Source organism: Callorhinus ursinus, unplaced genomic scaffold (genome assembly GCF_003265705.2).
Source record: "Callorhinus ursinus isolate GAN/ISIS: 27379988/994484 unplaced genomic scaffold, GSC_fseal_2.0 scaffold1, whole genome shotgun sequence".
Classification (NCBI taxonomy): Eukaryota; Metazoa; Chordata; class Mammalia; order Carnivora; family Otariidae; genus Callorhinus; species Callorhinus ursinus.
In genome coordinates this window covers 145,801,706-145,945,884 of record NW_027397063.1, presented here as the reverse complement: position 1 = coordinate 145,945,884, position 144,179 = coordinate 145,801,706, and the positions used below count along the sequence as shown (strand labels likewise).

General features: G+C 45.0%; 2 protein-coding genes, 1 long non-coding RNA gene and 3 pseudogenes across 3 annotated transcripts; 2 read left to right on the top strand and 4 right to left on the bottom strand.

Annotated features, from left to right (window-relative positions):
- The first annotated feature begins 6,240 nt into the window (after positions 1–6,240).
- Positions 6,241–7,621, top strand: LOC112820399 (E3 ubiquitin-protein ligase RNF138-like; annotated as a pseudogene).
- A 5,580-nt stretch (positions 7,622–13,201) lies between these two features.
- Positions 13,202–17,904, bottom strand: CCR4 (C-C motif chemokine receptor 4). Its single transcript, XM_025884725.1, has 2 exons — positions 17,767–17,904; positions 13,202–15,704 (listed from the first exon to the last, which is right to left on the bottom strand). Exon 2 carries the CDS (start codon positions 15,655–15,657, stop codon positions 14,575–14,577), a length of 1,083 nt encoding a protein of 360 aa, XP_025740510.1. The 5' UTR covers positions 15,658–15,704; positions 17,767–17,904; the 3' UTR covers positions 13,202–14,574.
- Positions 17,905–26,180: 8,276 nt separating this feature from the next.
- LOC141371570 (uncharacterized) lies at positions 26,181–34,918 on the bottom strand. The gene is made up of 2 exons (XR_012376641.1): positions 34,821–34,918; positions 26,181–26,253 (listed from the first exon to the last, which is right to left on the bottom strand). It is a non-coding gene; the product is annotated as an uncharacterized lncRNA (long non-coding RNA).
- Positions 34,919–36,501: 1,583 nt separating this feature from the next.
- Positions 36,502–39,395, bottom strand: LOC112820387 (large ribosomal subunit protein eL8 pseudogene; annotated as a pseudogene).
- Positions 39,396–66,616: 27,221 nt separating this feature from the next.
- Positions 66,617–132,478, bottom strand: TRIM71 (tripartite motif containing 71). The gene is made up of 4 exons (XM_025884703.2): positions 131,624–132,478; positions 85,038–85,205; positions 71,147–71,281; positions 66,617–68,141 (listed from the first exon to the last, which is right to left on the bottom strand). The coding sequence occupies exons 1-4, from the start codon at positions 132,476–132,478 to the stop codon at positions 66,690–66,692; spliced, it is 2,610 nt and encodes an 869-aa protein (XP_025740488.1). The 3' UTR covers positions 66,617–66,689.
- LOC112833571 (large ribosomal subunit protein eL8 pseudogene) lies at positions 80,346–81,202 on the top strand (annotated as a pseudogene).
- Positions 132,479–144,179: the final 11,701 nt, after the last annotated feature.

Below are 144,179 nucleotides of genomic sequence, written 5' to 3'. Positions count from 1 at the left end.
CTGAGGTCCCCCTCACGATGCAGGTGGAGAGGCAGCATAGCATGGGTGTCTACACGTGGGCCGATGCATCCTTGAAGGGTTCACAGGAGCCAGACCTGGAGGGGAGAGCAGTAGGAAGGTCTCCTATACCAGCTAGTGCAGCATGAAGTAGCGAAGATCTAGACAGCCTCACTAAGCCTCCTGAGGCCACAGAGGAACACAGGAGAAAATGGAGTGTCTCCTGTGTCACAAGAGGAGTGCCAAAAGATCTGACAAGTAGCCTGGGGGAGTCCTGGATGCAAGGGCGGGTCAACTCAGCTGGTCACTTCATGGATTGATGCTTGAGGCCCAGACAGGCTGAGGTGAGTCTCAGCAGGTACTGACATGAACAGATAACGAAGGCCAGAGTCCCTTGTAACACCACTGAGGAGAGCGGGGGTACGTGAGACACTGAATTGACTGAGATTATGTCTTTGCCTCTGGGAGAACTGGGGTCTCAAAATAGAAATGAAGTTCAGTTCTAGAAGGAAGTTTACTGTTGACACCCATGTGTATCTCGTTTAACACCTCTGGTAAGATCAGCCCTTCCTGGTGTCAGTAAATGTTTTAGAATCTTTTGTTATTTTAGTGGATGTTATTACTTCCTCAAAAATAGGTCAACATATGTATTTAGAAGTATTTTCTACACTATTCTATTATATTGAGTTCATCTCAAGTGAGCTCTTGTTTTGATTATTGATCTTTTTTTTTTTAATTTATTTATTAGAGAGAGAGAGAATGAAAGATAGCACGAGAGGGAAGAGGGTCAGAGGGAGAAGCAGACTCCCTGCTGAGCAGGGAGCATGATGTGGGACTCGATCCCGGGACTGAAGATCATGACCTGAGCCGAAGGCAGTCGCTTAACCAACTGAGCCACCCAGGCGCCCCTTGATTATTGATCTTGTTCATTGTTTTAGAATTATATTTTTTTCCTTAAACTATGGAATTTTGGTTTACATGCTCATTTTCACTGGGAAATTTTATGTTAGTTTGTCTTAAAGATTTGTCTGTCTGTCTGTCTCTCTCTCTCTCTGTGCTCCTCCATCCCTATAATAGGAATTTTGAGGTTACTTCTGTACAGGACGTTGTTGGTGCCCTACCCAGAAGCCTTTGCCTGCTGGTGCACCCTTCCTCTATCTGCTGTGAGCATTGGACACTCTTTTCCCCGCAGAACTAGTCTGGGCTTAATTAGGAAGATGCCTCACTGACATGGGGACACAGAAGACCAGACCCTGGGCGCCTGGGTGGCTCAGTTGTTAAGCATCTGCTTTTGGCTTGGATCGTGATCCCAGGATCCTGAGCAAGTCCCACATCGGGCTCCCTACTCTGCGGGGAGTCTGCTTCTCCCTCTCCCTCTGCCCCTCTCCCTACTTGTGCTCTCTCTCTCTCTCTCTAAAAAACAAATAAATAAATAAAATCCTTAAAAAAAAAAAAAAGACCAGACCCTTTGTCTCAAAGTGGGATTAATTCTGTAGTACAATTCATGCCCAAGAGGCCCTGTGGGGGCAAGCCCATCAGGGAGCTTGTGATGGTTCATTCTATGTGCCAACATGACTAGGCCATGGAGAGTCCAGACATTTGGTCAAACATGATTCTGGTGAAGGTTTCTGGGTGAGATTAACATCTGAATCTCTAGTTTGAGAAAAACAGATTGCTCTCCCTAGTGTGGGTGAGCCTCATCCCATCAGTTGAAGACCTGAATAGAACAAAACGGCTGACCCTCCCACGAATAAAAGAGGCAAAATTCCTTCTGCTTGAGTGCCTTCAAACTAGGACATTGGTTGTTTTCCTACCTTTGGACTCAAACTGAAACACTGGCTCTTCCTGGGTTTATGCCATCAGTTTTTCTGGTCTCCAGCTTGCAAACTCACCCTGCAGATCTTGGGTCTTGTCCGCCTCCATAAGCACATGAACCAATTCCTTAGAAAAGTCTCCAAATAAATGATGGATGGATGGATGGATGGATAGATAGGTAGATAAACAGATAGTTAAATAACCTCCTATTGGTTCTGTTTCTCTGGAGAATCCTAATACAGAACACATCTTTGCTTACCTTCTTCCCCTTTCCTACCCTACATCCTTCCTCCCTTCTCCACAGAGCAGCCCCCAGTAAACCACTTGCAAGGAATCCCTGTCCAGGCTCTACTTCTAGAGAATTCAATTTACGACTCCTTCCAGTGAGCAGGTTAGAGTTAAAGTCTACAACCAAGTCTTATGTTAGTGGCTTGAATCTCAAGTCCTACAGTTCTGGGGGTATCATAGATCTGACCACTGAGCCCTGTGCTTGGGGCTTAGTTCCAATCTTAGCTGTAAGTTTGTGTTTATCCTACAGCCTACAAGGCCTACAGCTGCCAACGAGCAATTCTTCCCTCTTCTTTCAGAGGTGAGATAGCCCTGCCCCGATCCAACCTCTGGCTTCAACTCCCTCCCCCACCCCACACCCCGCCCCATATCATATGGAGCAGAGTTACCCCACAGGATCAGAACTCCTGACAGCTACTACCAGCCTCAGGTCCCAGGACCCAGCAGCCTTGAGGTCTCAGCTTTCCTCACCACTTTGCTTTCATTTCCCAGTTCCGGTCCTCATATACTGGTATACTTAATCCTGTAATTTTTCTGTAATATTTTTTATTGATGTATAATTTGCATGCCATAAAATATGCATATTGTTAAGTGTATAGTACAATAAATTTTGGTAAGTGTATCTCTCCAGGTCACCCACACCCAATAAGATATAGGAAGTCTTCCTCACCAGTTTATTGCCCTGTATTCTTTTGCAGCTGATACTCTACCACATGTCAAAGGCAACCGTTGTTGTAATTTTTTTCTCCATAGATTAGTTTTGCCTGTTCCAAAGCTTCATATACGTAGAATACTACAATATGTGCCACTTTGTATCTGGTTTCTTTTGCTCAACATAATGTTTCTAGGCATATCAATGTTTTAAGTGACTTATTCCTTGATTTACATTACTGAGTAGTATACCATTGCATGAATTTTGTTTATCCATTCTCTTGCTAATGGACTTATCCATTCTCTTGCTAATGGGTTATTTCCAATGTTTGGCTATTATGAATAAAGCTATTATACACATTCTTTTATTAAATACTTTTATTGAGATATAATTCACATACCATAAAATTTACTCATTGAAAATGCACAATTCAATGATGTTTAGTATATTCACAGAGTTGTGCAACCATCATTACAATCTACATTGTGAAGCTTTTCATCACCCCAAAAGAAACCCATATCCATTAGTGCTCACTCCCCATCTCCCTCTTCTCCTAGCCCTGGGTAACCACTCATCAACTTTTGTCTCTATAGATTTGCCTGACCCAAGGTCATAAAGATTTATAACTATGTTTTCTTCCAAGAACTTTACAGTTTTAGCTCTTACATTTAGATCTGGGATCTATTTTAATTTTTTGTGTATGGGGTAGGTAGTGTGGTCCAACTTCATTCTTTTGCCTGTGGATATCCAGTTGTTCTAACACCAATTGTTGAAAGAAACCATTCTTTCCCCCCATCGAATTATCTTGACACCCATGTCAAACAATCAATGAACCATAAACATGATGGTTTATTTCTCCACTCTCAACTCTAATCCTTTGATTTATATGTCTATCCTTATGCTGTACCACATTGTCTTACTCAGAGTAGCTTGGTAATAAGTTTCGAAATCAGGGAGTGTGAGTGCTCCAATTTTATTTCCTTTCAAAGTTGTTTTAGCTCTTTTGGATCCCCTTCATTGCTATATAGAATCAGCTTGTCAATTTCTACCCTCCAAAATTTTTAAAAGTCAGCTGGGGGTGTGATAGGGATTTTATCAAATCTAGAAATCAATTTAGAAAGTATTGACATTTTTGAAAGATCTTTATTTTTTATTATTTTTTTTTAGATTTTATTTATTTATTTGACAGAGAGAGAGACAGTGAGAGCAGGAACACAAGTAGGGGGAGTGGGAGAGGGAGAAGCAGGCTTCCCGCCAAGCAGGGAGCCCAATGTGGGGCTCGATCCCAGGACCCCAGGATCATGACCTGAGCCGAAGGCAAATGCTTAACGACTGAGCCACCCAGGTACCCCTGAAAGATCTTTAAAATACCAAATCTTCTAATCAGTGAGCACAGAATGTCCTTGTATCGATTTAGGGCTCCTCTAGCTTTCAGTACACGTATCTTGCACTTTTTTTGGTTAAATTTATCTATGTTCTTGTACATGGAATTGTTTTCTGATTTCATGTTTGATTATTCATTGCCAGTATATAGAAATGGAATTGATTTTTGTATTTTGATGCTGTATCCCATAATTTGCTGAACTTATCTGTTCTAATACTTTTTTTATGGATTCCTTAGATTATGTCATCTTATAGATACAGTTTTACTTGTTCCTTTCCAATTTGGATGCATTTTATTTCTTTTTCTTGCCTTTTTTTCCTACCAAGAACCTCCCGTACAATATGAATGGAAGAGGCAAGAGCAGATGTACTTGTCTTGTTCCTGATCTTATGAAGGGGAAGGCACTCAGTCTTTCACCATTAAGTATGGGGGCGCCTGGGTGGCTCAGATGGTTAAGCGTCTGCCTTTGGCTCAGGTCATGATCCCAGGGTCCTGGGATCGAGTCCCACATCGGGCTCCCTGCTAGGCAGGGAGCCTGCTTCTCCCTCTGCCTCTGCCTCTCTCTCTCTTTCTGACTTTCATGAATAAATAAATAAAATAGTTTTTAAAATCACCATTAAGTATGATGTTATGAACATTCTTGAATAAGTCTTTAAGACTTTAAGACTGAGGTCTTCATTTCACTTGAGTAAATACCTGGGTATAGAATCCCTGGATCACAGAGTAGGTATACGTTCAACTTTACAAAGAACTGTTAATCTATTTCCCAAAGTGGCTTTTGTACAGAAACATCTTTTAAATTTATTACATGTTATCTGTCATCTCAGTAAGTTTCAGAAGGCAGGAAGACCCCCCAAACTGTGAACTTTTGCTGCACCTCAATTAGAAGTCTTCCCAGGGACTACGGTGAGCGCTGTGAATTGTGCAAGACTGTTGAATCACAGATCTGTACTTCTGAAACAAATAACGCAACATATTTTAAGAAAAAAGAAAAAGAAGAAGATAGCAGGAGAGGAAGAATGAAGGGGAGTAAGTCAGAGGGGGAGACGAACCAGGAGAGATGATGGACTTTGAAAAACAAACTGAGGTTTCTGGAGGGGAGGAGGGTGGGGGGATGGGTTAGCCTGGTGATGGGTATTGAGGAGGGCACATTCTGCATGGAGCCCTGGGTGTTATGAACAAACAATGAATCATGGAACAGTACACCAAAACAAATTATGTAATATATGGTGATTAACATAACAATAAAAAATCTAAAAAAAAAAAAGAAGTCTTCCCAGGGAATAACTCAGCAATTCTGTGACCCTCAATAAGTTTTCAAGGCACACTGAAATGTGCCCTAATGTGCCCGTTCCCTCATAAGTTCACTCTTTGTCCACTGGACAAACCCTCTCTAACTCCTCCTCAGTTATTCCCCCAAGAGGAGCCCAGCTGGAGCACAAAATGCATCACCTGACCCACTGTTCACTTTGTTTACATGTGATATTTTCATGGTGATGTCATCGAAATTACGAGGAATCCCTCTAACCAAGGCCACCATGGAGAGGAAGCTGTACAGTGCACGATGATGGAGACGTTTTTCCTGCCTAGTTGGGTTCCAATTATAGTCTCATTTATCTCCTGTGAGATCAAAAAAAGCAAACATTCTGTAGGCTCCTAATGCTATCTTGTACACCTCTCCCACCACGAACTCGGCTACACACTGATCTCTCTGAAGGCCAGCGTCATATCAGGATGAGCAACCACCTGCTCACCTCTCCTCTCAGCCCCCTTTTTTAGACTATCTCTCTGTGGTTCATTAGTCAGTTTTCCATAATCACGAAGATCTCCTTTTTTTTCTTTTCTAAAATGGAAATATTTCTACTGTTTTGGCAGATTATGAAAGTAATCCATGTTTGTTTAAAGAAATAAAGAAGCCTGGAATGTATAAAGCATCATTCTTCCTCCTATGAAATGGCTAACATCAGTAATAGTTCGATAAATCCAGAAAAGATTTTTTTAATGACTAACATTTTGGGGGTTAAGTTTAAGGTTTATCCTTCCAGGTTTCTAAAATGCTGTTAATAGGTCTCATAGAGAGTCTAATGCTACCATCACCTGATCCCCCAATGCGTCTACCGCCGTGGCCAAGGAGCTCTCCACAGCCACATCCCACACCGAAGATGATTTTTACTACCCTGTCAGGAGATGCTCAAAACGCCCATGAGGACCCAGCCTGACTGCAATGAGAGAAAGCGGAATACATTGTCCCCTCTGTCGTGGAAGTGTGACTAGAAGAGAGAGAGGGGCCTTAGACCTTGAAATTATCGTGAGGAAGTTTTCCGGTAGTTGCAGATGCTGTGTAAAACAGATTAAATTCTACCACATGAGGGGCACCTGGGTGGCTCAGTCGCTAAGCGTCTGCCTTTGGCTCAGGTCATTATCCCAGGACCCTGGGATAATGACCTGAGCATCGGGCTCCCTGCTCCGCGGGAAGCCTGCTTTTCCCTCTCCCACTCCCCCTGCTTGTGTTCCCTCTCTCACCATGTCTCTCTCTCTGTCAAATAAATAAATACAATCTTAAAAAAAAATTTCTACCACGAGACATCATTACAAATCTTGTAAGAAGTATCAAGATGAATATGGTGTTTCCTCTATCATTCCAAAATTTTAAATCTCTCAAGATTCAGTAGGGAACAGTAATAGGAGTGAAACTGATCTGATAACACAAAACTTATCAAAAGAATTCAAGTTCTTTTTTTTCTTTTAAGTAGGCTCCATGTCCAACATGGGCCTTGAACTCGTGACTCCTGAGATCAAGAGTTGCATGATCAAATGACTGAGTCAGTCAGGCGCCCCTAATGAGTTTTTTTTGTTTGTTTTTTTAAGCAGGCTCTACATGGCGCCCAACACAGGGCTTGAACTCAACCCTGAGATCAAGACCTGAGCCAAGATCGAGTCCAATGCTTAACCAACTGAGCCACCCAGGCGCCCCAAGAATACAAGTTCCGGGCATCCCACCTTTAAGGGTCCCTTTTGTCAAGAATCACACTTTACCAGACAGCTTTTACTGGATCACTGTAACTAATCACCTATTCCAGATCACTCCTGTGATGGGTCCTATTTGTGTGTCTCTTCCTTGGGGAGGTCCTAGCCAGATTACTAAAAATTTCGTTAGCTGGGGCGCCCAGGTGGCTCAGTCAGTTAAGCATCCAACCCTTGATTTCGGCTCAGGTCATGATCTCAGGGTCCTGGGATAGACACCTGCCTCGGGCTCTGGGCTCAGCGAGGAATCTGCTTATTCCCCTCCCTCTGCTCCTCCCCCTGCTCGCATTCTTTCTCTCTCTCTCTCTCTCTCAAATAAATAAATGAATAAAATCTTTTTCAAAAATTCACTAAAAATTTTGTTAGTCATCTATCAAAGATGTCAGTTTGATTACGGAGAATTTGTGAATCCTCAGCTAGATAAGGAAAGCTAATACCAAACTTTTCAAGTTAACATCTGAAGGCTATAGACATCTCAACGTCTTTGTGCCTGCAAGTACTGTCTTTAAGGGGAAAACCACATGAAGTCACCTTTCAATAACACAATGTGTCTATTAGTAATTCAATCTAAAAAATAAAATAAAATGCTGTTAATACATCATGGACATTTCTGCATGATAATAGGTATCTAGCTGGAAAGCATTCTTTTTAATAGCATCACATTCCGTAGTATGGATACACAGTAATTAATTTTTTATTATTAAATATTTCAACCATATAGAAAAGTACTGAGAATAATGGCATAAACATGCGTGTGCCACTTAGTTATTATAGAAAATGTTCAATTGCATATAAACATTTTCCCCAGTTTGTTGTCTTCTGATTTCTCTTTTGATGATGTTTGTGTTATGCATATTTTTATATTCACATAGTTGAATTTATTAATCTTTTCTTTAAGGCTTCTGAATTTGAGAAAGGCCTTGCCCATGCTGAAATTATGAGGAAATTCTCCTGTTTTTTTCTATTAGAACTTTTATTGTTCCAACTTTTACATTTAAATATATTTTTGAAGTTTATGTATGGTGTGCTGTAAGAATCAAACTTACTTTTTTTCCTCAGATGATAGTCCATTTGGCTCACTCCTTAAATAAGAAATTTATTGTATCCCCCACTTGATTTAAAATGCCATCTTTAATATATGCTAAATTCCCATGTATGTTTTGATCTAATACTAGATTTCCCATTCTGTTCCACTCAATTGTCTGGTCCATTGCCATACTATTTTAATTAACTAATTAATTTAATATACATAGTAATTTATAATATAGACACCCTTATTGCTCTTCATTTCAGAGTGTTCATTTTTTGTTCATTTTTCACAAGAGCTTTTAAATCAGTGTATGTAGTTCTTTTTAAAGAACCACTGATGTGTCTTGAAGAATAACGTTGGATTTAATCATTTAATTTAGGAAGATCTGACATTTTTATAACATTGAGTCTTCTTGCAAAAGAGCATCTAGGCCTTTTCATCCACATCATTTTGGTGTTCAGCAATAGTGCTTTAAAGTGGGGGTTTTTCATATATTTATATCTATTTCCTATATATTTCATATGTATAATATGTATCTTTTTTTAAGATTTTGTTTATTTATTTGACAGAGAGAGAGACAGCGAGAGAGGGAACACAAGCAGGGGGAGCAGGAGAGGGAGAAGCAGGCTTCCCTCTGAGCAGGGAGCCCGATGCGGGGCTCGATCCCAAGACCCTGGGACCGTGACCTGAGCCGAAGGCAGACGCTTAACGACTGAGCCACCCAGGCGCCCCTATAATATGTATCTTAATTAGGATTTTTTTTTCTATTCTCTTTCAAAATGCAGGTCTGGTTTTCCATCACATCTTCTAACTAGTAGTTATTTGTAAATATAAATATAATTGAGTTTTATGTATTAGCATTTTCCCCTATTAACTCACTTAATTATCTTGTTATTCATAATAGTTCTTTCCGGTGATTCTCTTGAGTTTTCCAGTTATTCAATACTATCATTACAACTGGAGATACTTTGTCTTTTCTTTTCCAATTTAAAAATACATTTTATATCTTAGAACAGTGTTAAGTTTACAAAAAATCATGAAGAAAGTACAAACAGTTCCCATACACTCCACATGCAATTTCCCTGCATGGTGTGTTATATTTAATGAACCAATATTGATACATTATTATTAACTAATGCCCATACTTTATTCAGATTTCCTTAGTTTTTATCTAATGTCCTTTTCTGTTCCAGAACTAATTCATTTAGTTGTCTTCTCTCTTTAGGCTCCTCTTGCCTGTGACAATTTCTTAGACTTCCCTTGTTTTTGATGACATTCAGTTTTGAAAGGTACTGTGCAGGTATTTTGTCAAATTTCCCCCTTTACCACTTTTTATATGACTGGTTTCTTTCTCTTAGAGCATGGAGCTGGCATATTCAGTGTGATGTTTGGTAGAAGTGAGAGCAGGCTTTCTTTTCTTCCGTTTTTAGCTGGACTACCTCTGGAGTGCCCCAGGAAGCATTTTGAACTGAGGTCGATATATTGGGTCATGGTAATAAAATAGTATATTCCTACACTTCTATCCTATCCTGATGATAGTATTATTTTTCTCAGTGACTAGCTGTGGGTTGTTAAGCATGTTTGTGTCAGCAGCTCCTGATCTTCATGGTGCGCCCCTCCCTCAGGAAACAGGTGTTTGCAGGCTGTATGAAGTCTGTCCCGTCGCCCCTTGGACTGCCCTTCTCTTCACCTTCTCCCCCATAATTCTTGCCTGAGAGTGGCTGCTTTTAGTCGCCCTTACAAATATTTTGAAGTCTGAAAAATCTCTCTCCAAGTTTCACTGAAAATGGAATTTGTGGGGCACCTGCCTGGCTCAGTCGGTAGAACATGTGACTCTTGATCTCAGGGTCATGAGTTCGAGCCCCACCCTGGGTGTGGAGCCTACTTAAAAAGAATTTTTAAAAATGGAGTCTGTGGGCTTTTTAATTCATTCTTCTTGCTGTTATTTTATAGGTCTTAGAGAAGGCGAAAATGCAGACTTCTGCAACTGTGCTCATAGCAAAAGTTTAAATGAAGTAATTTTTGACCCAAAGAACACCCACTGATTTCTGGAACTAGGAGGCAATTCAATCAATCTTTGAACTCTGTCACACAAAGTTTTATTAGAAACATAGTGGGGATTTTGGAGAGAGGACTGCTGAACTTTGTGTAGTGAAATAGAAACTTGAATTGCCAGTATAGAGGGCTTCATTAAAAGATAAGGAAATTCACTCATTCACTAGAAAATAATTGAACAACTGCTTTGTGCTAGGCATTTTGCTAGGCAGTTAGGTAGTGGTTACTGTTGGAGTTAGTTTAATTCATGATTAGAATATTATTTCCCCTGAACCTCAGTTTCTTGGGGTAAGCCCAACCTTATCTACTTTACAATGAAGCTCAGTTGAGTTTCAGTATATGAAAGCACTTGGTGGATTTCTGTTTTTCTGAAAGGGGAATTTGGAGCCATTATAAGCTTTTAAGGAGTAAAGTATTGTGACCACAAAAAATGGGTGGAGCTTGTGTCTGGTTCATTTGAGTCCAGGAAGTCACCGATGGGTACAGAATATAGGATGTCGGAGGCTATAGCACAAGCAAAGGTAGAAATGGTCCATGACCACTACAGTAGTAGAAAGAGAGATGCCTCTGGGAGTGAGGCAGGCAAATTATGGGAGCAAAAGTACAATGGACAAATGGAAGCGTAGGAACCAAGAGTCAGACGGGGTTGATGGCCAGGCAGCAATGAATGAAGGACATCCCCAGGGCAGAGATTATGCCTTTTCATTTCCCCACACCTAGGGATCAATTTCCATTTGTATTAGGGGATCCCTTGCCCCTGTGTGATCCCAAAGTCCTCGTTTTAGACTGGGGTTCCTGAAAACAGCCTCTGAGACTCTGAGATTAGCATACAGGAGATTGAATGGGGAGTCGTCCTGGGAATACCTATGAGGGCGTGAAGGAGGCAAGACTGGAACAACAGGAAAAATTGCATTAGCGTGTGGCCGCAAACAGATGCCCCAGCTAATTGTACGGGGCGGGGCGCTTGGAATTGGAAGGGCCTGTCAAAGTTGTCCCAAATTAAGGCAAGAGGGCAAGTATTTATTTTGCTGCTGCCCACCCCTCCACATATTCTCTTTTAACTACCCAAACCACTCCGCACCCCACCCCCACCCCCCCACCCCGACCACACAGTATGCTCTTAACACCACTTGCCTTTCCATCAGCCTCGAATGTCCTTCCCCCTTTCCGTTCATCAAAATCACAGTCTTTTTAAAAGCTATTGTATGCTGGGGCGCCTGGGTGGCTCAGTTGGTTGGGCGACTGCCTTCGGCTCAGGTCATGATCCTGGAGTCCCGGGATCGAGTCCCGCATCGGGCTCCCTGCTCGGCAGTGAGTCTGCTTCTCCCTCTGACCCTCTTCCCTCTCGTGCTCTCTATCTCCCATTCTCTCTCTCTCTCTCAAATAAATAAATAAATAAAATCTTAAAAAAAAAAGCTATTGTATGCTGAAATTGGAAATTGAATTCATTTCTCCTTCCTCGGAAGTCCCAAAGCATTGTGTTGTTGCTCTGTTGTCCTATCTGTCCTGCTTGCGTTCGAGTTGATCTCGTGTTTGTGTTTTCCCTTTAGCAGGTTGTAAATTCCACAAGCTTCCTCCTTCATCTTGTTAGTCTCCCCATAACCGGCATCCTGCTTAGCACAAAACAGACATTCAACCAACTGGAACTAATTGCAGCCAATGTTCCAAACTGTGAAGAGAGTTTCTCAAGGAAAACCTCCCGAAGGGTCTGAGGACTGTTTGCCAACACCCTGTATTTTTTTCTTCTTCCAGAAAGAAGATGACATGAATTTGAGTGCCTACTATGGGACAGATACTCACAGGGCTATTGCCCAGCGTTCTTGTTGAGGTAAACTTCACAGGCTATCAAACTAATCATTTAAAAACGTGCAATTCGGCGGCACGTAGTACGTTCACCATGTTGCGTAACCACCACGATGGTTGTTCTTAAACAAACTGCACTGAGTCCGTGTTCCCCAGAAGCTGGGCACATTGCCACGAGGAAGGGATGGGTCCAGCGTCTGAGAACGGAGAGTTAACCTCACCTTTACAGTACTACCTTTGTGTAGAAATCGCGCTGGCTTTTCATGTTTCTGGTGCTGAATGGGAAGAAACTTTCTTGTCAGTGTTCTGAGAGGGTCATGTTGGGGTGTCACTGGAGCTTCCAAATTCCCCATCCTGAGGGAATTCGCCTGAGCTTTGGGACAAGGGAAGGCCTGAGGGTCTTGAGGTGATGGATGACGCCCCCCTCAGGACGAGGGATGGCAGCGGGCAGACTGCACCCCACCCTGTCTACCGCTGTGTGCTCAGAGGGACAAAGGGACAGTGAAACCCCTTCAGCCCATCTGTCTCTCGGGGCCCTAAAATTTCCCTCTTGCTGTGATTAAATGAATGCCATTACAAGTTCTATCAGGGAATAATCATCTTTCTTTCCATCACCCTGGAATATATTCCACGTTACAGATGAGGGGAAACTGAGGCTGAAAGTAATGTGTTCAGGCTCACACGGGAGTGCAGAGCTAGGATTTGCAGGCCGGGCGGGGCAGGCCCCACAAAGGGAGGTTTTCTAGGGAAACTGCCGGTGAACCCAGCCTAGCCCTCCCTGCCAGGCACCCCAGCCTCCTGGCCACTGCTGCCCATGGCGCCACCCCCCCACCCCACGTGGCCGCCTTGACAGGTTGCCCTCTGGTTCCTCCTGCTGCCAGCCCAGGGCGCCACAGCCACATCAGCTGGCATCTGCAGCCCATCAGGAAACGGAACACAGGGCGCCTGGGTGGCTCAGTTTGTTAAGCGTTTGCCTTGGGCTCCCCGTGGTGATCCTGGGTAGTGAGATCAAGTCCCACGACCAGCTCCCTGCTCCACAGGGAATCTGTTTCTCCCTCTCCCTCTGCTCATGCTATCTTTCACAAACAAATAAATTAAATTATAAAAAAAAAAGGAAACCAAATACGAACAGGATCAGGAAAAAAAGGCTCTGTGAGACTATATACAAGTTTATTTTTGTCTATAAAGGCAACACCCACTTACCCTTCTAAAATCACTTCTCTGAAAACCAACTTTTTGGAAATGCATCCTTTATAAATGTAGAGCATGTAATAATGTGTAAACTTACAGAAGCATTTGAAACAGATAACTCAGTTAATAGTTTGCAAGACAAGTTTTTTGGGAAGAGGAATTACAGGTCTCTCCCGACTTGATTAAAGTCTCTACTTAATTCTGATTAATTAAGGCTGTAAGAACAGAGATTTATTTTAATGGTGTCAAACAATTAATTACATGATTATGACCTGTAAGAAATGACTAAAATTTTGAGTCATCCAACAGTTAAAAAGGAGGCCAATATTTTAAAAGACAGGATGACATTTTTCACAACTTCATAATTTTTTGACGGTCCAGTTTATGCCACATCAGTAATAACTGTTAGTTGATTATTCTTGCCTTGCTTGATGGCAGGTACTTCAAACTTATTAAGGAAGCATTGTCATACTTCATTAGACCTTGTTATTTTTAGTTTTGAAGGCTCTGTTTGTACATGAATAAGAGACCCTAAATAAATGTATCTGCACCTACATATTATTTGTGAAATTTGAATATTCATCTGTTATAATAAAAACAAAACATTCTCACAAGCATATGAAAGTGTGTTTGAATCTCCACAAATGTGTTTGGATCTTTTAATGCCTTGTATTTCACGTTTGGAAATCAGACAATGCTAATGCCTTCACATCCTTACACTTGTAATCAGCATCAAAAGTTTGGCTTCCATTAACAGATCATCCTTTAAAATGAAAGACTCAAGATCCAGGTTCATTACTTCGTTATTTGTTTCTGAGTACACCTGGCTTCCGGGAATACACCATGCTTCAGATATATTATTAGAAAAGCCCTAGGACGGCATGCCAAAGTTTTCTGTATTGTTCCACAAAAGCTAGAAGTTCATTAAAAGGGCCCATTTTTCACAGCGAGCAGCAAGGAGTAGCAATTGATTGCACCAGTCAATCCTCCACAGTTCCTCCTGGAGAACGCAATCAGTTCGAGTTAGAAGGGAATGAATGGTCCTTCCCTTACAGGATTATGGATAGCCTCACTGAAATGCTGCTTAGCGCTCTCCTTCGGTTTACTCATCCCTGCGGGCAGGCCAGGAGACAGGAGGGCTGCCGCAGCCCCCTTGAGCTCTTGCTGCACTGAACTTGCCTGTGGCAAGAGGAAAAGCTGACTGCGGGGTGAAAAGCCCGCGCTCGGCTGTGGATGTAAGTCTTCTTCCTGCCACTTGCTCAGGAACTCTTACTATAATACAATTTTAAGCTCTTGACGCGGGACGCTTGACTCCATCTTTTGCCTCTTCGTTTTCTACAGAGCATCATGGAGATCGTGATCCCCCGTGGACTGCGTGTAGGATGAGCTGGGAGTGTCTGGCGGGTAGAGTTGGAGGACCCTGCAGTATTGGCAGAGCATGAATGGCCCCCTGCAGGTTTTAAAGAGCTGTACGATGTACTTGCGGAATTTCTCCCCTAGGAAAAAGTAGATGACTGGATTGAGGCAGCAGTGGACAAAAGCCAGGGTCTCTGTGGCCTGAAGGGCGTAGTCCAGGTGCCTTTCAAAGGTGCAGTCCTGAAGGACCTCCAGTTCCACCAGTGTCTCCAGGAAGAGCACCACATTGTAAGGTGCCCAGAACCCCAGGAAGAGGGCCACCACAGCAAAGACCATCCTCACCGCTTTGCTCTTCTTCTCGTTTTTGCAGTGCTGCAATGTCCTGATGATCATGGAATAGCAGAACAGCATGGTGCCCAAGGGAACCACCAGTCCAAGAATGTTGATCTCCAGGGAGCTCAGCACCTTCCACCTCGTAGAGTTGAGAGAGTACTCGGTTTTGCAGTAGGTATGGTTGCGCTCAGTATAACAGGTGCTGAATAAAAGGCCTGGAAGGGAGGCCAGGACAGCCACGGACCACGTGGCCAAGCTGGTGATAACCCCATAAGTCAGGGTCCTCGCTCTCAAGGAAAACACCGCATGCACAATCGCCAGGTATCTGTCAATGCTCATGAGCATGATGAAGAAGATGCCACTGTAAAAGCCCACCAAGTACATCCAGGAAATAATCTTGCAGAGACCTAGTCCAAAAACCCACTGGTCTGCAGCATAGTAGCCCCAGAAAGGGAGGGAGAGCACGAAGAGCAGGTCCGAGATGGCAAGGTTGAGCAGGTACACATCCGTCATGGACTTGAGCCTCTTGTACTTGAACAGGACGACAACCACCACAGAATTTCCAAAGAGACCAAACAGAAAGACCAGGGAGTAGAGAGGAGGCAAGAAGAGCTCCCCAAATGCCTTGATGCCTTCTTTGGTGCAAGGCTTGGGGATGTTTTCGTAGAGATAGTAATTGCTATAGATGCTTTCATCCAGGGTGGTGTCTGCTATATCCGTGGGGTTCATTTTCAAATCTACCAGCACCTTGACTCAGGTCTGAGCCCAACCAGAAGCTAATGAGGGGAAGAGCAAACAAGATTTCTGTAAGAACAAAACCAAATCAAAGTGGTGCTGAATACAGAGCATAGTTGCTTAATATTTTGCCCTGGATCATCACACACCCTTCTCAACTTTCCCAAGTTGAAGGGCTCCATTCCCCACAGGGCAGTGCAGCCAAATAGAAGAACCCTGCCCTTGGGAGTTTAGCAGATTCCACGTTCCAGCCCTGCCCCTTTCCTATCCCTCTGAGGGGAGCTTCCGTTCTCTCATTTGTAACTGGGGACAGAAAAACCTCCTTCTTGAGGAGGCGTTTTCAAGGATGCATTTCTAAACAGTAGTCTGCGGTTACTGAATCATTTGCAAGCCAGTTGAGATTTCCAACAGTCCTACACCCAGAACCACCTTTGTGACATAAAAGCAAAAGAAAAAACAAAAAGATGAAAAATCTACGCATGTTTCCCCTTCAGATTATAGCTCCCAGAACTCAGTAATTGCTTAGATAATCATTGGGCTAGAAGATTGGTCACCTGCCTTTATATAAAAATTCTAATTCCTCCTGCAACCTTGACACATAGATTTCAAAGTATGCTCCCTGGTACTGTGCATTTAATCCTACCCCCATGCTCCTGTCCCCCACCACCCTCCCAACAAAAATTGGGTGCTCTAAGCCAAACAAGCATACTGAACCGTGGTGCAGATGACTCATAAAAGCTTCCAAGAGGTTAAATGAGGCCACACGGCTATACGCAGAACTTTTCTTTGGGCCCCAAGTCCCGGTAGGAGCTTATGGGGTGGTGGGGGGCTCTGATCTATGGTGTTTGCTGGTTTCTGTGGTGCAGATATTTCCACCACAGCAAAATTCCAGCTACCAACCAACCTCACAAAATTCCTGAATCTTAGCAGTCTTGAGTTGGTGCAAGTTGTCTCCGGCACACACCGCCAGGTCCCCTGTTCATTCTAGAACACCATCTTGGATGGGAACATGCCTGGCCTTCCAGGCTCCTTCTGGGCCAGTCTGATGCTAAGGCCCTTCTGAAGGTGGCAGCACTCAGATCATTTCGCAGTACTCGGATAGTAACTTGAGGGAACTTTTTGGTCCTTTCATCAAAACTGCCTGCAAAAATCAGTCCTGTGTACGGAATCCTATCACAGAGGGAATGAGCCTGACAGACCTCAAAAAGGCACATCACGGCCAGAAATGAAATCCCTCTATCTCCCAACCACCCTTATTTCCTATCTAAATGGGCAGGTGAAGAGGTTAAAACCTTCTTAAAGTTAAAACTTTCTTAAACCTTCACATGTTCACGTGTGAATCAGAGCAATTCAGGGATGAAGGGCTTTGTGACTCAAGGCTACTTCCTCTTGCTTCCTTCTTAATGCCTGTGTTCCTTATTACAACACTGTTTGGTAATTCACATCTCCCCCCTGCCACCCTCACCACCACAAGCCCAAACACTCAAACGACAAACTACATTTGGTTTCGCAAGAGAGAGATTTGTGTTTCCTCCTGCAAACAGATACTGAAGACCTGGGGCATCGCAGAGCCCCTGAAACAATGTTGTAAAATGATTATCAATTCTAATTAAATAATTAGCAATCCTAGTCTCTCTCCACCATTTTGCCAGTGAAAAATTAAGGAACAGACGAAGCTGAGGAGTTAGGAAATTATCAGGAGAACAAAAAAAGGAAACACAGCTGGCAAATGGTGGGAATCAGCCTTATTTGCTTTCTTGACCTGGGAGTCTTGATAGAAGTAAGAAACAGAAAAATGTGGATGTTTGATAAAAATTATGTGTGTATTCTGAGCATGTGGACTTGGGCCAGAGGTGCACAGGGAGAGAGCCCTGCATCTACGAATGCCCCTCAGATGAGGGCTCGGAGGATGTGAGTAGTAGATGGTGTGTGAGCTCCAAGATAAGAGCCAGCTGGGAGCCCCAGAGTGCCCGAGATGCCTGAGTGTTGGGACTAGGTGGGTGGCGGGCCAGCTTACAGCATTTCCAAAGTCCACACACCTGTCCAGTGTCTAGAGAGCAGTGTGTGGCCTGAGGCCCTGGGAATGGCCCCGTCCCCACTTACCTTGCTTTTCTGACAGTGGTTCTGAGGAAGGTCCGTGAGCCAGTGCCAGGCTTGCTCGAGAAGCACAGCGCTAAGAAAGGTGCCTTTGAAGGGCGCGTGGCTTCCTGTGAGCACCAGCTCTATCCCTCACCCATCTATGCTGAGTTCAAGTGGGTTTTTTTGACAGAAGTAAGAGGCAGAAAACGAGTGACTAAGAGTCACTCATTTCCCCAAACTGAAAGCTAGGAAGGTTTGCTCTCTCCTAGATTAAAGAGGAAAATGAAGTAAGTTTTCTTTTAAATGAGAAACTTCTTGATTTTTAAACATTTATTTGCTGGATTTTTAATTTAAAAAATTGCCTTTGGCCAGCTACCTGCAGTAGAAATGATCTTTATGTTCTGGATCAGCGGGCTGTCTGTTGTTTGCCTCCGGAGGTCGTGCGGTGGTGGGCAACCACGATGTGCCATATCCTCCAACAAGTGGGATCTGAGGAGGCCAGAGGGGGAGGCCAGACACATGCAGGAGAAAGGGTAACCAGAGGGGAGAAACACGGAGTGTCCAGGAGGGAATCGGAGGGCTTTAGTCAACCACGTTCAATAACTGGGTGTAACGTGGCATCCGACAACCTAGCTTCAAGCCCCCTTTGCAACAGGAAGACCCCTCCCCACAGCCCTCTCCCTGGAAATCGTGGGGCTCCCACTGACGGTGATTGTGGCTGAGTCCCTCTGAGTTCACGTGGCGGTCACAGCCAAGGGGCGGCCGGCAGTCCTGTCTTCTGTCTATTGCCGCCTCAGCTTCTGCAGCTTCCAGATGTCTTCCCTCTACTGTCCACAGTTGCTTAGCTCTTCGGTTTGGCTTAAAAGAGCCACAAAGGGCATTTTCCCTAAGGAGTTTGCATGAAAAGGAACTAAAAAACTGAGCCAGAGCCACGTTTATCACCCTTTGCTCATTATTACCTCTCTCAAAGAGTCTTTTCAGTTATTTTTTTTCTTAAATCACCTCCCCATGAAATCTTAACACTGTTTATGATGTGGTATGTGTATATCAGCGCTTTATACATAAAAAGAGGAGGGGTTTTTGTTCACCCCCCAAAACCAATTTTTGCCTCCTTGAGGGCAATGCTGCCTTTAGTAAGAAGGCATGAGTTAGAGTGGTGGGTCCCCAGGGGTTCTTTGGCCCCAGGGCTCATGGATGAAATCTGAAGACACTTTCTCTGGGGATGGGAGGAGCTGCTTTTGGCTTCTAACAGAAAGAGGCCAGGAATGCTGCTAAAATCCTACAAGGCAGTGGACAGCCCTCCATGACAAAGAGTGCTCCTGCCCAGAATGTCAACAGAGCTGAGGCTGAGAGACCTGAGCTGGGGCAGTCATCCCCAGCGTGTAGCTGGGGAACCAGATTCACAGATACCCTGAGAAAAAGAAATGAAGATCTGCGGTCAAATCAGTATGGGGAACTCTGGGCTTGGGTTCAGGTTAAACACCGCTCCAGACTGCAGCAGTCTTGGGGCTTTCCAATGCCAATATCACTGTGAACTCTGGAAGCAGATATAGAATAAAAAAGTCCCTAACATATTTGGCCAGTGAATCTATGCCCATTATACAGAGTAATTTATAGAATTAACATATTTTTAGGTTCTGCCACCCTCTTTCTCTTCAGTGGAGTGGCCAGGTAAGGTTTGGTGAAGGCAGCCTTGCAGCAGAAGCAGAGATGCAGATCCTCGTGAAGACCCCGATGGGCAAGACCATCACCCTTCAGGTCGAGCCCAGTGACATCATCAAGAACGGAAAGCCAAAATCCAAGACAAGGAGGGCATCCTGCCTGACCAGCAGCATCTATTTTTGCAAGCCAATGGCTGGACTACAATATCCAGAAAGAGTGAACCCTGCCCTTGGTTCTTCACCTGCGAGGGGGCCTCATTGAGCCTCCCCTCCGTAAGCTGGCCCAGAAATACAACGGCGACAAGATGATCTGCCATAATGCTCCCTGCACCCCCACTTGGTCACCTGCCATGAGAAGTGCGGCCACACCAACAAACTGTGCCCCAAAAAGGCCAAACAGGGCCCATTTGACCAGAGGGCGGCCTCCTGCCCAAGCCCCTAGGCTTCAATAAAGTTTCCCTTTCGTTGACCGGAGCAGTAAAAAAAAAAAAACTCCCTATTTTTAGAAATGCGGAGCTTGAGGAAGCTTCTATCATGGAATACCAGGCCTTGAGGGACAAGTTAGAGAGCTGGGGGCAGGCTGGGAGCTGGGAAAGCCCTGGTCCAGCCCATCTGAGCACAGTGCCTAAGCCTCCGTGGACCTGGCCTTGGGGGAGAGTGTTTGGGTGTTAGGGTTCTAGAACATGTGATAGCCAGAGGCCCCAATGATCATGTGTTATCATTGGTCATTGTGGGTCTGGAGAAGTCCCTTGAAAGGCAGTTAATGCTCCCTCGACTGAAGCTGCCTGCATGAGAAGCATCCCTGAGTCCGAGTGAGGGAGTACATAGAACATGAGTTCCTGCATCTATGTTGGTTGACAGCACCGGCTTTGAGGCCTGCTCCGTCTGGCTTTGGATCCCAGTGACACCACTTCACAGCTATGTGAACCTCAGTCTTCTCATCTGCAAAAGGGGTGCTACTGCATGAGGACGTTGAGAGGACCAGTGAGCTAATGTTGGTGCCCGATACAGACAGGCGCTCCACAAGATCACTAGTGTTGAAAATCAGTAGCATCGACAACATGCACAGTACTAGCTTTCTCTCATGAAGTAGCTGGGCTTGGCAGGTGGTCGGTAGCCACAGCGAGGAATCTGGGAGATACCTGGATGCAGACTCAGTGGGCCACATTCCACTTCTGAGTTAGTGTTAAAGTGAAGAGCACATTTCAGGTTTCCAAGTTGCAATGGTTATTGCCCTGGAGAAAATCAGTCTTCAGGTTTGCAAAGTCATAACGTTAACTGTCCTGGAGAAACACTAAATAGGTTCTCCCTTCAGTAGGGGTTTCAAAACTAAACAGTACTCCCCGCCCCCCAAAAAAGGTCACATATTTACTAATGTCTATTTCATAGATGGGGAAATAGGAACCTAGAGGGGGACAGGGTATGCTCAGGGCAGCACAGCCTGAGACGCAGTCGGGCCTAACACATACACTCTGACATTTTCAGACACTATCTTCCACTGGAATGAGAAACTCAAACCAGACCAGAGAGGAGCAAGCAGACCAGCAAAATGCACTCAGGGCAAACCCTCCCCGAGGAAAGGTGGTGTGCTGCCCAGCCAGGGCGGCCAACAGGAAGGAGAGCCGTAACATAAGCCTACAGCGCCCTCTGGTGTACCAAACCTTATATCAACACCAAAAACGCTAAAGTATATTCCCCAGGCCACGCATGCCACACCAACCCACGGGAACCAGCCTGTGTGGCCCTGGAAGCCACTCCCAACGCCTTCAGGAGGAGCTCCATGGGACTCAGCTGCAGAGCAGTGGTAGTAAAGCATCAAAGATTTTGGGGCGCCTGGGTGGCTCAGTTAAGTATCTGACTTCGGCTCAGGTCATGATTTCGGGTCCTGGGATGGAGCCCCATGTCTGGGCTCCCTGCTCAGCGGGGAGTCTGCTTCTTCTCCCTCTTCCTCTCCCTCTGCCCCTCCACTTCCCACTCATACTCTCTCTCTCTCTCTGATAAATAAATAAAATCTTAAAAAAAAAAAGCATCAAAGATCTGGAGTTCAGACCTGTTTACTTTCATTTAAAATGAGAGAAGGCTGCCAGGCAGGGCTACTCAGGGCATCGTATCCAGGGACCAAGCAACAGCAAGCTGGAGCTAGAGGGGGCAGCTTATGTTTGACAAGCAGGGAGAGGTTAGTTTTCATGGGTTCTCTGTTGGTTGCTAATTTGGATAATTTGAGGTCTTGGGGCACAGGAACTGTCCCTAGCTCCCTGGTATCTGGTCCCAGGGTGATTAGGTCTGGTAGACAGTAGCCCCAGAGCAGAGATGCTGATAAGGAAGTGACTGCTCAAAAAGGGGAACTGATCGGCCTCTAGCCAGGGCCTCAAAATTGGATCAAGAAAGCACTTAAACAAATAAGCCATTTTACAGGGGAGGTTTGAATACACAGACAAAACTTTGGTAAGGAAATAGAAAATTGCAAACAATTAAATTAGAAATTGATTTTTAAAGAGATAAATAAAACTCCCTGTACATTTAAAAATTAGAAAACACATTTTCATGTAACCTGGACAAAGAAAATATCATAATGGAAAATAGAAAACACTTGTAACTAAATGATAATAAACTTTCACTTATTCAAAATTGTGGTAGGCAGCTGATGTGGTCCTGAGAGGGTAATTTAGCCCTTAAATGTTTATATCAGAAGAGAAGAAAGGATGAGAACTGTTCAACTAGAAAAAGAAACAGTAGAAAAGGAATTGTAGAATAAACTAAAAAATGGTATAAGGAAATAAATGATAAATATAAGCAGAAACTAAAAACAAAATCTGACAGTAAAATAGACCCATTACAGTATCTGAAAACACAAAACTGACAAATCTCTAGGAAGATAGGTAAAGGGAAAAAAAAGGAAACAATCTTGGAACATAAAGGGAGTTATAAATACAGAGCAGAGATTTGAAAGATAAGAAACAGGAGCGCCTGGGTGGCTCAGTGGGTTGAGCAGCCAACTCTTGATTCCAGCTCAGGTCCTGATCCCAGGGTCCTGGGATCGAGCCCTGCGTCAGGCTCAGTGCTCAGTGCAGAGTCTGCTTAAGATTCTCTTTCTCCCTCTGCCCTTCCCTCTCCCTCTACTCCTACTGCTACTCTCACTCTCTCTCTCTAAAATAAATTAATTAAATAAAAATTTAAAAAGAAGGATAAGAAGGGCACCTGGGTGGTTCAGTGGGTTAAGCGTCTGCCTTCAGCTCACATCATGATCTCACATCGTGTCCTGGGATTGAGCCTCACATCAGGGAGCCTGCTTCTCCCTCTCCCTCTGCCTGCCGCCCCCCTTGCTTGTACTCTCTCTCTCTGTGTCAAATAAGTAAATACAATCTTTTTTAAAAAAAGATAAGAAACATTATGAATGATTGCATCACAATGAATTTGAAAACTTAGATAAAATGGATCAATTACTAGAAAGCGTATTTGCCGAAATTGACTCAAACATAAATACAAAATCTGACTTATAATCTTTTTAAAAATTGAATCAGTACTTTAAATGCTTTGCACAAAAACAAAGTAAAAAAAATTCAGGACAGATGGACTTACAGGAAAATCCTACCAAACCTGCAATATACATATAGTTCTAATCTCATACATCTTTTTTCCCCAGAATTACAAAAAAAGAATACTCCTAAACTCATTTTATGAAGTTAATATAAACAAACTGTATGAAAAAATATAATTATTCAATTTCACTCATGAATATATTGATGCAAATATGCTATATAAAATACTAACAAACCAAACACTAAAACTGGCCAAATTAGTTCATTTCAGAAATGCAAAGTTGGTTTGATATTGTAGAATATATTAATGCAAATCACCACACTAACAAAATAAAAGAGAAAAGCCACTGACATAGAAAGAGTGTTGAATAAGTAGAACAATATTCATGATTTGGGGGGAAAAAAAACACACCATAGGACATTAAGAACAGAAGGGACCTTTTTAAAATTGATAAAGGGAGCTGCATAGAAAATCTCTGAAAAACAATGTTTAACTGTAAATAGCAAAAGCCATTCCTTTCAAAATCAGGACCATGACTAGAAATGCCCACCAGCACCAGTTCTATCAGAGCTGGTAGAAAAAGACAAGATTTTTAAATAAAAGATATAATGAATTCAACAAAGTTGCAGGATACAAAGTCAATACACAAAAATCAGTTGCATTTCTACATACTAACTATGAATAATCTAAAAAAATTTAAGAAAACTTCCATTTACAATAACATCAGGAAGAATAAAATTCTGAGAATAAACTTAATCTAGCAGGTCAAAGACTTGTATTCTAAAAACTATAAAATGTTACTGAAAGTAATTAAAGAAGACACAAATAAATGGAAAGCATCCCATGTTCATGGATTGAAAGACTAAATAATAAGATATTGAATTACCCAATCAATCTACACATTTAATGTTATCCCTATCAAAAATCCAAAGGTGTATTTTGCAGAAATAGAAAAAAAACCACCCTGGGGCACCTGGGTGGCTCAGTCCATTAAGCGTCCGACTCTTGATTTCAGCTCAGGTCATGATCTCAGGGTTGTGAGATCAAGCCCTGCATCACACTCTGTGCTGGGTGTGAAGCCCGCTTAAGATTCTCTCTCTCTCTGCCCCTCCCTCCTCTAATAAGTAAATAGATAGAAGGATAATTAATAATTTTTAAAAATCCCCCCTCCTAAAACTCATATGGAATCTAAGGAACCCTGAAATGGTCAATCTTGAAAAAGAAGAACAAAGTTGGAGGTCTCACACTTCCTGATTTTAAAACTTATTATAAAGCTACAGTAATCAAAACAGTGTGATACCGGCATAAAGGCAGACATATAGACCAATGAACTAGAATAGAGAGCCCAGAAATAAATCCTCACATATATAGTCAAATAATTTTCAAAAAGGGTGCACGATCATTCAATAAGGAAAGGACAAGTCTTTTCAACAAATGGTTCTAGGAAAACTGGATATCCTGGTGCAGAAGAATAAAGCTGGATCCTTAGCTTCACCATATACAAAAATTGACTCAAAATAGGTCAAAGACCTAAATATAAAAGGTAAAACTATAAAATTCATACAAGAAAACATAGTGGAAAGGCTTCAGGACAATGGATTTGACAGTGATTTCTTAAAGATGACACCAAAGACACAGGTAACAAAAATAAAAATAGATTAAAGGACTATACCAAAATATAAAACTTCTGTGCATTAAAGGACACAATCAACAGAGGGAAAAAGCAATCTACAGAATGGGAGAAGCTATTTGCAAGTTATACATCTGATAAGAAGTAATATCCAAAACATATAAAGAACTACTACAACTCAACAACAGAAAAAACAATCTTATTGGTGGTACTGGTACAAGGATAGAAAATAGAAACAGAATAAAGTATCCAGAAATGAACTTCACTGACTGTTCCAGAGACAGACTAAATATGTTTTTTATTATTTAAAAAATCTCCAATAATGTCCTACTCCCCAGAAACCTTATGTGTGAAACCCCATGTGTGAAATCAACCACCCTCCCCCCAAAGACACTAACATAACAATATAACTAGAGATACTGCTAATAGGTTAAAACCCAGAGGAAAGCTATCACCTCCAAATGCCCCCAAGAGATACTTCATCACCCAAGAGTACAATTCTTCAGGGTTGGAGGTGCCTGGGTGGCTCAGTCAGTTGAGTGCCCAACTCTTGGTTTGGGCTCAGGTCATGATTTCAGGGTTGTGGGATCGAGCCCCACATCAAGCCCTGTATCGGGCTTCACCTCGGGTATGGAGCCTGCTTAAGATTCTCTTTCTCTCCCTCTTCACCTCCACTGCACTCAAAAAAAAATTTTTCAATTTAAAAATAAAAAATTAAACCATTCTTCAGGGCATATTCTCTATACCACCTCCCACCCCACGCAACCAACACACACACACACCACCAAATCCTGTCTCCAGAATAACCAATTCCCTTCTTCTACCTTTCAGTCAGTCCTGGCTGAGATTCTTCCTCCTGAACTCAATGTTCTATCCCTTCTTTGTTATACACAATTGTAGACACAAAATATATAAACACAGGTTTGTATATTTTTAAAGTATAAACAATGTTAATGTCTCATTTTACATATGAGGGGGACGGTAAGTGAAAGAGAGTAACAGAGACACAGTTACCATGGCCTTGGAGAAGTTGACAGGATGAGTTACCATGAGGAAGGAAGTGGGGAAAAAAATCATTCCTGCAGCCCTGAGAATCCTTAGGTGAGACCTGGGGAGGCAGGACGTGGCTGTGGAGACTGGGAAACAGGCTGCTGAGGGGCACCATGCTCTGTCGCTGCCATCTTGTTTTTTGGTCTAGGGGAAAAAGAAAAACAAACAAAAAAACTGTCAGAAAATAATGGCACCACAATGACCCAAATAATGGGGCCTCAAAGTGCAAACCCCAGGCTTGCAACAAAGGAAAATGAGACTACTGGGAAGCAGTGGGAGAAACCCTGGGCCATATTCCTTTAGGGTTACTCCCCCCTCACTGCTCCCAGGTGTCAAACACTATCTCTCCCATCCCTGAGAAATAGATATCCCTTCCTCACTCTCCCCCAGCCTCCTCCAGCCCTGCCACTTCCCTGACACTCCCACATCAACACTCAGGCCCAGAATCTGCTCAAATGTTAGCCCCACAGGGCTCAGGGTTGGGATGTACTAAGCCTCCCTGAGTGCCAGAAGTCAATGTGGAGAGGCAGATGAAATAGGAATGGCTGAGCATTTACCTTACATCCACGTGGCCACCGTGGTTCTCTTGTGCCATAATATTTAAGAAGATTTCAAGATAAGAATTGATACCTAATATAAAACAAAATGCATTTTTAATCAAAAAACATCTTTCATACATTATCAAAGATACTTTAAAACAGAATGTAGAGGGGTGCCTGGCTGGCTCAGTTGGTACAGCACATGACTTTTGATCTTGGGGTTGTAGTTTTGAGCCCCATGTTGGGTGTAGAAATTACTTTAAAAAAATAAAATCTTTAAAAAAAGTTATGTAGAAAACATTAACTTTCACTCTTTTCTGAAAATATTTAAACTTTATATAATAACACAATATGATAGTGAAGATATTATCAAGCAAAAATGTGTGTGTGTGTGTTAGCTTATGTGTGTGTGTGCCTGTATAAATATACTTTTGGGTACAAAAATTATTACATGGGCGATACTCACACCTACACAATGGCCTGAACTAATAATAAGCAAATGTAATAAGAGTTATCCAAGGTACAACGGTACGTCTTGATCATAAAAGCCCTGGCTCCTTCATATGTTTTTTGAACCTGGGCTCATTTTACTTTATGAGACAAGAGCACGGTGTTAGCAGTTCTAAGATGTATTTGAATATCTTGGTTTATTGAAGGAGGAAATGAAGAGGGGCTGTAATCAGTTACTGACTGCTGGAAAAGAATCACTCCTGCATATAATTGAGAAGTGGAACCAATTTGGTCAAAAGTGTCAGTCAAGCTACATTAAGCATATTTTAACATACAAAACTGATTTTAGAATCATGAAACAGGGGCGCCTGGGTGGCTGAGTCAGTTAAGTGTCCAACTCTTGATTTTGGCTCAGGTCATGATCTCAGGGTTGTGAGATCAAGCCCTGCATCAGGCTCAGCGCTGGGCGTGGAGTTTGCTTGGGATTCTCTCTCCCCCTCTCCTTCTGCCCCTCCCCCACCTCTCTCTCCCTCTCTAAAAAAATTTAAAAATAAAAATAGAATCATGAAACAAATGCATTTTCCACTTCACGGGCAAATCTGATAATCAACTAAGTTTTGCAAATAAGGGAATAACCATATTAGAATTATACTATTAAAACTCACCCATTTAGAAGGGGGGGAATTGGAGGGAGAGATGAACCATGAGAGACTATGGACTCTGAGAAACAAACTGAGGGTTCTAGAGGGGAGGGGGGTGGGGGCATGGGTTAGCCTGGTGATGGGTAGAGGGCACGTATTGAATGGAGCACTGGGTGTTATATACAAACAATGAATCATGGAACACTACATCAAAAACTAATGATGTAATGTATGGTGATTAACATAATAAAATAAAATTAAAAAAAAACTCACCCATTTAGTATGTTTTAAAATGCTTTAGCTTCTTTCAGTTTCTCTAAGAATTTCTGTTTGGCACTTCTATTGCCTCCAGAATTGACTCTCACTCCATACTCACTGTCACATCCTCATCTGCATACTAGGACCTCTCATGGGTTGTAATGTAAGCAGTTTTTAGTTCAATCTTATTTTATATCTAACTTTTTTTGATGTTAAATACCTGTTTATTTTTTTCCTTTAAAATTTTTTATTGTTATGTTAATCACCATACATTACATCATTAGTTTTTGAGGTAGTGTTCCATGCTTCCTTGTTTGTGCATAACACCCAGTGCTCCTCGCAGAATGTGCCCTCTTTAATACCCATCACCAGGCTAACCCATCCCCCCACCCCCCTCCCCTTTAGAACCCTCAGTTTGTTTTTCAGAGTCCATCGTCTCTCATGGTTCGTCTCCCCCTCCGATTTACTCCCCTTCATTCTTCCCCTCCTGCTATCTTCTTCTTTTTTTTTTTTTTTAACATATATTGCATTATTTGTTTCAGAGGTACAGATCTGTGATTCAACAATCTTGCACAATTCACAGCGCTCACTGTAGCACATACCCTCCCCACTGTCTATCACCCAGCCACCCCATCCTTCCCACCCCCCCACCATATATCTAACATTTAGATTCAGAAGTTCAAAATGAATTTGGAGTGTCCAAAGAATATTATCATTCTTAGATGTGTGGAAAATTTATATATGAAAATATATTCCTTCTCATGAAATTGAGATCTAAGTTTCAGAATTCTTACATATGATCACCAACAATATCAAGATGATCACGAACACACCCACACACCTTATGGTTTAGCAGTCATAGTTTATTATGATAGAGCTTGGAATATTTGGGGAGAAAATCTTACTGTAACCTAAAACCTAGAAAAATTCACATAATTAATTTCATGATAAAGATATTACCCCAGCTGTTACATCATATTGCAGATCTTTATTACTGTTCTTGTCCCCAAACTAAAATGTAATGCTTCATTTTGGCAGTTATTTTAAGGGCCACAGCCTGATTGATTATATGCATGTGTAGCCCTGTCATTATAGAGTTCAGAATTAAAAAGTTAAAAATAGATAGAATGTACTCATTTAAAATAAACTGAAAGTTGGGATGCCCAGGGGGCTTAGTCAGTTAAGCATCCAACTCTTGATTTCAGCTCAGGTCACCATCTCAGGGTTGTGAGACTGAGCCCCACGTTGGGCTCTGTGTTAGGCGTGGATACTGCTTAAGATTCTCTCTCTCTCTCTCTCTCTCCCTCTGCCCCTCCCGCCTCCGCTTGTGTGTGTGTGTGCACATGTGCTTTCTCTCTCTTTAAAAATAAAGGAGGGCACTTGATGTAATGAGCACTGGGTGATATATACAACTGATGAATCACAAAATTCTACTTCTGAAAATAAATAAATAAAATAAACTCAAAGTCATATATGAAAACTAAATACTGATATTGAGTTGGATCAAAAATTTGTGTGTGTATATATATAGTATAGTGGTTCCCAAAGTATGGTTCTAGGATCCCTAACGGGCTCCAACATTCTTTCAAGCTGTCCGGTATTTTTTTTTTTTTTTTAAGATTTTATTTATTTATTTGACAGAGAGAGAGAGAGAGAGCACAAGTAGGCAGGCAGGCAGGCAGGCAGAGGCAGAGGGAGAAGCAGGCTCCCCGCTGAGCAGGGAGCCCGATGTGGGGCTCGATCCCAGGACCCTGGGATCATGACCTGAGCCGAAGGCAGACGCTTAACCGACTGAGCCACCCAGCCGCCCCTGTCCGGTATTTTTTGTAATACTATTAAGCTAAATAATTTTACCTTTTCTCTCTCTATAAAGTGCATGGTGAGAGACGCCTGGCTGGCTCAGTTGGAGGAGCATGCGACTCTTATTCTTGGTGTCTTGAGTTTGAGCCCCACATGGGGTGTAGAGATTACTTAATTAAAAAATTTTTAAAAAGGATACCACCACAAAAGTAAAAAGAGAAGCCACAGAATGGAAAAAAAAATATTTGTAATTCATCTATCTGATATGGGACTTGTATCCAGAATATATAAAAATGCTTATGACTCAGTAGGAAGACAAATAACCAAATATAGTATTGGAGAAAGGAGCTAATACACATTTCTCCAAAGATGAGATACAAACAGCTAATAAGCACATGAAAAGACGGTCAACATCATTAACCATCAGGGAAATGTAAATCAAAACTCCAATGATTTACAACTTCACATCCTCTAGGATGGTTATAAACAAAAAAACAAATAGTAAGAAGTGTTGGCAAGGATTGATGAGATTGGAACCCTCATATATTACTAGTGGGAATGAAAAATGGTGTTGCCACTTTGGAAAACAGTTTGGCAATTCCCCAGTTAAAATGAGTTACCATATGACCCAGCAATTCCACTCCTAGGTATACATCCAAAAGAAATAAAAACATATATCCATATAAAAACTTGCACATGAAGGTTCATAGAAACATTATTCATAATAGCCAAAAAGGGGTAAACAATCTAAATGCCTATCAAATGATGAATAGATTAAAATGTAGTATATCCATACCATGGAATATTATTCAACTATAAAAAGGAATAAAATACTAGTACAGTTACATCATGGATAAGCCTTTAAAACATGGTAAGTGAAAAAAGCGAGTCACAAAAAAACAGATATTATTCCATATATATATATATATATATATATATATATATATATATATATCCAGAAGAGGCAAATCTATAAAGGCAGAAAGATGAATGGTTACATAGGATTGGGGCAGAAAAGAGTGAGAGAATAGTGAGTGACTGCTAATAGGGTATGGGGTTTCTTCTGGGGGTGATGACAATGTTTCTAAAATTGTAATAATGGGGGGAGGTGGGCGGGGGGATGGGTTAAATGGGTGATATTAAAGAGGGCACTTGTGATGAGCACTGGGTGCTGTATGTAAGTGTTGAACCACTAAATTCTACTCCTTAAACTAAAAAAAATAAAATAAAATGTGATAATCATTGCACAACTCTTTCAATATATAAGAAACCACAGAATTGTACATTTTAAAAAGGTGAATTTAGGAGTATGTGAATTATATCTAAATGAAACTGTTAAATATGCACAAAAGTCAGCACCCTTATTTTGACTACATGATCTACCCTTAATATTCTAACTTCATTTCCCACTATCTCCCCTTTCTCTCTCTGGTCTACCTTTGCTTCAAAGATGCCAAGCATGTTGCTACCTCAGGTCTTTTGCATTTGGTGTTTCCTGCTTCAAATACTTGTCTTTCAGATATGTACAGTAAACTGTCTCATTTGCTTCAAGTTTTTACCAAAAAATTACTTTCCCATTTTTAAAATTTCAACCCCCTTATATGTTCTCTCAATCTCCACTCTGCTTTTCTTTTTCTTCTTCACATTTCTTAATATTTAAATACTATTCTATTTTCTTACTTATTTTCTCATACTTTTGAAATTAGCTAAATGAGTCCAAAAAATTTTGCCTGATTGCTAAATACTATACATTCAGCCCATAGAACAGCATTATACATACAGAATCTCAAGATTGTATGTTAAGTGAGTATCTTTACAATATAAGTGGTTTATATATAAAGGTACAAGAAAAACACTAAGACTTCAATATTGGGCAAAATGAAAAAAGATAACTCACAGAAGAGGAAATGCAATTAGTAATAAATCATGATGGAATAATTTCAATATTATATCCAGTGGAAAATGGAAAAAGTGATCTGAGATACCACTTAGCCTATCATATTCACCATATTTTAAACGGTAATAAAATCATGCTAATGCTATGTATCAAATGTCCTAAAATGATCCAGTAATCCCATTTCCAGTTATCTTTTCTTAGAAAACAATCCAGGGGCACCTGGGTGACTAAGACGGTTAAGTGTCCGACTCTTGATTTCGGCTCAGGTCATGATCTCTGGCTCAGGAGATTGAGCCCTGTGACAGCCTCCATGGTCAGCAGGGAGTTGGCTTGAGGATATTCTCTCTCCTCTCCCTCTGCCCCTCTTCTGCCCTGCCCCCATCACTCTCTCTGGAAAATGAATCTTAAAAAAGGGGGGGGCACTTGGGTGGCTCAGTTAAGCGTCCACCTTCAGCTCAGGTCATGACCCCAGGGTCCTGGGATCAAGCCCTGCATCGGGCTCCCTGCTCAATGGGGAGCCTGCTTCTCCCTCTCCCTCTGCCCCTCCCCTGCCCCCTCATGCTTTATCTCATGCGCACTGTAATAAATAAAAAATCTTAAAAAAAAAAGGAAAAGAAACAAAAGAAAACAATCCAAAGACAGAAACGATTTTATGTACAGATGATCACTGCAGTTTTATGTGGTATGCCAAAAGAGAGAAAACAAATGAAATCCCCAAAATAGTGAAACATTTAAACTGAGGAACAACAACTATATTTAGTTACTAAAATTATGTTTCTAAGGCACCTGGCTGGTTCTGTTGGAAGAGCATGCAACTCTTGATCTTGGGGTTCTAAATTCAAGTCCCATGTTGGGTATAAAACTTAAAAATACAAAATCTTTTAAAAAGATGTTTCTGAAAATTATGAATAAATGAAAATGCTTACATATGTAATGAAACAAAACACACCATAAAGCTCTACAAAGTGATACTATATAATTAAACTATAATGACTTGATGGAATATCACAGAGCCACAAAGAAATTATGATATTGTTATAGGGCAATTTGCCAATTTAAAATATGCATATACTTTCAAATATAAATCTTTTCCTAGAAATTCAAAGTGTGACCAATTCTCCTTCATAAGAATTAATATTCATTCATTGATTCAACAATTTAGACTGAGCATAACTTATACTGAGCATCTCCTATATGATGGGCAGTGTGCTGGACAATGGGGATTTAAAGATGAATATTAATTATCTCAGGGTAAAAGATCATAGATCAGTGGGGGAGATAAAGATATGATAATACAGTATTTGAAATAGAGTTGGATAGAATTTTGTTCTACAGTAGAAAAGTAACTGTTTGTTGGAATGAACAAAGGCTTCTGAGAAAGCTGATATTTGCTAGCTATATTGCTCAAATGAAGAATGCATGAGCTAAAGACTATTTCCCAAGGTAAAGAAAACTGTGGGACCAGAAGCAAGGAGTGGAGAAAGGACAGACATCTTTTTTTATTAAGATTTTATTTATTCATTTGAAAGAGAGAAAGAGAGAGCACAAGGAGGGGGAGGGGGAGAGGGAGAAGCAGACTCCATGAGGGAGGGAGCCGGACTTGGGGCTCAATCCCAGGACCTGGAGATCACAACCTGAGCCAAAGGCAGACGCTTCATGGATTGAGCCACCCAGGCGCCCCCAAGGACGGACATCTTGTTTGCAGATGGTAAAAAGTTTAGTGTGGCAGAGCATAATAATGGTAATTGAGAGGCTGAAGTTACTGCTGGCCATCAGTATCCTTTTCAAATATGAAAAGCCATAATCTAATCAATCTTGTTCTCACATTGACATGAATAACACGGACAAAAACAGAATCCTTATAGATGAACTACTGAGTGTTTACTTTGTGATAAACATTCTACTGAGCATATATCTACTGTCTGTTTCAATTCTCACAATAACTCGGTGAGGTAGCTTGTTTCATCATCTTTCATTATGTTGATAGGGAAACAGATACACACAGATTAGCAGCCATGCCAACATCATAAAGCTGCTAAGTGATGGAGTCTAGATTAATACTCAGTGCCTGAGTGATCTTTTCTTCCCCTCAGATCTGGCTAAGAAGAGTCAACCCACATCACTTCAGGATATACCATGGGTCCACAAAGAACCCCAACCTCTCCTGAAAACAAGTATTGATACATGCAAGAATTTGGCTGGACTGCAAAGTAATTATACCAAATGAAAAATGTGGGTCTCGGGCGCCTGGGTGGCTCAGTTGGTTAAGCGACTGCCTGCGGCTCAGGTCATGATCCTGGAGTCCCGGGATCGAGTCCCACATCGGGCTCCCCGCTCAGCAGGGAGTCTGCTTCTCCCTCCGACCCTCTTCCCTCTCGTGTTCTCTGTCTCTCATTCTCTCTCTCTCAAATAAATAAATAAAATCTTAAAAAAAAAAAGAAAAAAGAAAAACGTGGGTCTCAAAAGGTTACAAACTGTAGGGTTCCATTTTTATAACATGCTCGAAATGACAAAATTACAGAGACTAAGAACAGGTTAGTGTTGGGGCGCCTGGGTGGCTCAGTCATTAAACGTCTGCCTTTGGCTCAGGTCATGATCCCAGGATCCTAGGATCAGCCCCACATCAAGCTCCCTGCTCCGCGGGAAGCCTGCTTCTCCCTCTCCCGCTCCCCCTGCTTGTGCTCCCTCTCTCACGGTGTCTCTCTCTATCAAATAAATAAATAAAATCTTAAAAAAAAAAAAAGAACAGGTTAGTGGTTGTCAGGTGTTATCTCATAGGTAGCCCTTAGAAACATTCTATGAGGTGGTCAACTCCCGTTTCCTTGATCTTTTGAGTTCCTGATGGTTTTCTTCTACCTCAAAATCAGTCTTCTTTTTCTTCCAAGAATGCTGCTATAGCTCCTTCTTGGAGCTTAATCCTAACCATTCTTCCTTCCAATCAAGTGAGGAGACACCAGCCAATTTTCTCTTTGCACCCAAGGGGTGCAAAGGGGACCTTATATAGGCTAATGCACAATTTCTCAAACTCAGAAGAACCAAATATGCATTATTTTCTAATTATGAACAAATGCATCATGTGAAGTCAAGAAGAGGCCAAAATGGGGCGCCTGGGTGGCTCAGTCAGTCTGACTTGGGCTCAGGTCATGATCCCAGGATCCTGGGATCAAGCCCAGCATCAGGCTCCTTGCTCAGCAGGAGGCCTGCTTCTCCCTCTGTCTGCTGCTCCCCCTGCTTGTGCTCTCTCTGTCTCTCTCTCTCTCTGACAAATAAATAATAAAATCTTAAAAAAAAAAAAAGCCACATGTTCATCAAAGGGCAAATCCTATTACTACAAAGGGGATCTATGGCTGATTACTGATCTTAATCCTCCCAGGCCCTTGGTAAACCTTAGAAGCCAGGTAAGACCTGGGCTCCAACAGCCCCAACCACACCTCTCAGCCCGTCCCAGGAGGAGAACCAGCTCAGGGTCGCTGGCCAGGAGATTTCTATTACCTGAGGCAGATTTGGGGGTGGGGGAAATGAGGTCAGGTCACCTGCCAGTTGACCCTCAGCACAGCCTCCCCTTCCCCGCAACCTGGAAACTGGTTACCTGCTGCTCCCCAGCCCAGTTACCTGTCAGTACCCAACGAGTCTGAAAAGGAACATTGTGGTGGTGGACGGTTAAAGGCCACCCCAGTTCTCAGGTCACAACTAGGGGCGCATCTGAGCACGTGCTTAGCACAGCCAATCAGAGGTAAGGGAGAACTGATGGCCGCCTCCGAGTGGCTGGCCTTGGAGGCGTGAGTCTCACAGCCAATCAGAGCCAAATGAGCTCTGAAGCCCGCCTCCAGGGGGCATGTCCTTCGACGGCCTGCCCAGACAGCTAGCTGCAGGAGCGGCATTGGGGTGATGTGTCTGGGGGTGCCGGCCTTGTGGCTAGTGAAGGGCAAGAAAAGGAGGCAAGTCTTAGGGGCTCATCTGGGGTGAGAGCCACGGGAATATCTATAGGTCTCACCCTTGTGCTCTATCAGGGCTCAGCGCCATGAAGAAATAATAGGATGCTGAGAACTACGGAAGAGCCCAGCCTGATTCACACTGTTCCTTTTGCCATAAATGCCCTCTTGCGTTCCTTCGCAGTTTACTTCAGTTCTTCATTCAAAAATTCATTGCCACCTTCTCCTCTAAGTCTCCACCAGCCTGGGAGGATCTGACCTGTAGTCACCCTGTGCTGAGACTGCCCTGCCTTGGGAGTTTGTTGCACAGCCAGGAAGTGGAGGTGAAATGCACAGAAACTACTTACAAGGGCTTTGGAGTCGGGCGGCACTTCATTCACAGCCAGGTTCTACAACCTCCATGCTGCGTGACCTCAGGGAAGAGAATGAACCCCTCTGTGATCAGCTTTCTCATCAGTAGAAGGGAGGAAGATGGAAAAGACTTCAGTAGAGTTGTTGGACAAATTGAACTTTAAGTAGAGGCAAATAAACCTAGCAAAGGGTCTTATCACTTACCTAACCTGAAGAATGGGAGAAGTTCAGGGTCTGAGGAGTGGGAGGGGGGTTGATGGCACGATCTGTTACCTAAAGGCTTCTTTAGGAATAGGCACTTCCAGATTTGGGGCAGCTCAAGGTGGCATTGGCAGAACTGGACCCAGCAAATCGAAGCCCCGGAAAGTGTCCTGTAGCATGAAGAAAATGGCTTGGGACAGAGTGAGGTCGCCATACCAGGACGAACAGGAAGGAGGGCCCTCCCTCGGGTGGAACTGAACAAGAATACCCCTCAGACTTTATCCCGCACTCAGGACTTGTGAGTGAGAAGGGAGCAACTTCTGCAGCAGTTTCCCCTCTGGATCCAGAGTCTTCTTGTCTCTGAAATGAGAGGACTGGGCTAGACAGCTCACAGGGGCAACTGGGTTACAGAGGGCAGCTCAACCTTGGAAGCCCAACATTCCCAAACCCTTCCACTGTACATCCTTGACCTCATGACCTTTCATCAGGAACACCTCCACCCCACTCCTATGTCTTCTACCATTTGTCTCAGTGTTTCCTTCCCTTTCAACGTGCTAAGTACTAAAATCTCGCTATCCCCTAAGGACACTGACTTTAATCTTCTAAAGAGCGGCTCTTCTTTCTCAAACACTCATGGTTCTAAAGGATTTGGAGGAGAAAATGATGACCTCCTTGCTGCTCATTTCCCCTTCCCAATCATGTCTTTGTCCTCCTCCCTCAAATGCCCATCTCCTCTGAAATGCAAGCCATCAGACTCTGCCACCTCTATATTGCAGTCATATCTACCCACAATCTGCCAATTCCTTCATTCACTGAAGATTCTTCACCTGGCTTACCATCTTGCCCTTTGCCTTTTCCAGCTGGGCAGTGTGAGCCACTGACTTAGGACCCAGAATGTTGCTTCCCCAGTGACAGCAGATCTCACCATATCTATCATTGTAATTGGTCCTCATAGCTTCCACCAGCTTAGCCAAAGCTCCTTTGTCTTCCAAGTTAACCTGTGTGAAGGCAACAGTGGTGCAGGTCTTCCTGTGGACCAGATGCCCCAGCCTGGCCTTCCCCTTGATAATGCAGTAGCGAGGCCCCATCTTACGACACAGAGCAGGCAGGAAGACAACCCCAGCTCAATGCGATCCACATCATGTGCAATCACTACCAGCTGAGCCTTCTTGTTTTCCACTCAGTTGGTAACAGTATTAACCCCAGCTCGAAAGACAGGCGACCTCTTAGTGGGGACATCCCTTTTGATGGCAGCTTTCTTTTCAGCCTGGGCCAACAATCTCTGCTTCTTCTCTTGCTGTCTCTGGTCTGTATTTGGGCCAGCTTAAGCAGTTGAGTAGCTGTTTGCAGGTCCAAGGCCTGGGTGAACTGGTTAATCACGGGAGGCACTTTTAGACGTTTATAGAGAATAGCTCTTTACCACTGCAGCCGGATGTAACAGGGCCATTTGACGAAGTGGTTGAGGTCCCTTTTGGGCTGAATGTCCTGTCCAATGCTAAAATTCCTGGTCCTTTTCTCAAACAGGGAATTGACCACCTTCTTGGCCTCCGCTTCTTCACAACAGCAGAGGCCGGGGCCAGCTTCTTCCCCTTAGCCTTCTTTCCTTTTGGGATCTTGGATTGCTGGAGGAGAGAGTGGTTTGCCACTCTTGCTGCCCATAACCCACTTTGTTTCTTTGCCTCCCTTCCACCTAGTTACAATGCTGTGGCCCCATCATTCTACCAATTCACTTCAGTCATCATCAACTCCCTTTCCTTTCTGTTCCTAAATCCTCTTACCTTGGAGAACCCCAACCCTAGTTAATTTAACTCTACTTATTTGTCACCCAAATCTGAGCAGCTTCATGTGGTGGGAGAAAAAAAAAATAGATGTGTGTAGACTCATCTCACATCTAGTTTCTAATCGTGAATCTTATATGGGCCCTTGCCATTATCTAGCAGTCTTACTAGATTTCTCCCATAAGTTTACTCCTCCATTCTCTGAAACACCATTTCCTACCTCCTTTTACATCAGAATTCCAGCATTCCTCCTTTTACAGCTTTGACCATTTTTTGATTCCCTGAAAAATAGAAGAACCACCTCACTTTCCAAATCTTCCAACCTACTTGCACTGCGTCATGTCCTGCAAAAATGCATGGCCCTCCTCTGTTCTTACTAAGGTCAACAACTGCTCAGTCTCTCTTCTCTGCTAAGTCACTCCCATATATAAAAATCAACTTCTCCTTGACCCCATGTTCCACTTCCACTGCAGCCAGTTTCTCTGCTTTCCTTTAGAGCAAAATTCTTCAGAAGAGCTGTCTGTGCATGTGGTCCTTGCTTGCCATTCTCTCTTTATCCAGTTCAGTCTGGTTTTATCTCCACAACTCCATGGAGTCTGTTCTTGTGTAAATCACCAACGACCACCATTTTCCCCGATACAAAACCAATTTCCAAATAAGTGAGAACATGGTTAGCAAAATTGGAAAGCACAGGAAATCTTAGCTTATGGGAAGAGTGAAAGAAAAACTTATGGTAAATGTGCCATCAAACATACTAACATAATGCAACATCTGCCTAACAAATTGGCAAATATTCTTAAAATATGAAAATTCTCATTGATAAGGGAGATATAAGCGAACAGTCACTCATACACTTGTGAAAGGCCTGGGTCAGCCTATTTATAGGAAGATTTGAGAATATTTATTAAAGGCCAGAAAAGTTTGACCCAAGAATTCTACTTCAAAGTAATTGTTCTTTTGGAATGAATTAGAACTAATCATTAAGATTAATGTAAAGGAGAGACTCCTGGGTGGCTCAGTTGGTTGAGCTTCAGACTTTTGGTTTCAGCTCAGGTCATGATCTCAAGCATGGAGTCTGCTTGAGATTCCCTCCCTCTCCCTCTGTACCTCCCTGCACCCTGCTCTCTCTCTTTCTAAAATAAACACATAAAATCTTTTTTTTCAAAAAAGATTAATGTAAAATCATGGCAGCAGTAGTGAAACAGTGAAAAGTTGTTAATAATCTAAAGGTCAGGCCAAATAATAAAGAATGAATCAACTGATTATGAACACTCACAAGGTAGAATATTATACAGTCTTTAAGCTCTGGAAGGCTCTTAAATGAGAACATTCTCCCAGGTGTGACAGGGTAATGAGTATATTCTTATGCTATATATACTATATATATAGTATGATTCTAATTTTGTATCATGTTTACGTATATACAAAACTTGGGCTCATTATCATCTATTATACACATTTACCTATTATATGTAGAAACTAAATGATGATAATCTCCTTGTAAATTATAGCTTGTTTTCCTCCTTTAAAACTTCTTTTTAGGGGCGTCTGGGTGGCTCAGTCCATTAAGCGTCTGCCTTTGGCTTAGGTCATGATCCCGGGGTCCTGGAATCGAGCCCCGTGTCGGGGTCCCTGCTTGGCAGGGAGCCTGTTTCTTCCTCTCCCTCTGCCTCTCCCCTGCTTGTGCTCGCTCGCTCTCTCTCAAATAAATAGATAAATAAAATCTTTTAAAAATCATTTAAAACTTTTTAGACGGTCTTAGATACCTGAAAGAGTCGGTGTGATATGAAATGTCACTGGGGAAAACTCCCTCTGAGCTCCATGTGTCTGCTCTTATCTCTCGGGCTATCTCAGCCCTGCCTTTCGTTGCCAAGTTATCAGAAATAGGCGGCCACGCTCACTGTACTCACTTGGTCCACCTCCATTCGCTCCCCATGCCATAGCTGCTTCCTCACTCTTGTCCTACTATTGCTATTAAGGAGAGCCTTGACTCCTAATTTTCAAATCAAAGTGCCACCTCTAGGTTCTTCCTTGAACCCATGGCATTTTATACTGTTTTCCATATTTAATTCTCTGAAATCTGTGCTCCTTTGCTTTCCAGGGCACTGACTGCTCCTGGCTTTCTTCCAACACAGTGTTTGCTTCTTCAGTCCATCCCACTTACGTGGGTCCCTCCGTGCTTCTTTTTTCTTCTCATGTTGCACACATTACCTGAATTTTTAATTCCAGTGAAAGCTTTACCATGAAACCTGTAAAGTTCATCCTTTATGGCCTCTCATTCAAAATTTGCATGGGTTCCTTTGAAGGCCCTGGGGAGGACCCTACTATTAAAGGATATATATATTTTTTAAGTAAAAGTATGACTTTCATACATATGAAATAAACATGTTAAAGATTTTATTTTAAGCATAGTGAGGGAAACAGGCAGATGTTATATCTAGTTCAAAGGAGAAAACAAAGGACAGACGCATTTATAGATCAGGAATATTGAAATGAATGTACAAATGGAGACAAAGCTCCCTCCACTGGGCAGAATTCATTTGCATTTCAACATATAAAAATTATCTTGTGGGACACCTGGATGGCTCAGTCTGTTGGGCATCTGTCTTCGGCTCAGGTCATGATCCCATGATCCTGGGATTGAGCTCCACGTCAGGCTCCCTGTTCAGTGGGGAGTCTGCTTCTCCCTCTCTCTCTGTCCCTCCCCCTGCTCATGCTCTCTTTCTCCCACACTCTCTCTCTCAAATAAATAAAATCTTTAAAAAATAAAAGTAAATTAAAATAAAATAAAATTATCTTGCATTGCTATCAGTTGTCTACAATTTAGAGTTGTTAAATAGCTCCCATACAATCAGAATCAGCTAATGCAGAAGACTTGTTTTAGGTAATAGTTTTCTATGAAGCACAGATTTTTCTCTACAAGTGAGCAGTGTACACATAATTATGTCTTATATTTAATAAAACAGACAAAAGTAAGATAGCTTGACTGCACTTGGTTAAGGCAGCTCTCTTTCCACTTGGAGTTTGCACAACTCTGTCAGAGGCTCAGGGGTGGCCATTGACATTTTGGGGGACCCAACTAAGGGAATATTCAGCTGGGAATCCAACTTAGATTGGATTTAACAGGATATATTTATATGGTTCCTCAACACCTCTGAGTATAATTAAGTCATTGCTAACTGTCATGGTACAGGAATGGCTTCCAGCAATAGTCTTACCTACCTAACATGAAGCAAAGGTGCAGGGCGTTTGAGGAAGTGAGGAAACCCAAAATTCAGGCTATTCCATGGCAGCATCTAACAATTTGCCACCAAGTACCACCAACTTAAAGAATATTTAAGATTAATTACTGGATCCTCAGATCTTACCCTTAAATGAAAGAAGCACGATATAGGTTTTCTCATATTTGACAACAATTTGACAAATCTCAAGAATCTGCAGACACATTATAAGGCATAATGAGCTGTGGTGCTGAAAGAAATTTTTCTGAACTATCAGTAATGAAAAAGTTTTGATCAACCATGCTAGAAGGAAGATTGAACTACTTCTCTATTCTCTCTGTAGAAAACACCTTTTTAAAGATTTTTATTTATTTGAGAGAGGGAAGAGTGTACACACAGGAGCGGGGTGGTGGGCAGGGGCAGAGGGAGTGAAGAAGGGGACTCCCTGCTGAGCAGGGAGCCCGATGTGGGGCTCGATCCCAGGACCCCGGGATCATGGCCTGAGATGAAGGCAGAGGCTTAACGATTAAGCCACCCAGGCGCTCCTGTAGAAAACACCTTAAACATTGTTATATGAAGAAGTAATCAGAGTATATGCAGCAGAAAATGTGGGGGGTATGTTTTTATAAAAATGCTGTGGACAATACAAATTATGTATTAGTTTTGAAGATCTTGTGATGTTTGTGGTATTTTTCAGGTTTTTCAAATTTATAGTTTATTATGATTTCCTGTAACATGCTAAAGAAATATTACTTTTTAACATAATTTTGTATTTGTTGTTCTGTATCTTTTTTCTCTTAAAGAGGGCCCCCAAATGGAATAAACTTCAGACCCACACATCTACATCCAACACTGACTTCCAACTGGAATCATATAGTATGTAGCTTTTCAAACTGGCTTCTTTCACTTCATACACATTAAAGGTTTATCCATGTCTTTTTGTGCCTTGATAGCTCATTTCTTTTTATTGCTGAGTAATATTCCATTGTCTGGATGTCCCACAGTTTGTTTATCCATTCGCCTGTTGAAGGACATCCTGTTTTGGCAGTTAAGAAAAGGGCTGCTATAAACATTGGCATGCAGGTTTTTGTATGGACATTTGAGTGAGTGCCAAGGAGCACAACTGCAGGATCATAAGTTAGAGTATGGTTAGTTTTGTAAGAAACTACCGAACTGTCTTCCGGGGTGTCTGTACTGGTTTGCATTCCCACTAACAATGAACAAGAGTTCCTGTTGCTCCACATCCTTGCCAGCCTTGGACGTTATCACTGTTTTGGTTTTAGTCATTCTAATAGGTGTATGGTGGTATCTCATTGCTGTTTTAATCTGCATTTCCTTAATGACATATGATGCTGAGCATATCTTTATATGCTTACTTGCCACCTGTATATCTTCTTTGGTGACTGGATGACCACCATGTACGGGCTGTCAACTCCAAGCCTATAGGAGTCTAACTATTGTCACATCTCAAGTGACCAGTGAGTGGGTCCTTGTGAACAATGCTGCAGCCACGAGGGGTCAGGGATGAAATGGGTCTCCAGTCTATCAAACCAACACCATCCTTAAGAGATGCCTCCTGAATGTGAGTAAATTACAAACCTACTACTGGTCAAGCGGTTGTCCCATTGCCAACACCTAGAGTGGGACAATGTCTGTCCCTAAAATAAGAAGGGTGGCTCCCAACCACCAAGGGTCTAAACGCTCAGTAAAGCCCTTTCCATTCGCTATTTTCTTTATTTCTCACAGCAGCTACTATAGTTTCCACTTTGCAGATGAGGACCCTGAGTTTGAGAGAGGTGAAATAACCCACCCAAGTTCATGGTGATGCCAGGACTTTGTAACCAGGTGCTAGACGGGGACCCCCCCTTCCTCTTGTTACCAATGTGGTTCACTGTGCTGCAGAACTAACAACAACACTGGGCTCCCAGCATGTGGCCACTTTCGGGCATGCCCCACACACCGCACTGTTTGAGCCCCGTGGTGGTCCCGGGAGGTAAGGCAGGGCAGGGCTCAGGGCCTTGGTTTGCTCGGAAGTGGCAAACCCAGAAGCCAGGGGGACCCAGGAGAGGAGATGGTTTTCAGGGATGTCAGGGAGGCGCAGCGTCCTGGCACACAGTAGATGAGAAATGGGAGCCTGGAGGAGAGACAGCTTCACTTGGTGAGGAGGTGGCAGGGTCTGAATTAGGGCCTCTGAGAGATGGGATTTCTGGGCCTCAGCCCACAGAGTTCTTTCCTGAAGCCTAGATGGCAAGATCTGGGAGAAAAGAGGAGAAAAGCTCTCCCTGGATTCACCAACGCCAAAATAGAGAAAGGTGTTGAGCACAGGTTGAATCAGACCTCCCTGGGTTTTGGGCTCCTTTCTGGCCTCAGGCAAGTTGCTGATTCTAAGTGAGATGCAGAACCTCCCAATTCCTCTCCAGCTCCAGTTCCACCAACAAGCCTTCCAGATCCCCACTGGCATGTTTTCCTTTCTGGATTTCTTAGCTCGAGCTATTGCCACCTATCCCTGTCTCCCTCTGGACATGTCTCTTGCTTCTCACCCTCACCCTGGCTTCCTGCACCTGCCATGGAAGCAGTCTCCCAACCTTTGGCCATCCCTGCTCCCTTATCACCCACCCACCCACCAGGAGGTCCCTGTGGGCAGGATGAATGGGCTCTGAGGGAGGGGGAGGGGCCTTGGAGTTCAGCCCAGTGGCTTGGCTTTGGTGGGTGGGTGATGAGGGAGCATGTCCCCACGTCCATGTTGCTCATTGCAGTATACCTTGCACCTTGAACAGTGCCTGGCTCATAGAGGCATTCGAGAAAGATTTGTTCTAGGGCACAGAATGCATAGAGTGAACTGATGGCAGATGAAAGCAAAACCGTCATTAGTTGAAATTTATCTTGCTTATAAAATTCTAAATACCTTACATAGATTTATTTGTTCATTTTCAACTATGTATTGTTTGTTTCATGCTGGACACTTCAGGCACTGGGAATGGGACAGTGAATGAGCCCAAAAGGGGAGGAGATTAAAAAACAACAACTAAATAAACAAGATAAGTTAAGCTAGTGATAAATGCTAATAAAAAATAAGAAAACAAAGAAAAATTCAACAAATATTTGGTATTTGACCACTGAATAAACTAACGAATAACTAAAATGGCATTGCCAAAGACTCGAGTCTGAGAGGGTAACGATGGAAGCATCCCTGGCGGGCATGAGGAGGCTGCTAAGGGAGGCCACCTGGCAGGGAAAAAAGACAAGATGGGTTCAGTTTTACAGCATGTTGAGTTTGGTGGCAGGGATTCCTGGAGCACTGATAAATAGGAAAATGAACTTCTAGGTTCATGGTCATATATACAGACACATGTATATCCGGCATGATCAAGAATAAAAATACTTAAAGCCAGAGAGAAAAGAACCCAAACAAGTAGGGAGTGGCTCTTCACAACCAGAGGGTGCTACGTGGCCTGTGTGCCAACCAGGCAAACCGCCCCACCTACCAAAGGCACACACCGGGCCATTCCTCTGTCTCTCCCGCACTCTCTCCTCTTCTGAGGTTGGCTTCTGCCCGCCTGTTAGCCGGCCTTGCTTTAGGAAAAATGTCCTGGAGGGAGATCTTTTCAGGGGAGTTGACGTTGTTGTTTCGTGGAAGGTGTAGCAATAGCAAACAGTGCTGGAATCCCAACGCGGCCTGTTTCTCCGGGATTCTGATGGACTTGGCTGAGAACCTTGACGTGCTGGCACCTGCCCAGCCCTCCTTGCACGAGGGGCGTGGGACAGTGTGTTCTGGGTGGATCCCGCACCCTTTCGCTCCTCATTCCCACAACAAACCTGAACACGGTGGGCACATTCCTAAACTGAGTTCCCAAACTTGCTGAGCAGATCTCAGTCCAGACCAGAGGCCCCCTCCTACCCCATTCTTACCAAGCACTCGTCCCTGGGCCAGCCCCTTACAGATAACCAGTGACTCATCTGGCAGAAGGTGGTCCGTGCTGCTGTGAAATCCCAGGCAGTATGGTCTCTCCCTGCCCAGAACACAGTGCGAGAAATAAAAAATTTCAGGCTCAGTGACAGCACAGCCCAGAGAAAATACTCTGTCTCTAGCCTCCTGTAGCAAGGATATCACATATTACTATCAATAGAACTCTGGATGTTATCTATGGTAGCCATTTTAAAACATGTTGGGAATGCGGACTGTAAAAGTTGCCAAGATAAGCCTCGGTCACTAAAATCAAAGTTGACGTCTTTTGAGTGAAACACCAGGAAGTTACCCCACCCAAGAAAACAAAGTTGTTGTCAGGCCACCTGTCCTAGCAGGACCCAAAAGGGCTTGGTTGAGCAGAAAGTGCATTCGCATCACAGAACCCACCAGGCATAAATGTGTGACTACCCAGCCAAAACTATGCGTCTGGATGACTTTGGACTGAAGAGCTCACGTTCACATTTCTCAATGTTGCTGGAAGTATTTGTCCTTAAACCCAGCTCCAAACTGCATACATCATCCTCTTAAAGGGCTACCTTCTCATTGTCCTTAAACCCAGCTCCAAACTGCATACATCATCTTCTTAAAGGGCTACCTTCTCAATCTGCTCATTCCTTCCAGAAGTACCTTCATTCTAGTACTAGGCTGGGCACAGAGGATCAAGAGTAAATGTAAGTCATAACCCTGCCTTAAAAAAATAAATCACAGTCTTGTGAGGGGGAAAAAAGATCAGCACTGGAAATGGTGAGTTAATTGGGAAGACTATAACTGGTTTTAAACTGTCCGAGACAATGCCTAAATGAAACTACCACTTCCTGAATATGAAGAATTAGAGAATGAGCCAACATACCCACATCCTCTGCAGGTGGGAACATGGCCCCCACTCCACTGAAGAATGCTACAGGTCAGGCATGAAGTTAGTCCCCAGATGGACTTGACTTATGTCCCTGAACATAGCACACCTCCACACCGTCTACTATTCATTCCTCACTCTGAATGCATACAGTGTTTGTGCGGAGGAGAGGGCACTATGAAAGAATATAGGAAGTCCATCCCTATCAAAATGCCAACAGCATTTTTTATAGAACTAGAACAAACAATTCCAAAATTTGTATGGAACTACAAAGGATGCCAAATAGCCAAAACAATCTTGAAAAAGAAAACAGGGGCCCCTGGGTGGCTCAGTTAAGCATCTGCCTTTGGCTCAGGTCATGATCCCAGGGTCCTGGGATCGAGCCCCGCATCGGGCTCCCTGCTCAGTGGGGAGTCTGCTTCTCCTTCTTCCTCTCCCCCCTTCCCCCCTGGCTTGTGCTTGCTCTCTCTCTCTCACTCATTCTCTCTCTTTCTCAAATAAATAAAAAAACAAAAACAAAACTGGAGATTTCACAATTCCAGATTTCAAGTTATACTACAAAGCTGTAGGGGCGCCTGGGTGGCTCAGTCATTAAGCATCTGCCTTCAACTCAGGTCATGATCCCAGGGTCACGGGATCGAGCCCTGCGTCAGGCTCCCTGCTCCGCAGGAAGCCTGCTGCTCCCCCTGCTTGTGCTCTCTCTCTCTCTGTCAAATAAATAAATAAAAATCTTAAAAAAAAAACATTCAAAGCTGTAGGAATCAGAAAAGTATGGTACTGGCACAAAAATAGACACATAGATCAATAGAACAGAATAGAGAGCCCAGAAATAAACAAACAATTATATGGTCTAATTTTTGACAAAGGAGGCAAGAATATGCAATGGGAAAAAGACAGTCTCTTCAACAAATGGTGCTGGGAAAACTGGACAGCTACATGCAAAAGAATGAAACTGGACCACTTTCTTACAACATCTACAAAAATAAACTCAAAATGGATTAAAGATAGGAGCATCTGGGTGGCTCAGTCAGTTAAGCGTCTGACTCTTGATTTCAGCTCAGGTCATATCAGGTTGTGAGATCAAGCCCCGTGTTGGGCTCCATGCTGAGTGGAGATTCTCTCTCTCCTTCTCCCTCTCTCCCTCTCTTAAAAAAAAAAAAAAGATTAAGGACCTAAATCTCAAACCATAAAAATCCTAGGAGAGAGCACAGGGAGTAATTTCTCTGATATCAGCCACAACAACATCTTTCTAGATATGTCTCCTGAAGCAAGGAAAACAAAAGCAAAAATAAAAATAAACTATTGGGACTACATCAAAATAAAAAGTTTCTGCACAGCAAAGGAAACAATCAACAAAACCTAGTAAATGGGAGAAGATATTTGCAAATGACACATCTGATTAAGAGTTAGTATCCAGGGGAGCCTGGGTGGCTCAGTCGTTAAGCATCTGCCTTCAGCTCAGGTCATGACCCCAGGGTCCTGGGATCGAGTCCCCACATCAGGCTCCCTGCTCCGTGGAAGCCACTCCCCCTGCTTGTGTTCCTGCTCTCACTCTCTCTCTGTCGAATAAATAAATAAATAAAATCTTAAAAAAAAAAGAACCACTTAAAAAAAAAGTTAGTATCCAAAATACATAAAAAAACTTACAAAACATAAAAAAAAATAATCCAGTTAAAAACTGGAGAAGACATGATCAGACATTTCTCCAAAGAAGACATGCAGATGGCCAACAGACACATGAAAACACGCTCACTATCACTCATAAACAGGAAATGCAAATCAAAAACCACCATGAGGGGACACGTGGCTGGCTCAATGGAGCATGTGACTCTTGATTTCGGGGTTGTGGGTTTGAACCCCATGTTGGGTATAAAGATTACTTAAAAAAAATAAAATCTTGAAAAAACAAACAACGACATCTGTCAGAATGGCTAAAATCAACAACACAAGAAACAACAAGTGTTGGCAAGGATGTGGAGAAAGGGGGACCCTCTTGCACTGTTGGTGGGAATGCAAACTGGTGCGCAGCCACTCTAGTAAACAATACGGAGGTTCCTCAAACAATTAAAAATAGGGGGCGCCTGGGTGGCTCAGTTGGTTGAGTGTCTGACTCTTGATTTTGGCTCAGGTCCTGATCTCAGGATTCTGGGATCGAGCCCTGCATTAGGCTCTGTGCTAAGTGTGGAGTCTGTTTACCGCCCTCCCTCTGCTGCTCCCCCTGCACTCACACTCTCTCTCTCTCTCTCAAATAAATAATCTTGTTACAAAAATTAAACACAGAACTACCATATGATCCAGTAATCACACTACTAGGTATTTACCCAAAGAAAACACTAATTCGAAAGGATACATGCTCCCTATGTTTATTTGTATTTATTTATTTATTTTTAAAGATTTTATTTTTAAGTAAGCCCCACACCCAACATGGGACTCAAACCCACAATCTCGAGATCAAGAGTCACACACTCCACAGGCTGGCACCCCCACCCCATGTTTATTACAGCATTATTACAATAGCCAAATCATGGAATCAGCCCAAGTGTCCATTGACAGATGAATGGATAAGAAGATGTGGTGTATATACAATGGAATATTACTCAGTCATCAAAAAGAATAAAATCTTGCCATTTGCAACAACTTGGATGGATCTAGAGAGTATAATGCTAAGGGAAATAAGTCAGTCAGAGAAAGAGAAATACCATATGATCTCACTCATATGTGAATTTTAAGAAACAAAATAGACAAAGGGGAAGAAAGAGACAAACCAAAACCAGACTCTTCTTTGTAGAGAACAAACAGATGGTTACCAGAGGAGGGGTGGGTGGGGGATGGGTGAAATAGGTGATGGGGATTAAGAGTGCACTTGTCATGATGAGCACTGGGTGTTGTATGGAAGTGTTGAATCACTACGCCGTACACCTGAAACTAATATAACACTGTATGTTAACTACCCTGGAATTAAAAAAAAAAAAAAAAAAGGATATAGAAAGTCCATAAGGAGAAAATAAAGCCCACAAATTCATATACAAAAAGACAATAGTAGATTATTTTTATAGGAGGCACAACTACGGAGGAGGTCCCTCTGTGGAAAGGGCCCAGAGAAGGCCTCAGGAAAATGGTAATTCAATGAACACACAAAATTAAGCTTGAAGAAAGATAATCTTATTTAATGGTTCTTTACAATCAAGAAAATAACATACTTTTATTTTACTAATATCTATAATAAAGGAGTTTGAGGGGCGCCAGTCAGAGCATGTGGCTCTTGATCTTGGGGTTATGAGTTCGAGCCCCACATTTGGCGTAGAGATTACCTAAAAATAAAATCTTTAGGGGCACCTGGGTGGCTCAGTCGTTAAGCGTCTGCCTTCGGCTCAGGTCATGATCCCAGGGTCCTAGGATCGAGCCCCACATCAGGCTCCCTGCTCAGTGGGAAGCCTGCTTCTCCCTCTCCCACTCCCCCTGCTTGTGTTCACTCTCTCGCTGTGTCTCTCTGTCACATAAATAAATAAAATCTTTAAAAAAAATAAAAATAAAATAAAATAAAATCTTTAAAAAGAAAAAGAAGGGGCGCCTGCGTGGCTCAGTCAGTTAAGCACCTGCCTTCAACTCAGGTCATGATCTCAGGGTTCTGGGATCGAGCCCCGTGTCAGGCTCCCTGCTCAGCGGGAATCTGCTTCTCCCTCTCCCGCTGCTCCTCCCCCCACTCATGATCTCTCTCTCTCTCTCTCTAAGTAAATAAAATAAAAAAAAATTATTTGGAAAAGAGGTCCTAAGCTTCACCAGGCTGCTAAGACAGCCCTGGTTTAAAAAAAAAAAAAAAAAAAAAAATTTTTTTTAAATAAATTAAATTAAAAAAAAAGAAGTTTGACTTTTTACAATTAATGACATTGCATTTTGTGCATTTTAGGGGGAGCAAATGGTTGATGTTGAGGAGTGAGACAATGAGGAGAGACCACTTTTCTGAGCTGCACAGGCCAAACCTGAGGCCATCCCATACCTGGCCACTGTACTGTCTACTTCAATCACTGGGGGCCCTGGCATCTCTCCCTGTGTTGTTCTTGTATTTATTTTGGTCCGTGTGATATAAAGGGGAAAACTTAGACATTTTTTCTTTCTTTATTTTGTACTCAAGATTTTGCAGATACTTGTTTGGTGATCAGAGTGCAAACACCATGAATAATTTGTATATAGTTCTTAATATAAAATTCTTCTCTAAAAAATTATTCTAACCACCTTCCAAGTTAATATTTAGAAGACATTTTCCCCCAAAAATGAAAATTTCACATCCTACATTAAAATATTGGTAAGTTTTTGGGTCTTTTACGGAGAAGTTCAGGATTTAATGACAGCCAGTAAGAAAGTTAATAGGGAAAACAGGACTGCCCACTATCAAAGAGAATCTCATTGGTTCACAATTCCTATGGGTAAAGCCAAGACCAAATAAGAGTTTTACTTAGGAAAACATTTATTATACTTAAAATAGAAATAATAATCTAACAAATAAATTATGGAAGGAAAAATAGTAACTGTAGAGACGCCATCTTGACCAAGGGGTCAGGGTCAGTTGATAAATCATGGTAACATGAGGCTCCTGTTAGCAGTGAGAAGCAACAATAGCAACGGCAATGAGAAGAGCACATGACCTCTGGGATACTCTTCCTCAAGACTTCAAAACACCAGTTTACTCATGAGAAAACCAGACAAATCCCAAGTGAGGAAATATCTAAAGATACTCCTCAGTGTCAAAGTCATGAAAAACAAGGAAAAATTGATAAAATGCCACAGATTGGAGCAGATTAGGGAGACAACATGACTAATAATAGAACTAGTCCCAGGACAGAAAAAGTACATTAGTGGGTAAACTAATGAAATCCAAAAAGAGTCTATAGTTTAGTTAATGGTACTGTATCAACGTTAACATTAGCAGACTTTGGGTGAAGGGTATATAGGAACCCTCTGTGCAAGCTTTGCAATTTTTATGTAAAGATAAAATTATTTCAAAATAAGTTAAGAAATAGAAGGAACAAGAAAAGGAGGAGAAAAGCAAAGGTTAGGAGGAAAACACTGTTGGTAGGATTGTAAAAATGGTCCAACTGCTATGGAAAACAGTATAGCAGTCCCTCAAAAAATAAAGACTAGAATTACTGTATGATCTAGCAATCCCACTTCTGTGTATATACCCAAAGAATTCAAAGGAGGATCTCAAAGATATATTTGCACACTCACGCTTCTTTCAGCATTATTCCTAATAGCCAAGAGGTAGCAATCCAAATGTTCACCAGTGGTTGAATGAATAAAGAAAATGTGGCATAGACATACAGTGAAATATTATGCAGCCATAAAAAAGAAGGAAATCCTGTCACATGCTACATGTGAGCCTCCAGGGCATTACGCTAAATGAAATAAGCCAGTCACAAAAAGGCAAATACTATATGATCTCACTCATATGAAATGCCTTAAGTAGTCAAAATCATAGAAACAGAAAGTGGAAATTTCAGTTGCCAAGGGGTGCGGGAGGGAAGATTTTAATGTTCAATGGATATAGAGTTTCAGTTTTACAGATGAAAAAGTTCTAGAGATCAGTTGTACAATAATGTGAATATTACTGAACTGTACACTTAAAAATGGTTAACGGGGCGCCTCGGTGGCTCAGTCATTAAGCGTCTGCCTTCGGCTCGGGTCATGATCCCAGGGTCCTAGGATCGAGCCCCACATCAGACTCCTGCTCGGCAGGAAGCCTGCTTCTCCCTCCCCCACTCCCCCTCCTTGTGTTCCTGCTCTCGCTTGTGTGTCTGTCAAATAGATAAATAAAATCTTTAAAAAAAAAAAAGGTTAAGATGGGGCGCCTGGATGGCTCAGTAGGTTAAGCATCCTACACTTGATTTCAGCTCAGGTCATGATCTCAGGGTCTTGGGATCAAGCCTCGTGTCAGGCCCTGTGCTCAGCAGGGACTCTGCTTGAGGATTTCTCTCCCTCTCCCTCTGCCCCTCCCCATGCTTGTACTCTCTCTCTCTCCAAAATAAATAAATCTTTTAAAAAATGGTTAAGATGGTAAGTTGAATGTTTTTTTTTTTACCACAGTTGAATAAAAAAAAGATATAGATTAAAGTTCAACAACTGAAAAATAAAAAAACTAAAAATTAAGAACTTAATAGATGAGTTTAAGAACAGGGTAGACACAACTTAAGAGAGATTTTTGTGAACTGGAAGATAGGTTTAAAAAAATCCAAAAATGAAGCTCAGAAAGACAAAAGATGGAAATGTAGAAGCAAAGGTAGGAGATATATAGATGATACATGAGAAGATCTAGCTTACACTTAATAAGACTCCTAAGAAGAGAGGGGCAGAAGCAAAATTTTAAAAGATAGTGACTGGGGTGCCTGGCTCATTCAGTCCATAGAGCATTTGACTTTTGATCTTGGGGTTGTGAGTTCAAGCCCCACACTGGGTGTAGTACTCACTTGGAAAAAAAAAAAAAAAAGATAGTGAAATTTTTCCAAAATTTTTGGAAAATGACCAGAGGCAGTTTTACCGGGAAGCCAATGAGGGCTATCTTCTGTCTCCTTCAGGAAAGGAGTCAGCCTCGCCCTGGTGGTGGTCCTGAAGCTGCAGGTGGGGCAGGCAGTTGGCCAGCACGTTCACGGTGTCCGGTCAGCAGCAAACAACCCACCACGGGTCTCACTGAGCAAGCACACCATGTATTTACCCTTGCTTCCCGCTCAAAGACCACTTTCCTAGTTCCTGCCGCTCATCCAAGACAGGGAGGGAGGATGCAGCCGGGAGAGGAATCCCAGAGGCGGGGGGACCGGGACTACCTGCTGGGCCACTGTGCGTGCCCTGTGCAGCAGGACCAGGGCTGTTTTTCCCTCAAGGCTCGGCTCTCTCCTGCTCCCCACCCCCAACATGCTGAACAAGTTAGATGAGACATTCATAAGCATGAGCTCTGAAACTGAAAGAAATGTTCCTAAATGACCAAGAATAAAAAACAAATCAACTCTGCCAGAGGGTTTTTCTTTTCCCTCTGAATAACATGAGATTATATTATTGCTCTGTGAAGAGACAGTTAAAGGTTTTGGGGCCAAAAATATACGGGGGGAAGTATTATAGAGATGTGTTGATAGTTAATAATAAATGTTTCCCTTTAATTTTGTGATAATTGTGGTATTCATCAGCATTTTAGAAGTTATAATTAGTTGTGACTTTTCTCACTCTACATATTCTTTTTTACCTATTTTTGTATTCATAATTTTGTGTTTATATTTTTATAAAAAGAGCCTTGGAAGTTGTATAGGCTTCAGGCTCCACAAGTTATAGATTTGTCACTAGTAGCCACTACAAGAATAAGAAAACGAATGTAAATGTATAGCTTCAAAGGTAATAGGACAAAAAAGAATAATTTTTAAAATCCTTAATCAAATCAAAAGAAGTATGAGAGGAAGGAAAGGAAAAGGAGCATGGAAGAGCTAGAGCAGCAACAAAACCCACAGTAAGGAAGACTGAAACTCACTCAGCCGCCCCACTTCTAGGGATCAGCACTGAAGATGGATCTCCACCAATAAACGATAGATATGCACAGGGTTCTTCACTGTCGCCTTGTTAGTCTCTGCAAAATACTGCAAACCATCTAAATGCTGTACACGCAGGACTGATTGCAGGGACCATGGCAACCACACCATGGAGTATTCCATAGCTGTACAAAAGAATGAGGTTAATCTCTATTTTTCTCAGAAGAGAAAAAATAGCAAATGAACCTAACTGTATTATAAATAGTCTAAATACATTGATGGGCTTGGGGAAGAAAAGAACATAAGAAGTTTTGGAAGATAGTATTTTATGAGGCTCATTGATTAAAAAAATGGTACACAAACATGGTATTTCTGTTAATAAATTTTTTTTTAAGATATTTGTTTTCATAAGAGAATGGGTTAGCGTTTCTGAAACTACTGTATGTGTATTCTAGGACTGGGCAAATGAGTAAATCTATTGTGGATAATGGGTCCTGGACTTCTCTTCCTGTGAAGAAACTGAGTTACAAATAATGAAAGGGAATGGGATGCTGGGTGGCTCAGGGGGTTAAGTGTCTGCCTTTGGCTCAGGTCATGATCCTGGAGTCCTGGGACCAAGTCCCGCATCAGGCTTCTTGCTTGGCGGGGGAGGGGAGGGGCTTGCTTCTCCCCCTGCTTGTGCTGTCTCTCTCTCTCTGACAAATAAATAAATAAAATCTTTAAACACACACACACACACACACACACACACACAAATAATGAAAGGGAAAAGGCTAGCATGAAGCCTATGGGGTTAGATTAGAATCCTTAACCATCACTATGAACTCATGGTTTTTAGTCTATGACAGATAGATGTAAAAACATGCAGATGGGTGCATATATGCATTTATATGTCCTAGCCCTGTCTGCTAAGAGAACCTAAAAACAGTGACACTCCAGCAGAAATGAGGATACCCAGCACATGGAGCTTTGTTTCTCAAGGCCAGTCTATAATACAAGGAACCGGGCCCTTGCAGAAATGGCTGTGATGGGTCATATTCTCACAATATATGGATGCTTCAGCCCACATCCAACCCCCCAGCTCCCACCCCTGCAAACAGCCACCCCTTGGCCACTCCTGAGCTCCATTTGCCCTAAGAAGGTAGTTCCAGTGAAGGGGACTGCGCAGGCCTCGAGGTAATTTGAGCAGAGAATTTTGGGGTCCCTGGTACCTGCTGCATGGTCTGGAAGGGAGAGCTCTTGGCCACAGGGATTCCTTGCCCAGTGGTAGAGAACATGGAGAGAGGAGGACTGGAGTGGAGACCTCTGTAAAGTGTGAGATCCGGAGCAGAGACCCCTTTGGTGAGAATAATAAATGAATTTAGAATTTAGGAGGATTTCAATGATATCTTCCTTAATTTTTAGGCCTGCTTCTTATCCTTAGGCCTAAGAGGCCTCCCTGCCTTTCAGGGTTCCCAGTGATACTCGTTTTAATATTTGGTCTTCTAAAGGAAATTAGTCAAGGGCTTACCATGTTACTTCTAGCATCCACTCAAAAGTAGGATCTTGCCAACTGGCAACAATACAGCAGATGCACTGGGACAGAATACTGGACATGTGGTTTGTTAATAAAAATTATCCAAAACTTGGAAATAAGGTTAAAAAAACCAAGATCACTGAGGGCCCTCCCAAGGTCATAGGAGAGCCATCTAACAATGACCCCTGAGGGGCATGTGACACTCTAGAGGGAAATATAACTTCTTTGACTCCCTGTTTACTGTCAGGTAGGCCCGTGCTCTCCCTGTGAAGTTAAAGGTTAGCTTGAGGAAGACTGCAAGGGATCCCTGTCTGGGACCAAAGGTAACCCAAGGACCGCGCTGCCCCGAAGACGAGTAAGTGGACTTGTGAGTGACTATGATCTTACACCAGCATTCTTCTCCCTACTGACCAGTATTCCCCACCTTGTCTGTCCTCTTTTGAACTGGCTTTTAACATTCTTCCATTCCTTCATTATGGGCTGAGCAAATCTGCGACACGGGCATGCTCCATACTGTCTGAGTTATTTCACTTTGTCAGGCTTATCCTGAAAGAATACAGAAACCAAAGGTCATCATTGCCTGAACTATTATTTCTCTGGCAGACCTACTGTCACTTAGAAAAAGCTAGTCCTGGGGGCGCCTGGGTGGCTCAGTCGTTAAGCGTCTGCCTTCGGCTCAGGTCATGATCCCAGGGTCTTGGGATCGAGCCCCACATCGGGCTCCCTGCTCCGCGGGAAGCCTGCTTCACTTCTCCCTCTCCCACTCCTCCTGCTTGTGTTCCCTCTCTCACTGTGTCTCTCTCTGTCAAATAAATAAATAAAATCTTTAAAAAAAAAAAAAAAGAAAGAAAAAGCTAGTCCTGAAGCCAGTGATTCTATTCAGGTGAAATTCTGGAGGAAGAAAAGGAGGGAAAAAAACAAAAGAGAGGGAAAACAGCAAGGGAAGAACCCAGAGCAGTGACTGTCTGGGCTGAGATTGGTGTAGAGATTGACAAAGCACCAGAGGAATTTGGGCGGGATGGAGCCGTTCTCTGTCTTGATCAGGATGTTGGTTACATGTGTGTATACACTGGTCAAAACTCACAGAGATGTGCACCAAAAGCAGTTCAATCCAGTGTATGTAAATCATACCTAACTTTCCCAAATGAAAAGTGCTAGTCTCTTAAAGTTGAATTCCGTCTAAATAATCCACCAGGTGATATCCTTACAGTGATTTATTCTGGTGTACACCAGTAATGTTAAAGACTGGCATTGTTTGTCGTCTAGGATACATAAAACTCCTTTTCAAGCAAGCATAAGTCTAGCACCATACACTTACGGAGTTGTCCCATGTAAGCGAAAACAACTTTCAACCTGAGGAAGAAGACGCGGCAGAGCGGTGAGGTGGGGGAAATCACATGGATAGGTCTCTCAGGGGAAGGACATTTCTTGCAGTTATATACCCCATTTTATATCACTCTATTTTTTCTAGAAATGCGAAGTTCTGTCATTGTTCCTATCTTTCAGTCTTTCTGTTGTCATGTTTTATGAGCAAGTCAGAATCTTTACTGGAGGAAAGGGGAACACAGAAGTTCTGAGGTTTTCTGCGTCTTCTTGGTCACCCCCATTTTTTGGTAACCGTAAGGGGATTGGTTGCTTTCAATTTTACAACTACCTCTAGCAAGGAATCCACCCTGCAACCCACCAAGGCACTTAATGCTCCTTGAACAAAAATGAAATCGGTAACAAATACTGAGGATTGTTCCATGCTTTTTTCAACTATTATGTAAAATGTATGCTATAAAGTCATATTCTAGAATTTGCTCTTTTCACTCAACATAGCATTTTCAGATGTACCCACACGGCTCCCGGTCATTCATTCTGACTTCCATTAGATAGATAAAATTTATTCCTCTCTCCCTCCGTTGACAATATCCTTGGTGTGTCCTTTGTCACTGAGTATGTCCTATTGTGCTAGAGTTTCTCCACAGCGTATTCTTGAAGGTGAAATGACTGGATCCAAGTGGACAGCCTCATCTTCAGTTTTATCAGATACCGACAAATTCTCCGGGAGAGGGGCTATCTCTTTATACTCCCACTAGCTATGGATACTTCCTATTTCCCACCAGCACGTGCTAATTAGACCTTTATATTTTTATCAAGTTGATGGCATTGTTGCTTTAGTTTATTTCCCAGACTTCTAGTGTAGGTCAGCCCTGTAAATTTTATTTATTTGAGAGACAGAGAGAGTGAGCCAGAGAGAGCACAAGCCAGGGGGTGAGGCAGAGGGAGGAGCAGAATCTCCACTGAGTAGGGAGCCCGATGTGGGGCCTGATCATGACCCAAGCCAAAGGCAGACCCTAACCGACTGAGCCACCCAGGTGCCCTGAGCCCTGTAAATTTTTAAACCACATCTTTTACCTGCTTTTAAAAATTAGGTTATGTTGGGGCATCTGGCTGGCTCAGTCAGAAAAGCATGTGATCCTTAAATAATATAAATAAATAAAACTTAAAAAATAAAAATTAAAAATTAGGTTGTTTCGTTATTGTAGTTCTTTATTCTGGATATCAATTCTTTGTTAGTTATACCTTCCCCCTGAGCTTTTGTTTTCACTATTTAATATTGTTCACTGGACAGATTTTTTAAACATTAAAAAAAATAGCCTCTTTTCCGGCTGGAACCATGGGGGGTGCAGAAGAGAAGAAAGAGAAGGTTCCTGCTGTGCAGAAACCCTTAAGAGGTGAAGGAATTTCGCAGAGTTGAAGGTCAAGTGTCTAAGAAAGAAGTTTGCTCAAAAGATGCTTCGAAAGGCAAGGAGGAAGCTTATCTATGAAAAAGCTAAGCATTCCCACAAGGAATATAGGCAGAGGTACAGAAATGAGATTCCAATGGCAACTTCCACGTACCTGCGGAACCCCACATTGGCGTTTGTCATCGGGATCAGAGGTAGCAGTGGTGTGAGCCCAAAGGTTCAAAAGATGTTGCAGCTTCTTCACCTTCGCCAGATCTTCAATGGCACCTTTGTTAAGTTCAACAAGGCTTCAGTTAACATACTAAGGTTTGTGGAATCATGTAGAGCCTGGGGGGACCCAACCCTGAAGTCGGTGAATGAACTGATCTCCAAGCGTGGTTATGACAAAATCAACAAGAAGTGCATTCTCCTGACAGAGAACACATTGACTGTCTGATCTCTTGGTAAACATGGCAGTATCTGCATGGAAGATCTGATGCACCACATCTATACTGTTGGAAAACGTTTCAAAGAAGCAAACAACTTCTTAAGGCTCTTCAAATTATCTTCTCCATGAGGGGGAATAAAGAAAAAGACCACCCAGAGATGCTGGTAACAGGGAAGACCAGATCAATAGGCTTATTAGAGGGAGGAATTAAGGTATCTACGATGATTATTTTTGTAATCTGGTCAGTTAATAAAGGACTACTCTCAAATGGAAAAAATAACATTAACAAAGTAACTGCGTACATTTTGATCATATGTACACCCTGGTTGGCTGCGAGTGCTGCCCGGTCCACCTCACTCCCAGATCCTGCCTGCCCTCCATTGGAGTACTGCCTGGGGCCACGGGGACGGGCCAGAGCTCTGCAAAGAAGTACTCTGGCTAGGAAAGGGCACTGGATCACTGCCGCTCCCAACCTGCCAGGGAGAACTAGTCACACAGTCGTCTCAACACAAGGAGGGTGCCCCTCATCAGCACCCTCCTTGTGCCCTCTCAAATAAATACAATCTTTTTATCTTTATTAATATTTTTTTAAGTTTTATTTATTTGAGATAGAGCATAAGGGGGGGCAGAGAGAGTGGGAGAAGCAGACTCCCCACTGAGCAGGGAGCTTGATCCCAGGACTTGATCCCAGGACCTCGGGATCAAGACCTGAGCTGAAGGCAGACACTTAACAGGACTGAGACACCCAGGTGTCCTACTTAAATAAAACCTTAAAAAAAAAACAAAAACAAACCCATAGCAGTCCCTGCCACTTGACAGCAAACTCCTAGCACCCAGCAAGTAGTAATCTACTTTGTCTATATGTTTGTCTACTTTGGCTATTTCATGGAGGTGAAATCATGCCTGGTCGGCTTCTCTCACATCTTACTGGTTCGTCCATCTAACATGTATCGTCCATATAACATGTTATCAGGACTTCATCCCTTTTTATCGCTGAATTATATTCTATGGTAAGGACATACATTTTACTTTTTGGCTATTATGAATAATGTTACTATGAATATTCACATACTAGTTTTTATGTGGACAGATCTTCGATTCTCTGATATACACCTAGGAGGGCATTGCTGGGTCCTGCTCAACAGGACCAGATGGATCCCAAACTGTTTGTACCATTTTACAATCTCACCAGCAATGTATGTGGGTTCCAATGACCTTCTATGTCAGGTGATAACTGGCTGTTCACTTTACAGAAGGGCTGCCCCAGTGGCCAGCTGCAAAGGAGCATAGTTACCCTCAAGAGGTCTGGGTCTTTCCAGGCCCACCTCATTCACTGGAAGAGACTGAGGGCCCTGGGGGTATGGGTGGGAGCTAAAGATGAGGTGTCGATTTTTCTAGAGCTTTCCTTCTCTGCATTTCCCTCAGAAATGGGTCCTACCTCATTTTATTAGCAGCTTTACCTGGGTCTTTCAAAGGATTGATTCCTTTCCCTTAAGAAAAAAAGTACACCCATCCAACTGTTGACATTGGAGAATGTCTCCCATTGTGTTCAGTTAGGGGCAAGAGGGAAAGAAATGAGGGACCGGGCAAAGGAAACAGAGAACAGGGCCCGGGGCTCAGGGTCCATGAAGTTACATTCCTAGCTTGAGTCTCCAGGAAACTGCTACTCACGATGTGTCACGATTTCAAAGCTAAAGGTATCGACGGAGCTAAAACAAAAACAAACAAACAAAAAAAAACACTTTAAATGCTCACTACCGACATGGGATCAAGTACAGGAAGTGCAGAGATTCCCTCCACCAGGCACTGATGTTTGCCACTTAAACAAGTGGTTCCAGGACCGGAGGGTAAGACCCCGGTGAACATTCATCACAGCTGGAAAGGGACATGGGACAGGAGAAAGCCACGGACCATGGCGCACTGATTACCTCTGCCCACAGGTCAAACGAGGTTGTCTGAGGAGACACAGACAACAGGTGAGCTAATTTGGGGGACACTTCGTTCCAATGAAAAATGATGTCTCCCAGTAAGCTGTGAACACACTAGGCTCAAAAGAAGTCTTTTTTTTTTTGTTTTAAGATTTTATTTATGTGGGGCGCCTGGGTGGCTCAGTTGGTTAAGCGACTGCCTTCGGCTCAGGTCATGATCCTGGAGTCCCGGGATCGAGTCCCACATCGGGCTCCCTGCTTGGCAGGGAGTCTGCTTCTCCCTCTGACTCTCCCCCTCTCATGGTCTCTCTCTATCACCCTCTCTCTCAATAAATAAAGAAAAAATAAAAATCTTAAAAAAAAAAAAAGATTTTATTTATGTGATGAGAGAGAGAGCACAAGCAGGGGGAGCGGCAGGCAGAGGGAGAGAGGAGCAGGGAGCCCGATGCGGGGCTCCATCCCAGGACCCTGGGATCATGACCTGAGCCGGAGGCAGACACTTAATGACTGAGCCACCCAGGCGCCCGTCAAAAGATGTCTTGATCCACCTGGCTTCTACAGTATTCTGCCAAAGAGTGGCCACGGAAGTAAGCTGCTCACTTTTTCCCCAGGGCCAAGTTTAGACCCCAAAGTTGGTCCCCTCCATCCCAGGCAGAGGCTGCCCCAGCAGAGCAGGGGCATCTGTGGAGAAGGGAACTGCGGGTGAGCGAGATAGGAACACTCATCCCTCTACAGGGACATCTGCTCCTCAGCTCCTCAGAAGGTGGTAGACCTGGGGCTGCCAGATCCCTAATTCCCCCAGAATCCACAAGTACAGATATGAAAACATTTAAGGCTACTTAACATTTCCTCTATTTTAAAAAAAAATGCCAGCATCCACCTTTTTGGAAAACCCTGCATGGACCCAAGGTGGCCCATCCACCAGAGCTCAACCTCTGGGCCACCCTCCTCACAGATTTCCTTTCCATGGAGCACAATACACACACCCTTGTTCATTCCGTATTAAAGGATCACACAGACACATATTTCCATGGAAAAACCCTCTTGTTTATTTGATTAAACAAAAATAAAATAAGCTGCATAGGAACAATTTTAAAGTCCAAAGAGACACCAACTTTGTTTTAAGGCTGCAGTAGCTGATACAGCATCTCCTTGCTACCTTCTCCAGCCTTCTCTGTGGACCACAGCGATACATTCAGAAGCCTTGTTAGCTAACACACGAGTTTTCAAACACTTTCCCATTGGTTCTTCACCTGCTCATTGCCTGTCATGCCTGCAGCCCGCAGGATAACATCTAAGATTTAAAAGTAAAAATTCAAGAGGGTGGAAAAACACACCCCAAACAAAAATCCACTTTAAAGGTTTGGGGGGAAATCTTTGATCCCCCATTCTTCATTTAATTGATGGGATCTGCACCACCACTGCAGTGCCCATTTTTAAAAGTGTCAAAAGGCAGTCAGCACCCCAGAAGGGCTTGCAGGAGCTTCTGTGGCCCGGAGAGTTACTCTGGTGGTGCATATTCCTTACATCAGGTCTGCCTTGGACAAATTAAAAAAAATTTTTTTAAAGGTTTAGTCATTCTAACATCTGGGAATATGCCCATTTTAGTTTTCCCAATTTTGCATTAACCTTTCCCCAAAAAAAAAAAAAAAAAAAAAAAACAAGCCTGCGACCCACCCAATTATAACTAACATGCTAGTTAAAAACAACATCCCTTACCCACCACCCACCCTCTCACCTGCATTGAGTTTAGGGGAAAAGAATGGGGGGAAAAAGGAAAGAAACCATACCACCCTGAAAACAAGAACACCCAGAAACGTGAAAAATCTTCCTCTGAAGAAAAACTACACAGACTGCTAGAAACATAAAGAACTATTCCAGAGCTGGTTATTTAAAGAAAGTAAACACTTTGCTACACACGTTAACATTCAGTCAGTGTGCTCCGAGATTAGAGCCTTAAGAAAAATACTACCTGAGCTTGTAAGTTAATACAATCATTAAAAGGAGGTCTAAGACCGTGTGGATACACAAAACTTTTAGAACCATTACTGGTTAAATGATGGATGGAAAACATCCCACCAGGCTGGCTTGTTAACCCGTAAGATCAGTTTTAAAAATAGACATCACTGAGGTACTGCTTCACCATGACATTTTTCACCCAATCCGCAATCATTACAGTGGTCTCAGGACCCTCTCTTCCAACCAGAACAAAAAATATCTAGGGGAGCAAGAGAGGTGGAGAGGCAATACAGTATACCATGGTAATGTGCTTCAGCTTCATCAAGTATTTAATTAAAAACAACAACAACAACAACAAAGGAAAGAACAACCCGTCAACGTGTTACCTTTGGTAGAAAAAAAACTAAACACAACACAAAAGAGCACCGCACCTCACCAGTCCCTGCTCAGTGAAGCAGTGCTTGTTGCAATGTCATGGTGACTAACATCCTGCTGGGTCCAGAAAAGGTACAATTACAATCCCAAAGTCTAAAGGATTCTTATTCCCTTCAAATACTTGATGTTTCCAACAACTAGACCCTTAGAATTGCTCCTAAAAGGGTAGATTTGCAGACATTCAAAATATAGATAAAATATTTTTCTCTTGAAGAGAAAAAGAGACCTAAAGGTCTTTATTTGCAGATAAGTCCTCAAATAGGTCAGATGAACCAGTAGTTTCATTAATACTGAACAAGGTAGTGGTGTGCATAATTCCTAGTTGCGGGGGGTGGGGGGGCAGATTGTTAAGTAATACTTGGGATTTAGGATGACATTTGCCTGAGTACAGGAATATTTGGTTTCCAAGTCAATCAAATGTTTCCCCTGGGAGAAGTCAGTTCTGGATTTATAAAAACATTTTCTTCTAGAGCTCGCTTCCCACTCCCACCCACTCTCCTGTGGATTAATACTATGCTTTTCAGAGACCCATGAGACGCTAACATGAGGTAGATGACTTTCACCAAAAGTGAGGTAGAAACTAAACGAAAGCAAACGGTGTGGTGTGGAACTGCGGTGCGTGTCCTGAGCCCCTGGCCTGCCGGAAGCCAGAGTGGGAGAGAGCCCCAGGAGGGCCTGGCTCTAGGATATCATCACAGGCGAGTAAGTTCAAGACTATGACTTTTATACAGCCCCAGACTGTTGGAAAATCAGTGAGTGATATTTTGAATAAATACCCTACATACTTTTTTGGCACCACTGGATTTTTGTTTTTAAACAGAAAAACAAGCCTATAACTTTGGCATATCCCTATCTACCAGAACACAGCAATTGTAGAATCTTCCAAAGAGGAAGACAACACATACATCAACAGTACTCTGCTGCTTCAAGCCTAAAAAGACTTCCCTCCTCAAATTATTAAGCTTTGGCTTAACTAGAATAAAACAGACTGAGCCAATCTCAAGCCATTCTCTTATAGCTCCATCACAAAGTGCCTGACATCTGGCAACTTTTTTGGCCCCAACACACAATTTAGATTCTGTTTATGGTACCCCCTGTAGGTGTTTCCCCAAATAAGTTAGACTTAAAAGGGCATCCATCCATCAAAGATTAGTACACTTGGGTCCTGCCTGGGCCACTGGGCTCCAGCCAACTCATGTGCCACCTACCAGCCACCGTAGAGCAGAGGTTTCTGAGACAGCATTGCTTCTTGGGACCAAATTTACAGAGAAATGATTTTTTCTTTTTTAAAAGATTAACACTTTGGAAATGTTAACTCTGTCAACCAAAAGTGGTTTGCACCTATGGGTTATTTAGATCTCCTTGAGCCATCTCAATACCCAAACTTACATATTCAAATCCAATCGGCATCTCCAAACACACACTGACCTTCTACCCCGCGCCACCCTGCCACCTGACCAGATCGGACACACGTGGGGATTATTGTCTGAATACCACATTTACTTAACAGAAACAATTTATACTCTTCCCTCGCAGTACCCACAACCTTATCTTTTCACCGTGTTCAAGACCCTCCTCGTCCACCCAATTCTTACCTACCCTAGCACCACCTAAGAGGCAGGAGATACCCAGTTAAAATCCCCAATTTTGAACAGCCTCACTCACACCGGAGTTCCAAATGTTGGCTTTCCTCCTCTTTCTTTGATTTGGAGCCTTCTACATCGTACAATAAACACACTCCAAAGTGCTTCGCACCAATCCCTGTGGGTCAGGAGTCAATCACGGGCAGCCACAGATGGCCAGTGTTTTAAAAACAAAAGCTTCCCAAGTGTGACCATGTTTCTCAAATGGCAGTGGTGCACAGTTTTGGGTGCAGAAAGGTGGGGAGATGTACCACCACAGAGGGCAGAGGCCGCATCACGCACCTACACGCTCATTTCAGGGGAGGACCTACTAGCTTTGAGCCTGCAAACCGGTCAGTCTATTAATTAAGACCTGATCATTTCAGTCAAGTGTGGAAACCCTGGCCTTACAACCAAATCCACAGAGAAATGCTAACTACAGTTTTACGTTACCACTATTCAGCAAGAAAATCTCTCACTCAGGTCCCACAATTCCCCCACATACAGGGACATTGGGAAGGACCCATCAGTGTGAAGATGGGAGAATCAAAGGTAGTGACTACCTGAAGTAACTCATCCCAGGTTTCTGAGAACACTTGTAAGAATTTTCAAGATCCGTTTCTTCAATAAAATTTTGTAAGCATTTAAAACCAGTTGTCTTTGGTGTTTAAAGGGTGGTTTGTTGGGTGGTTGGGGGGTGAGGAGGGGAGGAAGACCAGCACCAAGTTATTTCCAAAATAAAAAACAATAAAAATGTTTAATTACACAAACTCTTTACCAAAGAACTTAGAACCCAGGGGCAAATAAAAGGCAACCAAACAGGAACTGGGGAAGGATTCAAAATTAAAGGCTTCAATAAAAGAAAAGGCGGGTTTACAAAACAAGATTTCCTGACGCCTCCTTGCCCTGAAACAGCAGCTGGGAGGCAGCCGTCTGGTGCGACTTTCCAATTTCTGGATCCTTTACTGCATGCGGTTCTCCTTTATGAAGTGAGTTTTTTCCCATTTTGGTCATTCAGAAACCCTGGAACTAAAGCAATGGGGAGGACACAGGGTGCCTTGAAGTGGTAAATGTCCAAAAGAGCTGAACGAGAAAACCAATTTGACTGACTTGCTACACCACCCCCATCAACTCCTTTTCTTTTGGGATGACAAAAACAAATTGCTCCATGTGTCACTTCATTCGGTTCATTTAAAACTACATCTCTACTGCAAGGGGAGTTTCTCTGAAATACAGGAACAGAAACTGACGTTAGTCCTTCTGTTTGAACAAGAGGTTTCCCTGGAAGCAAGCCCCCGCCGTCTGAGAGCACCTTGGGCTCCTGAGGTGTGCTACTCCGGAATGTGGTTCTTCCTCAGTACTTTGGAGAATGTAGGGACCCAAATAGGTTCTCACAAGCAGGATATTAGCTATGCCTACTTTCCATGTGAAAGATAGATAATGTCCAGAAGCACAAGGCTCTGTACCCAAGTCCAGCTTACTACAAACCAACCCTGTAAAGTGACGGATGCCATCCCACAGTTCTGCAGCGGGAGCCTGGCTAAATTTTCATTCTTTGGTACCGAGACAGAGGTGTAACAAAAAATATTACAGCCTACATTTTGGGTTGGGGCAATTTGGTTTACAAATCTTTTACATTCAAAGGCCTTTGGGGAGAAAATTCATGTTAACCATGAGGTCCTACTGCACGTCTCAGGAGCAGACCACTCCGTAGAAGTGACCCGAGCAGAGGATGTAGGGATGGGCTGTTCCTAGTCATTTGACTGTCAAACATTCTATTTCCCTGAACTTCCAAAGCAGGTAAAAATTGTGCTTTTAAAGGAAAAGTTCAGAAAAAAACACCTAGCATTATTAACAGAACAACATTCAAGCAGAGGTCAGGGACTGACCTCTGCCCTCCCGCAGAGTTTGGGGGTAGCCTGTTGCTTTCTTATGCTCTCTATGGACCACCTTGGCACACGCCCGCCCACCCGCCTGCCCACACTCAAGTCCACAGGCCGGGCAGGTCTGACACCCTCTGAGAATGAGGCTGATTTTCTCCTTCCATCCACTGAACTTTATAACCGATAACAAACTAAAAATACTTAACTTTTGAGAATAGTTTTAATTGAAAATCCTAAGCTACATCTATTTTTTAGAAACCAAAGTGTGAAAAGAAAAGTTTCTTTGGGTGGTGGTGTATGATCTTCAGCTTTACTATTTTGGTATAAGATGGCTCAGACACACACACACACTACACATACACACCCCATCCCTTAAAAGAAGCAAAGATTACATACCCTAAAACATGAATAGAATAGTCTGCTTTTCTTGGCTAGCAAGCCACAGCCACATCCACATCTTCTAAGAATAAGAAAAGATGCTGAACAGGATGATAAACACACTGAGGTATTAGAGGAGAACACAGAAAAGTTCTCTGTTGCAGCATTGGGGGAAAAAAAAAAAGATTTCCTAAAAAGATCAAGATCACAACACAATCTAATCCCATAAACACAGTATTCTCCAGAACACAAATACTCTATAATTCAGCATTTTAAATCTTATTTTTCCACATTTTATAGTTTTTCTTTTTTTTTTTTTTTTTTTACTTAGTAGTTCTTTCATGTTTCCTTGGCTCAATCTACAGAATACACCCCACCACCCATCCAGTTCCCCCCGCCCCAGCCACAGAGACGCCAGGCTTGTGCATATCACGCCCCACAAAGGGTCAGAGGGGAACGTGAACTCCACTGAGTGAGGGTGGGGAGGAGGGCAGAGGGCCTGCTGGAGAAGGAAATGTAAAGATTTATGAGGTAGATAGAAATTATCACGTCACAGGCTCAATCCCTGCAGAAAAGATAAGTACATTCATCTGTAAAAAAATAAAGATGAGGTAGGACTTAAGCAATGTTGTACTCTTCTTGTTCTCTTTAAACAAAAGAAAAAAAGAAATTTCCCTGAGACTGTTTCTTCTTTGAAATTCAAAAGGAGAGAGAGAGAGAGAGAGAGAGAGAGAGAGAGAGAGAGAGAGAGAGACGCACGCACAGCCCAAACACGGAAGCCTAGAGAACGGGATTAGAAGATGAGGATCCGATTGTTGCCGAAGTCCACCACCACGATCATCCCGTCGGGGGTGACAGCGATGCCAGAGGGGCGGTCCATCTGCCCAAAGCCACTGCCTTGGGCACCAAACTTGCACAGGAAGCTGCCGTTGGACTCGAACATCTGCACCCGGTGGTTCCTGGAATCGGCCACAATGATGCGCCCCTCCTGGTCCACGGCCACACCCTGTGGGCGCAGGAACTGCCCATTGCCAGTGCCCTCGGAGCCCAGGAAGCGCGCAGACTGGCAGTCGGGGTGGATGACCAGGAGCCGATGGTTGTTGAAGTCGGTGACCACCAAGTGGCCCTCATGGTTGAAGGCCACACCCCGGGGGGAGTCAAAGTGCTTCCAGAGAGCCCCCTCGAAGCCGTACTTATTCAGAAAGATGCCGTCGGGCCCAAACAGCTGGATCCGGTGGTTGCGGGTGTCAGAGACCAGGATCTTGCCCTCAGAGTTCACCGCCACGTCCCAAGGGTAGTTGAACTGCCCGTTTTTGGTTCCCTTCTCACCAAACTTGAGCAAGAATTGGCCCTCGAACGTGAAGACCTGGATGCGATGATTGTCCTTGTCGGCCACCACGATCCTGCGGGAGGCATCGCAGGCCACACCGGCTGGCCGGTCAAACTGTCCGGGTCGGGAGCCCAGGGTGCCGAATTTGTGGTGGAAGGCGCCACACGGCTTGAACACCTGGATGCGGTTGTTGCTGCGGTCGGCCACGACGATGTAGCCCTCCTTGTCCACACTCACGCCCCAGGGGCGGCAGAGCTTGCCATCGCTGTCGCCCTCGCTGCCGAAGCTCAGGCCCGGGAGCCCGATGCCCACGTAGCTGCGGCCCGACTTGACCACCACCTTGAAGGGGCTGTTCTCGATGTGCTGGTTGCACATGGTGACCGACACCAGGTGCTCACCCTCTAGCTGTGGCCGGTAGCTCACCACGTAAGTCCCATTCTGCTGGTCGCTCACCTCGGCACCAAACAGATTGCCATCGGGGCCCAGGACCACAGCTGACATCAGGTCGCCCCCTGAGAGGCGAGGCTCCCCATCGTGGTCGTAGCCAATAACGGTGAAGGAGGCCACCTTACCCTGGAGGGCCCGCTTGAGGCCATCACCCGTGGCCTTGGTGAGCGGTGCAAAGGCCCCGCTGCTGACGAAGCCGAAGGACTTGATGGCGAGGTACAGGGCCTGGTCGGGGGGTGTGAACATGACGCGGTCGTCTTCCTGGGGCTGCAGGAAGCTGCGCACGGTCTTCAGCTCCTGCACCTGGGCCAGCATGCGGTCCCGGGCCAGCAGGACGTCCAGCGCCCGGCCCTCCTCCAGGACCTGCTGGACAGCACTGATGGTGCTCTCAAGTTTGTTGAGGCTCTGCCGCAGCTTCTCCACCTGCAGGTACAGGGACTTGGCTTTCACCTGGCGGATCTTCTCTACCTGGAGAGGGGAGAGCAGGGAGAGAGGACGGAGGCTTTGAAGCAAGCAAAAACAAAGTAACTGACGATGGACGAGACTGCCCTTGCTCAGAAGGAACAAACACAGAAGCGTTTGGGGGTAAAGAGGCATCCTGTCTCCAACACACCAATCACATACAGAGTAGGGAGAAAATGGGGCAAAATGTAAATAATCAGTACATCTGGGCGAAGACAGAGGGAGTTCTTTTACTATTCCTGTCACTTAGAAATAAAACATAAAAGCTAAGCACAGCCATATAACAAATGTTTACTGAGCATCTGCTTTGTGCCAGGCCCTGGAGGTGCGTAGTGACAGGTCGAGAATGTGGCCCTCACCAGCAGCACTTCCCAGGGGACTAGAGCACAAGGCCGGTCTTACACTCCTGAAGGGCTGAATTTTCAGCAGAGCTATAGAGCCTGCAATCTCTTCAGTGATTCCTCCTCCACTCTACCATCCCTGCCTTGCCCCACTGCCCCACTCCGAGAGAGAGAGAGAGAGAGAGAGAGAGAGAGAGAGAGAGAGAGAGAGACAGAGAGAGAGAGAGACACAGAGACAGAGAGAGAGACAGAGAGAGAGAGAGACAGAGAGAGAGAGAGACAGAGAGAGACAGAGAGAGAGAGAGAGAGAGACAGAGAGAGGAGAGGGAAGGAAGACAGTGTGTGGAAAGAGTGAAGGGATTTGTTGGGAACCTAATTCAAGATTACAACCTGTACCCCCCTGGCCTGCCACACATCCCACAGTCCTCTTCGTGGTTTTTTGTCTTCACAGGGAGCCCGAAAGGCCACACAGCCCCCAAATTTGGAAACGGTAAGTCCCTGGAAACCACTGGCCTCTAGTATCTCCAGAGGAGCCCTCTCAATCTAAATTGTTGTAACACAGAAACCTGAATTCTGACCTGCGTAATTCTGCTTCTGAGGTTCTGAAACCCACGATTTGGGAATGTGGGATTGTATGTGACGAATGAAACAGAGCCACTTACCCATTCTTGTGCATTAAATTAGTCAAAGACCACCAATTCGAAGTGATCTCCCCTGTGAAGGGGAGAAATGAGTCATCTAGCTGATTCATGCCATCGTGTAGAGAGAACCAGGACTGCTGAGGGCTCTACTCATCAGAACGCCACAGAAAGTCTACTTCAGAATAAGGCCTGGATTTCAGTCAGATTTTCCCTCGGGAAGGGGGGTGATGATGGGATTTTTGACCCAGTCATACTTTTCCATCTGTCCACTCTGGAAGCAAGACACGTACGTGTAGAGGGGCCCATGTGGGGACAGATCAAAGAGAAGCTTTGTCCTTTGGTTTTTGCACTGGGCCAAACCTCTGGGCTTTGGTCTGGATTCCTCAACTAGGTGGTTGCAGCTAATCCCACGAGGTCACCAAGTCCCCTGGAAATCTGTAAGCCACAAGCATGAAGAAGTGCATCTAGATACCCAAAACTGGGTCACCTGGCACTCAAATATCTTCAGTAATGGGGAGTGCAAGAAAAAAGATGTGTAACAAGGACGTGGCCGGGCAGAAGACAGGCAGGAAAGCTTTGCTGGGAGGGGCAGAAGAGTCAGTAATTAGTAAAAGAGAGTGGGAGTCCTACAGGATTTAAATAAAAAGTAAAGACAAATGGGACTGAGGGTGTGTCCAGAATGAGCATGCGTATTTTGGAGGTTATCTCAGAATGAGTTTTTAGAAATGTAGAAACAAAGTATATTACACAGAGAGACTGACTCTTCTTCCAAATTTGCTTCTCCAAGACTAAAAACTTGCTCCCCATGCCTCCTGAAAGAGAACTGCCTTTAGGGAGAGGACAGGAGTTGGCCTCACAGGAGGGAGGGTACCTAAGGTGAGATCTGCAGAAACTCCTTTCCACAAAGGCCTTTTCATCAGCAAATCCAGAAGAGCAAGTTTGTGGCAGAGTTCACCAGGGAGCTCTCAGGTTGCACAAAGTGGGCCCCTTTCAGTTATAATTAACATTCGTGGGTGGCATGAGCCTGGCAGACCACGGGGGCATGTGAGTGTCTGGAAACCATGTCAGGCCTGCAAAGGTGCCTGCATAAAATACATGCTGAATTAAATCTTAAAGAATTTTTCTAGCCAAGGACCGTTCTCTTCTCGTCAAAAGGTAACTGAGCCATATTCCTCGAGAGGTCAGCAAAGGCAGAAAGCAGTTAGTTACGTGCTAAATAAATGGAAAATGCGAAGCAAAACCCAACACAGCCTTCCAGAACATTTTAGGGCATAGTGATTGGTGAGGATCACTTTCAGAAATGGAGACCTCATCTCTACTTTTGCATAGTTTAGATGATTAAAAGGAGCATGCACACACCTAAGTGCACCCTTTTTAATGAGCTATGTGTATGGTCTTATTCACGCATTAAGAAAATGTCATTTTGGAGCTGAACTGACTTGAGGTACTGGCCCATTCACAGGCATTTTCTCCCCTCTTCCTGGGGCAGGGGGTAAAGACCAGAGAAGAAAATGTTGGGATGAGGACTTGAGTGGGGAAAGTCATCTTTTCAGTTGATTTCTCTAAACAGCACACCAGTCTGCTCAGCACTCTTTCCTGCTGCAACAGAAGAAAGGGCATTTGCTCACTGCCCTCCCTAGTGGTTTTCCACAAGGGGGCAGGAAGTGCAACCAGGCAGGACACCAAAAAATAAGGATACTTCCCAGCAGCCTGCTTTCATAACAACAGTCTCGACTGCGCCCCCTTCTGTCTCCCTGAGTATGCGCAACATAAAATGTGAGGCTCCTTCCAGTCCTGGGTGCCGTCCTGAGAAGACTTCTTGTGGCTTTAGTGCTCAGATGGCACCCAGTGTGTTACAGGGAGCCCTGCATCTTCCTGCCAACACACTTCATGGAAAACCTCCAACTGTTCTCCACTCCAAGCCAGGATCTGGGATCTGACCTGAGAATCCTCGTGGTTTTGCTGCAGTTCACTGAAAAACTGCTGGCCGGCCAAGAGGCCCGGGGTGGGGGTGGGCAGCACTCCTTACCTTCCACAGCAGCTCACACTCCCGCTCCTCCAGGGCCTTCTTGTGCCTTGCCGTCACGGCTTTGACCTCCGACTGTACCACCTTTGCCTTCATCTCTACCTGCTCTGCCACCGTCTGGGCCTGCTCGATGCTCAGCTGGAAAAGCAAGAGCAAGGTCATGGCGTTAGAAGGACCTCCACTCCTCAAGCAAAACATTTAAGTCTGCTTGTCGCAAACCCGAAGAGCTACCACCTTGGGCCCCCGAGACCACTTGATCCACTTCCCTGGAAAGAAAGCAGGCACGCAAGGGGAGCATGGCACCTGTCTGACATAGCCGAAGGGGCCGTGCCAAGTGCTGGGTTCCTTCCTATGGGAAATGGCACTTACACGTAGGTCAACGTCAGCACTCTTAAGAGCTACTCCGACACAATGAAACCAGTGTAGTTGGGTCCAAGCCGAAAAGCGGGAACGAGGACGGGACTGGCACACGAACCAGCTCCCCACAGACTTTCTGGCCTTCCTGGCCACGTGGGAAAACCCGGCAGGCCAGCACAGCACTCAGGTCAAGGTGTGTCATTGCTGCAGGCCAGCAGGTAGCCATCATGTTCCTGTCATGTCATCAGCAGCACAGTTCATTCCAACCCCAAGTGACACTGGGGATACTGTCTGATCTGCCACAGAACCACGCACACCGTGCCCTGTGGTCAGTCCGCTTGCCAGACCATTCCTGCACCACCACACACCCTACTCTGTACCACCAGCCCTCGGTAAATCAGCCAGTTTAATCAGGCGTATTATTGTTCATAAAAAATTAATCAAGACAGAAGGCCCAGTGTTTTCATCAATATTACATGATGTGTCTTGAAAAGCCACAAGGATTTCTTTGAGATACTGAAGTATTAAATCAGGGATTCCAAACTGCCGATGGTGCAACAGGTCTAAGGGTGTTATTATGTCCCACATCAGGAGGGGCCTAGAGAAGCGCACAGGGTTTGGAGCTTAGGAATCGCTCACAGGTGACCAACCGTGAGTGTGCCCTGGAGTGAGGGTTTCCAGCATGTGGACCACAACTACAGCTGAGGCCATCTTGGGGAAAGCAGGCTGGATAGTCATTCTAGGCGTCGGCCAACCCAGCTTCAAACCCTAGCTCCATGTCCTACTATTTGCAAGGCCCCAGACAAGTGCCTGGCCTTCTGCAACCTCGGCCAATAGGAGGAAAAGACAGGATAATACATGGAAGGAGCTCAGCACAGCAGTTCATAGAGTAAAACATCACCAACAGTGCTCAGCTGAGAAACACTTGCAGTAAGACCACAGGCATCCTTTCCCTTCATCCCACCTAGCTCCTGTCATGCAGGTACAGTCATGTACCTAGGCCCACGCACACTTCCTGACCCATTTTGCTTTTTAAATTGTGGTAAAATAGGTAGAACATAAAATGTACCATTATTGACATTTAGCACATTCCATATTGTCTAAGCATCACAACCACCTAGCTCCAAACGCTACCATCGTCAAAAGGAAGCTTCCATACCCATTAGGCAGTCTTTCTCCATCTCCCCACCAACTCCCCCATGGCAACCATAATCTGCTTGGTCTCTACACTTCTGTCTATTCTGGATAGTTCACAGAAATGGAATGAAACAATACATGAGCAGACTTATTTGTACGAGTATGATTTTCAACAGTTGTGACTCATTTGTCACTTACAACTGGCCCCCCCCTTAATCCTCTCAGTCTACAAGACACGCCAATGGCACGAAAGTCACACACACATTGCAGCTGCCCCCAAACCACCCATGGCTGCCGTGGCTAACTGCTCTTGGCATTCTTTGCCCCAATCCCTGTGAGGCCTAAAGATCAGAGGTGGCACTTGGGCTGATCAAGAATGCTCATGGACTATCCATGGCCTGGAATGCTTTCTCTTCCAAATTCACCCTAAATTTCAAAAACCCAAATCAGATGACACTATCTTCCTGAAACTGGCAGTGAAGGACACCTTCCCATGTTTCTGTTCCACCTTTACTACCCTGTCCCAAGTGTCATTACATAGCACACTACGTGGGGGTTAGGTACATAGCCCATGATACTTCGCCACTGGGTTGTAGCAGGAACGATCTCTATATTTACACTTGCTAACGTCTACGGCCATAACCATATTCATCAAAGCAGTAGGTAACTATAGTGGGTTAAATATTGTCTCCCCCACATTCAGGCTGATTAGTTAAGAGGAGGTCAGACTGGACTAGAGAAGAGTCCTAAATCCAGTGACTGAAAATCACTTAAGGCCATGTGAAGACAGGCATGCAGAAAGAAGACCACATGAAGGCAGAGGCAGAAATTAGGAGTGATGTAAGTGTAACAAACCGAGGAAAACCAAGGATTGCTGGCAACTACCAGAAGCTTGGAAAAAGAAGGGCAAGATTCTTCCCTATAGCCTTCAGAGAGCACAGCCTGGCTGACACCTTTATTTTTGGGCTTCCAGCCCCCAGAACTATGTGAGAATAAATTCCTATTATTTAAGTCACCAGTTTATAGTCATTTGTTATAGCAGCCCTAGGAAAGAGCAGCCACCAAATTGAAGCAGATGGAACTATCGAAATTACCAAAAGATAAAAAAAATTAGACTGACCCATCAGTAAAAGCATATAAGCAGGTCTCATGATGGACTTGGCAGATTCCAAACATCTCAGGTGGTCAGGGTTGATTTAGAAGATGGGAAATCTCGCTAGATACTTAAACAGAGATAATTGAACGTAGAAAATGGGGTTGAACAGTTAGTGGAGAACTGCCAGGGCAAAGGGCACACAGAGGATGACAGACAGACCATGCCTGCAGTCGGCAGCGACCACCCTTGGGCCAGGAGAACAAAGAGAGCAGAGTAGGGGTTATAGGTAGGGACTGTGCCCACCTCATTCTGGAAGCGGCCGAAGCTGGGAACTGGAGCTAACCCTCTGCTGCTGGGTGACAAACTGCTGCTGCTAAGAACAGAAAGTCAAACGGAAGAAGGAAGTCCCCTTTGCCAACGTCCGGATTTGTGGTTGGAAGTGCTGTGACCCAGCACCACACAGCAAGCGTGTGAAAGGGTTGGTCACGATGGAGAGAACTTAGTAACCCAAACATCCCATCTTCAGATGTGTCGGCATTAATGAGCACCAGCTCATTAATGAGTCAATACGCGACCAAGGCAACACAGCCTTTGTCCGTTTATTTCTTAGCTTCCTCAATGGAAAGCAGAGGTGGCAAAATGCTTTCTATTTATACCAATGCCATATTACTTACCCAACTGATTCTCCATAAAAAACAGAAGAAATGGAAGTAACAGGCCTACATTCCTACAGGGCAAGAACTGGCAGGAGAGCACAGTGACCACCCCCACCCCCTCTGTGTAGCAAGTGGGTTTACACAGCAAATGTCTGTCTACTCACTTCTCCCCCTACCGTCTCCTAGCAGGCCTGCTCCCTCGATGTTTCCTGCCAGGTCTCTAGCAGGCCCTTAGGACTGTAATTCCCATTCTAGGACAAGAACTGTTTCTTCCATTTTTCAATCAGGTAGAAGGGGTACAAAGCCCTTACTGTAATTTGAGGGATCCCCAAGTGTGCAAGGATAGGATCATTCTTAGGGTTCAGAGTCATAAAAGCCCTATGTGTAGAGACAAAAAATAGAGCTTTCTTTTCCGAATCATACACAGTCCCGTCAAGCGCTGCATTCCAAGATGCGCAGACCAGGACCTGCCAAACTAGTTCCCATTATCTACACAGGGCATTTGAAGGAAACGAGAGGCAGGTGGGGTGGGGAAACGACAGCAGGTAAAAGGGATGAATAAATTTCAAAAACAGAAACATTCAATTTGCAGTAAGGACGGATAATAAAAAATTATCCAATAAGCATGGGGCTTGAGGGGAAGAAAGTTATCTTTTAGATGTTAACGGATCCAATCAAACATCTGAAAACTGAAGGTCTCAATCTGGGCAGGCCAATCAGTGCGTGCCAGCTGAGTGCTGAGTACTGGCCACTCAGTACAGGGGAGGTGGAGGCCACCTGGGTTTCGTAGGAAAGAGCACAAAAGAGATTAATGATGTCTGCAGGGGGGCACGGGGCAGCCAGATGACTGCTACTGAAGTGCTCGATGGGCGTGCCCAGGTGGTTCAGTCACGTAAGCTTCTGACTTCAGCTCAGGGTCCCGGACGGAGCCTGGCATCCAGCAAACCACTCAGTGCTAAGTCTGCTAGTCCCTCTCCCTCTGCTGCTCCCCCTGCTTGTGTGCATGCGTGCATGTGCTCGCTCTCTCGTCAAATGAACTGGGAAAAAAAAATCTTTAAAAAAAGGAAAAGAAGTGTCTTGATAGGCAGAAGATGACAGAATGCAAATGTCACCCATAAACTCACAGACCACAAAACCAGATATGGGAACTACTGTAGTTCACTCTAAAGTGTAATTTTATCACATTTAATACCTTTGAAACTATGATTCATCTTAAAACTGTCAATGGGCTTCTTCCTTTGTTAGGTGTATATAAAATAAATGTGCATATTACAATCAATGGTGTCTTAAGTGTGACTGAAATAATCAAGGCTCTCTTTATGTGGAGAGCAACCATATCCTTAATCTTGATTATGGGTATCTCCCCCATCCCAGGGGATCAGTGCACCTTATGAAAGGCTCTAATTACAAAAGTGGCCAAAATGTTATACTTCCAGGAAGACTGGTCACCCTTAGAACACTGATGAGATCACTACAAACATCTCTCAGGCTTCCTTTGTTGTCGGTAGCTCTAGACCCTCATCATAGTAAATTCTTTTTACAGGACTAAATAGAATTAATTGGGAGAATTTACTTCTGGGTGTTTTTTCTAGAACTAAGACTCTCAAGCTAAATATAGACAAGTAGTCTCTCAGAGTTATAACTTAGAAACTGTGGTTCACAGTCAACTGTACATCTGACACTTGTAATTTAATAATGGATAAACATCCCTGGCTGAAGAAAGGGAATGGAGCTCCTACAAGTTTTTTCTAAACAAAAGCTGGTAAAAGTCCCAAGTTGTACTGAGTTCAGATATATTGTAAAAGGTCACTGATACTCATTAAAGGTGGTGTAAAATTGGTAAGAACTTAAATCTGCCTGCAGATTTGGTGTGGCTAGTGGCCTTTACTTTTGGGACGTGTTCATGCTTATTCATTTGGCCCAGCGGACGCTTCACTACCATCCAGGCATGGTGCCCAAGGAGGAATGAAGGACGCCAAGCCAATCAAGGGCCCTACCCTGAAATTTTACAAATGGAGGTTCCAAACTCTCCCTCCACCCCAAAAGGGAAGAGGAGAGGAGAAAGGAAACTCACTCTTTCCCTGAGAATGGCTTGCTGGAACAGTGCAGGACTGAAGAGATGCCCATGCATGCCAACCATGTTCAACAGCAAGAATGAGGTCACCACGGAGAGAGGCAGAGCTAAGTGACAGAGTGCTGGCATCAAGGTCTGAGACCCTGGACACCTGAAGCCTGATCCATCCATATTCTCCTACCCAGTCACCTGAGACTATTCATCTCCTTTCATTCAACTGCAACAAAGGATCCTAATTAAGACAGCATGGGAAAAATAATTATTGGGTCATGATGTATTAAAATTCTTCCAACCATTTTTCATCACATTTGTGTGTATTATTTGCAAATACATGAGAAGGGAGTAGGCGGGAGCACAGCTGCCTCCCAAATGAGAGGTGACCATCAGTTTTGGGTTCAAACTGCAATTCCTCTACTCATTGCTAGTGTGACTTCTGGAGGGTTACTTAATCTCTTTCAAGCAAAGTTTTCTCTCTACAAAATGGAAAGAATGACACCCAAACCTCAAGCATTATTTACAGAAAGTGCCATTTTCAGTGCCCTTGGTAAACAGGGACCGCTAATTCTTACTGACGAATATAGAAGGCCTATGGTTAATGAGATCTGGGATCTTGGGCACAACAACTAAATTTTGTTCTTCCATTTCCATATTTGTAACAGTAATTTGTAATTTAAAAAAACAAAAAACAACATTTTCTTGATCTACTTTCTGGGCTAGTTTATATAAACTTATATAAAATAGTAGGCATTCTCAGCATTCCTTGTGGTCAACTTCCCAGCATGGCAAGGAGTTCCTGCAGGTTACATGGTCTAGGAAAGGGATCGAACAAAAACAGAAGTTAGGGAACCAAAGCAGTCCAGAAAGTCTAGATGAACTTACATTTTAATTTACAAAATTTTAAATTTTGCTTAGCCTTCCAGCCCATTCCTAATTTTTGTGCTAAATGGTACAATATCTATCACTTTTGTTTAACATGTAAAGTGCTAATGTTTCCTTTTTTAACCACGCAGGCAACTTAAGTTTACTAAAGGACTAGTTACCCTTATCATGACTACTGACTTTCTACTAATATCAGATGAAAAGTAACAGAAAGGTCTACCTTATTTAAGGCTATAGTGCACTTGGATAAAAACTACCCTGCAAATGACTAAAATTAACAATACAGGAAACAACAGATGTTAGGGAGGATGCAAAGAAACGGGAACCCTCTTACACTGTTGGTGGGAATGTAAACTGGTGCAGCCGGTTCTGGAAAACAGTATGGAGGTTCCTCAAAAAGTTAAAAATAGAGCTACCTTATGACCTGGCAATTGACTAGCAGGTATTTACCTAAAGGACAAAAAAACACTGATTCGAAGGGATACATGCACCCTGAGGTATACAGCAGCATTATCAACAATAGCCAAACTATGAAAAGAGCCCAAATGTCCATCGACTGATGAATGGATAAAGAAGATGTCTCTCTCTCTCTCTCTCTCTCTCTCTCTCTCTCTCTCTCACACACACACACACACACAGGAATGTTACTCAGCCATCAAAAAGAATGAAATCTTGCCACTTGCAATGATGTGGCTGGAGCTAAAGTGTATTATGCCAAGTGAAATAGGCCAGTCAAAGACAAATACTGTAGGACCTCACTCATACGTGGAATTGAAGAAACAAAACAGATGACTGTAGTGGGGACAAAAAAAGAGGCAAACCAAGAAACAGACTCTAAACTATAGAGAACAAACAGGGTTACTGGAAGGGAGGTGGCTGAGATGGGCCAGATGGGTGATGGGGATTAAGGAAGACACTCGTGATAAGCACGGGGTGTTGTTAAGTGATGAATCACTAAATTCTAAACCGGAAACTAATATTATCCTGTATGTTAACTAAATGAAATTTATTTTTTATTTATTCAGTTGAGAGAGACAGAGAGAGCGAGTGAAAGCACAAGCAGAGGGGAGGGGCAGAGGGAGAGGGAGAAGCAGACTTCACGCTGAGCAGGGAGCCCAGTGAAGGACTCCATCCCAGGACACTGAGATCATGGCCTGAGCTAAAGGCAGACACTAACTGACTGAGCCACCCAGGCACCCCAACTAACTAGAATTTAAATAAAAAATTGGAAGGAAAAATAAATAAACCAAACTCGCCTGCAACTGATATGTAAGACCGGATTTTGGCCAGTGGATAGAAGAGTGTTGTGTAAGCCTTCTGGGAAATCTTACAAAAGGCCAGAGAATGTCAGTTCCCTTCCAATGGTCCAGAATATAGATATGTCACCTTGAGTTCCAGCAGCCATTTCTGGGCATAGGGATGAACATCAACACCTCCGTACAGTGGGGTGAAGCTGAAGGTGCCTCCAATGACTATCAGTATCTCCAGACTAAGTTCTTTAAACAGGAGAGATTAAAACGTTGCATATTTAAGCCACCATATTTAGGAGCAGAGTGAAAGCCTGTTACTTATGGCTAAATTCGTCTCCTACCTGATGAAAACAGAAGAAAATTCTAAACTGTGACAGAAAGCGGATGAATGATTGCTTGGGGACATGGAAACAGAATGAAGGATGTTAGAAAGTGATGGACATGTTCCTAACCTTGACTATGGTGATGTTTTCATGGGTGAAATTCGTGTTGAACGTATGTTGGTATGCTTTAAATATATATGCAGTTCATTATCTATCAATTTTCCTCAAGAAAGCTGAAAAAATTTTGCCTCAGTCCCACCATATCAGTAAAACACCACTATTTATATTTTGGCCTATTTCTACTTCCTCCCCATAATCTTTTTATGCATTGTTTACTTATTTTAAGTAATTTTTCTTGAAGCAACTTCAGGATCTGCTAATTTTAGTTAACACCATTTTGTAATGTGATCACGAACATTTTATAAATATTAAGGGGCTAAAAACCCCCAACTCCTATTGCTGACCATTCATACTGGTGCAATCCATACCTTCAGGATAAAGGACATGTCCTTGGAGGTAAGTTTCTTCCACATTTAAAGCTCTGGATATTGTTCAAAACATGTTCTCCCACCCACAAAGATTGAGTGTGGTGTACATACTTTGTTCCTTATCCAAAATAGTACTTTGGTGTCATTTTAATTGGTTTACTACTCAGGCTGAATATACTTCTGTATATTTGCATTAAGCGGCTGGATTGTCCCTTTGGAAGGTATCTGCATCTTTTTCATTCCTTCACCTGTTTGTGCCTTCCTTCTAAAAAGTTGTACTTACCTATTATGATCTTCTTGGAGTAACTATTTCTCTTCTAGTTGTTTTCCTTTTTTTTTTTTTTTCTTTAAAGTAGGCTCCACGCTGGGCTCGAACCCACAACGCTGAGATCTAGAGTCAGGTGCTTAACCAACTGAGCCATCCAGGTGCCCCAGTTGCTCTCCTTTTAATATACACAAGTTCTTGGGGCTCCTGGCTGGCTGTAGTCAGAAGAGCATGAGATTCTTGATCTCGGGTTCCTGAGTTTGAGCCCAGTGTTGGGTGTAGAGGTTGCTTAAAAATTTGAAAAACGTGCACAAGTTTCTTGTATCACTTCTAATCTTAGAATGCTTTCCTGCCTTTAGGTATTTAACATACATTTACCTTCAGTTTGGGTTTCTCTTTTTTTTTTTTTACTGGTCCCCTTCCTTTTCATGTAATAATCCTTTAACCTAGTTAGGTTTTTATTCTGGTATTTGCTATCAGAATTTAAACCTATTAAATCTATGCCTTTAACACCTATTATTTAGTTTGATTCTTAAGTTACCAGCAAAAAATAAAGCCTATTTCTGTTTCTTGGATCTGCCAATTTGCCAGTACAAACAAGCCATATTTAAAAGCTCCCGAATGACTCGTTTATTTAGTAATACTATTAAGAATAAATGAACACTCCTCCAGCAACCCAAGATGCCGAAAGGGAAGAAGGCGAAGGGGAAGAAGGTGGCCCGACCCCTGCTGTCGTGAAGAAGCAGGAGGCCAAGAAGGTGGTCAATCCCCTGTTCGAGAAGAGGCCCAAGAATTTTGGCATCGGACAGGACATCCAGCCCAAAAGGGACCTCACCCACTTTGTCAAATGGCCCCGCTACATCTGGCTGCCAACGGCAAAGGGCTATTCTCTATAAACGTCTAAAAGTGCCTCCTGCAATTAACCAGTTCACCCAGGCCTTGGACCGCCAGACAGCTACTCAACTGCTTAAGCTGGCCCACAAGTACAGACCAGAGACAAAGCAGGAGAAGAAGCAGAGATTGTTGGCCCGGGCTGAGAAGAAAGCTGCAGGCAAAGGGGATGTCCCCACTAAGAGGCTACCTGTCCTTCCAGCTGGGGTTAACACTGTCACCACCCTGGTGGAAAACAAGAAGGCTCAGCTGGTAGTGATTGCACATGCTGTGGATCCCATTGAGCTGGTGGTTTTCCTGCCTGCCCTGTGCCGTAAGATGGGGGTTCCCTACTGCATTATCAAGGGGAAGGCCAGGCTGGGCCGTCTGGTCCACAGGAAGACCTGCACCACTGTCGCCTTCACACAGGTCAACCCGGAAGACAAAGGAGCCCTGGCAAAGCTGGTGGAGGCCATCAGGACCAACTACAATGACAGATACGACGAGATCCGCCGCCACTGGGGAGGCAACGTCTTGGGCCCAAAGTCTGTGGCTCGCATCGCCAAGCTGGAAAAGGCAAAGGCTAAAGAACTGGCCACCAAACTGGGCTGAGTGGATGCTGTTGAATTTTCTGTACATAAAAGTAATAAAACGTTGTGTTTCAGGCAGTGTCAAAAAAAAAAAAAAAAAGAATAAATGAACAAGTTGAAGACAGTTTCTTAGACCAATGACGTACAAATCAAACTTGCGATTTAAATGTTCCTTGTAAAAGAAATCAAAATCTCTTCCTACCCCATCATCAGAATCATTCCGTATTTTGGTTTAAATGGACTGATTTTTTAAAAAGGGGGGGGGCGGCACCAATTATATGTATATTTTAAAATAACTTACTGCTCCCCCAAATTTTATGGTAATTGACTTGTTCCCCCTTCTTCAGTATTCATATTAAGAACAGAAATCATGGGGCGCCTGGGTGCCTCAGTCGTTAAGCGTCTGCCTTTGGCTCAGGTCATGATCCCAGGGTCCTGGGATTGAGGCCTGCACCAGGCTCCCTGCTCCGCGGGAAGCCTGCTCCTCCCTCTCCCACTCCCCCTGCTTGTGTTCCCTCTCTTGCTGTGTCTCTGTGTCTCTCTCTGTCAAATAAATAGATAAATAAAATCTTTAAAAAAAGTCTTCATACCATCTGCTGCATTCTTTAATATAAAAGCTATTAAATGGCAGCATCAAAATTATGTGGTTGGGCTGTTTACTTCATTAACATTTTGACCAACTGCAAGAAGAAATCAAGTGTCTTGGGACACCTGGGTGGCTCAGGTCACGACCCCAGGATCCTAGGATCAAGTCCCACATCAGGTTCCTTGCTCAGTGGGGAGCCTTCTTCTCCCTCTACCTGCTGCTCCCCCGCTTGTGCACGCTCTCTCCCCTCTATGACAAATAAGTAAATAAAATCTTAAAAAAAGAAAAGAAAAGAAATCAAGTGCCCAAAGCACCATGCACCCCCTCCCCCAGAGCAATGTCCTTTGCTGGCATTTCAAGGTTACTTATTTACCCTGTGGGGAACTTCTCAAAATCTCAGTATCTGTCATCCTTTCCATTGCTTGGTGACCAATAAAGGAAAAAACACTTGTAGACTCACACACAAGTCTTATTATCTTTTTATATCAATAAACAAAAGCATGCCCTGTGCTAGACAGTAGCCTCTTTTTCCAATGTCTTCCAGGAGTATTTTTTAAACGGCTTTGAGATGCGTCCCTGAGACAGGAATTCTACCTGAAGCTTTCAGAACTGTGTTCTCCCTTAATAAAGCAGAGGTTCAGTTAAATATTCACTGAACACATGCAAATTCCTCCCCATTCTCACTTAATCAGTCTCAGTTACCCACAACTTACCCATTTGCAAAATACTTACAATGAAAAGTGGGTCATACCTACTTCTGACCTTGGGGACAGAGCTTATTTCTAGTGCTCACATGGGAACAAACTGGCTCTTCAGGCAATGATTTTTGAGCAAAACTAACTTGTTCTCAATCTTTACCTCAACTTCCCTTTCCCCAAAGGCATGCGCTGGCATCAGTGAGTTCTGAGGGAAAAAAGGGCAATGTTTTTTCCACCAACACCCAGGGGACTTCCTTCTTAACACGTAGGAACCTCTCTACTTTCATTAGAGGGCCCCCAGATAGTCTTAGGAATGGTCAATGTATTGAGAACCTATTAAGAACATTCAGACAGAAATGGGTAGCCAATCCTACCCCAATCTTCAGACCACTAGCAGAGTGTAGGTTCTAAAGAATTATAACCAAGAGCCACAAAAGGGTACCCTTCCCCTGCCCCACACACTTAGTTACACAAGGATTTTCAAGAAGTCAATTCACAATTGATGCAGTTGATGTTCAGTAGGTGTACCTGGATGTGGCCATATAGATTATTAACAAACTAAGCCTTCCACCTCAGCCCAAATATCCATCTGCCACTTGGCTCCTCCACCCAAAATGCCCATCAGGCACCACAGTACCAACTCGCATTTGAATTTCATCCTGGGGTTCTTTCTTCTTCTTCTTCTTCTTTTTTTTTTTTTAAAGATTTTATTTATTTGATAGAGAGGGAGAAAGAACACAAAGGGAGAGGGAGAAGCTGACCCCCCGCTGAGCAGGGAGCCCGATGAGGGGCTCAATCCCAGGACCCCGAGATCATGACCTGAACTGAAGGTGGATGCTCAACCGACTGAGCCACCCAGGTGCCCCCGAGGTTCTTTTCACTACTCACACAACAGATGCTCAGTGAATGCGGACTAGATTTGTTGTAGGAAGTTTAGCACTGCAGACAAAACCTTCTGCACATCAACTTCTCTCTCCTCTCCATATAAAGTTCAAATTTCCACCTCCTTGACATTTCATCATTTTAACCACAGATCTCTCCTTAAGCTTCTGGCAAATTATGACAACTCATCTTTGTCTCCAGAGTGGTGGATCCCAGGAAGCGGAGAGCACCAGCATTTCTCTCAAACACATTTCGAGGACCCCTGAGTGTTCTCAATCTCCAAGGAGAGAAAGGGGTTGGTAAGGTAATACCACATTCTGGGGGCAGGACCCAGACAGCAGGTCTTTAAGTTCCCCCAGGTGATGCTGACAGCAGCCAGAGTCCAGGAGACACCAGCACCGTAAGGCAAATGACCAGGTCCTAATGGTAGTGGGATAAAAAGGGAAGCCACAAACCACTTCATCCATAGGGACAACAAGATCACCAAAATAGAAGAGAAATAAAATAAACTATGCACTAGTGGGGATGCTGGCAAACAATAATTTAACGAGTGACCAAGAGCCACTCCGAAGGCATATAAAAGAAAGCAGGCCACTCTGGCCTAAGAATATGCCAGAATTAGTCACTGCAGAAACACAGACTCTCAAACCTCTAATTGTATGAGTATCAGATAATCTGACTCTTCAGAAAGACTACTTCAATACCATGCATAGGAATATAATAGCTGCTGAGAAACTTACCTTCTGCCCCTTCTTTAGAGCACAATTCTTCACCATATCCAAAAAAAGGGGGGATTTTTTTTTTTTTTAAGATTTATTTATTTATCTGACAGAGGGGAGAGCACAAGCAGGGGGAGTGGGAGAGGGAGAAGCAGACTCACCACTGAGCAGGCAGCCCGATGTAGGTAGGGCTCCATCCCAGGACTCCGGGATCATGACCTGAGCTTATCCGACTGAGCCACCCAGGCACCCCAGGATCTTATTTTTTAAACAATTCACTTATTCAAATACTCTAAGAATGTAAATAACGGTTTCCCATTCAATTTTTGCTCAACGATTAGCAATGTTTCTTGATTTCCAAGCTTTATCCTACCAGATAAGGAAAACATCTCATGATTTTTTCCTTTCTTGAAACCTTGTCACCTGGACCAGACAAGATTTTAAAATCATTTCAGGAATGCCATCACGTGGCTGTAAAAGAACTTTTCTATGCCTCAAAGTTACACGTGTCCCTTCCTAACCCCAAAGGGATGGGGCCTCGATAGAAGCAAGGGTCTCAGTTACCAGGAGGTGACTTCATTACTTAGGGAAGAGTCTGCGATAAACTTCTGTTGCTCACTTATTTTTCACCGATAAATCAATCTGAACAACAGAGGTTATCTGTCTGGAAAGCATTAAGTACCCAGTCTTTCTGCAGTCCTGACTGAGGGATACTAATGCCCACTTGGTATCTGGGGAAGGGGCCGGGTAAGAAACAGGCAGATGATGTGGTGGGGGCCCAGCTAGACAAGCTGTGACTGGCTAGTCGACTTTGGCCACACCCCTCTCATCTTCCTGAACCCTCCACCTCCCCAAGGGATTACTGCTGCATGGATGTCACATGAGCTCATTCGGGTCATTGTTCCATGCTCCCACACACTGGAGCCTGCCCAGTAATCTACACATGCCATCTGAAAGGGAGCGGGAAAGATTTTCTGTGCAAGAAAGAACAAGGGAAACAGGTGAAGGACGGGTTAGGACTGACCTGGATTGCCTGGCGGCCCTGCTGCGCATCGGCCAGCAGCTGGATGGTAAGTGCCCGTGAGTCCTGCAGCGCCTCCTGGAGGTAGATGAAGCTGTGGCCCCCATGCCGGCCCATCGTACACTCACGACAGATGGGCACCGAACAGGTGTCACAGTACAGGTGCAGCACCTGCGGACCAGAGAGCGGACAGGCATGAAGGAGAGATTCGGGACCAGCGGGGAGGGGGCAGCCATGGGGTGCTCTGTGGATTCCAGACCCTCAGCCAACTCCTTCCCAATTAGCAAGCACACCCCTACAGAAAGAGGGCGCAGCACAGTCAATGTGAGCACAACCTGCCCTCCCTTCCTACGCCCTCGGCCCCAAATCAAGGAAAAAACAGCCAATGCCCTCTGTCCACTCCAGTTTCATTCAGAAGTATAACTGAGACACTGCAAAGGCAAAGATGAAATAAAACAATCCTCCTGGCATAAGAGATTTTCCCATGTACCTCAGATTAATTACCCACAAAAGTTCTAAGATTGTGTTTCCTTGGTCTGAGATTGGGGGCCCAAATGAAAGAATATACCAGAAAAATTTGTCTTGCCACCCCAGTCTCTGGGTCTGTGAAACATGGCTAGGAGCCAGAATTAATCACCCTCACACCACAGCTTGCAGCCACCCTCCCCAACAAGGAGATTAGTTCAAAGTGCAAAGCATGGTTCTCCCAGGCACTCAAGCAAGCTACAGGCTTAAGCTTCTGGAAGGAAGGCAAAAAGCTAGTGGTAAGGTCAGCCAGCTTCTTGTCTTTCTTCTTCCTGCCAAGTTGTTCCAAGGAGTTGACCCAGCGAGGCAGCCCGTGCTGACAGAACTGCTTTATGTGATGTTCTGTATTTCCCTGGGGCCCAGCATGCTGGGAGGGGAGAAGGGTTGGCACAACCTCCACCTGCTGATAAATGAGGAGCTCTCAAGAGCAAAAGCTCCTTGGCACAGAAACTGGGCCAGTCTAGCTGTATCCCTCCACAAAGCAGAGCACTTAGCACCACTCTGTGTGTTTGCTGGATTGCTTTCAAGAACAGTGCTTAAATTTGCCGTTGGTATACCTGGGTGTGAGGAAAAGCCAGCCAACATGCAACAGGCAGGGAAGCCGTGTCCAAGGGGCTGCTTTCCCACACACAATACGCTTAATCCCCAGATGAAGACAAGAGGTCATGACGTCTCGGGGCCACACAGCAAGCAGGGGCAGAACAGGGAGGCCAACGTGAGCCTTCTGAAGAGCTGGTTCCGAGACATTCCTGACACCAGCTCTTCAGAGCACTAAGCACCTTACTAGGTATCATGGAGTCCAGGATGTGAGATTTGAGGCAAGGTGATTCTGTGTGTAACAGAACAGGAGCTCACCCTGGCCCAGAAGCAGGCAGAGTGTTACTGGACACGGAGATGGGGAGGGAGGGCTGCAATGCTCCCATTAGAAAGACCCACAGATAAAGGGCCCCGGGTGGGAGTGAGAATGCTGCTTCTCTTCTCTTCAGGTTAAAGATTTACTTATTTGAGTGCACGTTGCTATTGTGTGAGTGGGGGGAGGGGCAGAGGGAAAATCTCAAGCAGGCTCCCCACTGAGCACAGAGCCCTGACCTGGTAAGATCATGACCTGAGCAGACAATTGAGGGAGCCAACTAGGTGCCCCCCACTTCAGGTTTATTTTATTAACCAACCAACACGTTGGCACAGAGCATGTCCACTAGGAAACCGAGCTCAGTCAGGGAAACAGGCCTAATCCACTCAGGATTCAGAGTTAAAAGGGCGGTGAGTGATCCTGCATGGGTTAGGCTGCTTCTCTAGGAACTTTTGGATTCAGAAATAGGGAAAAGATTTAGGATATTATATTCCTATTTCTAGGAAATGGTCCTGATATGGCAGGTTTTATGGGCTCCATACTGTAAGAGGATAAGGTTTGTGACTGGACTAGAACGGCCTGTCCAGTATAGTACTTCCCCAGCAACCTCAGGAGACTGAAATCTGGTGACGGTAATTTGCCTTCACAAACAATTGTGGGTTTTTTTGGAGGGGGGGGAACAGAGGGAGGAGAGAGAGGATCTCAAGCAGGCTCCACACTCAGCATGGAGCCTGACATGGGCCTCGATCCCATGACCCTGAGATATGACCTGGGCTGAAATCAAGAGTCAGACGCTTAACCGACTGAGCCATCCAGGTGCCCCAAGACCAATCACTGTTTAAAACAGGTTCACCATTTAGAGTTGATCTAATCTTTCTAATCTGATAAAGCTAAAATTCCCAAGCTAACCTTAAATACTAACCAAAAGATGCTGAACTGGATAACTTGGGAGGAATTCCTGGACAGTCTCCTTTTGCAATGTGCTGCTAAAGCAACCCCCGCTCCCGTTTCAGCAACTCAACCTCATGCCTTCTGTTTGCTCCCTCCATTTTTCATAGGAATAAAGGCATCACTTCTATGATGCCCATGTGAAGTGTGAAAACCTCCCATCTGCAGGTTCCTTTTAAGTCAGAATGGAACATGTCTCTGAACCTTCTGTCCTCTGCCCCTGCCCAACAGCTAAGCATCTCCTCTTCATCTCTTCTCTGAACAGCTGTGTGGACTGACTGGAGGCCCCTTGCTTTCGTTAGTCTGTGCAAGCATAACTGTTCTCACTCGTACAGTGAGTGGAAAAGAACCTGAGGCTGTTAGTCCGAGCCTGGCATCCTCTGGCCATAGGGCCATTCATCCAGTCACCTGACTGGGCTTGGCTCATATATGAAACACAAGGGGTCTGGCCAGGTGCCTCAGGAGACCACTTACATCCCTGAAATACCAAGAGCCCTATCTCAGGGACTCAACACCACAAACCAAAAGGCTTTGAAATAATTCTGGACCGGGGCACCTGGGTGGCTCAGTCATTAAGCGTCTGCCTTCGGCTCAGGGCCTGGGTCCTGGGATCGAGCCCCACATCGGGCTCCCTGCTCCGCGGGAAGCCTGCTTCTCCCTCTCCGACTCCCCCTGCTTGTGTTCCCTCTCTCGCTGTGTCTCTGTCAAATAAATAAATAAAACCTTAAAAAAAAAAAAAAAAAAGAAAAGAAAAGAAGTAATTCTGGGCCAAGCAAGGAAGCCAGGCACCAATTATGTGACTGCAAGGAACCAAGGTGATTTTTCTGGGTTTTAGGTTTTTACAATCCAGAGCCTGGATGATGTTGTGCATAGGCGATATCCTGCAAATGGTAGGTTTTTCAAGCATTCTGCAGAGGAAGTAGCCAGAAAAGAAATCCTGGTCAGAACAAGCGGCAGCAGGGTACCCAAAGCCCCGGCCCCGGGCCCGGGCCCCTTTAGATACCTAGCCCACGATCTCTCAAGTGGGCAGGGGTATCTGGAGGCAATCCTGCCTGGCATCATGTCACAGGACTGATGCAGCTCTAAGTGCCTAGAGCACACTGTGATTTTGGAGGCTCCAGTGCTCTGCAGTGCCAGGAGGACTGTGGGAACACCACAGAGGTGGGGCTGGTGCTGGGGGACACCCAGCTGGTTCATAATAAAAAGCTATGGGTGAGTAAAACGGCATAGCCCCAGTGGTGCTTATAATGAATAAACTATCAATTTTTATTTTTTAATTTTTTTAAAGTTTTATTTATTCATGAGAGTCAGAGGCAGAGGGAGAAGCAGGCTTCCCGCGGAGCAGGGAGCCTGATGGAGGACTCAATCCCAGGACCCTGGGATCATGACCTGAGCCGAAGGCAGACACCCAACCATCTGAGCCACCCAGGCGCCCAATAAACTATCGATTTTTAAAACAGTGTCCAAAAACTGAAAATACAGTCAATTTTTATAAACCATCTAGCTAAACTTTGGCATAAAACTTTGGGAAGATTTCATGTTCCATTTAGAAGCTCCGTATCTCCTCTACCTGCCATTTCTAAGGTCAAAAACCCACAATTTTAGAGCTTGTGAAACACGGGCAATAATAAGGATGTGCATGGGTGCAATTCTCTCTGCAATAGCTGGAAGATTATTTTACAAAAGAATAAACTGGAACCCATGTCTTCCAAAGGGCTAGAAATGTGGCAGAGGCCATGAACTGTGGCTCCGGAAGGTGGGGGAGGGAGGAGCGGTCCTCGGGCGGCAGGAATTCAGGGCCTGGAGCTGCCTGTTTGGGGCTTCCCGGGCAGATGCACGACACGCCCCCTCCAGCCCCCCTCCCCCCCTCGCCTGGCGACAATCTGGCTGCCCCAGCTGAATGGAGCAGGCTCGACCTCTGACCTTGCAAGTGACCACCCTCTTCCCTGCCCCCAGCTTCCAGAACGCCCCACCCACTGCCTTCCTCTGCCATAATTTCTAAAATACCAGGCACAGACAAAGACCTAGGAATGTGGGCCCAGCAGGAGAGGAAGGAGGGAGGTTAAAGAATAAATAAATAAATAAAAATACCAAGTAGGCAAGTTTACCTTAGCCAGTGCTTAAATAAGTGCTTTGTTAATGAACAAGACTGTGTTCGTTTCTGGAATCTACTTTTTATACTACCTGTGATCCAACAAGGAACAAATGCGTGCGCGCAGGCGCATGCGCGCGCGCGCACACACACACACACACACACACACACACACACACACACACCCCACCCACCCACCCCAGGGGACTCCTGTGAGAACACCATGCATCCAGAAAGAACGCGCTTCCAGTTTAAAATACAACTACCCACATCACTGAGGAATGTAAACTCAAAGGATGGAGGGGCTACTCCTCATTGAGATGCCCCAGTCGAAATATAGTAACTGCAGTACACTTAACGTTTCTGAGATTTCTTTCACATCCCTTAAAACAACTGGGTGCATTTGGCCTCCCACAAACATAGGCCTGGACAAAAGGAGGTCACCACCCACACAAGAGGGTTTCTAAGCTTCCCACTATAGAAATGAAGTGGAGAGTGGCAGGTGACAACCAAAAGCCTTACCTGTGTACACCACCCACCCCGCACAATCTCTCTGGTTAAAGAACCGAAACCATTAAACCAAGTTCAAGGACTAGAGTCCAGCCAGTCTGAAACTAAGTCTGTGAAATAATATCAAAACCAGGTTTTACTTGATTTAGGAAAAATATACAGAATGCCAGTGCTCCAAAACCACAGTCCAAACCCGAGGAAGAAGTCCTCCTGCATCTCTGGCCACGTGCTGCTCCAGAGCTGTGATCTGGGGCCCGGAGAAGAGGGGGGAAAAAAGGAATCTGTACCCTCTGCATGCACAATTACTACCAGCTCCAGTCGGCGGACCCTAGCTAAGGACAAGTTAAGGGGAGGGAGAGGGAGGGAGGGAGGGGGCGAGATGTGCTGAAGCATTAAAAAAAAAATGTTTTAGGAGGGTGCCTGGCTGGCTCAGTTAGTAGTGTGTGAGACTCTTGATCTCAGCATTGAGCTTGAGCCCCACATTGTGTGTAGACATTACTTAAAAATAAAATCTTTATTAAAAAAAAAAAATACTAGGGAACATATATGCATTTTTAGTGCAAAATGATAAATGCAAACAGTTTTCAAAATCTCCCAGTTTCTCAATTGTTTCTTTTTTATGTAACCATCTAAAAATACATTACATTCTGTATTCTGAATTTTTTTAAAGACACAAGTAGGAGTACATTATACCTGCCTTTTTTCACTTAACTATATTAACTTGGAATATGCTCTGGGTCAAGCTGCCTGTTTTATAAATCGCTGCACGGTAAGTTGCCTGTGGATGTACCACAACTTATTTAATTAGTACCTGCTGATAGAATTTTAAAGCCATTTCCTGATTTTTAAAAAATCTCAAGCAATGCTGTGTTGCATTATCCTTGTTCTTTATATACCTCCATTTCTTCCAATTTGGCAATATATACGGTCGCTATATCACTTGATGTATGAGAATGAAAATATACTTGCAAGGGTGGATAGCAAGGATTCTGGAACTTCAAAGTCTGGTCAACCTCCACCCAAATGAAACAAGAAGGTTGTCAAGCGCCAGTTTCTGTTCCTGACAGGACCAAACGTACACAAAGAGTCAGCAGGGATACCAGATGAGGTGGTCAATGTTGGGACTGGGAGTGAAGGTCCACTTCTGCTTGGCTGGAAGGCTTCAGTGGACACTGAGATTGAAAAGAAGCCCAGAGGAGCAGCAATAAAGCAAGCCTCATGTATCCTCAAGTGGCTGCTAAGGGGACTGTCCCAAACACAAAAGCACTGGGGGCGGGGGCTGATAGTTGGGGGTGTCTCTAGAGGTGGACCGTGGAAGGGGTCTCCGGACGATGTACACGGAAAGAGGTGTTAATAAAAATAACACCTATCAGTCCCCGGGGGTATTGTTCCAACACCCAGGGACACAAACGTTGAGGTCCCATACAAACCCAGGATGCCCTTTCTGCAATTCCAAATCCAACAAGCTCTGAAAACCGAAAGTGTTTACATAAGCTATTTGGCAGCAAAACCCAAACAGGCATGAAAATGATTTATGACCTTTACCTATACCATTTAGTGTGAGAGTTCACAAACTTCACTGGAGAAATGCTAATATTCATTATTTTGTGGTGTTACTTAATACATGTATGTACACAGTATTAACTTTCTAAACTCAGAAATCTTACATGTCGAGGCACCTCTGATCACAAGAGTTAGGGTAAAAGATTTGGACTGCCTACCTGGCCAGCTAGCTGAATGAGATTCATTCCCAAGCTAAATTAAGTCAAGACTGCTTGATGGTGGAGTGGGGTGTCCATGGACTGGGGTGTCCAAGAACAGGCCAAACTGAGGGCAGACCAGCCTACTCAGCTCCAGACCAAATGTTTAGGCTTTATGAACATGGCAAATGTGTAAAGGAAGGATTGAAAACAGAGAGGAATGCCGTTAAGCTCTAACAGTTTCAGACTCAATGCAGTACTGGTAACCAACAGAGAAGCATTAGTTTGAAGATCCTGAAAAAGTCATGTGCTGTTCACTTGAGGTTTCTGTGCTACCCCAAAGCCATATCAATGTTCTCTTCTCTATTTTATTTTTTAAAGTAATCTCTATCCCCAGGGTGGAGCTAGAACTCAAAACCCCGAGATCAAGAGTTGCATGCTCCTTGGACTGAGCCAGCCAGGTGCTCCCCCTCCCTTCCCTATGTTTTTAGGAGAAAATTTCATACTTCCAATGAACACTGTTCCCTCTCTTTCCAACACCACCTAGCAGGGCCCCAGTCCTCCAGGGCCCCAACTCACAAGGCTTACTCAAACCCTTTAAAAGCTCCTTTCCCAGATGCCTGGTTAAGCGTCTGCCTTCCGCTCAGGTCATGGTCCTGGAGTCCTGGGATGGAGCCCCCGCATCAGGCTCCCTGCTCAGTGAGGAGCCTGCTTCTCCCCTCTCACCGCCCCGCACTCACTAGCTCTCTCTCTCAAATAAAACCTCAAAAAAATAAAAATAAAAGCTCCTTTCCCTCCCTATCACTTACTTTCCTGCTGTGGGACCAGGTCCCAAAGCCCCAGAGTTAGGCCCGTGGGTCCCCATTTTATATTCTAGCAACCCTGCCATGTTCCTGGTCTCAGGGACCCACATACACTGTTCCTTCTCCCTGAGCACACAGCTTTTGATACTGACATACACAAAACCAGAACCATTACCTTTGTAAAGCTAAAAACCAAATAAAAAGGCACAGATAATTAGATGAGTAAATTGTTTCCAAATTTAATGCTTGAATTTGGCTGAGCTTACTTGCAGATTCGATAAAAAGAGGAAAAAACCCAATTTATGGTCATTCTGAGGAATGTCAGGAATTATTAAAAAGTATGAAAATGAGTTCAACCTGGAAGAAAACCCCTCCAGCACTGATTCTCAAAGATGAAACCCCAAAGAATGAGGACATCCTAGGCGGCCTAGCAGACAATGCCTTCCAAGTTTTGCCAAGAGTCACAGACAAAATAGGTTCACAAATTCTTACCATGGCCAACTCTTATTTAAAGCTGAGGGTACACGGGACACCTGGGTGGCTCAGTTGGTTAAGCATCTGCCTTCAGCTCAGGTCATGATCCCAGGTTCCTGGGATCTAGTCCCACATTGGGCTCCTTGCTCAGCAGGGAACCTGCTTCTCCCTCTGTCTGCCACTGCCCCTGCTTGTGCTCTCTCTTTCAAATAACATGAGAGAAAGGAAAGAAAAAAAGCAAGCAAGCAAGCTGAGGGTACAGCAGTAAACCTGACTCAAGAAAGGGCCTGTCAGAGGCAAAAAAGGATGATATAACCAAGTATGTTTTTCTGGGATTTTGAACCCTGTGGGGCTGGAAAACCCCCCAGGGGAGCTCTAAGGGCAGAGGTGAGGTGGGAAGGAGGCATGGGGATTTGGAACAGGAAAACCAGCATACAGAGGACAGCACCTCCCACGCTGAGCTATGGTTAGCCGTTCTCAGAGCATTTGTGAAGTCACACACACACAAAAAAAAACCACATTTAATTTTTTTGCTCTCTTTTTAGAAAATATTTAAGTAATCTCTACCCCCAATGAGTGTCTGGCTCAAACTCATGACCTCGAGATCAAGAATCACATGCTCTTCTGAACCAGCCAGACACCCCTAATTTTTTAAGTATTAATCATGAGATCCCAAAACACTACATACGGGACAATATACATGGGAACTCTGAGGGTGCACATGAAGTGGGGAATGCAGCTAAGTCTCTGTTCATCCCATTTCTGTTACCTGGAATATCCTCCCTCTAACAGCTCTATCCTTCCTAACCCAGACAGAAAGTCAGGCTCTGCCCCTGGCGGTAGCCAGGGCATGACAGTCATGCCCTCACTGGGCCTGCCTCCATCCTGCTTCCTCCCTGCCTCGCACAGCTGCTGATAAACTCATTCTCCAGCGTCTGCCCCTGGGGAACCCAACCTGCTGAGAGCTCCCTCGCTTCCTGGACTATTTATTCATGTGTCTCCTGGTCAGACTCTGGTTTTCAGGCTGGAGTCTGGGTACCTTTGCCCAACCCATGCAGCCTGAGGCACATTCCCAGCTGACCATACCCATCAAGACCCACCCTGCCCATTGCCTGGAGCTTCTCTCACACTTCCAGAAGGCCTTAACAAGGGCCCACAGTCAAGGAGTATCTTCTTGATGCTGACAAGTGACACACCTGTGCTTGGGGGTTCCTCCAACATATCCAAGTTAAATTATAGGACATTGAGTGTCACTTTAGAACACGCCAGAACTGTGGGCGCCTGGGTGGCTTTATCAGTTAAGTGTCTGCCTTCGGTTCAGGTCATGATCCCAGAGTCCTGGGATCCAGCCAAGCACTGGGCTCCTTGCTCAGTGGGGAATCTGTTTCTCCCTCCCCCAGCTCATGAGGGCTTCTCTCTCTCTCTCTCTCTCTCTCTCTCTCTCAAATAAATAAAACCTTAAAGGAGAGAGAGAAAACATGCCAGAATTATGTTATTTTTGAGGAGGAGAGGGAGGGGCAGAGGGAGAGAGAGAGAATCTTAAGCAGGCTCCAAACCCAGCACAGAGCTAACAAATACTGATTATCATGACCTGAGTTGGAAATCAAGCGTTGGATGCTTACCTGACAGAGCCACGCAGGTGCCCCCAGAATTGTGTTTTGGATTACTGCCTACCAAATATAGTTTTTAATAAACTTGTTTACTTAAATAAAACTGGAGTATTTAAAAATTCTTCCAGTTAAAAAACAGAAATAAAACTATCAACAGAGAAACAGACTACAGTATATCTGCACAATTTTTCAGATTCATGCATTTGAAAGGATTATGCTTGCTGTAGGAAAAGCCAAAATCAAAATAGAATATACTATTTAAGGAGTGCACTTGTGATGAGCACCAGGTGATATATGAAGTGCTGAATCACCATATTGTACACCTGAAACTAACACTGTATGTTAACTGTAATTACAATAAAAATAAAAACATATCTTAAAAAAAAAAAAGGACAAACTAGGTATTAAGAAAGGGTGATACATGGGGCGCCTGGGTGGCTCAGTCGTCAAGTGTCTGCCTTCAGCTCGGGTCATGATTCCAGGGCCTGGGATCGAGCCCCGCGTCGGGCTCCCTGCTTGGCGGGAAGCCTGCTTCTCCCTCTCCCACTCCCCCTGCTTGTGTTCCCTCTCTCGCTGTATCTCTCTCTGTCAAATAAATAAATAAAATCTTTAAAATGTTCAAGTATATTTCTAAAACGTCAATAAAATCAGAATTGTGGAAAAAATAAAAATATACTGCAATTTCACTTACAATGAAGGCAAAACTAAGGTGAAAAATATCAGAAGAGAAGCTGATGAAAGAGGTGGTTACACAGGTGTATAATTGTCAAAATTCAAAATGTACAATTATAATGTTTATTTTATGTAAATTATACAAAAAAAAAACCCACACAAGTTAGGTGGGGGGGGAACCCTCCCATTGACAACCTATTGTCCATGGGGTGGGGTTTGGAGCCTAGACTCAGTGGAAGGACCTAACAAATACTCATGGAGCCCATGAATGAGTTGCTCCAATGGCCCCACATAACTTACTTCTAATAGGTTATTACCATTCTTCCCACAATGTTCCCATTTGGTATTACTTTTCCTTTGCCCTCCACTATAAATATTATCTTAAGTTCTATCTCACAAGAGGCAAATGTTGGACTAACTCCCCAGAGGTTTTGAAAAAATTAGAACTCTGAGCCCGATTTACAGCACCACAGACGGCCAGGGTCATACAAAGCCGTATGAAATCATCAGTGTCCCAGCTGCCACCCCGGCATGCATCTGACCTCTGATGTACTAATGAGTGGCTCATGCAGCTTCCAGCAGCAAATAAAAGAGATTTGTTCCAACACTGAGAACACTGTCCACGTAAATTATAGATTTTTAAACCAGACACGAAAAGATAGATTTTGACATAGATGCACAGCTTTCCTGTTGCCTCCAAGGTCACAAAACGCAGTTTTAATCTGTACCAAAGCAGTGGTGCTCAGGGGCTTGACTTAATAAATGTCCAGACTCTGTAGGTGGCCATGTAACTCAGTCTCACCTCTTTAACAGTGGGCAACATTGTGCACCTGAAACCTTTTCACTCCCTAGCAGCAAAAGGGGTTTCAATTGCCTCTGTGGCTGAGTTCATGTGGACAGGTGAATTTTAGAAATATTTTTTTTTAAAGATTTTATTTATTTATTTGAGAGAGAGAATGAGATAGAGAGAGAGCATGAGAGGGGAGAGGGTCAGAGGGAGAAGCAGACTCCCTGCTGAGCAGGGAGCCTGATGCGGGACTCGATCCCGGGACTCCAGGATTATGACCTGAGCCGAAGGCAGTCGCTTAACCAACTGAGCCACCCAGGCGCCCTGGACAGGTGAATTTTAAGCAAGGAAACGCACTCACCACCTGGGGAAAACTGTCCCAGGGAGGGAAGCAGAAATACAGACTCAGGTAATAACCAAAAAAAAAGGGGTGGGGGTGGTTTTAAACATTACTAGCCATATTTTCTCCTTCCAACACAACAAAATAAAAATTTTCTTTTCTCTCTCCATTCCACCAAGTTTTATATTCCTGAGTAGCTGGACACCTGCATTAATTACTCTGCCCTGGGGAAGAAAAGTCCAACTCTGGCCTTCCTGATGGTCACATCCATTGACAATTTTAAGTTCCCTAACTAAGCAATGCCTCCAAATCAAGACAAGTATTTAATTGTTGTAGAAATTTTGTTTTAATCAGGACTTGTTTGCAGTCAGGTATTATCTAAACGGGGAAAGAGACTGGGGCACCTGGGTGGCTCAGTTGGTTGAGTGTCTGATCCACGCTCAAGTCAGGAGCGTGGATCCAGCCCTGTGAGCCCTGTGTCCTGGACTCCACACTCCAGGGGTGGGGGGTCTGCTTGAGATTCTCCCTCTCCCTCTGTCCCCCATCTCTAAAAATGGGTAAATAAAATCTTTTAAAGGGGCACCTGGGTGGCTCAGTTGTTAAGTGTCTGCCTTTGGCTCAGGTCATGATCCCACGGCCCTGGGATGGAGCCCCGCAGGAAGCCTGCTTCTCCCTCTCCCACTCCCCTGCTTGTGTTCCCTCTCGCGCCGTGTCTCTCCGTCAAATAAATAAATAAATAAATAATATCTTAAATAAACAAACAAACAAACTGGGACTGGGAAAGAGACCAATCAAGAAAGCAGGGGCTGGCCTGTGAATTCTCTGGCTGCCATGAAGTGTCCATTCCCCAACAGGGTGGCTGTGGGTGTGCGTGTGTGCCAACCATGGGCTCCTTGGCAGCACTCTTCAAACTGTCCCCATCAAGACAGGCGTTAAATATGGAAAACAGACAATACTCACAGCACCTCCTCTTTCCCCCACCAACACCATAGGAACCTTTCTCAACAGTTTCCTCTGAGTAAGAAGCAGAAAGAGAGCAAGAGCAGAAGGGGCTCAAGACAGCTCTCTAGTGCAACATGGGGAGCAAAAGGGAAGGCCTTAGTCATGTCAAGAAATGGATTTCCTTTTTAAGCCCTTTTCATGTTAGCAGTCTGTCAGGCAATTAATTTAAGCCACCCATTCCTGAATTCTTTTCCAAAAATAGGAAACCTAGTCCCATGGACAAAGGCCCAAGGGGCACTGGCTAGCCAGAGCCAGGCCGAGCAAGGAGACCAACTTGAAAGAGCCCCCTGCCACCCAGGATGAGAGCCACCGAGGAAGAACAGCCGGGGGCTGACTGTGATCCCTGCAGCTTACAAGGCAGGTCTCCCCTTGGAGACCTTCTATCAATGACCTCCGGAGTCTGAGGTAGGGCACAGGTAGGGTAGGGACAGGAGAGCTACTGAAACAAGAGCAGCAGACACTCTGGGACTGAGACCATTCACATTTCAAGACCTTTAAAAGAAGGGTGTGGGGAACAGAAAACGAGCTCAACAAAGGGTAGGACAGAGAGCCGAGGGAAAGCAGCACAAACTGGTCCGTGGAGAAAAGAAGAAAGCTGGATTCCTTCCTGTTTTCAGTGATGAGACGTGGTGAAGACTGCCTGGCTGGTGCTGGAACCGCAGGGACAAATAGGGATAAACCTACCAGTGCAAAGGAGAGAGTCAGCTCCACACCAGGAACGGTCACTGGGTCAGCGAAGGAAGGAAATGCAGCCCTAGTCCCTTGGAATTCACCCCTCTTCCCCACAAGTGTGCACAGCATTTAAAACAGCAGTGCTCTTAAAGAAGCACTAATTACAGCGGGACCTGGCAAAGATCAAGAGTCCTGGTACCACTACTGACACCAAGGCCAGCAGGATTCTGAGCAGGGGAAAATCAGAAAAAAGATCAAGGTGTGGGGGACACTGCAGGTAAGACCACGGGAGTCAAGCTCTGTGTTAGAAGCCTGTACAATGTTTTTTCTCTGATGAAAACATTTCTCATGTCTCAAATGTGGACCTTTCTCAGAAATCCCACTTCATCCCAATCACTGACGTTTGTGGGGGTGGCGCGGCTCCTCAAGCTGTACCTGTGTGCCGCTAGCAGAACTGATGGGCAGCGTGCCAACCCCGACTCGGCGAGCAGCGCAGTCAGGAGCCCCTACCTCCTGCCCTGTACAGCGTGATGAGAGACAGAACCTCCCGACCGGCCCACCACCCCAGCACGTACGCAAGGATATACTCTGGAGTTCAACAGATGGGGAAAAGTCAGGCCTGCTAGGATGAGGAAAAAGAAAGTCTGCAAGCTGAAACACGGTGAAACAGCATCAGTTATGTAATCTAAAGTCTCAGGAAGAAAATTAGGGAAAAGAATAGCCCTTCGGGGCACTTGGGTGGCTCAGTGGTTAAGCGTCTGCCTTCGGCTCAGGTCATGATCCCAGGGTCCTGGGATCCCCTGCTCTGCGGGGAGTCTCCTTCTCCCTCTCCCTCTGCCCTGTTTGTGTTCCCTCTCTGTCAAATAAATAAATAAAATCTTAAAAAAAAAAAAAAAAAGAATAGCCCTTCAATTAGTCTCTACTTGGGTCCTGAAAATTCCTGACTTCCATCGCGTCTTATGTTGTTGGGTTTTGTGGGGGTTTTTTAAAGTCACTCCTGTTCTGGCTAGCACCTATACCAGGAAAATGTGAACTACAAGGCAGGAGAAATCTAAATACAGTTGACCCTTGAACAACATGAGGTTTAGGGGCGCCAACCCCCCCCCCCACGCAGTTGAAAATCCCCCTACAACTTTTGACCCTCCAAAAGCTTAACTAATATAGCCTATTGTTCACCAGAAGCCTTACAGATGACAGCTGATGAACAGGTATTTTGTACATTTTATGTACTGTATACTGTGTTCTAACAAGAGGTAGAGAAAAAATGTTATTAAGAAAATCATAAGGAAGGGAAAATATATTTACAGTACTGTACTGTATTTATTGGGGGGAAAAAAGCCCTAAGTGGACCCATGCAGTTCAGATCTGTGTTGTTCAAGGGTCATCTGCAACAAATCCTCCAATTGGTGTGTTTTGAAGTTCTGGCCCATGTGGGTTTTCATTCCTTTTTCCTTCTACCACATTAATTCCACTGCACCAAAACTACCTTCTCCATAAGGCACTGACCTGGGAGTCTCAGGCTGGCCTGTCCCCTTTTTGGTCAACTACAGGGAGCCTCCTGGTCTACCAACACCTGCTCGGGTGTTCAGCTTCCTCTGTCTTAGAGAGGGCTCTTATACTAGGCCTGCACTCAGGCTGGAGTCTCTTGAATCTGTCTATGAGGCCACAATACCCTTATTATCAAGTGTGCTGTATGTATGTGTATATGTATTTATTTTTTACAATTTACAATGGATTTAAGGCTCCGGACTAAGAGCCTTGGGAGATTTAAACAGTAACAACTGAAGAGGCTTCCAGTCTCCCAGAAATCTTGGTTGGTCCAGTCTGGGGAGCTCCAGCCTGCACATGTAGCACCCTCTTTAAATCTCCAAAGTGACCCCATTTGGAAACCCACGAGAGAGGGTCAGTAAGACAAGTAAGGAATTAACCAAATTACATCATATTTGGGGGCAGATTAAAAACAAAAAAACAAAAAAACGGCCACCCAGAAAAGTTGTAAGAAGGACTCCCTTTGTAGTATTTATTGTGGTTGCATAGCCTTGGGAGTGGGCCAGGTAAATCAGAAATGGCTTCTTTGAAAGAATGGGACAGAAGGACGACAGAAATGGAAGATTCACAAATCCAATCAAAAGGAACAGCTTTAGGGGTGCCTCAGTTGTTGAGCGTCTGCCTTCGGCTCAGGTCGTGATCCCGGTGTCCTGGGATCCAGCCCCGCATCGGGCTCCCTGCTCCGCGGGAAGCCTGCTTCTCCCTCTCCCACTCCCCCTGCTTGTGTTCCCTCTCTCACTGTGTGTGTCTCTGTCAAATAAATAAATAAAATATTAAAAAAAAAAAAAAAAAAAGGAACAGCTTTAGCAAAGAAGCACACTGTTCTTGGCCCAAGCACAGGGGGAAGAATCTGGAGTAGACTGAAGGGAAATGTTAGCTGGAAGCTCATGGGCCAGAGGAGGAAATGGGGGAGACAGGGAAAAGCCTCTTTGCAGGGATGTAAATGGTAGCTGGGTGCCCTTGAAGGGACAGAGGTTACAGTGCCTGTTCTGTCATCCAGCCAGACATGGAAGTAGACCAGGCACAGTGGGGCCACCTTACATTGAAGAGTCAAAAAAACCTACATTCAGATGTCTATGTTGTGCTTCCTTCTGCAGTTCTATGGGTGAAGCTGGCTCACTGAGCTCTATTCCTACCCATAAAATGGGGATCATACACTTAATCTCACAGCTGGTGGTTTCAAACTGTAAGAGAAAGTGCAGGAAACACAAATGCTGACCAGCAGTCCTAACAGAGGACAGCGACGGCAGGCTGCCCATAAGGGTGTTGGGTGGTAAGTAACAGGGCAAGCTAAATCCAACTCCAGGAACACATTTGCAAGGCAGGACTGATAATGCGGGAAAGCCACTCAAATGGCCTTTTGGGCCAGGGCTGTTATTTGTTCGCCCACCGAAAAGAATGTGAGAGATTCCATTCTCTTGGAATTGGAGATTGCAAATAAGTGTATTTGGGCAAACAACCCTGACCTGTAGAGGTCTCCGACTTCCTGTGGGGACACAGTGCCTGCCCACAGGCCAGACTCTGCCCCTCCACGCATGACCAGTCAGACTAGCCTCTTTCAACCCCCACCAGCAGATGTCATTCTACTTTTAACATGAATTCCCAGTACTCGCACCGTGCTTGGCACTATGCCCTTGTCCTCAAAGAGGTTACAGTCCAGTAGGAGGGATGAGTAAGTAAGAGGTCAGCAATTACAGGACTGGGGGAAGAAAACCAGGAAACACTGGGCCTAGCATATAATCCCAGCAGACTTCCTGAAAGAAGGGAAGTCTGAGACTTTAGCCTGAAAGTATAATAGAAATGGGTGGGAGGGAAGTTCTGGACAAAGAACGCTATTGTGGGGCAAAGGCAAGACACCTCACTCTACCTTCCCAAGTTGAGAACTGCAGGCCATGCTCAGGATGGGGCCTTTGGGAAATGCCAGCTACCCCAACCTGTGCACTTTTGTCCTTGGCACTGTATGCTGCCTGCCCCATGGGTTGTTTAATGCCAAGACAACTAATCAGCACTGAGCCCCAATCGGGCCAGCCCACGCCGCTCAGCATCGCCCCCCTTCCCTCCCCTGGTAAATCTGAGGTCCCTCTGAGGCCATTCCTTCTCTCTCAGTCACGGCCTCTCTGCTGTGTTCCCCCCCAAAACAACCATCCCTGAATGTGAACCTTCCTTCCGGGACAAGGCCTTCTGCAGACATCTGTGCATGCCACCAGTTTCCCGACTACCGGCAGGCTTGCGAGTGGTCTCTTCCCCATGCAGAGAGCACCTTTTATAAAGTCAGGGATGGATCACAGCACCGACTCCCTGAAGCCCCGCAGTAGCTCCCCGTCGCAGTCCTGGAGGCCACTCTGCCCACAGTGTTTGGCCGGGCCATCTGGACTCCTTGGTGTTCCTTAAACACAAGCTATACTTGCTATTTCCCCTGCCTGTGCACTATGCCCTCACCCTACCTCAGCTACCCCCATACCTCTACTGTTTTTGCTGTAATGGAGGCTGTTTCCCCTCTGCTTGCATCTGGGCTGACCTCGCCTTGCCCAGTCAACCCCTGAAAGGGTCAGGCTATGAAACAGCAGAGAGGAGGCAGCCAATGCTTGCAAGGGCCTAGAACACTCTCAGAACCAGCTGCCACACTGTGAGGAATCCGGGCCACATGGGGAGGAGAACCCAGGCTCGCTGGCTCAGCAGCCAGGTGAGAGAGCCACCTTGGATGGCCCACCTCCGATATAACAAACAGGATGAAAAGACTTGGTCCATCGAGTAGCGCACCTACAGAACCATGAGAAACAATCCATAATCAAAAGACCATTTTTGGGGCGCCTGGGTGGCTCAGTCATTAAGTGTCTGCCTTCAGCTCAGGTCATGATCCCAGAGTCCCGGGATCGAGCCCCACAAATCAGGCTCCCTGCTCTGCCACATTGGGCTCCATGCTCTGTGGGAAGTCCGCTTCTCCCTCTCCCACTCCCCCTGCTTGTGTTCCCTCTCTTGCTGTGTTCTGGCAAATAAATAAAAAAAAAATCTTTAAAAAAAAAAAAAGGACCACTGCCATCAAGATTCCAATCTCCAAGGATTCCGCGACTCCCTCTCCCCCAAGTGCTAGCAACAGGCAGATCTATGAGAATTGACTGACTTCCTGTTGAAACGTTTTTCCCCCAGCCTTTTTTGAGATATACAATATGTAAATAAAGACTGATATTTTTAAATTAAAAAAAAAAAAGGACCATTTTTATTTTATTTATTAAAAAAGGTAAAACAGCTTTTCAATGAGGTAAGAGCTGAGAGCTAGAAGGCTTTCTTCAGCCAGTTAATGCCTTCTGGAATGCCCCCTTGAGTAAGGCCCAGAGGATCGAATAGGATATTCAAATTTTTTCCTGCCATGGTCAGTCAACAGCCACACAAGGAGGAAAGGAAGCCAGAGGAAAAGTAAGGTTCCCCAAGCCCCAAGAGCTAGTCACAACCTCTCGGCCTCAACGCAGTAAGCAAGCATGTCCTGAAGCATCTTTTCATGTCTTTCCTAGATTATGAACCAGGTGGTCCTCCATTAGTAACTATCCAGGAGAATGTGGTAGAAAACAAACCCACTAAAATGGGAAGAGGGGAGAATGCAAATCCCCAGTAAGCTTCCAACGGGGCCAGCCAACCCTAACATGCCTTTCCATGGGTCTCCCCCTAAGCCACCATCTCTCCCACACACTTTTGACAAAACAGAACTCCAGATCTGACACGCTTGTGGTCCAGAGCTATCCATCTTATTTATGGCCACTGACCCAATGTGATCTCAGGAAAAGCTTTAACCTCCATTTCTTCCCAGGAAAAAAGAGGGCATCCCATCTCCAGTAAACAAGAACCTTCACGAGCTATAGCATAGTTCAAGCCATCCAGCTAGGAATGAGGCAAAGACAGGTGATTTATGACACCATGTTTGTGACGGGAAGCAAACTAAATGTCCATCAATAAGACTGGGTAAATAATTGTTAAAAAGATTGATTACTGGGCAACCACGAAAAAGAATGAGATGCTCTGCACCCGTGGAATCATCTCCAAAATACATTACTATGGAAAAAATAAGGAAGGAGTTATATACATAATATTCTACTTGTGTAAAGGAAGAAAAATAGGTACAAGCACTCCTTGCTAATCAAATCTATAGTGAAGTGTACCTGCATGAGCTTGGATGTCACAGAGTACTACCATTCATTTTTCACTCCATGCCAAACTGGGGGTGCTTATGTAGTCACTTAGAACTTAATGAAATTACAGTATCTCCTTCACATCCCTAAAATATTTGCTAAGATAAGCTACACATTTAATTACTATTTATACTAAGTAATAAATAATACCCAGTATTAACATAATTTAATAGGAAGTGAAAAAGAACAGAATACAAACAAGTATTCACAATATGATCTTAATTGGGAATGAAGGAATGCCCACACTTTTTTTTTTTTTTTTTTTTGAGAGGGAGAGAGCACGTGTGCCTATACAAGCCATCAGGGAGGGGGAGAATCTCAAGCACTCAGCACAGAGCACGACGTGGGGCTCCATCTCACAACCATGACTCTGGCGCCCCAGGAATGCCCATATTTTCTTTTAAGCCATGTTAGCAAGAATGACATGTATCAAAATGTAATAGTTATCTCTGGGTTAGAATGATTGGCAATTGTCTGTATTTCTAAGTTTCCACACAGGGCATATATAGAAGGCTTAAATGAAGCATAGGGCCCTCCCCTGAGGTTCATTTAGTGGAGTTTTGTCAGACCCAGAAAAAGTTTAATAATGGCAAATGTTTCTCTAGCTGTGCTTTAAGGTCACTTATCCTGATCACAACATTATGGAGTAGCTACTAGTATCTTTTTACAGATGAAGAAACTGAGGCATAAATAGTAACTTGCTCAAGAATATAAACAGAAAGTGGTAGAGCCTGGCTCCAGAGTCAATGTAGAAACCACTAGGCTTTGCTACCTTTGCCAACAGTAATAACACTCCCTCCCCTACTGCCTTGAAAAACTCACCTCTGTAAACATTCCATTCCAAACTACCCTGCCAGGGTCTCATAAGCCTGTGGCATGGGCATTTTTATCTGTGTGCCAGATCACTGATTTTTTTTTTCATGACTCCCAAAGTCAACAACCCTTGATGGCTCCCCACTGCCTAGAGGTCAAGAATAAATTCCTTGGAGTTTAACATGCCAGACTTTATTATTGGGGCAGGAGTGGGGAGATGGGCAAGAATCTTAAGCAGGAGCCTGACATGGGGCTCAACCTCACCACCGTGAGATCATGACCTGAGCCGAAATCAGAAGTCCAACACTTAACTGACTGAGCCACCCAGGCACCCCAACATGCCAGACTTTAACAACAGCAATTCCAAAGGCACCTAAGATGAACGTAGTTGATGAGACCTGTAGCCAAATGTTCTAACTTGCTTAGGAGCCCCGCCCCCTCCCTCCTAGCTCCTGTGGAGCCTCTAACCCTCTCCTCACTGCATTTATTCCAACCACTCATCTTGGCCCCTAATATCTCAAATTTCTATACAACCCCATCAGGCATAACCCAGAAGTGAACACGTGGCAAAGCTGGAAAAAAACCCATTTATCTCTCTCCCACCCCCCCAGCCCCACTCTGGTCAGAGGGAAGGAACACAGCTCTCCCCGTCCTTCCCCAGGCCCCAGGGTGTGCCCCCAAGGGCTCCAGTTTAGGCCACAACACGTCCCTGTCCCTAATTTCACTCATGGCCTCACAATCCAAAGGCTACCCCCAGGGGATCTGTGATCAATTTAGTCCCAGAGTTAGGGCCAATTGTAAAACAGCTGGGTCCAAGATGGCAGCTGGTCCAATACAGAGCCTTTGTTGTTACAGGTTCCCTCGGGGCATTTTCCAGCAGGAAGGTTCCAGGCATTCTCTCTCCTGCTGAACAGTTTCTTTCAAGTGGGAATTGGACAGAATACTCCTCACCTACTCCCCCAAAAGAAATTAGCTGTTCTATTATGCCTGGATGATAAAATGAGCTTTCCTTTATTTTGCAACTTTGATATACTCTTCTCTCTCTCTCTCTCTCTCACACACACATTTTGCTCCCCTGAAATCCTTAAATTCCAAAAAATAAATTTTCTATAATTGGCACACAGGAGGTATTACTTTAAACCCCATCCCTTCCCAAACTGCCAGCTCTATTATCATTACTAATCGAAAGAAAAGGTGTGGATAACACTAAGAGACTTCAAACAACTTTACATTTTCAGCTGAGTGAATTCAGTTAAAGAGGAAGGCATACTAAGTCAATTCTGCATAAGCTTGTCATTGACTGTTCTTCTGCTAATTGCATCAGCTCTATTACTAAAACTGTATTCATCTCTATTATCAATTGTATTCTCTTCCAAGTAGGAGTGGGGGTGGGGAGGGAAATGAAACCCATATCAAAAAGACCTTTTCCTCCTTGCCCAAAAGAAATGTCAAACAAGGTTAAGATGCACTGAGCTGAATTAGTGACATTTCCAGTCACATTTTGGGAAAGGGAGATTTTTTAGAGGCCTGTTTCACAAAGGCCCTATTTAAAAACAACAGAAAGGTGGAGACAATTATTTTTAAAAATAATTTGAAATGCATTAATGTTTTTTATTTACACCGCTTCCCCCTTACACCTCAGGTTTTTCTGACCCAAATGGGGTCGTTGGTGGGGGTGGAGAAAGAACTTGGGATTTCGGGATTTGATCAATGCAACATGTTAGGGGCAGAGCACAAGGTCAAAAGGAAATGATTAATCCCACTAGAGAAACAGGCGGATGGGGCAGGGAATGGCTTCCCCACAAAATCCTAATAAACAGGTCAAAAGATACTCCGTTAGCAGTTTTCTCCAAAGCCGTGCTCAGTATCTCATCCTAAAACACAGTTTTATAAACTCCAAAGAATAGTAATCTACACAAAGCTAGTTTTCCTTAGAGTAGGTTATTTTTATCTGCTGCCTACATTGCAGTTATTGCCAAGGGGGGCCCAGAAATGGGGGGGGTAGATGACCCCAGGCGTCTGAATGAGTACTACATTCTGTGACAATTTCCATTACTACAGGGAACCATGCTGATCATTAATGGAGAAGGGGATATTTTAGGCCTACTTAAGAGAAGTTACCAGTCAAGACATACAATATCCCTTTGAAATGCTATGACATCAACACTCTGAAAGTACATAAATAGGTCAAACACAAGAAGAGGGGGAGGGGAAATGCCTTACAAAAGTCCTTTGGGAGACAGTTTTCCTTCTAGCTTTTCTCCCTCCCAAAGCCTGCTTGCTTTCAGAGAATTACATGCGAAGATTTGCATTCCTAATTAATGATGCAAATTTCCCTCTGTAATCACCATTTTCTCCTATACAGACCCCAGATTTGCCACAGGGCTGGCACTTTAAACAAGCTCAGAACTGCCTCAACACCTTTCTGCCCCATTGTGTACTGCATCCCCAAAAACACTGAAATGGCTTCACCACCTTGGGCCTCCGGGCCACAGGGTCTCAATCTGAACGAAACCATCCAGGTTGGGTGTGGTTTTGTTCTGCTTTTTAAAATTCATGATAACAGATGACTATCTTGCTTTTGAAAGGCACTGTAGACATCTCCCGAAAATGCTGAGTCACAAAAATCTTAACTAGATGGGAGCAACCCTCAATTTGAGTGCAAAACTGTGAGTGTACACATTTTTCTGTGATGAAGGTACATGTCAGATTCTCAAAGAAATCTAACTGCTAAAAAAAAGAAAGGTAAAAAAAAAAATCAGCCAATGCACGCAACTCTGTCAATTCCACTAGACAAAAAGGTGTAAGGGAAGGAGGCCTGTATATTATCTGGGTAAAAAAAAAAAAAAAAAAAAAAAGGCACAGGTTAATGTAGGAGTAAGGATTAGAACCCGGCCCTCCAGTTCCTCCAGGCTCCTGCCTCTAACCAAGCTGTTTACAAATCAGTCATGGTGGGAGAGGATCACAATACAAACCTAAGGCAGGTCAACGGACTCAGCTCTGCCTTCCCTATAAAAACATGTTTAACCACCAGGACTTAGATCTGGTTCTTTCTGACCTTGTCCATCCAAACTGAGGTCTATCTTCTAATATACAGCTTTTAAATTTAAATTGCACCTATCAGGCTCACCATCCCCCTTCCGTAGGTCTCTGCCTAAGGCCCCTCTGCCCTCCCAGGGCCAGGATCACTAGGATACCCATTCCTAAAACAGGAGAGTCCTTGAAATTTTTTAATTTTTAATTTTTTATAAAGATTTTATTTATTCATTTGACAAAGAGAGAGGGAACACAAGCAGGGGGAGTGGGAGAGGGAGGAGCAGGCTTCCCGCTGAGCAGAGAGCCCGATGTGGGACTCGATCCCAGGACCCAGGGATCATGACCTGAGCCGAAGGCAGACGCCCAACGACTGAGCCACCCAGGCGCCCCGAGCCCTTGAAAATTTTTTAAAAAGCATCTTAACCCTTTCCCAAACCCAAACACTGTAGCTGCAGGGACTCTGATTGGAGGCAGGGATGTGCATCCCATGTTAAGCAGGGCCCTGGCACCTCCAGTGGGGCAAGGTGTAACCAGCAGGCCAGGAGCCAAAACCTGGCTCTGGGTTTTCGTGCAACCTTGAGTCCCAGCTGCTCCTCTGCTGGGCACTGCAGTTTGGCCACTGCCCCAGGCTTTCATCCAGCCTGCCACGACTGGTGGCTAAGGGGCAAAAAGGAGGAGGGCACCAATATTTAAGAACTGCCAGGCAACGGGAAAGAGCCTCATTTCCCAACAGGAGCGATGAAATGAGCAAATTATTTAGAAATAAGGAGATGAACAGAAGGCAAAGAATCAGCAAAAACCATCTCCTTGTTTCTTTGGAGACACCCTCCCAGGACTCAGGCGCCCATCCCTCCAGGGCAGATGAGTGGTATCAGGGACAGAAGTAAGCAGACCAGCTGACCTCTGGAGTAATGCTGATAAAGTTTATGGGCCTGACCTTGTGGAACTCCCTTGGCAGGATTCCTCTGTCCTGTAGAATCAAGAGGGCAGAGAAACGCACCCTACCCTGAGGTGCACAACTGTCAAAAGGCCAACATTTCAGATCTGTGCATACAGGAATGCACGTATCATTTCCCCTATTTAACAAATAGGGAAACCAATGCAGAGATCCACTGCCTTGCACAAGGTCACAGAGTAAGTGGTACTTTGCCACTCATACAAAGTACACCCAAACACGTTACTTCTACACTACGTCCTATCACAACTACAAAGAGGACAGAGCCCCATACAGACAGTAACCTGAGCCAAGACTCGGAGGCCAGGGTGGGAGGGGACAGACCCTAAGCAAATCTGTTTGGTTGTCAGCACATTCATTTGTCACATGAGGAAGGGGCCGCATTTAACCGAGAGCAACGCTGCGCTCACAACAGATCCTCGATGTACACTTGCCAAGTGGATGGATACAGTAGGTCAGGCACTGGGCCAAATGCTTCCCTGCATCATCACATTTCAAAAGCACAACCTAATCCATAGTTGAGTCTCCACGTTACGATGGTGAAAACCGAAGTTTTGCCCAGGTCAATAGCGGGTAGGCCACAGGACCCAGAAACCTTTTGAAAGAGCCCAAGGTGCTTTCTTCTCTCAAAGGCACGTTAACATTATTAATCCACGCAATTGGTTTATAACCTCATATAATGCTCAGTTACCTAGTTCCCACTGCTGTTAAGAAGAGGTCTGTACCTGTAACTCTAACCAACTCTCTCACAAACCTGCTAGAGTGTGCCAAAGACATTGCTGATTTATGAAAGAGCTAACTGCTTTATGGGGAAGACTTAAAAAGGAAGGAAAGAGGCAGGAGGGAAAACCACCACGCTGGTGGGGCAGCAGGACCTGCCCGGCCAGATGAAAGATGTGGGCAGACCCGAGAACGAGTGGAGCCGCTGTTTTCCGCTTCCATCCCCTTTGCCCCTAGGGATTCCTACAGCTTCGCCAGGCTTTTGTGGGTCTAGTTCCCTGTCTCTTCTTTCTATCCAGTGACTCACCCTGGGCACTTAAGAGCAGCCCTGGCTGAGTCTCGGGGACATAGCCACAAGCCCAACATTTCAGCTTCATCTTCAAACTATGGTCCTCCCCTCCACGGCACAGCCGCTGTTCTAACGCGGTCTTCAATCGAAAAAGGGACACTAGGGAAGGATGTGTCCCATTTGAACACACCTCCCCGCACTTGTCAAAGGCAGCTGCAGGGGAGGGTGGGTAGATTAATTCAAGATGGCCCTTGCCACTGTAAAGCATTTTTACAAAACAACTTGACAGAGGACTTAAGGGGAGGGAGCTTGAAAGACTAATCTTTCAAGGAAACATGGAGATTTAAATAAAAAATACTGGGATAGAGCACAATATTAACATAAAATTTCCAAGGGAGAAAAAAACTGTGTAGCTCTAAAAAGGATTATTTCTTGGGCGCCTGGATGGCTCGGTTGGTTGAGCGACTGCCTTCGGCTCAGGTCATGATCCCGGAGTTCCGGGATGGAGTCCCACATCGGGCTCCCTGCTCAGCAAGGAGCCTGCTTCTCCCTCTGACCCAACCCCCTTTCATGTACTCTCTCTCATTCTCGCTCTCTCAAATAAATAAATCTTAAAAAAAAAATAAAAATAAAAAGGATTATTTCTTAAGCCAAAATTAAAGTTAAGCTGCATCTACACTAGCCACATAGAGGAAGGCCTGGGATCCCTATGGGAGAGCTACAATCACTTCCAACTCGGGAGACGGATGGCCACCCTCCCACTCTCCCAGAAGCTGCCCTAAGATCCTCCAGCAACCTCCCAGCGGCCACGTGGGCTCCGTGCCCGGTAGCTCCCGAAGAAAAGGCTCTATTTACATGGAGGAGAGGCCAACTGGCAGCAGGACCAGCATGAAGACCTGGCAAGGGACGCAGCCTCGCACTCCTCAGCTGTATGGACACCCAGAATTTGGTGCCAGGATCCAGGCCCAGAGTGGCTAACCTAGTTCCAGGTGCTTTGGTCTGTTCCGCATGCAAGGACTGTGGGAGTTCCACTCCAACTCAGGCCCCCCCCAAAGTTACTGTCTTCCTTAATCCGTCTAGACTGGATTTTCTTCCCAATGGCGTTAAGACTGGAGGACTCTGGAAATATAAAGTGATTTCTTAGAAAGATTATGTTCTCTTTGACCCTCTTTTTCAAAGAGGCTGAGAGGAGGTGGTGATGTTACGGCTTGAAGGTGAATAAACACCAAATGATGATTAGTTAAAGCATGATTACAATCAAGGATCACTTTAAATCAGGCCATCTGATGATAAACAGGTGTAATCACTGAGACAGGATAAAGGAAATACAGATAATTTATGATTGACAACTGGGGGTTAAAATGCCAATACAAAAAAAAAAAAAAAAAAAACAGTATGCTCAGGGACTGCAGTGACCTTAAATCCCCTCTCCCGGGGCATCATTTAAATCTATTTCTCCAAGGGGCCACCTGCATCAGAACCCTGAGGCATTGGTTTAAAATGCAAATCTGAGCCCCACCCCAGTTTTATAGCATCAGAATCTCTACGGGGTAGGGAGCCCCAGGGTTAAGCAACGCCCCCATCACTGTTAAATAGGGAAAGGCTGATTTAAACATGAAAGACAGAATGAAGAAAAAGCAAAAGGCTCACACGCACTCATGCTGGGCAGTCTACTAAAAATGCTTTTTGCATAAAATAATTCAAGAAAATACTCCTAATAGTTTAGGATACTTTTTTTTTTTATTTCATTTCCAGGCACCTTGAGTCCTTAACAAAAAAAGTGCATTATCTGGGGACACCCGAGTGGCACTCAGTTGGCTCTCAGTCTGCCTTGGGCTCAGGTCACCATCCCAGGGTCCTGGGATCGAGTTCCATGTCGGGCTCCCTGCTCAGTGGGGAGCCTGCTTCTCCGTCGGCCTGCTGCTCCCCCTGCTTGTGTGCTTGTGCTCTAGTGGTCTAACAGATAGATAAAGTCTTTTTAAAATAAAAAATAATTTTTAAAAAGTGCATTATCTGGAATTATTTGCATAACATTAAATCTAGGAGGATTCACGGAGATCCTCCACAAAGGAGGGCAGGAGGGCCCAGGTTAACCCTTGCCTATGCCCTGGTTGCTTTCTAGGCCCGCTCTGCATCTTCCTAGAAAGCAGCAGGACAGGAGAGATTCAGGAAGGTTCTAATGGCCCTTGGACAAAGAGCCCTTCTCAGAATGTTCCTTGTCCTTGGCTGGACTGGGACAGAAAACCCAGCAGGTAACGGGATAAGCAGGCAGGCGGGAAGCTTCCTGGGGAAGATTAAACACAGTTAATTAAAACCCTGCAGAACGGGAGGCAGGGGATTAGTGGGGAGGGGAAAAGAGGGACCTGCTAGCAGGAGAGGTGATGCCTGCCCAGAGATTTCCTTCCCAGAGCAAAAAACCAAAAAACCAAAAAAGCAGCTAATCAAGATAAAATGTGCTGTGCACCCCAGCATCCATTCCACTTTGACAAATATCCCAGCCACTGTGTAAGCCTGTCCCAAGAGCTGGGCAATCCCAAATGTTTGTTATTGTTATTGCTGTTCCTCAAAAATTAAGTTTACTTAAAATATTAAAGTAAAAATAAAGTTTACTGCTATCCTAAAACTCTGCTGAATGAAACACAGGAAAGAGAGTGGGATTACCACCACATCTCTCCCTACCCCCACCCTGCAGCAGGCCAGACCTGGAGGATTGCAGGCAGCATCAAGGATGTCCCACAGGACAGTGAGGCCCTGCCCCTCTAGGACCCCCATACCGTACAAGTTCAGTACAACCAAGCTCCAGCACCCAGGTAATGCCTGCTCACTCACAATGCCTCCAGCTCAAGCCACCACCCTGGTAATCCCACAAAACTTCCCACCCCACCTCCCAATTACAGAAGACCAAGGGCATCACCATCAAAAAGCATTTATTAACCACCTAAATGCCTAGAGTCTGGGTAAAGATTCATGGGGGCCTGGCCCCTGCCCTAGGAGAGGGTCATTTATGACCATTAAGGCCAGAGTAAGGCAGGCTCCCAGAGGCCCATAAAACTCCCAGGGAAGGAAGTAGGGATTAACCACTTCCTCCCACCCCTCAAGAAGGGGTTTCAAGCTCTACCAAATTGCAGAGGGTTCCCGGGAGGGGGTGGGGAGACTTGGGTCAGGAGATCCTACATCTAGCCGGGGCCTCTGCTCTGCTCTGCTCAGAGACAGGACTAACTCTGGGGTTTCTCAAATTGCTTTGATTCCTACAGATGAGGGCTTTGTCGTCCTGCTGCCCCAGCAGCTCACTGAGGCACATTCTACCAAGCAGCCCTACCACTCCCCAGCTCAGGTCTGAACTCTGTCCGGGGAGGGGGGACAGAGCATACAGGAGGATTATGCGTGTCTTTGACAAGTACTACACTGGTACAATGGCTTAATTCTTTTACATACTCATCAGCCAGATTTATTGGATCAAACACTGGCCCTATCCTGGGCACTTTACAATCACCTCACCTTTCACTCAATATTTACTGAAATTTATTTCAGCATCTCTTACCCAAATCTAAGAAAAACAGCTTACAAAGAAAGCCAATAACATGTAGAAACAAGCTTGCGTCAAGAAAAGAGATGCATGTCCATGAGACCTCCTGGATTGAGACCATGAGTTTGGCTCAGAGCTTCCTGGCAGTCAAAGCAAAATGAGCAACACTATACACTTACATCATTGTCAAGAACCATCAGTTTGGTAGTTTTCCTGGCAGCGAATCCTGACAGAGTAGTGGAACCTATAAATTGTCCCCTTCTGGGCAGCCCTAAGTAGAGCTAAGAGCACACAAGTAGAACCTTGCTCCCTGACCTTCCCTTCTTCCCAAGCTGTGGAAATCCCTGCTGAAATGCTACAGGGATGAATTTTTCTCACACTGGAGCAAAGCAGATAAGATATCATATAGGTGCTCAGAACCAAGTGGGATGCCTCCATGGCGTGTGGAACAAATTCCCAAAACCTGCACCCTAAAAATCCTCTTCTAGAAAACCCAGGAACTACTCTCCCTACGCTGCTGCCCACACCCCTGAAGACAAGATAGTGAAATGGTGGGACGTCTCTGTGTGAACCCTCAAAAACACAACGGTCTATGGGGGGCACTAAGATCTCGGGAAGACCTTCCTCCCTCTCCAGGGCTGGCATTTGGTTTCCAAGGTAAGACTCTGCAGCCATCTCCTCCACCCCATTCTTGGCCAGGACCTACAGGGTTGGGGGTCAGGGAATCACAGAGGTTCTGTTCCAAGTACTGTGTGTCCCCTGTAACAAACTGCTGTCACCTATGGGGAACCCGGCAACAAGAGTTTGTAGGACCCGAATGCAGAACGGAAGGGATCCTGTGGAGAGCAGTCTTTCGGGCTGGGAATTTCAGCCCCTCCTGGTAGCTTGAAAAGCAGTGTCAGAAGTAGAACTGCCATATAAAATACAGCGCTGTCCACTTAAATTAGTTTGAGACAGACAACAGTATCTAGTGTATGTCCCAAATATTCCATGTAACAGACTCATACTGAAAAAAAAATTCTTGACTATTTATGAATTGGGCATTCGGGGGGGGGGGCTGGGGGACCTAATGCTGGCAATCCTGGTCAGGAGGCTTCCTGGGGAGTCCTGAGGATCCCAGTTAGGTGAGGTAACCTTGAATTTTAAGAGAACTCTTCATTGGCTGAGCACGGGGTCTTCTGTGTTTCATTTTTTTAACGGGGGGGGGTGTCTTTAGTTTGTGATTAAGACAAAAACTAGCTCATTTAGGAGGCGCACCCCCAACCCTGCCCTCATTTGAACCCTGAGAACTCCCTAGGAGCAGACACAAGGCTTCAATGGTGCTCGCCACTCAAGCCTAGGCGATCAACATTCCAGGAGGCAGCCATTCCCGCCCTTCAGGAGGAACAAAGAACCCGGGGAGGAATTCCTGCTGCCCAAGCATGGGGGGTGGGGTGGTATCCAAACAAACCTGGGCAGGGGAAAAAAAAAAAAAAAAACGCCCCCAGCGAGGGGCTCTAGGAAGCCCACTCCTCCAGTGTCCTGCCAGAGAAATGAGAAGGCCCAAGGGAAGAGTCTAGTCCAAGTATTTAAAGTGGACCCTATAAACATGGAATAGGATTTGGGGGCTGAGTCTCTTAACCACGATGGAGTAAAGGTCAAGAGAGAAAAATCTCTAAAGGAAACAGGCCAAAACCTCTGAATGTAATTATTAACTTTATCTTCAGGGTCTTCTTTGTATTCATGCTATGTACCGGCTTTTACTGTAACCAGTGTAAACATTTTACTGTCCTTCAAAACCTAGAAGGTGGGTTTTGTTGGCTTGTTTTTTAAACTACAGCTCCTGCATCACCATAGATGATTCCGAGCAGATTCCAATCAGGGATCCCCAGCAAAAAGGACCTTTGGAAGTAGAGAGTAGGCGGGGAATAGGAACTGAGGAAAGCAACCTTTTCTCCCTCAGCATGCTGGAGCATCCACTTCTGTAGATAGCACAGTGGACAGGATCTTCGGATCTTCGGACAGCTTCATAGGGAGAGGACACTTGGGCTTTTGGGACAGACTTACAGAACGGCAAGATTCTCTTTTGCTCTGAGGGCAGAGGTGGTTCCAAGGGTGACTGTATTCCCATGAAAGTCACCTTTCCCCATCCCCAACCAAAGGTTTTAAATGGGGCCCTACAGCTCCCTGGAGCCGGTCTGAATGAACTCCGTAAACACTGGTTGAACATTTGCTTTGCAGATAAAGTTCTAATCAATGGATTCCTCGGCAAAGTGCTTCCAAGTTTTTCAAATGCCCAGCCTGCTCCTCAAAAGGCTCCCAGGTCTTTCTTCCTGAAGCACCCTAAGTGGTCCTCCCCTCTACCTGGGCACCATCCATCGGAAACGACCCCTCCCCCAACCCCTTTGGGATAGTGTGCTTTCAAGCCTTGCAACCAGTCCCCACAGCATCCAGCTCTGACTCAGTTTCACTACATCCTTCAACAGACCCAGTTCCCACTGGGGGCTAGAGACCACGTTAAGTGTATGAGCTAGCCAGGGGAGAAAAGTAGAGAAACTATCAATCTTGGTAGTGTAAGGCTGTTAGGGACCCCTCCCCCAAAACAACACTCAAATAATCAACTTTCTACACTAAAGATTGAATAGTTCTGCACAAAGGAAACTGCCTAAAACCTCCTGCAAAGTTCTCGGGTTTAGGAGTCACATGTCATCCAGTGAAAGGCAGTTCTGAACGATATGTAACAACTGGTCCATGAACTGCCCTCACCACCAAACTGAAATTTCCCTTGTAAATTTAAAGTTTCCAGGAAGCTCAAAACCAATTTTTTTTCCTCAAAGGCAGAGTCTTTGGAAATGGAAGCCACCCATCTGTCACCTCCAACTGACCTGGCAGGCCTGGGAAATCCATAACTTTCTCAGAAGTGTTCATTACCACAGCACCTTGGTGGCTCAGTCGGTCAAGCGTCTGCTGTCTGCTCTGGTCATGATCTTGGGAGCCTGGGCTCCCTGATCAACGGGGAGTCTGCTTCTCCCTCTCCCTCTGCCTCTTCTTTCCCTCAGCTGTTGTGTTCGCTTCTCTCTCTCCCTCAAATAAATAAAATCTTAAAAATAAAAAAAGTGTTCACTACCAAGGGCCTAGACTCCAAGGACAAGACAGCAGTTAGCTTCCCTATAACATTCCCTCTGGAAGAACACAGAAAGATGCCACTCTCATTAATAGACTTCACCTCATACCCTTTTTGAGCCCTTGAATTAAAAACAACACCAAAAAGGCATAAAAATTTTTAAAAAGCGTTAATACCTAACCAAAAATAATTTAGTACTTTTACATGTACATGTACGTTATTCACAATAGTACTTGAAATGCCCAGTAATTCTATTTCCCTTTATAGTGATTTAAGGGTCCCCAGGAGGCAACCTCTGTTCTGGTCCTTTGTGTCCTCAAACACCCTTGAGAGCCAGGCACAAGGCAGATGCTCAAAGCTCCAAGTGTGTTGATTGGATGGAATTCACTTCCACTTTTTCCAAGCAATCCTTGAGGAATCTGCCTCCCAGCAGGCATCTGCTCATTGGAAAACAATGTCGCCTGGCCAACTGCATTGTGGCCCTGGAACAGCAAAGGTTTAAAAGAGAAAAGAGAGAACCTGGGCCTTCAGAGACTAAAATGCCTCAGAGGTAAGGATTTTAGGGAGTTTTACAGCTATTTTGCATCAACAGTAAACCAAGGCATCAGATCTTGCAACTTTCCATCATTAGAGATTCGTTCACATCCAAAGTCCTATGGCTTACTCTAGCTTCCGTAAATCATCAAGACCCATGACCAAAGTAGCAGCAGGCCAAATTCTCCAGAGATTAGCACTAAAAGCTACCGCAGCACAGGAACTTTCTGGGATGGCAGAAATGTTCTGTCTTGATAGTGGTGTATAAATTTGTCAGAACTCATCAAAATGTGTGCTTAAAATGAACATGTTTGAATGTGCCTAAACTAAACCTCAGTAAATGACCTGTGCATTTTCTCATACATGGATGTGCCAGGTGTATTATTAGATGTAAAAAAACAAAGCAGAATGTGGAACTGTAAGGACAGTATACAGGTAAGTGACACTTTAAAACAACTTTATGGGGCACGTGGGTGGCTCAGATGGTTAAGCGTCTGTCTTTGGCTCAGGTCATGATCCCAGGGTCCTGGGATCGAGTCCCACATCAGGCTCCCTGCTCCTTGGGAGCCTGCTTCTCCCTCTGCCTCCCTCTGCCTCTCTCTCTCTCTCTCTCTCTCTGTCTCTCATGAATAAATAAATAAAATCTTTTTAAAAAAAATAAATAAAACAACTTTATGATTTGTGATTATCATAATTAAATGATACAGCCATAAAGATAATGTTGCACAGGCATAAGAAATACGACCAATGATACAATACAAACTGTCAGTAGTTACATTTGGGAAAGAGAATTAACAAGTTGTATTTTTTTAACTACTCAAGAGGGAAAAGAGGCACATCCAAAGAGATTTTGAGGAGATCACCAGTATATGGCCACAAAGCACGAACACTCAACCAACACAAACTGTAAACCAGTTCTAACAGCCTTAATATACCCACTCTTCACCCCCAGTGAACAAGCTACCTTCAGAAAGGTTTCCCACAAATGGGAGGTTCAGGAAAAAAAGGGGGGAAATAAGACTATTTGCTAACAGGACATTAGGGCCCATTTGTGTAAATCCCATTTCATATGATACACCAAGAATATAATCTAAAGTGGGATTAGAGACACAAAATGTAGGCAAAGTAGAAGACTATTGCCAACCACACAAAAAATGTAAAATGTCTACCGAGCCAAACTAAATTGAGGCAAACATGGATTCGCAGAAATCCTCTGCAGACAGCTAGTACTCTGTATTTATCCAAAATGCCAACAAATTGATTTTTTTTTTTTAAACCCAGGAGAGATAGGCCCAGGAACTAAGGCTATTCAGGGAGGAAACACAAATGGCCAATAAACATATGAAAAGACGCTCGCCTCAGAGTAATCGCGGAAATGCAAAGTCAAACAACAGGACGAGCCATTTCTCTCCCATTAGACTGATAGCAACAAGGACTGGCGGGGCGGGAAGGAAATGTGACTGGTAGGAGGCAGGCTCTCAGGAGCAAATTAACATTTCAAATGCACCTCTCAGGCCCTAGCATTCCTTGGCTGGGGTGGAGGAGGATCTTCCTTCTAGAACCAACAGGGACAGAAGGATGTGCACAGTGAAGGCAAAAGCCAAATGCAGGCAAAATCCAGCTAAATAAATTCCACACTATGAACACCAAGTTCAGAGCACTAATGACCAGCAAGTCAGTACAGGAAAACGTCGACATTTTCTTATGACTACATCTCTATAGGCTCGTGTGTGTGTGAATGGATGTTAAAAGGATTTGGAAGAAAATGCACAGAAACCCGTAAAACACCTTTAGGAAAGAAGTAGGACCGGGCATTTAAAAAAAAAAAAAAACTTTTAAAAAACTTTATAGATGGGGCGCCTGGGTGGCTTAGTTAAGTGTCTGCCTTCGGCTCAGGTCATGATCTCAGGGTCCCGGGATCAAGCCCCGCGTTGGGCTCCCTGCTCAGCGGGGAGCCTGCTTCTCCCTCCGCCTCTGCCTCTCATGCTCAGCTCGTGTTCGCTTCTCTCTCTCTCTCAAATAATTATTTTTTTAAAAATTTTACAGATAATCACAACATAGATACATTCATGTATTACTTATAGTTAAATCAGAATTAACTGGTCCAAACTGCCTCCTGACAATAGAATACAAGGTAGCCTTGAGGAAAATCTCAAATTTTCCATTCATTCAGCAACTACAAGCTGAGGATGGTAGAGGAAGGAATGAAAAGTCAAATAAATACAGTCACAGGTATACATATATTCAGAAAAATTACAACCCCAAATGACAAGTGCTGTGAGATTTAAAAAAAAAAAAAATCAATGTTGTTAAAATTATACAATTTTTTAAAGATTGTCTTTACTTGAGAGAGAGAGTGCGAGCAGAGGGGAAGGGGAGAGGCAGAGAAAGAATCCTCAAGCAGACTCCGCACTGAGCACAGAGCCAGATGCAGGGACGACACAGGGCTTGACCCCACAACCCTGAGAGCATGCCCTGAGCCAACTAAGTCACCGAGGCACCGCAAAGAACATAAATTTTTTTTTTAAGATTTTATTTTTTATTTATTTGACAAAGAGCAATAGAAAACAAGCAGGGGGTGCAGCAGAGGGAGAGGGAGAAGCAGACTCGGTGTCACTAAGCAGGGAGCCCGATGTGGGGCCCGATCCCAGGACTCCAGGATCGTGACCTGAGCTGAAGGCAGACACTTAACCAACTGGGCCACCCAGACGCCCCAGAACATAAATTTCTAAAAATATTGTTACCTCCCCTCCACCCCCCACCCTTGGTCAAGTGTTTGCCAATGTTCCATAGTTTTTATTATGCACTCATTCACACTTGGGTTCCTCTTTGTTCACTGTGGGTAAACCTGTCTGCCTCTGGCACTAAGAGCTGGTGAGGACCCTCACACAGGGACAACCCTTACAAGTGCTGCCTGCGAGTCAAGGAACTAAAATGAGAAGGGCCTGGCAGGCAGGACAGGGACTTCCAAGCTAGCTTTGTTGACTTTTGTCTTCTTATCTGCTGAACCCACGGAGAATGTTTTACCTTGAACATTCTGGGGTCCCCCCATGCAATACCCGTCTCCATCAAGTCACATGAGAAAACTGTTAAAAGCCAACAATGGGGACCCAAGAGCCTGAAACCCAATTTCTTCCCCTAAACCAGAGCCAGACATCCCCTTCCCCCTCATCTTCATAATCTGATCTTGCACATGGTTTCCTAATTTTATTCCATTTGTTGCTTTTCATAGCTTTTTGATTGGAGGAGGAGAACTGGTTTTGCACCCTGACAAACACACAAAAACCCCTGAAAATAAGTTCTATGGGGCTAGAACAAAATAGGCACTGATGAACTGGGCAGGCTGTCACTAAATTCAGATTTTGTGCTCAGTTTTGCAGTAGACCTTACACAATCAAAGGGAGGAAAAAATCAGATTATGAATGCTAAAAACACCAAATATGAACACCAATCTTGAGAGGGAATTTTGTTTTCATTTTTATTTTTTTTTAAAGATTTTATTTATTTATTTGAGAGAGAGAGAATGAGAGAAAGCACGAGAGGGAAGAGGGTCAGAGGGAGAAGCAGACTCCCTGTTGAGCAGGAAGCCCGATGTGGGACTCGATCCTGGGACTCCAGGATCATGACCCGAGCCGAAGGCAGTCGCTTAACCAACTGAGCCACCCAGGTGCCCAGGAATTTTGTTTTCAAACTTCAAACCTGAAGCGTAACTTTCAGTCTGACATGCCCAAATATTTATAGTGCCTTTCTTTGCATGTATTTCTATGTTACTAACATACAACATAATATATAATTAACAATATTAACACACAATTTAGTTAGCAAATAACAGTAAAGCAGAGATGCTGAAGATGAAGAAAGTAGTAACTTCGGTTCTTAACATATAAAGGCACATCTATTTATTGCGCTATGCACCTAAGAATGAATACAATTACAAAATTAAGATATTGTGGCAAGTCCTAAATGTTGTCTAGAATTAACCATTATCTCTTTTGCTAGTAGAGATTTTGCTACCCCTTCAAAATTGGTTTCCAGTTATCAAAAAGAATAAATCCTAACATACCCCTTTCTCCCCTACTAACCTTCAGTTGCATTAAAAGGGGAGATTCTTAAACCTTAGTTCATCCATACTATGTGGGGATTTAAAGATTTTATTTATTGGGCCGCCTGGATGGCTCAGTCGTTAAGCGTCTGCCTTCGGCTCAGGTCATGATCCCAGGATCTGGGGAGCCCACTTCTCCCTCTCCCACTCCCCCTTGCTTGTGTTCCTGCTCTTGCTAACTCTGTCAAATAAATAAATAAAATCTTAAAAAAAAAAAAAAGATTTTATTTATTTATTTGACAGCGAGAGAGGGAACACAAGCAGGGGGTGTGGGACAGGGAGAAGCAGGCTTCCCGCTGAGTAGGAGCCCGATGCAGGGCTCGACCCCAGGACCCTGTGATCATGGCCCAAGCCCAAGGAAGACGCTTAACTGACTGAGCCACCCAGGGGTCCCCTATGTGGGGATTCTTTCCAAGATTCCCTCCAATCTCCAGATACTGGAGTTGGCCCATAGCTGACTAGAGTTATGATTTTTATTTTTTATTTGCTCCAATGTGGCTTTAAAAAAATATCCAAGCACATTGGTAAAATAAATTTTCCCTTTAGAATATTCTTCTAAATCCCTGAAAGCTATGATAAAGCTAACAAAAAACAAAGGAAATAAAAGCCATGAGGAAATGGTGAAGGGGAGAGTGGGAGGTACGGGCTTCCAGTTATGGAATAAGTAAGTCATGGGGATAAAAAGTACAGCACAGGGGGGTGCCTGGGGGGCTCAGTCGTTAAGCGCCTGCCTTAGGCTCAGGTCATGATCCCAGGGTCCTGGGATCGAGCCCCATATCAGGCTCCCTGCTCCGCGGGAAGCCTGCTTCTCCCTCTCCCACTCCCCGCTGCTTGTGTTCCCTCTCTCACTGTGTCTGTCTCTGTCCAATAAATAAATAAATTTTTTTAAAAAGTACAGCATAGGGAATACAGTCAATGGTATTGTAATACTGTTGCATGATGACAGACGGTAGCTACGTTTTCGGTGAGCAAAACATAACATATAGTTGTCTAATCACTATGCTATATACCTGAAACTAATGTAACACGTGTGTCAACTGTACTTCAAATAAAAAGGGGGGTTCTGAATGATTATTAAAAATAAAGAGCAGGACTGGCAGGTAGCTAGCCAGTGATTCAACTGGCCCCGAATCAGTTCCTTCACTTTACACTTCCAAATTTCTTCACTTAACATTTATGTACAAGGGACACTCCAATTTTTTTTATCAGAAAATACTTCTTTTGATTCTCAAAGAAGTCAGCCCAGGCAGTCTAGCCAAGTGTCACATCTCTGTAGAGTGATGGGGAAACTGAGGCTCAAAGGCACACAAGGTCAACCACAAACCTGCTGGATCAGAAAGGACACTCCCGCACCGCACAAGACTGGACCACATGGACCACCAACACTCAGGGCAGCACTGCACATATTCCAGGCAGGAAATCTTCACAACTGCCAAAAACAGGAAACACAAGTGCCCCTCAGCCAGTGACTGTCTACAGTGTGGGACCCTGTACGGTGGAAAAGTACGCAGCAATAAGAAGGGAGGAACTTTGGACACCCGCAGCAATGTGGATGCACTGCATTATGCCAAGTGAAAAAAACCTGACTTGAAAGTCTTCAACTCTGCGTCATTTCATGTTCTGACATTCTGGAAGAGACAAAACCACAGGCCTGAAGAACAGATCAGTGTTGCCTGAGGCTGGATGAGGCATTTTGAAAGTGATGAAACCGTTCTGTATTTTGACTGTGGTAGTTTTCACACACTGTATAACCGCATCAAAATGGGCAGAACTGTGCACCAGAAAACATGAATTTTACAGTATGTCAATTATACCTCAGTAAACAAAAACAAATATGGAAAGACCAAAATAGGAAATCACCAGATTAGGAGAAAATGAGGCCTTCCTTCACCCTGAGGTTCTGCAGCACAAACTGCAGACAAAGCACACGGTTGGGGGGGGCGGGTTCTGGACATCTTCAAGGCTGAGGACAGGGAGGGGAAGCAGGGAAAGGGGGAGCTCCGCCCTGTAGTTTGTGCTGAGCCTCCCCCTCACTCAAGATTATAACCATCACGGTCTGGACAGTCTCGTTCACAGGAGGGAGATAGCCGGAGGCAGCCATCCACAGATGCCCCCACCATGTACCAGCAGCTACCCCACTTAGGGGTCAGAACCAAATCAAGGCCATTGGGGAAGGCAGGGAATCCCTCAATCCCAAACTGGCTGTGTAAATTCCACGAGGGAAAGGATTGGGGGCTATTCTGCTGTTTCCCCAGGGCCTCCTATTTTTACCAAATCACTTTTCATAGAAATTTTCTGCACTCATTTCATTTTTCCTTAAACTGTGTGATTATACCGACTATACCAAGCACAATGGACATAAACAGATTTGGGAACAAAAACAGCAGTCTCTCCTGGTTAGCACACAACCCAACTGGCGAGAGCTGGATGCCGACAGTGCAACCTGAGGGCAGGAGTCAGCAGAGAGCTTGGTGTAGAGAACATTCACTGCAATGACAGAAGAGCAAAGCTAACTTTTCTTTGGACACATTCTGGTTCTTGAGTCTGAGGTCCTCCCCATATTTTCATCAAGTTTCAAATGGAATCAAGTCAGGTGGAGCCTGCCATAAGCAAGCCCAACTGGGATGTCTTTCCAGCTATGCTGCTTGCAGAGTCACTGTCTGTCAGCCTCAAACCCAAAGTCCTGGTGTCCCCCGCTTTGTGAATTTTTTGGGGGGAAAGGGGGAGGCAGGGACTGAGCAAACCACATCTCTGTTTTGCCAGATGAGTCCCTGGTTACACTGACAGAGGGAGAAAAGATGTGCTCAATCTTTTGAGCTTCTGGGTAAGCAGCATCCACAGACTTCACCCCAGCGATACTGGAGTACACCAGTAGCAGCACCTCACGCAGTTTGCAGTTTTCTAACATTAGGTGAACCAGCTTCATCACCCCAACGCTTAGGAACCCTTCCATAGGAAACGACTATTAAAACTCTCTTCCATTTTTCTGCTCCACACTTGTCCCCATCTTCTTGTGGCTACATTTTTGGTACAAGCCTATAGATGATCCTAAGAGAAAGCTCTCCCTCTGACCTTGATCCCAAAAAGAGGCAGAAGGCCCAGACCCAAATTTGTGGATGTGGTCTCAACACATCCTAATGAGGACTGCCAGCTAGTCACAATTCTCATTTTAAAAACACCTGTGCTGAGGGGCACCTGGGTGGCTCAGTCGTTAAGCGTCTGCCTTCAGCTCAGGTCGTGATCCCAGGGTCCTGGGATCGAGCCCCGCATCGGGCTCCCTGCTCCGCGGGAAGCCTGCTTCTCCCTCTCCCACTCCCCCTGCTTGTGTTCCCTCTCTCGCTGTGTCTCGCTCTGTCAAATAAACAAATAAAATCTTTAGGAAAAAAAAACACAAGAACACCTGTGCTGAAGTAGTCCTCAGAACCATATTCAGCAGCAAAATCTAAGTGTGCAGATTTTTTTTTTTTTTTGAAGATTTTATTTTAAGGGCACCTGGCTTAGTTGGAGGAGCATGCAATTTCTTGATCTCGGGGTCATGAGTTTGAGCCCCACGTTGGATGTAGGAATTACTTAAAATAAAAATTAAAAAAAAATAAATTTAAAGTTAATCTCTACACCCAGTGTAGGGCTCAAACTCATGACCCTGAGATCAAGAAGTTAGCATGCTGGGGCGCCTGGGTGGCTCAGTCGTTGAGCGTCTGCCTTCGGCTCAGGTCATGATCCCAGGGTCCTGGGATCGAGCCCCGCATCGGGCTCCCTGCTCAGTGGGGAACCTGCTTCTCCCTCTGCTGCTCCCCCTGCTTGTGTTCCTCTCTTGCTGTGTCTCTCTCTGTCAAATAAATAAATAAAATCTTAAAAAAAAAGGTAGCATGCTCCTCTGAGCCAGGCAGGCGTCCCTAAGTGTACAGATTGTTTAATACAATAGCATTTTCATAATTATCCCGATTAGTCAAAGAGTATGAAAGAAGTTCCCCAAACACACTGACATTTCAAGAAAAACTCTTTTAACTGCAAATGGTGAAGGCTAAACTTTTCCTAAAGTAACAACCAAAGGATACAGTGGCTGACACATATTTAGGAAGGCACAGGAGCTTCTGTCTTATTCCCACCGGGTCCTCACCAGCTCAGGGTCCAGAGCTCACTCAGGGGCCCTCAAAATTCACAAGGTGTCAGAGCCACAGAGAATGCCCTCAGTCTTCACAACTGACCTTGACCCACTTCATTCTCTTTTGTGTACACTGCTCTGCTTCATTCAAATTCCATTAATGTTGACAGAATGTGCTATTCTGCAGAAGCCCGTCTGGATAAATCACAATCGAGAATTATCCCTTTTTCTTGACGAAGCCCAGTATCTGTAACTTCATTTGCTAATGTATTATTGAGAGCAATAACTTTATCACTAAAGATCACCACTTCCTTAGGGCATCTGTGTGGGGAAAAAAATGTTTGTTTTTTAACAAATTACAGCTGGCTGCCAATTTTTTGTGCCTTTTGGTCATTTAACTGGGATCATTTATACAGATTCATTTAAAAAAAGAACTCACTTGGTGGGATCTGATGCTCAGGTAAGGAACTGACTGAGATTGGTAGAAATGCCACATTAAGGAGGACAAAAAATAATGGCTTGAAGTCTTCAGATTAAATATGGATCTCCTAAAATCTCAGCTGGGTTTCAACGGGAAATGAAACCCAGGAATTGGGATCTTCCAGCATTTCACTGCACCCTACCTTTAGGGAAGCTGGAGATGGCATGTGAAGGAAAGAATTACACTGGAACAAGGTTTAAGTCAAATAATTTCAGATGTAAATAGCCAACATTCAACCCCCCATCCCTCCCCAATTTTTCTGGAGTCTTGTCAGTCAAAATAGTCAATCTGGTTTCAGTCAACTCAGTTTGTGGGTATAGACAAAACCTCAAAGGGAGAGGAATAATTTAGTACTGAACAAGCACGAGGTCACATCAACTGAAGAGGAAAGATGGATCAAGCTTCCTCTTGCAAGTCACAATGCTTGAAAGGTCAAGAGAAAGGGGAAAAGAGTGGGCTGCAATGGATGGCCATCTTGCTCCCTTTAGGCAACTGTAATTCTTTATCAATATCTTTCTCTTGCTCTCTTGCAAAATAACAGAGATGGCAAAAACAGCCTTACTGGGCCAAGCCTCTCTTTGTTAGTGTTTGGGGGGAGGGAACACTACTTTGAAACCGCCTGCATGGTAGGATACTTCTCAACCTTTTGCTTAAGTGTCACAAAGAATGACACCAAAATGGTCCTTTATTCACTAAGAATGAATGCATCTAAAATAAACCCTACCCTGTGCGAGGAACTGAGATGGAGAAATGGCAAGACTAAGCAAACCAAGTGACTTTTAAGTTAGCACCAAGAGAAAATAAGATTGGGGAGGGGAAGGCTAAATTTTAGAGATATAGAATTATTTGTTAAGTTAAAGCTTCTCTTTAATCAGGAAAATTTATAAACCCTTTTTTCTTCTGGTAAACTATATCAACCAACAAAAGCATTAACTGTTTTACCTCATTTATAGCTTCCCCCCAAAGCTAACTCCCTTTCCATATATGTAACAATGTTTGTAAAATAACATAAAAAGCTAGACAAACTATGCTCACAATTTTATGTGAGAAAAAAGTTGTTTCCATTTCAAGTAATGCTTTAGGAAACCATACGTTTTAATGTTGGTTTTCATGTCCTGCAATCTGAAAGGACTCTAAAAATAGCATTTATAAGTAACTAAAATGGGAGGGAAAATTGGGGTGTACAAAGGAAATTTTATTCTTATCTTCAAACACTTTCCGGATTTCTTTATTCCATGTCCTAGTATTTAACTTGAAAACATCTGAATCATAAAGAATGTATAGTAGTATCAACTGAAGAACTGCAGTCTGGGAGAAAGTGCCTGTTTTCTTCCTAAAATATCTTCACTGTTTCCAAAAAAATGTATTTCTGAGCACTGGAAATAAAAATTTTACAGACCAAAACAAAAGCAAGTCTATGCAATCCTAAAACCAGTGTAGTTTACTTTTTAGGAAGCAAAAGCAGTCACAAAAGGTTCCCCAGACTATTGATACCACACCACCTCAAATATTACTAGCACCCTTTAGATGAGCTTATGCCTGTGAGGTAACCTCATGAGCACAGGCTTGCCAAACTAGCTATGACCCACTTCTCGGGATCCATGTTGATAAAACCCATCCCTATGCACTTTAATGGAAGGCTGGGCACATTCCTCAGCTCAAACTTAAAAAGCCCACAGATTATATTCAAGGCTAAGGAATTAAGGTATCAATAATGAACATTTTTCTCCCATAGATCTTCACCAAGCATTTTTTTTTTTAAGGTTTTATTCATTTATTAGAGAAAGAGAAACAGCATGAGAGGGGAGGGGGTCAGAGGAAGAAGCAGGCTCCCCCATGGAGCCGGGAGCCTGATGTGGGACTCGATCCCAGGACTCCAGAATCATGACCTGAGCCAAAGGCAGTCGCTTAACCAACTGAGCCACCCAGGCGCCCTTCACCAAGCATTTTTTAATTCAAGAGACATAGGTATCTACCTGCTGAAATGGATTCAAAGCATCAAGCTCCAATTATTTCCAAGGTATGTATGGAAAGTTTGGTTTTCTGGCAAACAGAGATGTATGTGTTAAGCAGACATATATCCACCAAATCATGTATGAGCAGGTCGAAAGATGGGGTGCAGAAATACTAGAACGCACATTTCTATTCATTTTTTTCCTCTTGTCCTTACAAAATGTCTTTTGGTATACATTTTGTAATTTACATAGCACATACATAGTTTTAAAACATGCTTACACTGGGGATGCATGCCTGAAAAAACTTAAGACTCTAGGAATGTAGAATATATTGGTTACCAGTACTGGTGATGTCCCCATTCACCATGACTTATTCAAAATAAGATACAAGACAAGAATTCACCCACAAGCATTATTGTAAGGCAGCAAACAGCCTTCCTCAAAGTAGTTTTGAGTGGTTTCCTGGGGAAAGACAGTCCCCAAGCCTAGGATGGATGGGTCAATATTCAGGATATTGGGTTGTAATTCTAGAACTTACATTTCTAGGAAGCTTTTTTTTTCCCTTTCCTTTTCTTTCTTTTTTTAAGCCCAAAGCGGGGACTAAATATATATTGTATCAGCACCTGTACCCCATTTTCCATCCTGGAGAGTCAGGAAAATCTGCTCCCGCCGGCCCTAACTGGGAACAATATCGCCATCGTCAGTGGGCTGAACTACAATGTTTCCCTCGGCTCAAGATGGCAACTATGTCACCCACATCGCTAGTGACAGGGACTTTCCTGGGGACAGAACACGCTCAGACCCCACTTTACTTCCTGCCATTTACAGAATGCTGATGCCCAGCCCTTCGACAGGCAACACACACACCCTGGCCGCCCCCACGCCGAGATTTGTGTTTCCAGGGTCGCCGCCAAGGCAGCAAAGGGCTCACATCCTATACATCAATAATACAATAAATAAGGGCACTCCTCAAGCAGCCGGAGCAGCACGCTCAAGACGCACTTAACTCTTCGCCCAAAATGCGTGCACCCCCTTTTCTCGAGGACGCTTTCTCGGGTGCCCGCGGGGAGAAGAGCGGCCCCCGTCCCCCCGCGTCCCCACAACGGAGGCGGCCCGAGGCTGGCCCTGTCGCGGCGGAGGCCCACAGCGGCGCCGCCTCCTCCGCCTCCCGGGCCCCCGCCTGTGTTGACCGCCGCGCGGCCAGCGGCCCCGGACCCGCGGGCCCGCACTTCCCGGCCTGCCTGCCCCTCCGGCCTGGCGCCAGCAGGCCTTTAAACTGACCACTGAGGCACAAAACTAGCGAAAAATACAATCTAGGTTTTTTAAATGAGCCATAATTCCTTTATCATTTTGTAGGAAAACCCAATTCCCTTGAGGTTTTGCAACTGCATTTTTAAAACCAAGTTCTCAAAACACCACCTTGTCAATCCTGAGGAGCCATTTCCAGGGGGATTCTTAAGGAAAGCGGTGGGGAAAGAGACCCTACCAGCTGCCTCAGCATCCCGGGGTGTCCAACTGTTGGAGACACCCTCCCCAAAATTAAAAGGGGGGGAAACCCAGGGTCCCAGCCTCCTTCCCAAGGTCAGGTGGCATCACTGTAAGGCAGGGGAACCCTTAATTATTTAATGGAGCCTGCTGACACAGAAGGCAACTCAGTAAAGAACATTATGAAAATCGAGGTAGATTACAAATACAGAAAAATACATGGGTTTAGAGATTCCATCCATCACATCAAATAGAAGACAGTCACCTTCCAAAGTGCTTTCATGCCCCTTTCCCAGTCAGAGGAATGGTTTTTTAAAAGAACAGTATTCCCAAACAATTACCGATCATTTTCTTAGAAGGGAAGAAAATTTGTGAGTGGGACCCCTATTTGAACCTGGTGCTTTCTCTAACACTTGGGTCCTTTATTTCCAGCATTGGTTTGTCACCTTTAAACTCAAAATTTCTAACATTCTAAATGCAGAGGTGATTAAAGGTATAAAAATTAATTTCCAAGTTTTCTTCTTTAAGTGAGTAACTGAGGGGAAGGAGAATTCTGCTCAAAACAGAAAATTTCAGGGGCGCCTGGGTGGCTCAGTCGTTAAAGTTCTGCCTTGGGCTCAGGTCATGATTCCAGAGTCCTGGGATCAAGCCCCGCATCGGGCTCCCTGCTCTGCGGGAAGCCTTCTCCCTCTCCCGCCTCCTCTACTTGTGTTCCCTCTCTTGCTGTCTATCTAAATAAATAAAATGTTAAAAAAATTCTAAAGAATATTTAGTATAACAATGTGATCTCTCAATGTCTTTGCCAAAATTCAACCTAGTATTGCACAACTTACAAAGTGAATTTTCAGGGCATCCAGGAACCTCCAGGGCAAGGGGCGCTTCACTTCTCACTTTACACTCTCCCACACCATTTGAACAGTTTTATAATTTTAAAAGTGTATAAATGTTTTACAAGTATAAGCCTTTTACAAGTCTGGCAACACTGAGCATCTTCTGTTTTAGCCCAAATAAAACGAATGTGGATCTTTAACTGGGAATATAAATAAAACCTGACATTTAAACTCAACTGCTGGGAGAGAGAATTCAATCAACGGCCCCTCCCAGGAGGGAAATTGTGGCGGATTCAAGACGCTCTTTCCCTCCCTTCACTGCCTCCCCCTCCCCCCCATTTGACCCTAATCTTCAAGTGATTTGACTCCATCTTTTCATTCCTGGGCTTCAAGATCCGTATTTAGCTCAATCATTCATTTTTCTACAAGTGATGAAAAGAACATAGTACAAACATTCACCCAACGAATGTGGAAACTTTTAAGATGAGTCTACTCAATGCCTAAAAACGAAGGAAAAGAATGCCCCCTAGCTTAATACCTAGAAGGAAACTTAAAATGCGGCGCCCACAACAAGTAGATTAGAATTTCAACTTTTTTCCAATAGGAGACGCCGGCTTAAAGCCATCAGGCAATAGCTCCGCCCTCCTCCCCAAATACCAGGTTAGGAGGGGAAAAGGCTGCGATGTGCAAGCCTCTGCCTTGCTCGGTACCAGCACGCTGGCTCCAACTCGGCAGACAGCAACTCCCGCTAGGATTTTTTAAAACCTCTGCCATCTGCTCTCTCTCCAAGGCAAGACCATAGCGACTACACAGCACATCTCACGGGTCTACAGGTAAATGGTTTAAATTAACGACCCTCCCCAACAGAGCCCGCTCCTCAAAATTTTTGGTCCCTTACTGCAGTGGGCTCAGGTAAGTGGAAGGTCTCACACGGTGTAAAGAATGAGAAAGAAAGGTTTATTCGCCAAAACAGCGAACTCAAATCCGAAGGCTGCAGTGCAGCCCTCGGACCCTGCGCCCACCGGGTTCAAGCCTCTGCAAATGGGTCTGGCTTTTCTCCACGGAAGTCGAGCCCCAGTCTGAGCGGGGTGGAGACACCTCCCCAACCAGGGAAACCAGTTCCTGCAGGGATCGAAGTCGCGGCAGGCGGGAGCGGCCCAAGGGGCTCCCAGCTCGGGGAGGTCAATGGGCAAGGTCCCCCTATTCCGCCTCACACAAGCGCGCACGTGGAAACCAGGGCGACACAGACACACGCACTCCACAACCACAGCCATCTCCATCCTGGCTCATACCTTACCTAAAAGCCCACAATCTACAAGTTGGACAAACAAAAAGGAGAAAATATGGTAAAGGAGAGCACCCAATACTCCGGAAGGCCTGGGGTGTGCCAGAATAGGGAGACCACGTCTAAACAGATACAGACACTCTTCCATCCCTCATCTTAACAGCTTGCGCGCTTTGTCAAGCAGAAATGAGGACATCAAAATCCATAAAGAGGGGGTGTTCTCAAACCTTGAGAACCATCAAGGTAGGGGCGGGGAACCCTCGCACACGGAGACCAGCTCTACGCACACGCACACCGTAGCTTCTCTCAGCTCACGCTGGTTGAAGACAACGTTGCCACAATTTGCCACACAGAAAATTAGATACGGAAAAGGGGGGGCTCCACGTCTTGGAACTCTCCCGCGGTCCCTCCCTCGCAGCAAGAATACCAAAGCCTGACTTCTACACACACACTTCCCAAGCAATGACCTACTTGGTGGCAACGACCGCCACGTAGTCAAAGGAAAAACAAGCAATCCATAGAACACCCCCCCGCTCCCGCCCCCCGCTTTGGGACCGGTCCGGAGGTCCTTGGCGAGCAAGCACGCGTGTCCTCGGTGGACACAAGCCCCCGCCCCGCCCCGGCGCAGCCCCCTAAGAGGCCGCCCGCGCACTCACCTCATCGTCGTGGTGCTGGCAGAAGCCGAGGCGCTCGGGAAACACCGACAGGATGGAGAAGGGCGCGCCGGGGAAGGGCGGCCCGAGCCCGAGCTGCTGCGCGGCGGCCGCGGCGGCGGGACCTGGCGGGCCGCGCTCGATGTAGTGGTCCTTAGTGAGGCGCACGCGCTGGTGCGCGCGGACGCAGTTGTCGCACAGGTGCTCCTGGCAGTCCAGGCAGCGCGACGAGGCCGCGTTGCCCTCGTCACAGGAGCTGCAGCCGTGAGGCCGGCGCAACAGCAGCGCGGACGGAGAGGCCGCCGGGCCGCCGGGCGCAGAGCGGGAAGGCGCGGGCGGCGGCGGCGCCGGCGGGAGTGGCGGCGGGGCCGAGGCGGAGGCGCGCGGGTGCGCGTGGTGCGCGTGGTGGCGGTGGTTGCTGTGGCCGCCCGCCCCCGCCGGGGCTCCGGCACGCCCGTTCTTGGGCGGCGGCTCGTCGGCCGTGGCCACCACGGCGTCGAGCAGGTTGCTGAGCAGGAAGGCGGACGAGGGAAGCGCATCCATGCCCGCCGCCTCGGCCAGCACTACTTTCTGGTCGCACACTGGGCAGCGCAGCTTGAGGGGCTCTCCCGGCGCGCTGCCGCCAGCCGCCGGCAGCCGGTGCGCCTCGAGGCACGGGCGGCAGAAGGCGTGCAGGCAGGGCAGGACGTGGAGGCGGCGCGCCGCGGCCCCCGGACCCCCGCCGCCGCCCCCCGACGACGTGGACGTCTGCGAGGACGACGACGACGCAGACGAGTTGGAGGAGAGCGGCGCCGGCGAGCCGCACATCTCCTTGCACAGCAGGCAGATCTGGAAGTCGGTCTCGGGGAACGAAGCCATTTGCAAGCCGACTCGGAGGAGGGAGGAGACCAGAGAGGAAGAGGAGGAGGATAGGAGAAAACGGCCGAGGTGGGTGGGAGGGAGCCGCCGACTCACTCAGAAAAATGCATCGATCGGGCCTGCGATCCAGGAGTCGGCTCCAGAGCCGCCCGGCCCGCGCGCTGCCAGCCCCGACGCTGCGGGCATCAAATGCCACTATCCCGAGGCGACACAGATTTCCCCCGGAGGACGCGGAGGCTGCGTGCCTTTCGAAGCCGGAGCGCCGGAACAAGTCCCGACACGCGAGGGGCGAGCGGGGGCGGGGAGGTCAGAGGACTCCCCTGGAGCAGCGGGAGCGTAGTTCTCCCTAGCCGAGGTAAGTCCCCCAAAGTAGAGTCTGCTGTGTAATCCCAGTCCCGGCGGGTGAAGCAGAATTTGGTTCCGCGAGTATTTGGTGCGTTGCTCTTCTTTCAACAGATTTAGTTAGTCTCTTCTTGGGAGAGGAAAGGTCCCCAAACTAGTAAAGGCGGGAGCGGCGCGACGCCAAGCCCGTGTCCCCCCGCGCGACGCCGGCTGCCCCGCCGCATGACGCGGCGGCCAGGGGCTCCTGGGTGGCCCGGCGTGCAGCGCTCGGGGCTCGCGCACGGCCGGACGCGGCCTCTCCTGCAGGGCGGTCGGCCCCGCCGCAGCTGCAGCTAGTGGGGGCCCGGCCGCGGCCGCACGCGTGTAGTACGCACGCGCGTCCCACGCGCCTCGATTCTCCCGCGCGCCGCCTAGCCCAGCCGCGGCTGCCGGCGCTTAACACGCACGCGCGCCCCACGCGGTCCCGGGCCCTCGTGCCCCCGCCTCGCCCGGCCTTGGCGCCTCCCGCCCGCTCTCCTTCCCCTCCGGTTTAGCCGCGTTGCAGCGCGGGGCCGCAGGTCCCCGCGGGCCGTCCTGAATTATTCATCGGCAGGAAGATATTAGATGTACCCGCTGCCCGCTCCGCGCGAGCCGTCGTGCAATGCTATCCGAGCTCCGCGCGCGCGCCGCGCCCCTCCTCCTCCTCACGTCCGTCCTCTCTGAAACCTTGGCGGCGAAGGGGGATCACATTTCCTTTGTCATCGGGCCATTTCGCCCTCGCCTTGGTCCCCCCTCCGATCCCGAGCTGCGGGGACGGAGCCTCCTCCGAGGCGCGCTAGAATCAGTGGAACCGGCAACGGCCCAGCTCGGTGAGCTCGGGAGCCGCGTGGCCAACGCTGCTGGCCCGCGTCATCTTCTTCCTGAAACGAGTCACCGAGCAAGACTCGGGTGGCCCCGGCCGCGCTGCGCCTACCGGCCTTTGCTCGCGCCGTGCGCTCTGGCCTCCTGGGGCTTTGCACAACTCCCCCAATTCGCGCTGAGTGCGTGCACGCGCGCGCGTGCCCCCTCTTTCTCTGCTTTGCCGCCTCTTCCTCCTTCTTCTCTCTTCTCAGTACGGGTTATTGGGACTGATCGGAATTCGGAATCCTTTTAATCTCCAAAGAAGCAAACTCACTTCCGCCCGAGTGCTGGGAGGGGGCTGGGGGAGGGGACACAGGGGAGGGGGTTCCAGGCAAACAGGAAACATTAGCCCTCTCGGCACGGCTCGCTTTTGTGTGCTCCCTCCCTCCTCCCTCCAACCTCCTCCCTTCTCCAGGCCGCTAGGGAGATGAACGCCCCCAGGCTGCGGTGTGACGACCTTTGAAACCTTCCGAGCGAGGAGCGGAGAGTGACTCTTCCGTTTATTTAAAAAAGAAAAGATTGCATTTTGAATCCTGGTTCAACAGAGGCTGATATCCACTGCCACTGATGTCTGGGTTTCCCCCCACTTTTTTCCCCCCTTTTTACGTTTTCTTAAGGATTCTGCATATCAACCACAAAACACACATTCGTGTGCAATTGGATGCGTGGAATTTAACGAATCTGAATTCTGATCTGCGGAGGAGCCAGTTTCCTTTTGAGTTATAATAGGGGTGAGGGGCAGAGGGCAGCTGTTCCGGGGAGGCTACCCGGTTGACGGGCCCCGCGGCCATCTGGGTGGTGTCTGAGGCTGCCTGGGCAGTCCTGGGAGAGGGACTTGCTTGGCCCTGGAAAGAGACTGACTTAGAGGAGCAGAGAGGGCCACATACCAGGCCAACTGGTGGAACAATGGTCCCCATCTAACACTGTCAAGCTGTTAGTGACATCTTGGGTTTTACTTGTACAGGCAACTACTTGGATGAATCCCAAAAAACATCATGATAGGAAAAATCCAAACACCAAAGAGTTCATCCTGTGTGACTCCATTTACGGGAAATTCTAGAACAAGCCAAAACTAAGCTGTGGAGATATATGAAAAGTATCCTTGGGAGTAAGGGGCTTGGACTGGGAAGGGGGATGAGGAAACTCTCCGGTTTATAGATATAGAAGTATATCATTGGTGTATACATTTGTCAAAACTTGTAAATCTGCCATTTAAGATCTGTGCAAAATTTGTGTGTAAATTGTACTTCAATAAAAAGAAAAAAAAACTTGGTGTCCAGCATAAATAACTAAAAAGATAACAAGAAGAAAAAAAAAAAAAACAACAACTATATAAACATCCCCAGCTCCTCCTCTGAATTTGTGCATCAGGATTCAGGGAGTTTACCAGGGAAAGATCAACCTGGAAAGCTCTCATATCAACCCAGCTGGACAAATGTGTCAAAGTACTCAGTCTGCAGAAACCCCCTCCCTAAAGGGACAAATCCATCCTGAAGCCCAAGTATTTCCCTGGGATGGAAAGAGTTTCCAGGTGGAGGAAGAGCCTGGCAGCCGCATCACGAAGGCCCAGGTCCTCGCTGCTCTTAAAAGTGCTCCCCTCAGCTCCTGGCGCGAATCTAAGTTCAGGGAGCATTCACTGAACTGCGTGAAGAGTGCAAAAACTATCACATAAAACCAAAACATGATCATTGTATCTCAACAAAACTGGAGAAACACAAAACAAGCTCCTTCTCTGCCATTGAAGGAGAAGGAAACATCTGATTCTTTAAAGTTTAGGGAGGAGCTTCTCTTGCTACCATCTACTGCCAATATGAGTTTCTTCCATAATTTGAGAGCTGTGTGTAAACATGTACATGCTCCCACATGAATCTACACACTCCTATAGAATTTTCTACCATGCTGGCCTTGCTCCAGAGGTGTTGTATTTCTAGGGTTTGTTTCTTTTCCTTTCTTTGGTTGTTTTTAATTTTTTTTTTTTTAAACAAGAACAAGAGGAAAACAGATGGGGGAAGAGAATTGCCAGAAGGAAGATGGCCCCAGAGGGTCAGAAAAGGGATAGGCCAGCCCTGCTGACTCTGTTGGTTGGCCCCACCCCCCAGCATCTAAAAAGGTTTAAAAAAAAAAAAAAAGCCAAGGGCGAAAAAAGCTCTACATAGTAGTCTTCCCTGTCCTAAGACTAAGATAGTTTGCAAGTGGATGACCAAGATGAAAAGCCAGCTGAGACATCTTGGAGAAGCAGGAAGGTATCACTCCAGGAACAGGAGTCAAACTTGACAGCGGTTGGTGGGTTAGTTTCCTGGGGACAATTGCTCAGAATAAATAAAAAAGAAAGAAGAAAGAGAAGGGAGAAAAAAGGTTTTGATTTCTCATCATGAAGTAGCTTCCCTTTCTTTCCTTTCTTGAATTGACAGGACATTGCCAGGAAACAGGGCTGCAGTGTAAATTTTTAAAGTAGCACATTCCTAGTTTCTATTAAGACCATTTACCTAGGCAGGAAAGAGGGTGATCTTTAAAACAACTAATTAACCCCACTTGTATAGAAATATAGTTGGGTTTTCTTTAAATATGGTATAGTGATACAGAACAATTTAGGATTAGACTTCCTAAAGCTAGAGCTTATCCATGGGAGGAATAAGAGCCATGTATCCAGATGAAAGGCCCAAGACAGTCCCCTGCTATAAACTAGTATTAAATTTTTCATTGCCATCCTAGCTAATAAACACCCTCTGTTAGCAAGGGAGGAGCAAGCAGCCTTCAGTTTTCCCTCCATAGGTAACATTAGAAAGGGAGTATGAATACATTCCTAAATCCTGAAAATATATCATGTTTTTTAATAGCAACTTTTTAAAAGAAACCAGCCCGAAAATTATGTAGAGAGTAAATTTGCATTTTTTTCTTAAATTCATCTGTACTCATATTTTGTTTTCAAAGATGACACTAGACTTTGCTGCTTTCTCAGACCTGGGGGTGAGGTGAGGGGGTGGGGTGGCTAAACCACATTTCCATCATCTGCTTTTTTCATCTGCTCCTTTAATTAAATATGTGATGCATCCTCTTGTTCTGATGTCAAAATTGCACCTTTCACCAGCATCCTGAGGGTGCATTTACATAATTTTTAAGTACATAAATCACCAGAGTATTCTTTTTAGACATTAAACAAATATTACATCACAATTACTATTTTGAGCCATGGGGTGGGGGGGTACCAGCTTAACAGACACTGTTGAATCATTGCCTGCATCCTGCCAGTGGGGTGGGGGATGGAGTTCTACGCACCTGGCCAACTCTTGACTCTACCCTGACTCTGGCCTTGAAATCATTTGACAGAAGTGTGTCAGCTGCTTCCAACAACCCTGAGTTCAGAATAGCAGCAAATCAGATGATATAATGTAAGGTCTAGTCCCCTAGAAATTTATAGATTACAGTAGAGATACTTGAAATGTACATACGAAAGGTAAAAAATCAGTATGCAGCTTTGGTAGTTAAAAGTAGTGCAGAGCTCGGTTAGGCTTCTATCCCAGCTCCTCCACTCTTTACTGTGTGACCTTGAGCAAGTTCCTTAAATCCCTGCACCTCAGGTTTCTCATGCTTGTAACTGGTGCAAACACCTAGTTCATCAGGGATCAATGAGCTACTAAGTGTACTGTGCTTAGTATAGCACCAATCACATGTAAATGCTCAAGCACACATTTAAATATTAGCTTTGTATCATCCTTATTCCGCAGAGTGCCTACCACTTAAATCTATCATTGCCTCATCACTGCCTTCCACCTGCCCTCCGCATCTCATACAACCAATCGTGTTCTTCCCTCCCTAACAGAGTTGCCATCTCTCCTCCCATCACTCTCTGCTCATCTCTGCTCCAGGCCCCACTGCACCTGCCTGTGGCCCACCATGTTGATGCTAAGCTTCCAGCCTAGATTTTCTAAAACGAAATGTGTGTCTTTCATAAGGGGGCAAAAAACAAAAGTTGTTTTTAAGATGAACATAGCCAAAAATCAAAATATGTCTAAATCAGTACATACTGTTAAGCCTGAGCAGCTTCTTATTCCAGATGCTCTCTGATTTTGTAGCTGAAAAATCTCTATGCCATTTAAATTTCCCTTTTTCAGCCTCACCCTCACCCTCACTCATTCCACCTGCTCCAGATTTCAAGGGCTCCCCCTTACCGAAAAGTTAACTCAAACTGCTTAACCTGACAACCAAGGATTTCTCTGCTCTGTCTCAAACCTCCCTTTCTGTCACTCTTTGCTTCAACACAAGCCCCACCCACCACCTATCTATGTACACTCAAATTCAACTGTTTCAGACCCATTGTCTTTTTTTTTTTAAGGTTGTATTTATTTTGTCAGAGAGAGGGGGAGAGAGAGAGAGCGCACAAGCAGGGGAAGCTGCAGGCAGAGGGAGAAGCAGGCTCCCCACTGAGTGAGGAGCCCAATGCAGGGCTCCATCCCAGGACTCCGGGATCATGACCTGAGCCCAAGGCAGACGCTTAACGACTGATGGGCCCAGTCTTTAAAAGAACTGGCAGCTTCCACCTTTATCTCTTGTAGCCTGAGCCACCATGTAAGAAGTCTGACTCCCTCCTGGAGAGTCCCATGGAGAAGGAAAGGGGCCCAGAGCCTAGCCTCCCACCCACTCCTGCCACTGTGCCAGGAAAGTCAGTGAAGCCATCTTGGATCTTCCAGACCATGCCAACCTGAATGCCACCAAATTGATGCCACAGAGCATCACTCAGCTGAGCCACTTTGAATTCCTGATCCACAAAGTTGGGAAATAAAATTAAATGGTGGTTGTTTTAAGCCACTAAATTTTGGGGTCATTTGTTACACAGCAAGAGATAATTAGGACACTTACACTCCAGCCTATTCCATATTCTCTGATTAATGTCCCTAAGACTCTTCTTTCTTTTATAACAGCTTTATTGAGGTATAATTGATATACAATGAATAAACTATTCGCATTTTTTTAAAGATTTTATTTATTTATTTGACAGAGAGAGACATAGCGAGAGAGGGAACACAGGGGGAGTGGGAGAAGGAGAAGCAGGCTTCCCGCTAAGCAGGGAGCCCGATGTGGGGCTCGATCCCAGGACCCTGGGATCATGACCTGAGCTGAAGGCAGACACTTAACCATCTGAGCCACCCAGGCGCCCCTATTCACGTTTTTTTTTTAAAGAATTTATTTGTCAGAGAGAGAGAGCACAAGCAGGGGGAACTGTAGGCAGAGGGAGAAGCAGACTCCCCGCTGAGCAGGGAGCCCGATGTGGGACTCGATCCCCGGACCCCAGGACCATGACCTGAACTGAAGGCAGACACTTAACTGACTGAGCCACCCAGGCATCCCAAACTATTCACACTTAAATTATACAATTTGACAAGTTTTGACTCATGGATATTTCTGTAAACCCATCATCACACCATAAGGATGAGTATATCTCACCCTCAAAAGTTTTCTTGAGCCCCTTAATAATCCCTCCATTGAACATCTCCCCAGCAACCACTGCTCAGCCTTCTGTCACTAAAGGTCAATTTCCATTTTCTGGAGTTTTATATAAGTGGAACCACACAATATATATTCTGTACAATTTGTACTTTTGGGGGGGTGGGAATCTGGCTTCTTTCATTCAGCATGACTTCGAGATTAACCTGAGTTGTTATGTGAATCAGTAATTCATTTCTTTTTATTGATGAGCAGTATTCCATTGTGTGGATGTACTACAATTTGCTAATTTATTCATCTGCTGATGGTCATTGGGTTGTTTTCAAGTTTTGGCTATTAAAAATAGGGTGCTATGACCATTCATATCCAAGTCTTTGTTTGGAGGAGTTTATCTTCTCTCTTGGAAAATACCTATGAGTGGAATGGCTGGGTCAAAGGATAGGTGTATGTTAACTTTTCAAGGAACTATAAAATGGTTTTAAATATTGCTTATACCAATTTACATTTCTAAAAGGGAGGTTCAGTTGTTTTGTTTTTTTTTAAACATGGTTTGCATCCTTTTTATTTTTTTATTTTTTATTTTTTTTATTTTTTTTTTTTAAAGATTTTATTTATTTATATGAGAGATAGAGAGCACGAGAGGGAAGAGGGTCAGAGGGAGAAGCAGACTCCCGCTGAGCAGGGAGCCTGATGTGGGACTCGATCCTGGGACTCCAGGATCATGACCTGAGCCGAAGGCAGTCGCTTAACCAACTGAGCCACCCAGGTGCCCCTATTTTTTTTTTTATTTTTTAAAGATTTTATTTATTTGACAGAGAGAGACACAGCGAGAGAGGGAACACAAGCAGGGGGAGTGGGAGAGGGAGAAGCAGGCGTCCCGCTGAGCAGGGAGCCAGATGCGGGGCTCGATCCCAGGACCCTGGGATCATGACCTGAGCCAAAGGCAGACGCTTAACGACTGAGCCACCTAGGCGCCCCAGGGAGGTTCGGTTTTGTCCACATCCTCACCAAAGCTTTGTATGGTCAATTTTATATTTTAATTTAATTTTAGCCATTGTAATACATGCATATTGTCTCTCATTGTGTTTCCTTTTTAAGATTTTATACATTTAGAGCTTGCACGCAAGCTTGTGTGCAAGTGGGAGGAGGGGCAAAAGGGAAAGGGAGAAAGAGGGTCTCAAGCTGACTCCATGCAGAGTGTGGACTCTAATGAGGGGCTCGATTCCACCACCCCGAGATCTTGATCTGAGGTGAAATCAAGAGTCAATGGCTTAACTGACTGGAGCCACCCAGGCGCCCCTAATTGTGGTTTTAATTTGCATTTCTTTAATGTCTAATGATGTTTAGCTTCTTTTCCTATGTTTATTTGCAAATCATGGAAGTCTCTTTTCAAAGCTTTGGCCTTCTTCAGCTCAGGCCCTGATCTCAGGGTCCTGGGATTGAGCCCCGCGTCAGGCTCTCTGCTCAGTAGGGGGCCTGCTTCTCCCTCTGCCTCTGCCTGCCACTCCCCCTGCTTTATGCTTGCTCTCTCTGTCAAATAAGTAAATGGATAAAACCTTTATTTTTTTATATTAAAGATTTTTATTTATTTGACAGAGAGACACACAGTGAAAGCAGGAACGACAAGCAGGGGGAGTGGGGGAGGGAGAAGCAGGCTCCGGAAGGAGCAGGGAGCCCGATGCAGCTTGATCCCAGGACCCTGAGATCATGACCTGAGCCGAAGGCAGACGCTGAACGACTGAGCCACCCAGGCGCCCCTGATAAAATCTTTAAATAAATAAATAAATAAATAAATAAATAAATAAATAAATAAATAAATAAATAGCTTTGGCCTTTTGGGGGAGGGGGTGTTGTTTTATTATTGAGTATTTTCTTATTATTTGAGAGTTCTTTATATATTTTGGATATAACTCCTTTATCAGCTACATACTTTGCAAAGATTTTTTTCTCCCAGTCTGTTCCAACTGTTTTCATTCTCTTTTGTGTTAATTATGAATTTTATTAAGTCCATTTTATTCAATTTATTAATTTATTCTTTTATGGATTGTGCTTTTGGTGATTAAAAAATCTTTCTCTAGGCCTTGTTTTGCTTTTCTATAAAATTGGGGTAAAGATAGATCCTAGCTTTCTGGATGATGATGAGAATTAAATGAGATAATGCTTTAAAAGTATTTAGTTCATGGGGCTCCTGGGTGGCTCAGTCGGTTGAGCGTCCAACTCTTGGCGTCGGCTCAGGTCATGATCTCAGGGTCCTGGGATCGAGCCCCACGTTGGACTCCGTGCTCAGCCTGAGACCGCTTGTCCCTCTCCCCCCTACTCCCCACCCACCCCCACCTGCTCACTCTCTCTCTCTCAAATAAGTAGATAAATAAAATCTTTAAAAAAAAAATAATAGGGCGCCTGGGTGGCTCAGTTGGTTAAGCGACTGCCTTCGGCTCAGGTCATGATCCTGGAGTCCCAGGATCGAGTCCCACATTGGGCTCCCTCCTTGGCGGGGAGTCTGCTTCTCCCTCTGACCCTCTTCCCTCTCGTGCTCTCTATCTCTCATTCTCTCTCTCTCAAATAAATAAATAAAATCTTTAAAAAAAAAATAATAAGGGGCACCTGGGTGGCTCAATTCGTTAAGCGTCTGCCTTCAGCTCTGGTCATGGTCGCAGGGTCCTGGGATGGAGACCTGCATCGGGCTCCCTGCTCACAGGGGCGTCAGCTTCTCCCTCTCCCTCACCCTGCCTCCCACTCATGCTCTCTGTCACCATCTCTGTCTCTCTCTCTCTCAAATAAGTAAAATCTTTAAAAAATAATGATAATAGGGGCGCCTGGGTGGCTCAGTTGGTTGGGTGTCTGCCTTCGGCTCGGGTCATGGTCCTGGAGTCCTGGGATCGAGTCCCGCATCGGGCTCCCTGCTCAGCAGGGAGTCTGCTTCTCCCTCTGACCCTCCCCCCTCTCATGTGCTCTCTCTCTTTCTCTCTGTCTCAAATAAATAAATAAATAAAAATCTTTAAAAAAAAAATAAAAAGTAGCTCAGAGCCTGGTACATAGAAAAGCCCAGAAAATGATGTGATGTATACTATTATTATTGCTAAATATATTTTTTCTCCCTAAGCACTTTGAGGCCATATCATCTGAAACATCCTCACCTTCTATGTCATCCATCCAAATCCATCTATCCTGTAAAAGCTGACTCAGAGTCCACTGCTTTTCCATAACCCTGGGTCAGAAGTCATTTCTCCACCCTGCCACCTCCCACTCACTGCACATTAGCTGTTCACTCTGTTCTGAAATGTACCATATTCTCCTGTTGAGAGAGATTGTAGGAATGGTGGTCCCCGAGTTGCCCGTGCCCCCCTGTGCTCATGTCGTTTGGTAGTACCCTCTCACAAAGACTCTGGGCACAGCCATATGATTTGCTTTGACTAATACAACAGTAGCAAACATGACATAAGTAAAAACCTGAAAGTATTTGAGCTTTGGAAGCTTAGCCCTCTTGCTGCTCTTGAACGCCTGTGACCTCCTAGGCCAACCTGCTGGAGGAGGCCCAGATACCCCTTTTCCCCCTGGGATGGCTGGCCTGCTATCAGACATGTGAGGCTGTGTGGGAACAGCCAAACTCCAGCCTACCTGCCAACTACCAGTGGAGTGACTCATCCAAGTGAATACAGTGAGGGAATGGGGCAACAGGTGAATTCCCTTAATGAGTATTTACTGAGCACCTACTATGTGCCAGACTTTGGGACTGCACCTTGAAGGAGGAGACAGACTGTGTACACATGAATGAAGGTGGCATATACTTGTCTTCTCATGATTAGCGCTGTTAAGTCGAAACTGGGTCAGGAACAAGGATAGAAGGGGGTGGATTTCTTCACGGGCTGGATAAGAGAAAGACAAAAGTGAAGAAGTGGAAGTGGAGGTGACTCCAGAGTTTTTGGCCTGAGTAGCTGGATAAAAGGTGGTACTGGGGGTTGAACTGGTTTTTGCTGGTACTAGTACCAAAAGGATTACACAATTTATGGACAGGACGAAAAACCATTCCTGGAGAGATCCTGAGAAGGCTCCTTGTGCACAGGCCCGTGTGCCCTCAGACGTGTTCTCGCCTTTCCCTGCCTGCGTTGTGTCCCAAAGTACAGATGCAGACCCTGACTGTACTCTCGAGGCTCCTGAGTCAGTGCCTTCCGGGCCGGGTTTGGCTAGTAAGAGGCTGCTAGGGGACTGGAGAGTGGGGAGCAGGGACACAGCAGGGTATTTCTCCCTTCCTCTCTCTCCACCTTGGGTAGCTACTCCAGTCTCCGGCGGTGGCTGCATCTCTTCTGTGGCTCCAGCTTCAGGCCTGGTGTGGTTTCAGCTTCCAGCAGGTGACCCCTGACCTCTGACCCTCCAGCAACAAGTGGCAACAGCTTCCTGCTCCAGCTGACCTCTGGGTCCCATCACCTGTCCAGCCAAATCTCTCCACGAAATTCCCTCGGTTATAAATAATGTAAAGTCACGCTGTTTTCCTGGGTTGCCCCTGACCGTGGGGCTACAGGCTGAGGCCTGACGTGCTTGCACACAGGCCCAGGTGAGAAGCAAACACCTTGCACAACCCCACCTGTGCAGACTCATGGGCTCCAGGTGTTTACCAGCCCTCGCCTTGGGATTTGCTCGTTCTTGACCTCTGTGCTTTTGTACCAGACACTCCCTCCGTCTGTGTGTAATCGTTCTCACACACCCGTGGCAATCTCCTCTTCAAATCCCAGCTCAGAAACCCTGACCTCCTCTAAGCCTTTCAACAGTGACTCAGCTGTCCAGCCTCCAGCCCGCGGCCTCTGCTCCGTGTGCACTTGCTGAAACATTGCTAGGGAGTGGCACACTGTCTCCGGCCTCTGTGCTTGCAGACTGTCCCCTCCACTTCTGCTCAGCCTTCTGAACCAACTTTAAGGGGTGCCTGGGGGGCTCAGTCGTTACGCATCTGTCTTCGGCTCAGGTCATGATCCCGGGGTCCTGGGATCAAGCCCCGCATCGGGCTCCCTGCTCAGTGGGAAGCCTGCTTCTCCCTAAGCCTCTG

Coding starts and splice junctions, on each gene's coding strand:
- CCR4 (XM_025884725.1), bottom strand. CDS start 15,657: ATGAACCCCACGGATATAGCAGACACCACCCTGGATGAAAGCATCTAT.
- TRIM71 (XM_025884703.2), bottom strand. CDS start 132,478: ATGGCTTCGTTCCCCGAGACCGACTTCCAGATCTGCCTGCTGTGCAAG. Junction 85,206..131,623: donor GCCAGCACCACGACGATGAG/GTGAGTGCGCGG, acceptor TCTGGTCCGCAG/GTGCTGCACCTGTACTGTGA. Junction 71,282..85,037: donor AGGGCCGCCAGGCAATCCAG/GTCAGTCCTAAC, acceptor TTGCTTTTCCAG/CTGAGCATCGAGCAGGCCCA.